General features: G+C 40.2%; 1 protein-coding gene and 1 long non-coding RNA gene across 3 annotated transcripts; one reads left to right on the top strand and one right to left on the bottom strand.

Annotated features, from left to right (window-relative positions):
• The first annotated feature begins 59122 nt into the window (after positions 1 to 59122).
• On the top strand, positions 59123 to 114922 carry LOC122660413 (bifunctional dihydrofolate reductase-thymidylate synthase-like). Of its 2 annotated transcripts, XM_043855715.1 has the most exons (12): positions 59123 to 59171; positions 64012 to 64106; positions 88585 to 89129; positions 89242 to 89629; positions 89768 to 89812; positions 101660 to 101725; positions 113222 to 113283; positions 113372 to 113446; positions 113535 to 113700; positions 113771 to 113894; positions 114495 to 114601; positions 114735 to 114922. In XM_043855715.1, exons 2-12 carry the CDS (start codon positions 64080 to 64082, stop codon positions 114843 to 114845), a joined length of 1716 nt encoding a protein of 571 aa, XP_043711650.1. In that variant the 5' UTR covers positions 59123 to 59171; positions 64012 to 64079; the 3' UTR covers positions 114846 to 114922. The 2 variants fall into 2 exon arrangements, with proteins under 2 accessions (XP_043711650.1, XP_043711651.1); XM_043855716.1 differs by lacking the exon at positions 113771 to 113894 and having other exon boundaries at positions 114735 to 114873.
• On the bottom strand, positions 63596 to 68651 carry LOC122660414. The gene is made up of 3 exons (XR_006332682.1): positions 68526 to 68651; positions 67441 to 67444; positions 63596 to 63608 (listed from the first exon to the last, which is right to left on the bottom strand). It is a non-coding gene; the product is annotated as an uncharacterized LOC122660414 (long non-coding RNA).
• Positions 114923 to 144179: the final 29257 nt, after the last annotated feature.

The following is a 144179-nucleotide window of genomic DNA, read 5'->3' as shown; positions in this document are numbered from 1 at the left end:
GTAAGTGCTACAAAAGTAGCATAAAAGGGAAAGCAGTAGCCAACCAGTCCCTTTCAGTATCAATTGAAGACCTGAGAGAAGATACCAATGAGCAAAGAGGAGAACCTGTGGAGGAACTGATCTCGGTTGAAGTTCAAGAAGGCAATCCGTCTTAAGTAGTGCAGATAGGAGTAAGTCCGCAAGGTGAACCTGTGGAGGAACTGATCTCGGTTGAAGTTCAAGAAGGCAATCCGTCTTAAGTAGTGCAGATAGGAGTAAGTCCGCAAGGTGAACAACAGGAGGAACTCATTCAGTTCTTGAGGCACTATGCAGACGTCTTCGCCTGGTCAATAGTGGATATGCCAGGAATGGCTCTAGAAGTTATCGAGCATAGGCTTAGTGTTAACCAGCCCTGAAACCAGTCAGGTAAAAGAGAAGGGCATTTGCACCCGAAAGACAAGAGAATATCAAAGAGGAGATCGATAAGCTGAGAAGTGCAGGCTTCATTAGGATAATCTACTATCCCGAAAGGCTATCAAACGTGGCCATGGTCTCAAAGGCCAATGGAAAATGGTGCATATGTATTGACTATTCTGACTTGAATAAAGCCTGCCATAAAGACTATTTCCCTTTGCCTTGCATTGACATACTCATTGACAATACCACCAATCATGATATGTTGAGTTTTATGCATGCTTATTCTGGTTACAATCAGGTCATGATGCATAAGCCCGATGTCCCAAAGACTACATTTTACACAGATAAGGAGCAATATTATTACCAGATGATGCCCTTCGGTCTCAAAAACACAGGAGAAACTTATCAAAGGTTGGCAAACAAGTTGTTCAAGTCACAAATTGGCCATACTATGGAAGTTTATGTAGATGATATGCTTGTCAAAAGCATCAATGCTACAGATCATGTCATCCATCTTGCGATTCCTTCAAAGTGCTACAGACACATTAGATGAAGCTCAATCCGGCCAAATGTGCATTTGGCGTGACTTCTGGGAAATTCCTAAGGTATAAGCAAGCAAGGCATTGAGGTGAGCCCATAAAAAATACAAGCCATCCAAGACATTATGGCGCCCCGCTGCATCAAAGAAGTTCAAGAGTTGAACAATTGAGTGGCCGCCCTAGGAAGATTCATCTCCAGCTTAGGAGATCGTTGTCTCCCTTTTTTCAAATCTTTAAAGGGGGGCAAGAGATTTACCTAGACAACCGAGTGCCAGGCAACATTCGAAATTTTGAAAGTTTATCTTTCATCTTTACCTCTCCTCGTTCACCCCAAACTAGGGGATCAGTTGCAACTTTATCTGGCCATCTCTACGGTGGCCATCAGTGCAATCCTTGTTAAAGAAAAAGATATGATACAGAAACCTATGTATTACATCAGCAAAGTCCTCCTCGATGCAGAGACAAGATACAAAAAGATCAAGAAAGTGGCTTACGCTGTAATCAGTGCAGCCCGGAAGCTCAAGCCATATTTTCAAGCTTACACTATATTAGTTCTAACTAACCAGCCCTTAAAAAATGTCTTACAAAGACCCAAAAAATTTAGGAAGAATGATTGGTTGGTCAGTCGAACTTAGTGAGTTTAATATACAAGTCAGGCTGCATCACAAGCAAGAGAATGAAACAAATTATCTCCCAATTGCGAAGGACAGTACAGAGTCTCACAAGCAATCGACAATGGAGCATACCACTTGGAAACTCTGTGGGGTATAGGAATACTTGGGACATGGAATTCTAAGAATCTCATGAGGTATTACTCATAATCTAAGTGCCCATTTCACTCATGCTTTGTTTAAATTCATTTTTTATGCAAAATCTCGACTATCAAAGGTAGTGAAAGTTTTCTCTAAGGCCTCAGACGATGTAACCAAGCACCCCTTAGGAGTGCCATCTTTGGATCTCATTTGGCCTCGAACACCCCTCGAGTGGGCCAGACTTAGATGATATCATCTACAAGGCCTCAAGGATTCAACGCTAAGAACCCCTTGGCATGGTTTCCTTGGGTGGATTATTCTTTATTCTACAAGGCCTCAAGGGTTCAACCCTAAGAACCCCTTGGCATGGTTTCCTTGGGATGATTATTCTTTATTCTACAAGGCCTCAAGGGTTCAACCCCGAGAACCCCTTAGCATAGTTTCCTTGGGAGGATTATTTTTTATTCTTCAAGGCCTCAAGGGTTCAACCCTGAGAACCCCTCGGCATGGTTTCCTTGGGAAGATTATGTTGGATTAATTGCATTTGATGTATGTGTCCATATACCCAATTTAATATGATTAAATTAATTAATACATTTTCATATTCATGTGCTTGTTGTGATTATTTTGACAACGTGCAATTGCCCACTTTTACCCTCATTAGTTCACAACTATGGACAGATTTAGGCACTCTATTCTAAGGTTGCCACATTGTATATTTCTGTAATGGATATTAGTATATATAAATGTGGGCACTTAATTATATTGAACATTAATCGACTGGAATTCTCGATTTGTATTACCGCCATTGTATTCGCAAGGGGAATTTTTTATAGTTACGTTTTTCTATACCTGAGAGGCACTTATTGTTGTGTTTATATTTCAAATAATTTTGGTGATTCAATGATTGATGTCTACCAACAGGACTGACTAAACATCGGACACTCGTTGTATGATTTCTATGCGTGAATGAGGATGTTCCTCAATAAGGTTCAACACCCCGATAGGGTGGACAGCCAAGTATGTGAATTATTGGATAATGATCGATCGGAATCCAGGGCCTCAGTAATATTAGATATTATTATTTGAAAGAAGTTTCAAATAATTTGGTTGATCATTGGTCCTAATAGTCACGGTTAATTATGCAGTGCACTTGCAATTTTGGCAGGACGTTTTATATTAGATATTATTATTTGAAAGAAGTTTCAAATAATTTGGTTGATCATTGGTCCTAATAGTCACGGTTAATTATGGCAGGACGTTTTATTTCCGTACTTGTGATGGTGCATTGTAGATTTTGGTAGTGTGGGGAGAAAGTGTAATGAAAGTTTCTACCATAGGGGGTTTTCAAGCTACACCTTTTGTAGAGATGTCCTTTTGTACAATTAAGAAAAACTTTAAAGTGTAGAAATTTTTTTTTGTGTAATTATGGATAACTTAAAGGGCTACCTTTTAGGATCATACCACTTTGTATGATTTTGACCATTGATTTGTAATCTCCTAATTAAGGTTTATCTATTTAAAAAGAGACTTGGTTCAAACCTTAGTGTGACAACATAATTATTCTCAACAATTGAGAGAGAGTTTGAGAGAGAAAAGAAAGTCTTCTTCTTCTTCAATCTAGAGTTTCTACCATTGGAGTTGGAGCAAAGCTTTGGTGATCATATAATTCTTCTTCTTCTTGTGTCGTATTCCTTTGGGGGACCATGCCATCAGTGCATTCTAGCTAGGTAACCTTTTCATCTAAGTGATTGATTCATTATCACAAGTGTTCATTGAGATCTTGTCTCTATAATTTTTATTATGTATTCGGTCCCGTAACACTTCCGCTACCGCCAACAATTGGCATCAGAGCAAGCGTCCATCGATGAGCACATGAATCTAATCTTGAACATGCCATTAAAAATTTGATCTTATTAGGGTTTCTTAAACTCTGTAATTTTTCCTTATTCCCTTCCTTTTCCTTTTTCCTTTTTTCCCTTTTTCTTTTTTTTCTTCTTTTCAACTTCTTTTTTTTTGGAAACAAGAATGCAACCCCAATAGGGGCTGACGAATTTGAAAGGAGAGAGAGAGAGAGAGAGAGAGAGAGAGAGAGATCGAGTGAAGAGAGGGGAGAGAAAGATCGAGAGAGAGGGTTTAGGCTGCGGGTAGAGAGCCATATGGCCTGCTGCTCGCTGCCATCATAAGTGCAGGGAGCAGGCCATATGGCTACTGCTGGGCTTTGTTTAATTAAAAAAAAAAAAAAACAAACAAACAAACAACAGATAAACTTGGTTTTTAGGGATGGAGGTTGCATAAGTTTGGCCATATGGCCACTGCTGCATTGATCTCTATATTATATTAAAAAAGAAAAACACAGATTTCAGGAAAGGGGTTCTCAGGCTAATGGGCTGGGAATCCTTGCCCTTGCGATTGGGTTTTAAAAACCAGGGAAACGGGCTGCTGTCCATGGTGTGCAGTCCCATGAGGGGCTGCCTTGATGCATGGTGATCATCTCTTGAAATATTTTTCCTCTCAGATTCTTTGTCCGATACGGTTGTCCAGTTCCTTTCATAGGGGATGGAAATGACGACTTAACCTCACTCGAGCATTGTGTTTGGGCAGGGGGTTAGGTCGTTATTTCCACCCCCTATGAGAGGAACCGGACAACTATATCGGGCAGGAAGCCTGAGAGAATAATGATCTATCTCTTGTTGCATCATCATATTCTTCCTCCCCTCCACTGGAATCCATACTGATGCTATCTTGCCAAGGTGCTCTAATGGAGTTATGCTTGCATTAAGAAACTTGGGTTGTAGTGACAATAGGACTGAAATTTCCTAATTTGATTCTATTATATTGGTAAGTAATTTGATTAGAATCATAATTGGATTGTGATTTCTTTTTCAAATTACATTAGTAACTAAGAATTACAATTGGATTGTATTTCTTATTTGGTTTCCTTGTTGAACTAGACTTTAGAAGTTGAGTCTAACTAGGAAAGTCTATTAGTCAATCCCAATTAGCACATGACATGGAATTGGGCCAAACCCAAAGCAAATATGGTTTTGACTCAACTCAGTTCGGGGTTAGGGTAACCCAAACCCGATTTAGGTATGACCCAAGTCAGATATGGGGTATTGAAATGGACATGCGGGCTTGGATATGGTTGTTGGATCTCAATACGGGTTGAACCGATTTTGAAATATTGGATCAGACCCTAATGAACTGAAATTAGTTTTAAACTATGACATGTCAATCTTAGATTTAAAATTCCAAACTGATCAATGGAATTAATTGATAATTTAAAATGACCATATTGCCTTTAATTGCCCTATGGGATATTTAGATTGATCCAAATGATCTAAATACCCCTATTGACTAAATGGAATTGAAAGAATATCATTTTAATGTTGATTAAAAGTGTTTAATCATGGGAATCATTTCAAGTGTTGAAATGACCTAAATATCCTCGAAAATCCTAATTTGACATCTACATGATGAATAGGACAATGAATTTAATAATTTTGCTTAACGTATTAAGCATTAATTATTAGGCAATGCTATGCTTTGTGCCTAACAATTTGTATTGCAGCATGGAATGGTCATGCAATTGAATGTGATGTGTGTTTATTGCATTATTCTTCCCCCTCCTCTAATACTCCCATTTAAAGACATGTATCCCCCCTTAGGCAATCCTAAATGGAGAAGATTGGTTTTCTCAAGGATTTTCTCAAAGGGTGTAATTAATTATAATTCATTCCTTTAAGTTTCGTGTGATATAAATTAGGATAGAATTTTTTAGATGTAATAAGTGTGAAGCACATACAATATACTTACATTGGAGTGTGGTGGAGATGTGACATGTACCATACGATTTCGCATTCAGTGGCAGCTTGGATGAAATGATCAAATTGAACAAGATTCAATGGAGGATCCCATGATCATACCATATTTTATGTGGATGCATGCTATGTCTTATGCAATTGTTTACTTTATGCATTTTACTTAACACATTAGATGTATGGTAGCCAGGAGTAACTTGAAGTAATGTGTTTAATGTATTAAATACCTACATTGCCCTCGACATTAAAACCAAGTGCATAATGGGAACCTTTAATGGTAAGGATCTCGCGGCTTCCTCTCACGATGGGATAAGGACTGCTTTGCAGACTCTAGGGGAACTCTAACAGGCTAACCCTAGGATTGAATAAGTGAGTTGCTTGATCCCATCTCCTATGAGATATGAGATGGACATGGTGGGTAGGGCATGCTCCTGCATGTGGGTACTATCCCAAAGCCATGATCTGTTTCTAGTGATAGGTAAGTACTTGACTTGAGTGCATTGAACTCCGACAGGCTAAGCTGACACTCAAGTGGCCGAAGCATATCAGAGGTCATTTCTCTAATTAAGATTCGACAGCCAAGGATGTGTTAAGTGAACTCCGACAGGCTAAGCTATACACATCAAGGGCTTATATGACTCTGATACACTTATTCAACTGAGAGGATTCGGGAAAGGTGTTCAACCACTGATTTGTTGCATATGTTCCTTATTGTTTAAGTCAATGGTCATGAGTATTGTAACAATTACTTATACATATTATGTAGAAACCATCATTGTTTCCATTATGAAGTACAACACTAGGGCTTATATGACTCTGATACACTTATTCAACTGAGAGGATTCGGGAAAGGTGTTCAACCACTGATTTGTTGCATATGTTCCTTATTGTTTAAGTCAATGGTCATGAGTATTGTAACAATTACTTATACATATTATGTAGATACCATCATTGTTTCCATTATGAAGTACAACACTGCCCTCACTTAACTTCTTAACGATAATAAGTTGGCCGGACCCAACAACTACCTTGAATGGAAGAAAAGGCTTCTGCTTGTGTTGTAAGCAGAAAAGATTTTGTCAGTTATTAATGAGACCACTGGACCCCCTCTGCCTGACACTACTGACGGTGAGGATTATAAAGCCTGGGAAACCTTTAAGGAAAATGATGCTCTGGCCACTGGGTATATCCTTAGTTCTGTTGACAAGAACATTCAAAGTACATGTGATGACTTTGGAAAGGCAAAAGAGACTATGAAACACTTTGAGAGACATTCGGAAAGCAAGATCGTCTTGCTCATCAAAAAATCTCCTCTACGTCGTTCTTTGCTAAAATGATTGACTCCACTTCTATCCTGGATCATATGATGAAAATGAATAAATACTTCCAGGAATTTGAGGTTATGGATCGATTTTTTAATTGGACCTCAATATTGAGATCATTTTTGCCACACTGCTGGACTGTTACACTTTGTTTATTATAAACTATCACATGAATAGGGTGATAGTGAACACCATTTCTGAGTTGACCAATATGCTTACAGAAGTAGAAGGTGACCTTAAGAAAAGCAAGGCGGTGGCTCTTGTCACTGAGAAGAGTTCTCAGTCTTCCAAACTTAAGAAGAGGAAGAACAAGAAGAATAAGAGTAAAGGTAAGACTCCAATGAGTAAAGAGGAAGGGGTTCCGAAAAACACAGGCAAAGCTGCTAAAGGAAACTATTTCTTTTGCGGTAAGATAGGTCACTAGAAGAGGAACTGCTATGAATACCTTGCCTCTATGAAGAAGGACAAGGTGGACAAGGTAGAATCAGGTATTTATGAATCTTTTGTATTGATTGAATCTCAATTGTTGGTACGACCAACTAACTTGTGGTATGTGGACTTTGGGCCACCGCACATGTTTACAAGATGTTGCCAAGATTTTAGGATACCAAAAGGACAATAAAGAATGAGATCACCTTGAGAGTGGGAACTGTAGATGAAGTTGATATTATTAGTGTAACAACATGAAAGCGATCTCCTGAGAACCATACCTGGTTTTGGCATCTTAGGTAGGCCACATTGATGTGGACAGGATTAATAGATTTGTAAAATATGGACCTCTTGAAAGTCTTGAGGTACAACCATAACCAACTTGTGAATCCTATCTACAAGGAAAAATAGCCAAGAAACCATTCCTGAATAAGGAAATAGAGCTAAAGGAACATTGGATCTCATCCACTCAGTTGTATGTGGGCAATTGAATATCTAGGCTAAGAATGGATATTGTTATTTTGTCACGTTCATTGATGACTATTCACAGAATAGATACATTTACCTAATGTATCGAAAACGAAAACCTTTGAAAAGTTCAAAGAGTTCTAAGATGAGGTTGAAAACCAGTTAGGTAGACGTATCAAATGCCTCAGATTAGATCGAGGTGGTGAATATTTATCAAATGCATTTGATAACCACTTACAGGAAAAGGGTATCCTATCACAACTGACTGCACCAACAACAGCACCACAAAATGGTGTTTCAGAAAGAAGGAATCGAACTCTATTGGATATGGTTCATTCCATGCTTGCGTACTCTCAGCTTTCTTTATCCTTATGGGGATATGCCTTAGAAACAACTATTTATATTTTGAACAGGGTCCCTAGTAAGTATATGCCTAAAACTCCTTATGAGTTGTGGAATGGACGAAAGCCTAGTCTACAACATCTAAAGGTGTGGGACTACATTGCACATGTGAAAAAGTAGCTGACAGACAAACTAGGGTCCATAACTAACAGATGCCATTTCGTAGGATATCCCAAAGGGACCATAGGGAGGATTAGATCACTCCCAGAATTGATCCTATATTGATCCAAGAGCTGGATAACCAGGATAGTCAGAACATTCCTATACAACCTGTTAATTACTCCAATACAAAATCCTACAGAGCCATGACGTAGTGGAAGGATGGTTAGACCTCCGGACTGCCTGGTCTTTGTTAGAAGTGTTAGAAGTATAAGATGATGTAGGAGGGTAGAAAGGGTATTACCCTTCTTTCTTATTTTATGTTTTGTGTTTTTACCTTTCTGCCTCTGTAAAGAGATTCATATAATAATGAGATATTTCTGGTCTTTCTAAAAAATGAAAGACCAGCTTCTCCCTCACTCTGTTCTCGTTTCTCTTCTTCTTTTATTATTTACATGGTATCAGAGTTCATCTGATCAAGAAGGGCCTGTTTCCATTTCTTTTTCTTGGTTCCTTGCTTATATCTCCAATCGATAGCAGAAAGAGTGATACACTCAATCTCGTTTTGTAGTCTTAAGAGGTCTTCTCTGTCGCAAGGGGTATCTTACTCCATTTCTGAAGTTTTGAAGTGTTTCGGAAGGCTACTATAATGGTTTGAAGACATCTTTAGCTTGATTTTTTAAGTTTTAAAGTGTTTCGAAAGGCTGCTTTCAAGTTCGATGTCTATTTCATTGATTTATGGTTGATTGGATCCATTTTTGGCCTGATTTTTGCTGTTGGAGTGATCCTAGCATTGATATCGATTTTTAGATCGATTTTTTATGGAATGTTATCTCTATTATTGAGTTTTATGGGCTATTACCTATTCGACTAAATGACTGAATCAATGTTCTTGATGTTTTACAGTTCGGCTGGGTTATGTACTATTCAATTAAATGTCTGAGTCAATGTTCTTGATGTTTTCGAGTTGTTTACTGTTTCGGTTGACCTGCTACCTTGGTTTCTAGTGATTGTTTGTGTAACCAACCTACTACCTTGGTTTCTAGTAATTGTTTGTGGGTTGTTATCGCTTATTTGGTACTTTCTTGGTGGTTACTTATAGGAGAAACATCCAAGGATACCAAGGTTGTAACTAAGGTGGTGTCCTCGTCACCAAATTTTCTGACCTCTAAGAAGTTAGAAGGCAGTCAAAATTTTCAGCAATGGCAAGATTGTGTCCTTGGTTCTCACAGGAAGGGGTGAGAAACATCACTTGACTAGGAAGAAACCTGATAGCATGGTTGCTACTACTTGGGAGGTTATTGATGCCCGTATCTTGGGCCAAATGTTAAACTCTATGGATAGTAATATCGTAGATCTGGTGACTCATATTGATACTGTCAAAGCTCTATGGGATTATATGGTTGTCTTATATTCTAGACACAAAAATCTCTCTAGGATTTATGAACTCTCTCAAGAGTTTTATCGAGTTGATCGAAAGGGTCGCCTTTTGACCCAACACTTTGCAGATCTCAAAAGAATGTTTGAAGATCTGAATGCTTTGCTACCCATTACGTCAGATGTGGCACAAATGCAACAACAGCCGGAGCAGTTGGCAGTTATGGGTTTCTTGGGCAGCTTGGGCCCTGAATTTGAATCTGTTCGATCTCAAATTCTTGGAGGTGTTACAGTTGCATCTTTTGTAGACACTTTTTCTCGGGTTCTTCGTGTGTCTCGTGACACCACTCGAGTCTCTTCTGGTGATAGTACTGCTCTTGTGAGTAGTGGCCACAGTGGGGTCGTCAGCCTGCTAAAATTCCCCCAGCTGCAATTTCTGTTGGTACTCATTATTCATCTGAGAAGCTTGAGAAATCTGGTCCTATGAGGACTTGCTGTCATTGTGGCAAACCTGGTCACATTTAGCGATATTGTTGGAAAATACATGGCAAACCTCCATAGTCCAAGGTAGCCAACACTGCCAGTGTTGAACCTGTAGCCTTATTGGTACCTATGGAGGATCGCCATGTAACTTTGACTATGCTCGCTATAGCCAGGGAAAGGCTTCTCGGGACATTTCTTCCACTGCTACTTTTGTTCAGACAAGTAATGCCACTGCATGTCTCTCCACTTCTAGGCCCTGTATTATCGATTCAGGGGCCTCAGACCATATATCTGAAACCTAAGGTATCTTTTTCTCAAACCTCTCATTCCAGTGTTACTTTGGCTAATTGTCCTATGCTACAGTCAGAGGCATTGGTATTGTTCAGCCCACTTCTTCCTTATCCCTATCTGCTGTCTTGTATTTATCTAAATTTCTTTTTAAGCTTTTGTCTGTTAGTTAACTTACCAATGCCTACAACTATTCTATAACCTTTTTCCCTAATTCTTGTGTCTTTCAGGATTTGTAGACGAAGAGGATGATTGGTAGAGGCAGGGTCTCTGGGGGGCTGTATCTTCTTGAAGACACATCTTTAGTTGCTTGTTCGAGCACAGCTTCCCCTCATCAGCTCCATTTTTTACTTGGTCATTCATCCTTACAGAGTTTGCAAAAACTATTTCTTCGATTATGTTCTATTTCAATTTTAAATTGTGAGTTGTGTCAGCTTGGGAAGCTCCACCGTGTGAGTTATTCCCCTCGTGTCAACAAATGGGCCTTACATCCCTTTTCTTTAGTTCACTCGGATGTGTGGGGTCTTTGTTGTGTGTCTTCCAAGTTGGGTTTTATTCTATTACTTTTGTTGATGACTACTCTCGTGTTACTTGGATATACTTAATGAAATGTAGATCTGAATTGTTCTCCATCTTTTCCCCATTTATTGCTGAAATTAAGAATTAATTTGGGTCTTATGTTAAAGTTTTGCATAGTGACAATGCACATGAGTATTTTTTCTGCCCCTTTTTCTGATTTTATGACCACTCATGGGATCATTCATCAGTCTTCCTGTTCTGACACACCTCAACAAAATGGTGTGGCTGAATGGAAGAACCATCACCTGATGGAAGTGACTCGGTCCCCTCTCTTTGAAATAAAAGTGGACAAGTTTTTCTGGGCTGATGCAGTGTTAACTGCTTGCTACCTTATCACTCGAATGCCCTCCTCTATTTTAGGTGGTGGCATTCCTCATGCTTTGCTTTTTCCTCCTAAACCTTTATTTCCATTATCCCCACATGTCTTTAGGTGTGTCTTCTTTATTCGAGACCAAACTCCAAGGTTATCAAAGTTAGACCCCAAAGCTATTAAATACATTTTTATGGGATATTCTTGTGCTCAGAAGGGGAATCGATGTTATTCTCCTATTCTTCACAAGTATTTTATCACTGCTAATGTTTCTTTCTTTGAGTCTCAGTCTTATGTGCATGAGCCTATTGTGGATCCTTCCTTGGATGAGGATCTTCCTCTTTGTGTTATTCAGCCTTCTTCACGACTTCCTGTTGCTCCACCTCCTATTATTTGGCCTCCAATTATTCATGTTTATCGCCATCATCCTAAAGAAGAAGCTGTTGTCCCTATTGATGCTACGTTGGCTACCACATCTTTGTCGTCTGCGAATCCTACCCCTAATCCTATATTTTTTTATTTGGACCAGCCCATTGCTCATTGAAAAGGTACCCATCAGTGTGTTCAACACCCTCTATCTTCTCATGTTTCTTATTCTGGTTTATCTTCCACCTTTTAAACTTGTCTTTCTACTTTTGCATCTCATCCTATTCTTAAGACAACTGCAGAGGCATTATCTATTTTTTGCTGGAGGATAGTAATGGAAGAAGAATTACAGGCCTTGGAGCATAACCACACTTGGGATCTTGTTCCATTGCCCCTTGGGAAGTTTGTCATTGGTTGTTGTTGGGTCTATGTGGTCAAGGTTAATGTTGATGGCTCTCTTGCTCGCCTGAAAGCTTGATTGGTGGCCAAAGGCTATCCACAGGTGTATGGTGTCGATTACTTGAATACCTTTTCTCCAGTTGCCAAGCTCTCCTCTATCCGTGTCTTGATCTCTCTTGCTGCCTCTCATCGGTGGTCTATGCATCAGCTAGATGTCAAGAATGCCTTCCTCTATGATGATCTATAGGAGGAGGTGTATATGGAGCAACCTCCTGGGTTTGTTGCTCAGGGGGAGTTTGGGTTAGTTTACAGATTGAAGAAATCATTGTATGGACTGAAACAGTCTCCGAGGGCCTGGTTTAGCTGATTTACGGAAGTAGTTCTTGAGTTTGGTTTGTCACGATGCAATAGTGACTATTCTCTTTTCTATCGTAAGACAAGTATCAGTAGAATATTTCTGTTTGTATATGTTGATGACATTATGATTAATGTTGATGATTCTACAGGAATTGATAGTTTAAAAACTCATCTACAACAAAAATTTCAAACTAAAGATTTGGGAAAGTTTAATTATTTCCTAGGAGTTGAAGTGGCTCAATCTAGGAAGGGAATATCTCTCTCACAACGGAAGAATACTCTTGACTTGCTTACGGAGATTGGGATGCTAGGGTGCAAACCTCTTGATAATCCAATGGATCCCAATGTCAATCTTGTTACAGATGAGGGAGATGCCTTAGATGATTCAAAAAGATACAAAAGGTTGGTTGGAAAGCTGAATTACTTGACATTTACTCGACTTAATAACTCATTTCTAGTTAGTGTCATAAATCAATTCATGTCATCTCCTAGGACTCCTCATTGGGATGCTGTCATTCAGATTTTACGGTATCTCAAGAAGGCTCTCGGACAAGGGTTAGTGTACACTGATCATCGACTACGTGCTACTATATATTTGTTGGAGGTAATCGTCTCTTATGGAAGAGCAAGAAACAAAGTGTAGTGGCTAGATCAAGTGCAGAGTCAAAGTATCGAGCCATGGCACATGCTACTTATGAGTTGGTTTGGTTAAAGATGTTGTTGACTGAACTAGGGTTTGAGAATTCTACACCAATGCAATTGTGGTGTGATAATCAAGCAGCAATATATATTACCTCAAACCCCTTATTTAATGAGAGAACTAAACATATTGAGGTGGATTGTCACTTTGTAAGAGAAAACTTCCAACGGGGTGTAATCTCTACAAAGTATGTCAAGACTAGAGAACAACTTGCTGATATTTTTACTAAGTCTCTAGTGAGTGGGAGGGTTGACTATATTTGTAACAAGTTGGGCATGATTGATATCTATGCTCCAGCTTGAGGGGGAGTGTTAGAAATGTTAGAAGTATGAGATGATGTAGGAGGGTAGAAAGGGTATTACCCTTCTTTCTTATTTTTTATTTTATGTTTTTACCTTTTTGCCCATGTAAAGAGATTCATATAATAATGAGATATTTCTAGTCTTTCTAAAAAACGAAAGACCAGCTTCTCCCTTACTCTCGTCTCGTTTCTCTTCTTCTTCTATTATTTACAGTCTTCTTTAGTGAAGATTCAGATGAAGTAGAAGAGTTCTAAATAGTCACTGACTCTTCAGATTTGGATCCCTATACATACAGGGAGGCTATACAGGATGTAGACGCTGATAGATGGCATGATGCTATGAAAGCTAAGATGAATTCCATATATATCAATGAAGTTTGGACACTAGTAGATCCACCAAAGGATATCAAGCCCATTGGTTGTAAATGGATTTACAAGAGGAAGAGAGGCACAGATGAAAACATGGAAGAATTCAAGGTAAGACTGCTTACAAAGGGTTACACCTAACATGAGGCTATTGATTATGATGAGAACTTTTCACCAATAGCGATGTTGAAATCCATTTGGATTTTACTATCCATAACAGCACACTATGATTATGAAAGTTGGCATTTGGATGTTCAGACAGATTTTTTGAAAGGATATCTGGAAGAGGATATCTGCATGTCCTAGCCAGAGCGGTTCACTTCTCCAGGATAAGAGAACAAAGTGTGTGAGTTGTTGAACTCCATCTATGGACTAAAACAAGCAACTAGAAGATGGAATTTTAATGTATTACCCAATAGGTTTATTTTTGTCCTTTTTATGTTTTTCCTCCCTTAGCCAATTCTTATTGGATATTCCTAATTAGAATTGGCAAAGGTGTAGACACCACATTTTATCTTTTTCCCATGGAGGTTTCCTGTAACGATGATTAGTACACTCCAAGGCCTAGAGCCAGTGTATCTGTGGATGGAGCATCAGTGTGAACTACCCAAATTCATTTAACGATCACCCATTCCCCTTTTCGGAGCCCGAATCAGAGCCTCTAAGCCCTTTAAGAACCCTAGAAAGGCTAGCCCTGACCCAGACCCCTTGGAACTAGCCTGGCCCAAACCACCCAAACCATCCCCATCGACATTCAAACCTACCTCGACATTCAAAGGACCCGAGTCAACACCGAGCCTAACCACTCTCGATATCGAGACATACCCTCTCACTGTCGAATAGTGCATTTCTACTGTCTATCTCACTTCGACATTCAGCCTATGGCGCTTGACACCCGATCCATTTCCCTCGATGTCGAGTCCTGTTCATCAATAGCCACTCGATGTCGAGTGTACCCCCCTCAATGTCAACTCGGGCATTTCACTGTCAAATAACTGCTGATCCGAGAAGCCTGAACCTTCCACATTTTGCTCTGATTGCGATTCCTTTCATGTCCCAGCCTATTTTTAGCACTTTGGATCTAATCTTGGCTCCCTTAGGCCCCAAGAAACACCCCCAAAGGTAACTAAACACTTGCCATCCATCCATTGGTCTTTACCTTTACTTTACACCTGCCGTCGATGCAAAGACCCCCCATTTGGACCACCCGAATTAACCCAGCCATACCTACATGAATTGGGGAGTACACACACCCCTCTACATCAATAAATACACCCTGCTCACATTAAAGAGGGTGACATAACCCTTGCATAAGCTGGAGTTGGCTATAAACACCTTGCTTACTCCCCCTCTCAAGTGTTTTTGGAGTCCTTGGCCTTGGCCTTGACTTAGCCTTAGTCCATTGTCTCTGCAACACTTAACAACCAAAATCCACCATTGAAACCCCCCAACACCAAGACTTGAAGACACCAAATCAGAAGTTTCGATGCTTAGTCAACGAAGCATTCAAGTACAAGAGACAAGAGAAGCCACAATAAGCGGCAAAACTTGCTCCTACGTACGAATCTCCTGAGGCACACAAGGGAAACCTCCACTTCTCGATTTTGATCTCTTTCAACTAGGTAGGTTTCTCTTTCTTCTTAATCTTATTCGGCATACTTTGCCTTTTGATTTTTTTGTTTTGCATCTTTTAAGGAAAGTGGTCCTACCTCTCTAGGTGGTGATCACCTTACTCCCTGTTGTTCTTTTGTTTTGTATCATGTTATATCTCATGCGTGCATCTTCACATGATCCCTATCCTTATTCCTATATCCTCCATGCACATGTGTTAAATTACCGTCTTTATTTACATGTATTTCATCGCATCATCATGCTTAACTTAGAGTCAATCATATTTAGATTTCTTTACTTTTACATTCCGGTATACTAATCCTCGCCTTGCAGCCGAACCTCCAGGTATGTGCTTCTTGACATCTCTTGTATCTTATTTTTGCATGATTTTACCTATGTTTACATTTTATCAAAGCATGTCATTCGTTCCATAATGCCTAGCAACAGAAAGATCGATAAGTCCGGGCGGACTAGGTGCCTAATACCTTCCCCGAACCGTAACTTGACCCGTACCCAAACCAATGGACCATTTATCCCCAAAAAGGCATTTTATGAGAGTCATTACATTACAATCTTGGGTCCTGGACCCTCCTCTTGGTGGCAACTCCAAACATTCAATTCACCTCTCTCTTCTCAACAAAGAGGGATGGGGTGGAGAACACGTGGCAATCCCCCACCATGTCACTGTCCTCACAATGGCGACTCCGCTGGGGATTAACTTTTACTTGTGTAAAATAGGTTAGAATTTTGATGTGCTTGGCATATATGTTGTACTGTTATAACATGCTTTTTCTTTTATTGTATGCTTTTGGATGCTAACTTCTATGTACTAATTTTGCATCATACTCGCATACACTATCACACACCGTTGATCATGCCAACTACTGCATAGCTTAACCCCGTTACTCACACCTTGTAATGTAATCCTGGGCCCGATGTGTAGGCACACGGCTTACCCTGGGTGAAACTACAACACTTAGCACCGTCCCGTTTGGTATATTAAATTAGGCTTGCATCACCGTACCGTTTGATCATCTTACTTGTAGGAGTGGTGAGAGGTATATAGGAGCACCTTGCTAAGGGAACCCTTTTTTGGTCCTATTATCCTGTAAACCAGCATGCATCATGTAGGGATCTAGAGCCCAACACTTAGGTCACGACACACTAACTGTAATATTGTTTGAGAACCGAATCGATACTTTGTTGAACTCATTCTTAACCGGCCTGATCAACCTTGATCTTGTCTTGGGTTTGCTTCGCTATATTACGACCTTTGACATTCGGCCCAACTTAGAATTTGATCAACCTAGCGCCCACACTTACTAATCCTTGTTTGGGACTGGCGTGCTTGTTATGAACTTGTTTGTGCATCATGTTGCATATCATACCTCCCTTAGGGTGACATACTAGGAGTACGAGGTTCGTCGTAGAACCAGCTCTTTCCCAGCCTACCTTTTGATCTAATCATAACCCTACTTCAACTAGGAACCATTACTTCAGGATAGCAAGATACCAGTTCTATAGTTTGTTGGACCAGAGTCGGAAGAAGACTATTTCGCGTTTCCAATTCCCTCGAACCAAAAATGCCTGACGAAGCCATTCTAGCTGACATTGAGGAACTCAAGACCCAGATGCAATAGTTGATGGGCTTAGTGACCAAGCTATCAACAAGTATCCCAGCTCTAACCAATCCAGATCGAAGTCATATTCGACTTCCCAGAGGTTCCTCACAAAACCCCAATTTGGCCTTAGAAGATGAGGTCATCACTTCTGGACCACAGCCTACTATGGACTCGATCAAAACCTGACTCTTGAAACAAAAGGTTGAGAAACTAGAGCATGCCATAAAGAATATGAAAGGGGTGGAAGATCAAATGATAGATTCTGAGGGACTCTATTTCTTCCCTGAAGCACGACTGCCTGAGGGTTTCAAGTGGAAATCCAAGAAATTCGATGGAACTGGAGACCCACAAGCCTACCATAGAGTATACATCGGCCAGCTGAGGATCCAAAACTTTTTTGAACAATGTCTCTGACTGGACCCACTTTGAGATGGCTCATGTCCTTGGACTCGTCTCAAACCTGCACTTGGGATGACATGGTGAAAGCCTTCAAGAACCAATGTTCATACAAGACTAAATTGGAGTTGACCTATCGAGATTTGGAAACTACCAAACAAGAGGCTAATGAAGGGTTCACCCAATACTTGATGAGGTTCAGGTCCAAGGCTGCATTGATGTGGGATCGTCCCACAGAGAAAGAACAAGTCAATATGATCATGAAGAACCTCCAAATGTCCTACAAGACTCATCTGTTTACTCAACCCTTGACTACTTTTGAGGCCTTATTTGAAGCAGATCAACAAGTTGAAGATGCCTTGAATCCTCCCGACTTGATCCAAGGGAATCCCAAACAAGACATAACTTTGAACAACCAACGAACTAGAACTGAAAAGAAGACTTTTCCAAATAAGAATACTGAGGTGAATGTGGTAGCACCCACCATAGAGACTCCACTTGTGATTGATAACAACGCCCCAAGAGAAGGGGTGAACCAACAAAGAAGATAGTTTACAGATGTAGACATACCATTGAGCCTAGTCCTCAAGAAGTTGATTCAAAAAAGGACTCCTAAACAAGATTCAGCTGGCAAACTTTCTAAACCCATTACCAAAATGGTACAAGCCCAACCTTTTCGGTGACTACCATCAACAAAATGGGCCTTCATCTGATGAGTGTTAGCAACTGAAACATGCAATCCAAGATCTACTCGATGAGGGGAAATTTGCAGTCCAATCGAACCAACCTAATGTTCAGACCAATCCCCTCCCTCCTCATGATGGGAATTCTAAGTCCATTAACAACCTCGAAGAGGAGGACTGGCCCACTAATTTGCAAGCCTTGATCAATCTGGTCGAGAATCAACCCGATCCACCCGTCATAGAATGGACTGAAGAATTGGTTCAAGCCTTGACTGCTCTTATTCTGGCGGAAGATTTACCTGATGATGTCCTCATGATAAACATAGGGGTTGATAGTGATGAAGATTCTCAAGAACTTGATGAAGAACTTTTACATCAAGAGGAGAAAATCCCTATCGAGTCGATACCCGAAAGATGTCTGAATGAAGAGGGCCAAGAAGGCTATTATGTTGATGTAATATCCCCACATAATGGGGAGATCCAAATATGTAAATTTTGATGATGAAATTTTGCTAGGGGGGAAGAATTGTAATACCCTGATTTTGGACTAGGGGTAATTTGGTCTTTTTACCTAATGCAAGATTAGGGCAAGCTGAAGTGTAGGAACTTGGATTAGCTGGAGGTGCACACATGCATGCATGGTAAGTAGTGTGCCCTAGTGTAATGTTTGAGTTAAAATAAAACCGCAAGCGTACGGGTCAATCGTAGCTATGGGTCGAACACGAGGAGATATACGCCACTCTATTTAACTAACTTAAAAGTAATGCAAAATGAACCAAATTAAAATGTTAAATTAAACTAATTAAACTAACGAAAATCAATGCATCCTAACTCATAAGCATCTAACAAAATTAAGGGATTAAATCGGCGTCCTAACACATGAGCATCTAACCTATCAAACTAAAGCGAATTGAAAGAAATAAAAATGCAGCCACACATACTAAACACATAAAAAGAAATAAGGGAATAAAAATGCATCCATAAACCTCACAACCATATAAAATTAAAATAAAAGAAATAGAGGGGGAATAAGAAGAAGATAGAGAGAGATAGAGGAGATGGAGAATGAGATTGAGAGTTTAGATAATACAACCTGGATGTGCTTGCATGAATGTAAATGAAAAGCTTGAATACTTGCATAAACTTACCATGGCCTCCTCTTCTAAATCTTCAAGTCTTGTCATCAACTTAAGAACTTAGACTAGAAGGCTTAAAACCTAAACTAGAATTAAGAAATTACAACCCAATTGAAGACTTAAATTGAAATTAAAGCATAAACTAAACATATTATAAGCATTAACTAAAAATTATAAAAGCAAACTAGAACTTAGAAAAGCCAAAAATCACAAATTAGAAGGAGAAGAAGAGAAGAAATTTCACTAAGTGAATGAGCAAATTTTTACAAGAGAGGTAGGGGGGTATTTATAGGTGGAAGAGAGGAGAAGAGAGAAGATGGAAGTGTAGGAGAAATATTCCCTAAGAAAAGAGAATATTCTCTTCTCTTTCCTTTTACAATGCCTTGAATCCTAAGAAAAAGAAAAAAATAGAAAGAAGAAGAAGAGAAGATTGTTTACATAGACCTTCTATTTCTAAAAATAAACTTCCAATTTTAATAAGTGCTTCCTTTTCTTTGTAGATATCTTCTCCAAACAATAAAATCAAAGCATCTTTGATTTTTCAACCTTCCATAGATGAGAAAATATAAATCTATCCCAAGTAGAATTTCAGAAGTGCCCTTGAGAAGTTGGAGGAGAGAGAGAGTAAGGGTGATGACTAGGATTCCTTTAAGAATAAATAAAATACCCATTCTGTCCTTCAGAAAACGTGGAGCATGGGGTGCTTATATAGGTGTCACCATTGTGTTCCTTACGAAAAATCACACAAAATAGACCCAAATTTCATCCAATTCGGAGTTGGGGAGCCCAAGATATCTCAAGTTGAAGTTGGACTGTCCAAAGCCTTCCAAATGGAATCTTTCGGGTACAGTAAAGTAACTTCTGATAATTTCATTAAGGCTCCTAAAATCCGAACTTCCGTTTCACTTTGTCCCCATCCGACTGTCAATAATTATAAATAAACCCCTGCAGACCATTTTCACGCGTCGTTACGGAAACGGCCATAACTTCTTCGTTTCAACTCGGAATTAAGTGTCGTTTGAACCATTGCAAAGCTGACTCGATGGGCTATTCATCCATTTACACTTCTAAAAACCTTAAAAACATCTCCTTAGCATCATCTCCTTCATTTTCACAAGAATTCACCTAAACCCTGAAAAGCACAAGAAAGCACCTAGTAACTCTGTCCAATGTGTTAAAATGTATAATTTATGCCCTAAAATTTCACACATAAATGTACTCATCAGATTCTCCCACACTTAAACGTTACTTGTCCTCAAGTAAAGCAAAAACAAAAACTAACCTAGAATGCAGAAAATCCTAACTCACTTTCGTAGGAATCATGGTTGCACTTAGCATGTGCAACAAGCCTTTAAACCCCTAGGTTACCCCTAGTGGACGAGTTGTGTCTCGTGGGTATTTGCAGTGAATATACACCCAAAATTCAATTGTAAATAAATGCTGCAAATTTTAATCATGGCATAAGTAGGACAGTGCACATAATCCCAAAAAGTGTTCAACTAATGATCAAGGAGCCAAAGGTTCCCCCACACTTGAATTTTATCACTCCACATCAATTCATGTAACAAGCATGCATCAAGTTCAAGGGATCTCCTCATATTTTCTGAACACTACTCATCTTCAAGTAAACCCCCCATAGCATCGATGGAACCAAAGACTTAGGCATTGAGTATTGTTGACCATACTTTTTTTTTTTTTTTTCAGGCATTAAGGCAAAAGTTTTTTTTCTTTCTCAACCACAAACTCTATTTCTACTCCACTACTGTTCTCTGAATGACATGGTGGAGCATACACCAGACACCCAAATACTTGGTAGCTTCGCTTTTTGCATATATCCATAAGACATTGATGCTAGAGTTTTTTTTTTTTTGAGTTTCCTTCCAAGGAATTTCGATCAAGTCACCCTGCTTCATGAGGCACAGTGCCCTGTCTAGTCCTAAGGAATTCCACTTTCTTTTCTATTCCTTGTTTTTTTTTCTTTTTCTTTTTTTTTCATTCACTTCCACTTTCATGCCTTGCCTTGCCACAAACAAATTGGTCTCAACTACTAGCCAAAAGATCAAAGGGGTCCATAAACACATAGAGGAATCTAACCATCACATGAAGTAGCACTCATATTTTCAAACTCAATCCCCATCACCGGATACAAGCCAACTACCATCCTTGAAAAGGGATTTTTTTATTATTTCGCATGCTAGGAGGGCACCTAATTCCCTCACACTCTCGCTTTGCAAATCGAAGAGACTTATGCACATACCCAAAAACTATCGCCACAATCAAAATTCACAAAATTCAAAATTCACAAAATTCACAATTAAAGTCCAACACACCCCCCCACACTTAATTCATGCAGCGTCCTCAATGCATGCAGAAAAGAAAGAATAAGGACAAGGGAGGGGATACATACCAGGATATCAGGGGTCAAGGTAAAGAGGCTCATGGAGATTCATGACCTCTTCGTCAACTGGAGTAGGCATCTCTTTGTACGGCTTCAATCTTTGGCCATTGACCTTGAAAGTAGCTCCTGTACTTGGATTGAGGACTTCAACAGCCCCATGAGGATAAACTTTTTGAACAATATAGGGCTCATCCCATCTAGAACGCAGCTTACCTGGAAAGATATGCAAACGAGAATTGTACAACAAAACATTCTAGCCTACCTCAAAAGATTTTCTCAAAATGTGCCTATCATGGAAAGCCTTGGTTTTTTCCTTGTAAATTCGGGCATTCTCATATGCCTCATTCCTAAGCTCTTCCAACTCAGATAGTTGGAGTTTCCTATGGGCACCTGCAGTACGTAGGTCAAAGTTAAGCTTATTGATAGTCCAAAAGGCCTTGTGCTCAATCTCTACAGGTAAGTGACATGCCTTTCCATACACCAGACGGTACGAAGATTGACCAAGATCGGTCTTAAAGGCTGTCCTATGGGCCCACAACGCATCTACCAATCGGTTAGACCAATCCTTGCGGTTTGGGTTGATGGTTTTCTCAAGAATTTGCTTGATCTGCCTATTTGAAACCTCAACCTGGCCACTGGTCTGGGGATGGTAGGGTGTGGCCAACTTATGGACGACACCATACTTTTTCATGAGGGCCTCAAAAGGCCGATTACAAAAATACTTGCCCCGATCACTAATGAGAGCCCGGGGAGTACCAAAACGGGAGAAGATGTTCTCCTTCAGAAATTTCACAACCACCTTGTGGTCATTGGTCTTACAAGCAACTGCCTCAATCCATTTGGACACATAGTCCACAGCAAGTAATATGTACAGGTTACCAAAAGAGTTAGGGAAAGGCCCCATGAAATCAATACCCCATACATCAAACACCTCAACCACCAGAATTGGGTTGAGGGGCATCATATTTCTCTTAGTAAGACGCCCTAAGGATTGGCATGAAGAACATGCCCTGGAATAAGTAAAAGCATCTTTAAACAGACTAGGCCAATAAAATCCACACTATAAAACTTTGGCCGCAGTCTTATTAGGCCCAAAATGGCCTCCACAAGCATGATCATGGCAAAAAGATAAGACAGATTGTTGCTCATGATCAGGAACACATCTCCGGATTACTTGATCCGGGCAAGTCTTAAAAAGATAAGGATCATCCCAAAAGAAATACTTAACTTGTGAAAAGAAACGATTCTTATCTTGGGTGGACCAATGTGCAGGTGTCACACCCGTAACCAGATAATTAACAATGTCAGCAAACCAAGGTTCACTAGACACTGCCATCAGATACTCATCGAAAAAATTCTCGTTGATTGGAGAATCAACAATCAAGGAATTAGGCAGCCAGGATAGATGGTCTACAACCAAATTTTCACACCCTTTCTTATCCCTAATTTTAAGATCAAATTCTTGTAACAAAAGGACCCACCTAATGAGGCGAGCCTTGGCATCTTTCTTCTGCACAAGATATTTGATAGCTGCATGGTCAATATAAACAATCACATGTGATCCAACCAAGTAGGGCCTAAACTTCTCTAAAGCAAACACAACAGTTAAAAATTCTTTCTCAGTGGTGGTATAATTAAGCTGTGCATCATTAAGAGTCCTACTTGCATAATAAATCACATGGGGCAATTTATTGATTCTTTGCCCAAGAACAGCCCCTATAGCAAAATCAGAGGCATCACACATAAGTTCAAATGAAACTATCCAAATTGGAGCTTGTATAATGGGGGCTGAAGTCAACGCTCTTTTCAATTGCTCAAAACTATCATGACACTCAGAAGAGAAATCAAATGGGCAGTCCTTTGCCAAAAGAGAGGTGAGAGGTCTAGCTATCTGGCTAAAATCCTTGATGAATCTCCTGTAAAAACCTGCATGGCCAAGAAAAGATCTAATGTCCTTCACACTCTTGGGTGGTTGTAAATTGGTAATAAGGTCCACCTTAGATCTATCAACCTTAATCCCTTCTTTAGACACAATGTGACCAAGAACTATACCTTGCTTTACCATGAAGTGGCACTTCTCCCAATTCAGGACCAAGTTCTTTTCTATGCATCTTTTAAGAACCAAAGAGAGATGATGCAAGCAATTAGAAAAAGTAGAGCCGTGAATAGAAAAATCATCCATAAACACCTCTAGGAAGTGCTCTACCATATCAGAAAAGATACTCATCATGCACCTTTGGAATGTAGCAGGGGCATTGCAAAGCCCAAAAGGCATACGCCGGTAAGCAAAGGTTCCATAAGGGCATGTGAAAGGGGTCTTGTGTTGGTCCTCTAGAGCAATAGGAATTTGGTTATAGCCTGCATAACCATCAAGAAAACAATAATATTCATGGCCAGCTAGTCTCTCTAACATCTGATCAATAAAAGGTAAGGGGAAATGGTCCTTCCAAGTTGGCGCATTCAATTTCCTATAGTCAATGCACACTCTCCATCCTGTTTGGATATGGATTGGAATCAACTCATTATTAGCATTCTCAACTACAGTGACTCCTCCTTTCTTAGGCACAACCTGCACAGGACTCACCCATTGGCTATCAGAAATAGGATAAATGATGCCATGATCCAAGTATTTTAGGATCTCTTTCTTGATTACCTCTTTCATCACAGGATTAGCCCTCCTTTGGGGTTCCCTAGAAGGTGTGGAACTCTCCATCAGATGTATATGATGTTGAACAATGGAGGGGCTAATACCTTTGATGTCAGACATGATCCAACCTATGGCTTTCTTATTGTCCTTTAGAAGCTTAATCAACTCTTCTTCCGAATAGAAGTCAAATCGAAGCAATAATAATAGGAAGAGTATGATCATGTCCTAAGAAGACATACTTGAGGTTGAAGGGCAATGCCTTCAACTCTAATGTGGGGGCTCAATAATAGAGGATTTGGGAATGGAAGTGGATAGGGGTCCAAGGGGCTCCAAAGGTGGTTGGATGCTCCAGACCTCAGATAAGGGAATATCATCAACACCCTCCAATTCTTGCATACATTCTTGAAATCCTGAATCAAAATCAATCTCAAAGAACGTATCAATATCATCGGGAAATCCTTGAAGCATATGCACCTCTTCATCCATGTCAGGCTGCTTGCCCAACCTAAACACATTGAAGTCAACAGAAGTATTGCCAAAAGATAATTTCATGAGACCATTCCTGCAATTGATTAAAGCATTACTGGTAGCTAGGAATGGTCTACCCAATATGATTGGAATTTGGTCCTTGAAGTTGGCAGTGGGTTGGGTATCTAAAACAATAACATCTACAAGAAAAATAAATTCCCCAACCTTCAACAGGACATCCTCAATCATTCCCTTAGGAACTTTAACCGACCGATCTGCAAGTTGAAGAGTAATTTTGGTCGGTTTTAGTTCTCCCAATCCCAGTTGTTGGTAGTCATGAAAGGGTAAGAGGTTCACACTTGCACCAAGGTCCAATAAGGCATGATCAATAGTGGTATGGCCTATAGTGCAAGAGATGGTGGGGCTTCCGATCCTTATGCTTGGTCATATCGATCGTGAGATTAGAGAACTAATGTTAGCAGCCAAGAATGCCTTTTTAGGCACATTGGTGGTCTGCTTTTGGGTGCATAAGTCTTTGAGGACTTTAGCATAAGCGGGGATCTAGACAATAGCATCCAACAAGGGGATATTCACCTGAACCTGTTTGAACACATCCAATATCTTCTCCATAGAAGGAGACTTCTTGCTAACCAACCTATTTGGGAAAGGGGTAGGTGGGGTATAAATTCTTTCAGGGTTGGTCTTTTTAACTTCCTCAACAGAATCCTCTTTGGTTTCCTCAACCAAATCATCTGGTATATCTTTAGGTTCATCAAACGAACCTGAAACTGTAGGCACTTCAATGGCCTCTTCAGAAGGGGGAGAGTCAACAGGAGTATGAGATGATAAAGACTGAGGTGCACTAGCCTGTTGATACTCACAGCCACTCCTTAAAGCATAAACAACATTTACCTGTCTAGAGGGCCCTTGGTGCTGTTGGCCTTATGCAACATTGGTTGGAGGAGCTTGGGTACCTTGCTGAATATGAACCTGATGCCTAGGATTTGGCTCAGGCTGGCTAGTTAACTTCCCTGTTTCCCTCTCATGCAGGATTGTGACAAGCTGGGTGAGTTATTTTTCCATGTTATTGTGGCTTGTCATGAGAAGAGCTATCTTGTTGCCCATCTCATTCAGTCTTGTTGCCTCTCCTATATTGGTAAACCCTGGGGGTTGCTGATAAGGTGCAAGGAGAGGAGGCCTAGCAGAATTAATAGAAGATCCTGGATGAGGACGAGGGGGAAAGGGGTTAGGAGACATTCCTTGGCTTTGTGGTGCATAGTTGGTCCTTTGGGCACCAACCTGGCGTTGATGGTTAAAGTTGGATGCTTGGTTCCCTTGATTCCATGAGAAATTGGGGTGATTTCTCCATCCTGGATTGTAAGTATTGCTATATGGGTTATTTTTGTTAGAGAGCACTTACATTCTCGTCTGGAATTGCCCACCAAGGTGTTGGGGCATTCCTCGAAAGGTGTCCAGGGTTTGGCACCAACCGCATACCGACACATGGTTGACTGATTGACCGATTAACCGGTATAAACTCTTTAAGAACTATGGACTCCAACCGTTTTATGAGGCTATCAAGTTTGGCCTCCTTGGCTGGCATACCCTCAATGAGATACCCCTTAGTGGTCCTTTCAGCCTTTTGGGAAGATTCTCATTCCCTAGTCTTATCACCAAGTTGGTTAAGAATGTCCATGCATCATTATCCTCGAAAAGAAGTAAAGCCTCACTGGACACATAGACTCTACAAGTTACTTGGTCCGATAATCAATACCCTCATAAATAATTTGGCATAGCGCCACAAGTCAAAACCATGGTGAGGGCATTCTAAGAGGAGGTCCTTGAATCTTTCCATGAATTTAGAAAAGGACTCATGTGGTTTCGCTCGAACCGGAGGATGTCACTTTTAAGCTTATTAGTCTTGTGAAGAGGGAAGAATTTTCTCAAAAAGACAATGGTGAACTCATCCCATGTATTAATGGAGTTTGTTTGCAGTCCATAGAGCCACTTCTTGGCCTGGTCTTTCAGTGGCAAAGGGTATAAACCTAAGCCTAATCGCATCATCACCAAATTCTGGACCTTAATTAGAACACAGACTCCTCAAATTCCCTAAGGAAGAGATATGCATCCTCATTAGCCATCCCATGGAAATGGGGTAGCATGCTGATGAAGTTGGTCTTGAGTTCATAGTTATTCCCTATAACAACAGGCAGACTAATGCATGAGGGCTGTGCAGCCCTAGTGGGGTAAAACCTATCCTTAAGAGTCTTGGGTTGTTGGTCACCCATGGTCAAAGGTGGTAGAGAAGGTCTTCTAATAAGACGATTACTTGAATCACGAGTCCACACCTTAGCCACCTAAATAGATATGAGGTCTCCTTTAGAAAAATTAAAGAAAAATAAAACATTTAAAAAAAAAAAAACTAGAAACAAGAGGGACCCCAAGGTAGATAGTGCATCTCTATCCCTCAAAAATCGAAACAATGGTTCAAAAGCTGTAAGGATGCCATATAGGTTGACAGCAAGGGAACCCATATAGTCTTCTATAGCCACCTACATGCGACTCCAATATGAATTCTGATGTAGAATGGAGGTCTACTATACGTTTATGTTTCCAACACTCTCACTATGTCGTTTTCCTGTTATCAAGAGTGGTCACCTCCAAAGATAAGTCACATGTCAATCCACCCAACCAAGTCAAGATGTAGCGTCATAGGTAACTTAATCCTATGAGGGACACCAAAAGATGGAGGGTTGAAGCATATGAAGGACTTTAGATTGGGCGCACACTATTGGAAACTGAAGAGAAACAAGAAGAGGTTTTCAAAAACTGATTTTTTTTTTTTTTCAAAAAAAAAGAAGAGAAAATAATAAACTAAAACACTTCGAACTACTTAAAAATCAGATAAATAAAATGGACAATAATCTCTCCGGCAATGGCGCCAAAAACTTGTTTGAGTTAAAATAAAACCGTAAGCGTACGGGTCAATCGTAGCTACGGGTCGAACACGAGGAGATATACGCCACTCTATTTAACTAACTTAAAAGTAATGCAAAATGAACCAAATTAAAGTGTTAAATTAAACTAATTAAACTAACGAAAATCAATGCATCCTAACTCATAAGCATCTAACAAAATTAAGGGATTAAATCGGCGTCCTAACACATGAGTATCTAACCTATCAAACTAAAGCGAATTGAAAGGAATAAAAATGTAGCCACACATACTAACCACATAAAAAGAAATAAGGGAATAAAAATGCATCCATAAACCCCACAACCATATAAAATTAAAATAAAAGAAATAGAGGGGGAAGAAGAAGAAGATAGAGAGAGATAGAGGAGATGGAGAATGAGATTGAGAGTTTAGATAATAAAACCTGGATGTGCTTGCATAAATGTAAATGAAAAGCTTGAATACTTGCATAAACTTACCATGACCTCCTCTTCTAAATCTTCAAGTCTTGTCATCAACTTAAGAACTTAGACTAGAAGGCTTAAAACCTAAACTAGAATTAAGAAATTACAACCCAATTGAAGACTTAAATTGAAATTAAAACATAAACTAAACCTATTATAAGCATTAACTAAAAATTATAAAAACAAACTAGAACTTAGAAAAACCAAAAATCACAAATTAGAAGGAGAAGAAGAGAAGAAATTTCACTAAGTGAATGAGCAAATTTTTACAAGAGAGGTAGGGGGTATTTATAGGTGGAAGAGAGGAGAAGAGAGAAGATGGAAGTGTAGGAGAAATATTCCCTAAGAAAAGAGAATATTCTCTTCTCTTTCCTCTTTTACAATGCCTTGAATCTTAAGAAAAAGAAAAAAATAGAAAGAAGAAGAAGAGAAGATTGTTTACATAGACCTTCATTTCTAGAAAAATAAACTTCCAATTTTAACAAGTGTTTCCTTTTCTTTGTAGATATCTTCTCCAAACAATAAAATCAAAGCATCTTTGATTTTTCAACCTTCCATAGATGAGAAAATATAAATCTATCACAAGTAGAATTTCAGAAGTGCCCTTGAGAAGTTGGAGGAGAGAGAGAGTAAGGGTGATGACTAGGATTCCTTCAAGAATAAATAAAATATCCATTCTGTCCTTCAAAAACGTGGAGCATGGGGTGCTTATGTAGGTCTCACCATTGTGTTCCTTGCGAAAAATCACACAAAATAGACCCAAATTTCATCCAATTCGGAGTTGGGGAGCCCAAGATATCTCAAGTTGAAGTTGGACTGTCCAAAGCCTTCCAAATGGAATCTTTCGGGTACAGTAAAGTAACTTCTGATAATTTCATTAAGGCCCCTAAAATCCGAACTTCCGTTTCACTTTGTCCCCATCCGACTGTCAATAATTATAAATAAACCCCTGCAGACCATTTTCACGCGTCGTTACGGAAACGGCCATAACTTCTTCGTTTCAACTCGGAATTAAGTGTCGTTGGAACCATTGCAAAGCTGACTGGATGGGTTATGCATCCATTTACACTTCTAAAAAGCTTAAAAACATCTCCTTAGCATCATCTCCTTCATTTTCACAAGAATTCACCTAAACCCTGAAAAGCACAAGAAAGCACCGAGTAACTCTGTCCAATGTGGTAAAATGTATAATTTATGCCCTAAAATTTCACACATAAATGTGCTCATCATGTAACACCCTCATTTTGAATTTATTCCTTGTCTAAGTGTAGAATTAAGATTTTATTTAAAACATATATAATTTGATTTGGAAAACAATTTATAACTAGTAATCTAGCCTAGTGCTTAGATATTTAATTCAATTTGCTAGAGGTCTAAGGTTCTATTCTTTAAAGGTGGAGTTAAATATTTTATTTTTATAATTTTTTAGGGCTTAAAATGGGGCTTCCACGATTCTAACTTGGGAGGTCTTAGATTTTAGCTAGGGAAGTATTATGAATTGATAAAGAAAGGTGAGGTGGCAATCTCCAATTGGCTGAAAACTCAATCTTAAAGAAAGAAAGTCTTCATAAAATAAAATCCCAACAAAAAAGAAATTTAGCTAAAATTAAACTACCTAATCTAAAATTTAATTTAAAAATCTTTAGTCAAGATTCCTTTTAAAATATTTTCATTGGAGGGCAAGTAAATAGATGTAGTTAGAGACAAAATCAGATTCTTTCCACCTCTTTTTTTATTAGGATTAAATTTCAATAACCAAATCTCAAACCCCATTTCCTTTATCATAAATTTGAGAGAGAGAGAGGGAGGGAGAGAGGAAAATTAGTGGACTATAGAGAGAAAGAGAAGAAGAAGAAGGAGACTTGAACTGTGCAGAACCAGCCACTTGACGTCCAATTTGGACTCTTTTCAGAGCCGAATTGAGAAAATCTTATTTCACAATAAAACATAGCATCATCTCTTATCTTCGCAACTCAACTTGTCAGCCCAAACGGAGATTTGAGCAGAGAAATATCGTTGATTTACTGAATGTAGGTCATTATGTCAAAAATCTGTGTTTCTCAAATCCAAGTTTAAGCAATACCTTGTAGTTGATTTCATCATTACCTTACTCATAGGACCCCATTAAAGTGATTCTAAATTAGGAAGAGGTAGATCAACATCATTGAAGAATTGATTTGAGGTCACCTATAGAAATCCTAGTCGCTTCATACAAGGTGAGTAGATCTTCAACCATTATACTTGATATTTTTCTTACGTATAAAATTTGTTTTGAAACACTGTTTTAAATCTGGAATTTAATTTTAGATTGAGATTTACCGTGCCAAAAACATATTTCATTCATGCTTTTTACTCAATTAAATTGTTCACACCTGATTACTTGCAAGGAATGATGAATTTCCTTATGATTTAATTCACATATGTGCATGCATAATTTTTTTATAATGTCACGTTTATAGACCAATGAATCCAATGCTTGATTGTTGATAGTAAGAGGAAGATCTATGAATGATTCTTCATGATTATAACCTAATGCGTGATATTTTTGGATGATGCACTTAAATCTGATTTTTATTTGATTTACCGGTTTATATTCTATTGGAATTGAAGATGCTTGATGACAACTTTGTACGAAGATTTTGCCAAATCTTCTTGATTTATGTACTGCATTCTATGCCATGATATGTTGATGAAACTCTATTTATTTCTAAGTTTTTTCTTTCTTTTACAACTCTTGATTAAATGCTTTAGTGTTTGGAATATATGGAGTTGCTAACCCTAAGTTCTAGACTTGTTGTATAGCTTTATGTATAAACATGGATGTTCTTTTCTGTTACCTTACCGACATGGGTTAAAGTGTTGGGGTAAGGATAAATTGACAGGTTTTTGAGCTATGGCCCTACCCTTATTAGAGCTATATGGACTACTAGAAAGAGGGAGATGATAAAAAACTCTCCAGGAGGGCATTGTTGGTAAAACCTTCAGGGGCTTTGACTCGGTCTGGGGCAAGTTTGTCCCTAGTTTCTCCATTAGTTTCTTGATATTGAGAGGGGACAGTGGTGTTGTAGTTGATCATAGCTGGAGTTCATATGCTGCTATCATGAGGGCCTAGACCAGTGTATGGTAACTAGTTCACACTAGTCCATTAAGGAGTGATGCGTTTGTTATTTTACGTTTTTTTTATATATCTTTTGTTGATTGTTGTCATATATACTTTTTATTATGGTAGTGGTGATAAACAAATATGGTTATGATCATTTTGTTTTGTTTTGTTTTAGATCTATATATACATATTATTGTATGTCTTTACATTTTGTATTACTTGTGCATGTTTTTACACCTATATAGTAGTTGTGGATTTACTTGCTAAGCTTTTCCCGAAGCTTACCCTCACCACTTTTTAGATGAACAACTTTATGAATGCGAGCCTGGATGTGAGGATGTACTAGAGGAAGAGGTCCAAGAGGACGAAGCGTTTGGATTAAAAAATGACAACTACTATTAGAAACTTTACACTTTCTTTCAATTTTAGAAGAACTTATAATTTGTTTTAGTTTAATTAAATTTTGGAAATTGTAACTTTTATTTCAGAATTTTAAGTTTAATTTGAAAATTGTAATAGTTTGGTTTAACTATCCTACTTTAGTTGAAGTCTTAATCTATACATTTTACACATATGTTTGTGTTTTGGTTCTACTCCGGTTCATATCTCCTTAACATAAATGATCTTGTAAACCGTCAATGTCCCTAAACCGCTAGGGTGGTTTTGGGGGCATTACAGTTGATATTACTACCAACAAGTAATTCCATGACCCACCTCATAGTCCACCCAACGGCCAGAATGAAGATGAATGGTCACATGATCATACCCAAGAAAGGGATGGGCTGGTTGTAACCGTCCAACAGTTGAGGCATGCGATCATAGCACTCGATCATGATCATTAGGAGCGAGATGAGAATTTGTACAGCATCTTAGAAAGGACTTATCAAGTCGTAAAAGAGGCCGACTCGTCTCTTAGGGCCCACGACGCAAAAAGCCCACACCTTCTTGGACACCATAGTCGAAGAGCGTATTGGCAATACGAGCGAGTTGAAGACATAAGGCCCTTACCAGGAATAGCTCAAGAACTCAAGCATCTGGCCTAGTTCATCAGAGGGCATACTAGGGACATGGATAATCACTGGCAGGGCATGCAAACATTCTTCAAAGAATGTCGGGATCAAAATGAAGAGTTGGTTCAAGAGAGCCGAAACATTATTGTGGTCCAAAAAGAGCGAATGGAGGAACTCCGCAATATCAATCGAAGGATGGATGAACGATATTGGAGACTATAGGATAGGCACACCGACCTTTGGAATAGTGTCCGAGATCAAATTACCACCATTAATGAACTAGTTCAAGGGTCCAATGCATACATTCGCAGAAATGTGCTTGGAGGACTCAACCTTAGCTCGAGGCGACAAACTAACCTGCCCTTTCCTTGCCATGAAGATGAGATCTTCGATCACCTTAAAGAATTAGATGAGGAGACCCAAATAATAGAAGCCATGGTATGGGCATTATGTGACAAGCTTCAAGAACTCACCCTGACCATCGATGAATCCGAAATCAACATGATCATCATAAGTGATGGGGAATTAGATGAGTCAAATCAGGATGTCGACCATCTCCGAGCCCAGTTCGAGTCCTGACTTAGTTTCTCATCTGATAAAGAATGTAATAATGCCAACACTAGGAGCGGAAAGAATTTCAAACCGACCCGACTCAACGTTGACAACCCAGCTGAATTGGCAAGGAACCAGAACCAAAATCAGAGTCATGCTACAGTTGAACCAGAAAATGAGGTTCTGAAACAACTTAAGAAAACTAAAGCCAACATCTCAATCTAGGGATTATTAACCGGTTCTCGAACCCATAGAGAGGCAGTCCTAAAAGCATTGGCTAGCATACATGTACCAATTGAAACCGAACCAACCAGCTAGCTAACATTGTAGGAGCTCTTTATGCGGTCAAGGCAGTCATGTTCTCAGATAAGGATCTTCCACTTGAAGGGTCAAACCATACAAAGGCACTTTATGTCACCATTGATTGCAACGAAAGTCGAATCCCTCAAGTCTTAGTCGACAATAGCTCAGCCCTAAATGTCTACCCACTATGAACCATCCAGCACATAGGGATCGACCCAACCAAGCTATAGCCTTCCACACAAGAAGTGAGAGCCTACGATAACACTCGAAGGGATGTAATTGGAATTCTAAACACTAAGATTACTATAGGCTCAACCAAATTCCGAGTCCAATTCGAAGTCATTGACATCCCTTCATCTTTCAACATGCTCCTTGGAAGGCCATGGCTTCATGCAGCCGGGGCAGTACCATCTTCTCCCACCAGAAGCTCAAGTTCATAATCAACGATAAGGTCGTTACCATTCTGGCCGATCCTAAAATGATAAGCATGCTGGCCAACGTAGAGACTAGCAAGGAATCAAACTCCCATCTAGCCGGTTTTCAGTTCGATACTATGTATGCTACATACCCGGCACAACCCCTGAGGGAAAAGCTTCCCCTTACCCCTCTGAACAACCACAATGTTGTAGTTCTAAACATGATCAAGAAAATGGAGTATTTTCTGGGAATGGGCCTTGGAAAGTCTCACCAAGGAATGTTAGAACTCATCTTACCCTCTCATAACAAAGAGTACCATGGTCTAGGTTACAACCCAACCAAAGAGGATCTCTTCGAACGAGTCCAGAAAGAGAAACAGAAGAGAGCCAAGCTTACATGAAAAAGCTATACAAAAAGGACACCGAGAAGTACAAGAGGGTGAAAAAGTTAAAGAGCCCAAAAGCTGAGGTAAACATCATTACACCTTACCCCATAACTCTTAATGGATATTTCATCAAAGATGGGGATATCCTCCCTTATTTTGGATTTAACGAACCATGGAACGATGAAATTTCTCAACAACTAATTACAGGCCTTGGAATCTTCTTTATAGATCAAACGGACTGGTTGGAGATCCTTCAAGAAGGTCGTGTGGACTCCAACAAAGACTGGCAAGATGAAGCGGCTTCTTTCCAACTTGAAGATCTATTTGAAGGAGTGATCGCTACACTAGGAGGCCCTGAAGATTGGAATTCAAATCTGCAAGCGTTGATCTACCCAGCTGAAGGAGCTATACCCAGCTTTCAAAATATCACTTCTACGAAGGCGTTGACAGTTCTAGCCCTAGTCCTAGTTTATATTTCAGTTCTTCTAGTTCCAGTTTTTAGTCTGAATTTGAGTCCAGTTCTTCTTCTAGTCTTTCTGAGTCCATGTCTGAGTCCGATGTAAACGTTGAGTTTGATTTCAATGAATTACTTTCTTCTGGTTATATTGTGCCTCTTCTTGCATACATCAATGAGCATGGAATGTTCAATGATCCTCCACTTGATCTCTTAAAAACAATACAACAAGATGAAGAGAAAAGAGCTCAACCAATTCCTGAAAACTTTAAAATCATCAATTTAGGATCATCAGAATTGCCAAGGAAAATAAAAATCGGCTCAACTTTGAATGAAAAAGAGGTCCAACCTCTGATTGAACTCTTAAGGGAATACATGGAAGTCTTCACATGGTCATACGATGACATGCCCGGAATTGACACCAACATTGACATGCATTGTCTACCTTTATACCCTAGGATGAAACCAGTAAAGCAAAAACTCAAATGGATGAGACCAGAATGGATTTTAAAGATCAAGGAGGAGGTCACTAAACACCTCGAAGAAGGATTCTTAGAAGTGACAGAATACCACGAATGGTTGGCCAACATTGTGCCGGTACCCAAGAAAGACGGGCGAGTCCGGATGTGTGTAGACTTTAGGGACTTAAATAAAGCAAACCCAAAGGATGACGTTTCTTTGCCACACATCGATATACTCGTAGACAATATGGCAAACACACCCTTCTGTCTTTTATGGAAGGATTGGGTACAACCAAATCAAGATGACACCCGAAGACATGCAAAAGACATCCTTCGTAACTTAGTGGGGAACGTACTGCTTCAAGGTAATGCCATTTGGACATAAGAACGCCGGGGCAACCTATCAAAGGGCGGCAACCACCATTTTACATGGCCTAATGCACAAAGAGATCGAGGTCTATGTTGACGATATGATCGTCAAGTCAAAAGAACGTGAGGGACATGTGGAAGCCTTAAGAAAATTCTTCAAAAGAATCAGGACATACAAACTAAGGCTGAACCCACAAAAGTGTGTGTTTGGAACCACGGAAGGAAAACTTTTAGGATTCATAGTCAGCCGCAGGGGCATCGAAGTGGACCTCACCAAGATTAAGGCGATTATGGACATGCCACCACCCAAAACCGAGAAGGAAATCAGGGGTTTTCTTAGAAGAATACAATACATCAGTCGGTTCATTTCTCGGTTAACCATGGTATGCAAACCAATCTTCAAGTTACTAAAGAAGAATGAGCCCAAGGAATGGAATGAGCAATGTCATGCTACATTCGATACAATCAAAGAATACTTGGCCAACCCATCGGTATTGGCACCCCCAATATCTGGTAAACCCTTACTATTGTACGTATCCATAACAAACACAGCCATGGGAGCCATGCTAGCGCAACACCAGGATGACAACAAGACAGAACAGGCCATTTACTATTTGAGCAAGAAATTTGTGGACTACGAAACCAGATATACATCATTAGAGAAAGTCTGCACAGGTCTGATCTGGGCCATGAGGCGGTTGAGACATTACATGATTGCCCACCAAGTATTCCTGATCTTCAGGATGGATCCAATCAAGTACCTATTCAAGAAACCCGCCTTAACCGGGAGATTAGCATGATAGTTGCTCTTATTATCGAAGTTTGATGTCAAACATGTGATACAAAAGTCAATTAAAGGATGACCAATCGCTGATCACTTATCAGCACATCCCACCTTTGAAACCAGACTGTTGGAAGATATATTCCCCGACGAGGACATTGTACAATTAGGATCAAAGAATACCAATACGGTCTAGCAATTGCTATTTGACGGAGCAACGTATCACAAGGGTTGTGGAGCTGGTATACTACTAATTACTCTTGATGGAACCCATATGGCCTGGGCGTTTAAGCTAAATTTTGAGTGCACCAACAACATGGCTAAATATGAAGCTTGCGCCATAGGACTTGAGGTCGCTTTATCCATAGGGCTCAAGAGATTGGAAGTCTATGGGGATTCCTCATTGGTCGTTTACCAGATGCAAGGAAAGTGGAAAACTAAAGATGAGAAGCTAATTCCCAACCAAGAACATGTGGAAACACTATCTAGGGAATCTTGAAAAGATTACTTTCTCCTACCTGCTAAGGGATAACAATCGGTCCGCCGATGCACTAGCTACACTAGCATCCATGGTTGAGATGGAGTCCGAAACAAAAGTACATCCATTCTCGATGGAACTAAGACATCAACCAGCATACGTCAATTGCATCCTTTTGTTGACGGTTGATTGAAGACCATGATACGCAAACATAGTGGATTTCATCTGAGAAGGGCGATACCCTAAAGATGGTACAACCAAAGAGAAGCGTTTCTTGAGGAGATACGCTATACAATTCATTTTATTAGAGGACATCCTATACAAGGGATCGTACGACGGAGTACAACTGTTATGTGTTGACGAAGAACAAGCAAGACTAGTCATGGATCAAATTCACCAACACATATGCGGGCCTCACATGAATGCAAGGATGATGGCCAAAAAGATCCTCAGACTAGGGTATTATTGGAACACCATGGAAGCCGACTGTGCACAATACGTGAAGAAATATCACAAATGTCAGATATTCGGCAATCTAATACATACACCATCCTTAGAATTGCACACTTTAAGTTCTCCTTGGCCATTCGCCACTTGGGTATTAATGTATTGGCCAGTTGGTCCCTAAGTCATCTAATGGTCATGAGTACATTCTGGTAGCCATTGACTACTTCACCAAATGGGTGGAAGCACAATCTTACGTCAAACTAACGACAGCCAAGGTCGCTAAATTCATAAGCAACAACATTATGTGTCAATATGGAGTCCCTCAAGAGCTCATATCAGACCAAGGATCCCAATTCGGAGGAGAAGTGAAGAAACTATGTGACAAGATGAACATTCAAAAGCATACATCATCACCTTACAGACCTCAAACTAATGGTGCAGTGGAAGCCATCAACAAGAACATCAAGCGGATAATATAGAAAATGGTCGACAAACACAATGATTGGGCCGATAAGCTATCCTACCCACTTTGGGCATATAGAACATCCATCCGAACTTCGACTGGTGCAACACCCTACTCGTTAGTCTATGGAATGGAAGCAGTCCTTCCGATCGAACTAGAAATATCGTGACCCAAAAAAATCCAAGAGTTAAACCTCATCCACGAGAGAAGGGTGTGTGCCATCGACAACATGAGAAAGTACCAACAAAGGATAACACGAACATTCAACAATAAGGTAATACCACACCAACTATCAGTTGGTGATCTAGTACTCAAAGAGCAATGAGCCCCTATACACGATCCATGAGGCAAATTCAGGCCCAATTGGAGTGGCCCCTACATGATCAAGGAGATATTACCTGGCTAAGCAGTACGAGTAGTCGATCTAAATAGGATCAAGCTCCCTTACTTAACGAACATGGATCAGCTCAAGAAGGACTAGGTCTAAAGCTTCCTAAACAATGGAACTACCTTCGACCTGATCCCTTAAAAACTTGAGGGTACATAGGCATCTTGGTAAAACAACACCAAGACCTGTCACAACAACAAAAAAAAACACAAATCAAAACTTTTAAACCTATTTAAAGTTCAATCCAAAGTCAAAGTTTGAGCCACATCAATGTTCAAAAAAAAGGGGGAGAAGAACAAATACCAATGCAAAAAAGAGGGTAAAGTACTACTCTTGGCAATCAAAACATCCTAATAACTCAAGTCTTCCACTTTCTTCTGCAACTTTGCAATCCTGGCCTTCAAAATCACTAGATCGTCTGTGTCTTCATTGTCGCCTTCTCCCACTTCTCTAGAACATTTGGAACTCGAAGAACTTAAAGTTTCCTTTCGCTCCCATGTCAACCACCTCCTTACAGTCTTCTCTTTCTTCTTTCCTTGAGTCTTTACCTAGTCCTCATAATCTGCAGTCAACCCACCATCAGCAGCAGCTCCCACGGTTTTCAACATTGTTTTGGATCGCCATAAACTCGTGGTCCTTCCCACCAATTCCTTGTCCAATTGTTCTTAGAGAATGGAAGTTTACCAAGTCCTCAGGAACATCTTGAGTCAGTATGAACTATCGACAAAATTGATTGGGTATAAAGAAAGAGGTGTGGCCAATCCCCATTAAGCGCATCTAGTTACACCCAAAAGAATTCAACACTAGGGCATCAACGGACCACGAACATCGCCAACAGATATCACCAGAAGAAATGCGAGATCGAGTGCACTCCTAAGAGTCCCAATGATGATACTCCATTACTACTAAGCGGAAACAATAATGTTTGATCTTAAAATCTCCCCTCATCGGCTTCGCAAATTGCAATCTCTCATAAAGCCAAACCTGCATACAAATGGAAATAAGGATAATTCCAAATGGATGGTAGAGAGAAGAAGGAAAATCACAAAGAGAGGAATACTTGCAGCAAATAGGGGCTACCAGTAAAATCTTCACTACGAGGAGTATAACTCCCACTCAAGATATCCAACCCCCTCATTGTTTCCGCCAAGACGGTAGGAACAATGTCACCACTCCGTTGGATTTGCTTAACTACATCTATCAACACAGGAGAAACAGCCCGAGTGCTAGAATGAAGAAGAAATTGAGCAATCACACAAAATAGAAAGACTCTCTTCCTACACTCCATGAAACCATGGTTACCCTTGCGTTGACCCACAAAGAGACGAATAATCACCAAAACATCAATACGGTGATCATGCATAAAGTGGGGAAGACTTCCCTTTTCCAACCCAAAGAAGGACATCATGTCTTTGGAATAGTCATCCTTCAAAAGGGGACGTATCATAGCACCATGACAAGGAGAAAGAAGACATGCACAAAATTCTTCATAAATTGGACATACCTCAGCAGTACCAAATCGGAACACATGCACTTCAAGGATCCAATAGCGAGAAACGCCTCAAAGCAAGTCCCATATAAGTGTCATGTTCTTCAAACCCATTAAAGGCTGGAGATGCACTCTCCCCAAGGCTTCATGGTCATCCCTCAACATGGAATCCATCCATGAACTCAAAGCCTTGTCCATTACTTGAAGAATAACACAAAGAAACTCCAAAACAGAGGAAAAGAGAAAACTTCTTCAGAAGAAATACCTTAAAGTAAAGAGAGAACAAGAAAAAGGGATTTAACACTCCCTAAGTCCCTTAATATAGCCTGAAGGATGAGCAAGGGCCTAAACAAGGGAAGGAAAATCAAAGAATCTCGCAACTAGGCATTCAAAAAGGAAACAAATCAGAATTGGAAACACGGAATCGACATTGAGAGACCCCAATTCAACAACGGACCATGTCTCCATCGACATCGAGACCCTATCAAGGAATCCACTTCGATATTGAACCCAGATGGTTCACTGTCGAGCAGTGCACTTTTATTGTCTAACGTGATTTGACAGTCAATGAATGGTATTCGACAATTACACAACCAACTTCGATGTCAAAGGATACCCATTCAAGGTCGATCGACACTACTTCGATGTCGGTATTGTGCTTTTACAGCTTGTGTTAAGATTGCACATTTTTGGGCAGTCCGCACTGAACTAATGGGTCCCTGTTGTCCCGCAAGTCATCCTATACCCTAGGGTCATGATGGACCATTCCGCAATACACTCACATCCACGCAACCCATTTTCACCATTCACAGTCAATTGATAAAAAATTCTAAACTTGGATTAAAATAATTCAAACATCTAAAATCATCCAAAACATTTACAGGGTTCAAAGGCCCAAAATTGTTCATCATTCAAAAAAGAAAAAATCTACTAGTCTGCCTCATCCTCAGACTCATCACCATCCTCATCATCATCATCGCCATTGCTCTCCTCCTCACTCTCCTCCCAATCATCATCGACCTGTGCCTCGTGGCCACCGACTGGATCATCAATTTGGATCACCAAAGATCGTGGCACCAGAACCTTTGCAACTGGGGCAAGCAAGGCAGCAGCCAAAGCCTCATCCCTTTTCTTTTGGAGCCGATTAGCAATCACTTCGTACCCCAGAATGTCGCCCTCCTGCATCATATAACAAGCATTAGCATCCATGTATTTCCATTTATATACTAACCATGCAGGTACTAGCACAATAAGAACTGTTACTTACCAATTGGAGGATCCTCTCGCCCTGCGAGGCAGTCAACTCCTTCAAACTGACAACCATCTCCTTCAAGCCGGTGACCATCCCCAATAGTTCATCATACCTATAATCAGGGACCTACACCAAACGACGATGGTCAGTTGTTACAAAGAGAAAAAACAAAAAGGCAAATCCAAAGCAAAGTCAGACACTCACAAAGTCAAAGCTGCATGGACAGCCAACCACAGAAGAAGTAGGACGAGGGATAGTCACCTCCTTGCCCTGACATACGAGAGACCACCCAGGCGCCAGGAAGAAAGTACTGAGTACCTTCTGAGAACATATAGGTACTGACAACGACCTAGTGCCAGCCTCGCCAACAGGGGGAGGTACCGCCTGAGGAGCAGACTCGAATGAGGTGGCCTCATAAGCCGAGGTGCCAACAGTGGTCTCCCCAACCTCATAAGGCTCGATGCCGGTCAGAGCCTAAGCATACCAGAAGTTAGCAACCAAGATGCAAATTGGAAGCTAGAGAAAGAAAGAAGCAAAGAGATTCAAAGCTTACCTGCGAACCCGAAGGAGTGAGCCGTATACACATCAGCTCCTTCGCCCGATACCCGCGGTAATGGCCCCACAAGTTAGGCTCAACGAAGGGCTGAGTGTTGACACCCTTCATAAACCAGTTCATCTCCCGTTTGGAGAGTCTCTCCGGCTCAAGCATGAAGCGAGGAGGCCTCACAGGAATACAAGACCTCTCAACACCGAGCCATTGCTTATAAGCTTGATCCCCTAGATACCAGACATACCCAGATGGTCCAATAAAGACCATATGCCGTGGTACGAGTCTCCTCGCAGCCTCTAAACGAGCCTGTACTCCCAGCTCGAAGACTCGAATGGCTGCCATACAACTTGTCAACAAAGCACATCCAAGTCAAAATCAAATCAAATGCAAAGAAACATAGGCAAAACACTCAATCAAGTTCTCAACTCCTGTGGGAAAGCTAATCTAATGCCTCCCTCACCACCGACATAGGAACTCTCCTCTCCTTAGGACGGGTATTGTCAGACAACCACATCCCTGCCCTAGGAAAGAAAGAATTATCTCTGGTTATCAACCTGGGAGCCCGTACCCCCAAGTGATCATAGCACCAACACTGCAATCAAGAGAATAGACATCAGTACAAGCAATACAAGTTGATATAATGCAAAGCAAATACATGAAGGAAATGTCAGATTACCTCTGGTACAAACTAAGTGTCGCTGATGCACTGGGTGCGCCACATGGCCAAGGAATCCAACGTCCTCAACATATGGGCATAGCCTGCGCCAGCCCAGTCAAATTTCTTCACCCTCGAAAAATCTTTAAGGTACCACACCATGGAGATGTGGATCCTCATCCCACTAGTACTAAAAAAGGTGTTCCCCAAAAGGTAGAGGATGAAACACCTCGCCTGCTGGTCCAGCTCCTTATGGCTGGACAAGTCGATCACCGTTTTCCCATCTCACTCGCGATGGAACCACTGCACTGCCATGTGAGACTCAAGGGGAACAGACCCAAGCAGCCTCGTCAGCTCCTGATCATTGAATGTCCCCAGATGCCCAACCACTGCCTCACCACCGAAAGAAAGCCCCATATATAGGAAATAGCATAAGGGCGTGATTGTCATCTCACCCACGAGTAGGTGGAAAGTGTGGGTAGTAGGCCACCACCTCTCAGCCAGAGCCTACGCCAAAGACGTGTCGAAGGACCTAGTCTGCACCAAAGCTAGATCCTTGAAGCCAGCCACCACAACCCACTGTTCGATAGCCCCACATAGCTGGCTATACCAACTCAGAACAATGGAGCGAGACCCATACTTATGATAGACCACAGGTACCTGCACATCAAGAGTGAGATACAATTCAAGATTCGTCCTAAAATCCCCAACGGATCAAAACGAGCAATGATTTAGAAATAGATCAATCCCACACAACACAAGACAAGCAATGACACGGACACATGATAAGCAAGTCAGGCGACAAATTCATTGGTTCAACATTAAGATGGGTCAACCCTATGCACAGGGACCCATGAAAACAAACCTATGCTACAAATCCCCATGGGAGTTCAATCAAGTAACGCAAGTTTGATTACCTTGGTTGGCTTCCACGCATTGTTGTAGATGTGCATAGGTGTCTCCCTGAGCAGGTGCCGCTCATACCATGGACCCCTCGAAGAATCCTCATAATTGCTCAACATGTCCTCATCAGGGTCGATATCCGAACGATGGGTAGAATCGTCCCCTTCCCGTATCGAGATGCCCAAGCCCCTCGCCCTCTTGGGCACATGAGGAGAATCCTCAGGCACCATGGGCCTTTTGCCCCTATCACCACCGGCCATAGCAAAGAAGGAACACAAGGAAGAACAAGAAAAATTCAAAAAACTTTGGGTTTTCTCCCAAATCCACTCGGATGGAAACAGTGACAAAGCAGAGACGGTCATTTTAAGCCTAAGAGCGCGTGATTTGATCAACAATAGGCCACACATGGCCTAAAACAGCACAAAATCCGCTCTGGAGCCCTAAAAATCTAAGATTGGAAGAGTTTGAAATGAATTAGAAGAGTGACTCTTTGTATTCATAACAGCAGTTTTTTCGTAGAATCGACATTGAACAACCTTCCCCTTGACATCGAACCACTGTCGAGTAAAGCACTTTGATGTCAACGTGGGCTCTCACTGTCGAGCCAAGCTTTTTGCCGCCCTGTAGGTACAAACGTCACCGAGCCGGGGGAATTGGGATGCCTTTCAAGGGTCCGCACGAGCTTGCCGGTGAAGTTGGTATCCCTTTATTTTTTGGCTCAAATATTCAATTGAGTCGGGTTGGTTTCCTAAACCGGTGATGGAAAAATGCATATGCATAATAAAAGAATGGAGTTGCCACCTAGGTTGTGAAGGGCCTATAACCCTGAACGTGTAGCCCAAATCTGGGTTAAAAGATAGGGCTACAATTGATTCCATATGGTCTTGCCAGAGAATGGGTAAGAGGTCAGATTACGGAGATGGGAAGGTTTTACGCACCCCACTCTATCCGAAGGAGCCGGTCCTTTGTGTTAGATGCTTAGATTCTCTCAATATATGCAAAGTTAACCTATGATTGACATACTATGCATCATAAGAAACTAAATATATGCAAACCACCATAAGATGGCAAATTACCAAAATGCCCCCTGATAGGCATAAATACAAAAATGTATGAAAAAGTCATATTTAAATATCACCATTGATAGGAATATGACTAAATACATTAATATCATAAATTTAAGGTATTCCAAATACCTAAAATGCAGATTATCATGAAATGACAAAAATTACATAAACACCCCCTGTTGGGCATAATCGACATCTCATGTGAAGAAAATCATATTTAAACATCACCATTGATATTAAACATGAATGAGCATATTAAACCATGTATGTAAGACATTCCTAATGTCAAAAATGCAATCTGGCATAATAAGAGAAAATATGATAAGAGATCATTAAATCAGAGACTACACTTTGAAAGGGATCAGGTCAAACGTAGTTCCCAACCGACGTTTAGATAAATTCAATGATTTTAAAACACAATTTAAAATCATAAATATCATGTATGAGACATTCCTAATGTCAAAAATGCAATCCAGCATAAAATGGAAATAACTATACACACACCCCTTGGTGGGCATGAACGCATGAAATGCAAATGAAGTCATATTCGAATATCATCATTGATTTAAATATGACTAAATACATTATCAACATGCACCTGAGATATTTCAAGTATCAAAAAGGAAAACCAGCCTAAAATGGCAAAAATTACCAAAATGCCCCTGGGGGGCCGAATTGGTATTTTCATCTGAATAAAACCATATTCAATCATAATCTTTGATTAAAAACCATTAATAAAGATATGTGAGACATTCCAAATGTCATAAATGAGATTTGACACAAAACCGTAATATTTACCAAAATGCTCCTGAAGGCAAAATTGGTATTTTCATCTAAATAAAACCATATTCAATCATAATCTTTGATTAAAAACCATTAATAAAGAAATGTGGGACATTCCTAATGTCGAAAATGAGATTTGACACAAACCACCATATTTACCAAAATACCCTGGAAGGTGAAATTGGTGTTTTCATCTGAATATAACCATATTCAATCATAATCTTTGATTAAAAAGCATTAATAAAGATTTACGTTCCCAGCCTGACAAAACAAGATGAACGTATTTTTAAGAAAACGAGTATCATGACGATGCGGGGATCGACAGGTTTTCTTTTAAGTAAAACGTGACGGCGTAAAGGCCGAAAGGTTAAAATCCCAAAAAAAAAAACAAATAATGACCGATGATAGGCAGAAGCCTATTTCTATCGATCAGATCAACAACTGAAAGTAGGCACAGCTAAACAGCTGTCAGTCGGATCATCATTTTATGTAATATATTTAGAATGAATATGTCATGCAAAACAACCTAAACAAAATTAATTCACACTAAGGCATGTATTTTAATGATCTACATTAAATCAAATGCAGAATTAAAATATACTTGAATTTCGACGGCGCTTCCGCACTACTACAGGATTTGCAGATGAGCTGCGGGCAGAACTCCGACCTATCAACTAGACTTTTGACGGTGGGACTCAGACAAAGCTTCGGCTAATTAGGAGTGTTAATTAACAAAGCAAAAAAAGGAGAAGAACCTCTCTTAAAGAGGTTCAGCCAAGGTATGCAAGCAAGCAAGGGTTCGACCAAGGTGTGCAATCAAGCAAATGGAGGTTTGGCTAAGGTATGCACGCAAGCAAGGATTCACCCTAGGTGTATAACCATGCAAAGGGAGGTTTGGCCAAGATATGCAAGCGAGTAAGAGTTCAACCAAGGTGTATAAGCATGCAAACGGGAGAACTTTTTTTAGAAGTGGAATTCTCAAAAGTAATTCCGGATGTCCAAGAAGAGAGACCCCCCCCCTATTTATAGTGGAATTTAAAGGAGGTGGAAGAAGATGTGAGAAGGAGATATTTTTTTCATGCATAATGGTAAGAAGGGCGGTTAGAAGGGAAAGGAAGAAAAGGGGGAAGGGACATTTGTCCTACATAATGGTAAGAAGGGAGGTTAGAAGGGAAAGAAAGAAAGAAGAAAGGGATATTTTGATAAGAGGATAAGAAAAAGAATAAAAAGAAAAGAAAAGAGAAAAGAAGGAGCTCCCTCCAACGCATCAATTAAGGAGGGGGTGAATCTGATGACTCACCCTCCCTATAAAAGACTCTCGGCCTTTAAGGCCTGGTGGGCCCGGATCGGCTCGGATCGGTTCAGAAATGTACATCTTCCCATTTTCGGAATAAGTTCGCAGCCGGGTACCGAAAATTGACAAGTAATATACCATCAAAATCGTTTTTCTGAGACCTATTCAATGGTGCAAGGTTTGGTCCAAGATTTGGTCAAAAAGTATTTTAATTTTTAGAACAAAGATAAATCCTAATTCAGTGCCGGTAAAACTACCGATAGCCTGTGATTAATGCTCTCACACCCATGGAAAACGTTGAGTATTTTACAATTAAAAACACTCGTCCAAACTTTAATGGGGTCATGGTGGGGTCTGGTTAAGGGTCTAGCCCTTCAATAAAAAAGAAATTTTGCCAATCGACATCCACATGTCGGCTTTTCCGGGGGGTGTCAAAATTCAGGGTCTACATACAAAAGTTCAAATTTGGGCAAGTGGGTCCACCCCCATGGTGACTTGGCACCCCTAACCTGCTAATGCGCACCTCACACATGGCTCGTGCATGTAATCAGGCCAAATTCCAACCTCCAATCACTCCCGCACAATCGGCTATTTTTAACTTGAATTCTCAATTAGTGTATCCCACACACCCTTGCACCGGAAAAATTCCCAGTCTACCCTCACTATAGCCAGAGTTGTGTAACCACCTACGACAAATATAAAACTACCCCTACTACACGCCCTATCAATAGAGATTAATCCCCAGGAGTGCTCGAAGTATCGGCAATCCTCTACAAATGCACCACGCCCTATCAAGTACAAATTTATCTAGAGGAGCACCTGTATTACTGGCGATCCCCTACAAAGCTCCACGGCTGAATCATCAGCGGTCAACATATGCACCTCGCCAGTACTACTGGCGATCTTCTACAAAGCACCTCGCCCGTACTATTAGCAATCATCTACGCATCCACCCTTGCCCTTTCAATGGAAATATTCCCCAGTGTGCCCGTACCATGGCAGATACACTTTACAACCTTAACGAAAGTGCCCGCAACATCGGCCAGTCTCGTCACCCCAGCTAGCACAGCCCGTACTACTGGTAGCCAGAGCATTACTACAGTTCAACTGATGGAGCCACCTGCGCAGGTACGCCTCTATCCCCCACACTCCATTGTCCATGAGCAAGGCACTGGCGAGTTTTTGCTCAATCCGACGAGACGAAGTGTTCGATAAAATCACTTCTTTGACTTACAACAGTGCACAATCTCAGTCAAAGAGGGGTATTCTGTAGACATCACATTTTATCTTTTTCCCCTGGAGGTTTCTCGTAGCAATGATGAGCACCCTCCAAGGCCTAGAGCCGGTGTATCTGTAGATGTAGCGCCAGTGTGTACTGCTCGAATCCATTTACTGATCTCCCATTCCCCTTGCCGGAGCCCGAACCAGAGCCTCCAAGACCTCTAAGAACCCCTAGAAAGGCTAGCTCTGGCCCAAACCCATAGAACCAGCCTGGCCCAGCCCAAAAGCCTAGCCCAAACCAGCCAAACCATCCCCAATGATACTAAAACCTACCTCGACATTCAAAGGCCCTGAGTCGACACCGAGCCTACCCACTCTCAACATCAAGCCATACCCTCTCATTGTCGAACAATACATTTCTACTATCTATCTCACTTTGACATTCAGCCTATCGCACTTGACACCTGATCCATTTCCCTCGATGTCGAGTCCTGTTCATCGACAGTCACTCGATGTCGACTCAGGCACTTTCACTGTCAAATAACGGTTGATCCGAGAAGCCCAAACCTTCCATATTTTGCTCTGATTGCGATTCCTTTCGCATCCGAACCTATTTTTGGTACTTTGGATCTCAATCTTGGATCCCTTAGGCCCCAAGAAACACCCCCAAAGGTAACTAAACATTTATCATCCATCCATTGGTCTTTACCTTGACTTTACACCTGCCATCGATGCAATGACCCCCCATTTGGACGACCTAGATTAACCCAGCCATACCTACACGAATTTGGGAGTACACACACCCCTCTTCATTTATAAATACACCCCCTCTCACGTTGAAGAGGGTGACACAACCCTTACATAAGCTGGAGTTGGCTATATACACCTTGCTTGCTCCCCCTCTCAACTATTTTTGGAGTCCCTTGCCTTGGCCTTGACTTAGCCTTAGTTCGTTGTCTCTCCAACACTTAAACACCACAATCCGACATTGAGACCCCCAACACCAAGACTTGAAGACACCAAATCGAAAGTTTCAGTGTGTAGTCAATGAAGCATTCAATTACAAGAGACAAGAGAAGCCACAATAAGCGGCAAAACTTGCTCCTACGTACAAATCTCCTGAGTTACACAAGGGAAACCTCCGCATCTCCATTTTGATCTCTTTAAACTAGGTAGGTCTCTTTTTCTTCTTAATCTTATTCGATGTACTTTGCCTTTGCTTTTTTTTTTGTTTTGCATCTTCGGAGGAAAGTGGTCCCACCTCTCTAGGTGGTGATCACCTCCCTGTTGTTCTTTTGTTTTGTATCATGTTATATCTCAGACATGCATCTTCACATGATCCTTACCCTATTCCTATGTTCTCCATGCACATGTGTTAAATTACCGTCTTTATTTATATGTATTTCATCACATCATCATGCTCAACTTAGAGTCAATCATATTTAGATTTCTTTACTTTTACATTCCAGTATACTAACCCTTGCCTTGCAGCCGAACCTCCAAGCATGTGCTTCTTGACATCTCATGTATCTTATTTTTGCATGATTTTACCTGTATTTACATTCTATCAAAGCATGTTATTCATTCCATAATGCCTAGCAATAGAAAGACCGGGAAGTCCAGGTGGACTAGGGTGCCTAATACCTTCCCCGAACCGTAACTTGATCCGTACCCAAACCAACGGACCATTTTTCCCCAAAAGGGTGTTTTATGAGAGTCCTTACATTATAATCTTGGGTCCTGGATCCTCCTCTAGGAGGCGACTCTGAACATTCAATTCACCTCTCTCTTCTCCCCAAAGAGGGATGGGGTGGAGGACACATGGCAATCCCCTACCATGTCATTGTCCTCACAAAAGGTAGCTTTCCTATTTTCAGTCTGAATAGGTTGTAACTCTTTGAATATAAATAAAGGGCTTGGTGATCCATTTTGATAACTCAAGCATTCAATTCCAAAGGTTGTTTACATGGTGTCAGAGCCAACTCTGATCTAGAAGACCAGCCTTCTCAATTTTTAGATTTTCTATTCCCTCCCCCCCCCCCCATGGTTTCTGGTTTTCTTCTTCTCCACCACTCTCGACCTCTCTCTCTCTCTCACTCAGGGCAACAACTATGAGGTGATCTAATGAAGATTTAGCTGCTACCCTCAATGTCACCTCATTGAAGATTGAAGACAACTGGTGTGACATAAATCTGTTGGTAGGTTTCCTCCATCCTTGGAGATTGAGCTATTCCTTCAACTAAAATTTGATTTTTGCTTTTTTGGAGATTGGTTCCTGCTCTTATTGGTCTATGCCCTTCCCTGTCTGAAGACTGTAGCTTTGGATCAAAACCAATTCATATTCAACCCTGTGATTTCTCGGTAATCAGGTTTTTTCCTAAATTTTGATAAATTTAGGGCTTTTATTGGCTCAACAGACGGAGATAATTTTTGGAGTACATATTCCCTTCTACTAGAGGGAAACTCGACCTAAGCTTTAACCTGCTCTGACGGCTGAAAATTTTGCAACCTCAAAACCTAATACTCTGCTCGATTCTAGTAACTGCCCTACTAGGATTTTTTATTTACTCATTAGAAGTTGCTACTTTTTTGAAGACTTATTACTTACTACCATAGGAGATTTCGATCCAATTTTAAGCCTATTCTAACAGCTAAAATTGTGGAATTTCAAAACCCATTTATCATACACTCTTGACATCATGTCTAATCTTACTACAGCTGAATCAAATAGATCTGCTTATCCAGAGTGCCTTCCTTTTGCTTCTCCCACAAAATTAGGTGGGACTAATTACTTGATGTGGTCAAGGTCCACTTACCTTACTATTGTTGGCTGTCGCTACACAAGACACCTTACAAGCAGCCTTCCCAAACTTGTTGAAGAAGGACCTACCCTGGATCGATGGTTATCTCATGACTCTGGTAATGTCATATCTTATCCATTCTATGCAATCTTCCATTGCTCCTAGTTACCTTCTCTTAGACACTGCTACTTAGATATGGAAGGTTGTAAAGGAAACCTATTCCCAGGTTAGGAATAATGCTCGGGTATATGAATTACAAAAAAAAAAGTCATGATACTAAACAGAATGAGTTGATTGTCTCTCAATGCTATTATGAACTTCGCAAGTGTTGGCAAGAACTTGACCATTACTCTGATTATTAGCCCACTACTGCTATTGATATTGTTGCAAATAGGAAACATGTTTATAAAATTAGGATTTATGATTTTTTGGCTGGCCTTAATGTTGAATATGATCCAATTAGAGTTCAGATTCTCAAAAAGGATCCTTTCCCTACTCTGGAACAGTCCTATGCATTAGTTCATATTGAAGATCGACGACATGCAGCTATGCTCCATACTACACCTCCAGATCGATCAACTCTACACACTGGGACTGGTTTGAATCCTCCTATTGCTGATACTTCTAAATCTGAAAAGACAGCAGTCAAATGTGAATATTGTGGTAAGTTGTGGAACACTAAGGCCACATGTTGGAAGGTGCATGGTAAACCAGCCGACTTTGAAGCCAAACGTGTTACTCGTGGGAAATCGAAAAACAAAGCCAATCATACTGAGGCTGTCACTACTATTCCTACTACTGATACTGGACTATCCAAGGATCGACTTCAAGCTTTCTATTGTATGTTACAGGCTTCTACTCCTTCTACTACATCAACTCTTACCAATTCTTCCATCACTTCAGGTTCAAATTTTTCCCAATCAGGTATTTCATTTGTTGGTCATTGTACATCAGTAGTCTCTTCTCCCTAGATCATAGACTCTGATGCCACTGATCACATGACTGGATCCTCCAGCCTATTTCATTGTTATTCTCCTACTTCTAGTAAAGATAAAGTTCGAGTGGCTGATGGTTCTCTTTCTTCTGTCTTTGGGAAAGGATCTATCAGTTGCTCTCCCTCTCTAACTTTATCCTCTGTTTTACATATACCTAAATTTATCACTAATCTTCTATCCATCAGTAGTCTTACTCGTGACTTAAATTGCAAAGTAACTTTCTTCCCTTCACATAGTGTTTTTCAGGATCTCGCTACGGGAGCGAAGATTGGATGTGGTAAGATGCATGGCAGATTGTACCTGCTTGATGATGGGAGTTCTACTTCACCACTACTTCCTTCTCCTATTCATTAAAGCTCATTAGTCTCTTCTAGATTTCAACAATGACATAAACGACTAGATCATCCCCCTTTAGGAACTTTGTCTCTTTTATTTCCAGCATTAGTTAAACAATGTAACAAGGACAAATTTTTTTGTGAGGCCTGTGTTTTGGCTAAACAACATCATTCCACTTATTCTATTTCTAATAAAAGAAGTTCTTCTCCTTTTAATCTTGTTCATTCTGATGTATAGAGACCTAGCCGTAAACCTTCCCTCTCTGGCCATCATTGGTTTGTTTCTTGTATTGACTGTCATTCTAGGAGTACATGGGTATATTTAATGCATAACAAAAGTAATGTTTTTTTTTGTTTTTAAAATTTTCATAAGATGGTTCAGACCCAATGTAATGCCACTCTCAAAATATTGAGAAGTGACAATGGCAAGGAATATATGGATGGTTAGTTCCAAAACTACCTTGTTGCCCATAGGATACTCCATCAAACCAGTTGTGTCGATACCCCAACCCAAAATGTTGTGGCCGAAAGGAAAAACCGCCACCTCCTTGAGGTGGCTCGGGCTCTTATGTTTATCCATTCTGTTCCTTTCCAATATTGGGGAGATGCTGTCCTTACTGCAGCCTATCTCATTAATAGGTTGCCTACCCAAGTCCTTGACTCACAAACCCCTACTACTTTATTACAGGGCTCTTCCTCCTTTGTAGTTCCCCCAAAAATTTTTGGTTGTGTCTGTTATGCTAGGAATACCCAATCCCCAAGCAAACTTGAACCTCGTGGCATTTGTTGTATTTTCTTGGGATATTCTCCATCCCAAAAGGGTTACAAATGTTACCATTCCCCCACCCGTCGTACCTTGGTAAGTATGGATGTTATCTTTCATGAAACTCTGTCTTATTATCCATCTACACCTCTTCAGGGGGAGAACTTCAGTGAAGATGTGTTGACTGAGCTTCCTGTTCAGAACCAACTGAATATTGACCCCAACGCACCTCCCCTACCTCCTAATGAGGACACAGAGGATTTTCCACAGGGGGAGAACTTAGATGTTGCAAATCCTATTGCTGAACATCCTATTCAAGGGGAGTTGACTCCAGTCCAACAAACTATTGGGAAATTTTAAAAGAGAATTAATGACTTTAACCTCTAAACCTACCAGAGAGGATATTCCAAAAACAAGCAGCTTCCATCCACTATAGCACAAATACCCATCCAGTTGCCGGCTCTAGAACCAGATCATTCTCCAGGTAACATCTCTTCTCCTGACCTACCTATTGCTCATTGCAAAGGTATTCATGCTTGCACTCAGCATCCTATTTATCATGTAGTCTCTTATAATTCTTTTTCTCCATCATTTGGTACATTTGTCTCTTCTCTTTCTTCTGTTCGTATTTCCCAAAATTGGTAGGAAGCTTTTACAGATGGAAAGTGGAAGTCAACAATAATGGAAAAAATGAAAACCTTACAGAAAAATGATATATGGGAGCTTGTGGTTCTTCCTCTAGGAAAGAAACCAGTTGGATGTAAGTGGGTATTTGTGGTGAAACAGAAGGTAGATGGTACTGTGGATCGATACAAAGCGTGATTGGTGGCAAAGGGATTTACTCAAACTTACGGGATCGACTACCAGGACACCTTTGCACCGGTTGCAAAGTTGAACACTGTCAGAGTACTGCTATCGTGTGCAGTAAATCTGGGATGGGAATTACAACAGTTAGATGTGAAGAATGCCTTCATGGAGAGCTTGAAGAGGAAGTGTATATGGATATTCCACCAGGTTTTTCTGTGATAAGACCAGCAACAAGGTATGTAAATTAAAGCGTGTTTTATACAGGCTGAAGCAATCACCCTGTGCATGATTTGGATGGTTTCACAGGGCTATCGTTTTTGTTGGATATAAGTAGAGTAATGCTGATCATACTCTATTTATAAAAAGGGATGGTGAAAAATAACCATTCGAATAGCCTATATGGATGACATTGTGGTTACTATGAATGATAATAATGAGATCAGCAAGTTAAAGACTTTCCTTGGTCAAGAATTTGAAATAAAAGATTTGAGAAACCTCAAGTACTTTCTAGGGTTAGAATTTGCTCGCTCCTCTAAGGGCATCTTTCTTTCTCAAAGAAAGTATATCCTAGATTTGTTGACAGAGACTGGGATGTTAGGGTGTCATTCTTCTAATACACCTATGGAAGCTACTACACGGCTCAAAGAAAAGGAGGGTGACCTTGTTGACAAAGGTCGTTATCAGAGATTGGTGGGAAAGCTTATTTATCTATCTCATACATGACCAGACATAGTCATTGTTGTTTGTATGGTAAGTCAGTTCATGCATGATCCTTATTCTTTTCACATGGATGTCATTATTCAAATTCTTCGGTATTTGAAGTCAGCCCGGGAAAAGGAATTTTTTTATCTCGTCATGGGCATCTTCGTGGGTTGAAGCATATACTGATTCTGATTGGGCTAGATCCTCTAATAGGAAGTCCATCTTCAATTATTGCTCATTTGTTGGTGGAAACCTTGTCACATGGCATAGTAAAAAAGTAGAACGTGGCAAGGTCTAGTGTTGAAGCAGAATTTTGTGCTATGGCATAGGGTATTTTGTGAACTGTTATGGCTCAAAGGCTTACTGCAAGATCTTGATGTTCCTGTCTGTCTTCCCATGATGTTGTATTGTGACAACAAGGCTGCCATTAGCATTGCTCACAATCCGATTCAGCATGATCGTAACAAGCATGTGGAGGTTGATAGGCACTTTATCAAAGAGAAGTTGGAAGAAGGGCTAATTTGTGTTCCTTTTGTGAAGTCTGTTAACCAATTAGCTGATGTGTTCACTAAGGGATTAAGTGGAAAAGTTTTTCATCCTATTCTAGTCAAGTTGAGCATGTTTGATATTTATGCTCTAACTTGAGAGAGAGTGTTAAAATAATGTATTACCCGCTAGGGGTAATTTTATCCTTTTTATGTTTTTCCTCCCTTAGCCGATTCTTATTGGTTATTCCTAATTAGAATCGGTAAAGGTAGCTTTCCTATTTTCAGTCTGAATAGGTTGTAAGTCTTTCCTATTTTGGCTTTTTATGTTTACATGGAACATCAGATTTGATTATACCATAAAAGGTTTTGGCTTTGAGCAGAACCATGATGAACCTTGTGTCCACAAGAAGTTCAGTGGGAGGTTTGTCTGTTTCCTAGTCCTGTATGTGGATGTCATACTACTCATTGGGATTGATGTAGGATTGCTGACTTCTATAAAGAAGTGAATTTTCACAAACTTCTCAATAAAAGACTTAGGAAATGGCAGTTATATACTAGGGATCAAGTATGAGGGATTAGAAGCATAAAATGTTAGGGTTGTCTCAAGCCAACTACATTGACAAAGTGTTGGACAGATTTAGAATGAAAGATTATAAGAAAGGAACTGTTCCTTTTAGGCATGACATTACACTTTCTAAGTCTCAATGTCCACAGACACCTGAGGATATTGAAACTATGAAAGAGATTCCCTATGCATCTGCAGTGGAAAGTTTAATGTGTGCAATGCTATCTACCAAATCAAATATTTATCATGCAGTTAGGATGGTTAGTAGGTTCCTATCCAATCCTGGATAAGAACATTGGACTGCTGTCAAATGCTTCATAGAGTTCTTACGAAGAACAAAAGATTATTTCCTTGTTTATGGTGGAAATGACTTGTCAGTGGTTAGACATACTGATTTGGACTTCTAGTTAGATAAAGATGATAGGAAGTCCACATCAGGGATGTTTGTTTATGATGGGAGGATGGGTGGTCATATGAAAAAGTATGAAGCAGAAGTCAACTACAGATTCCACGATTAAGGCTGAGTACTTGGTAGCATGTGAAGTAGCCAAGGAGGGTTTGCAGTTGAAAAAATTCTTGATTGATTTGGAGGTTGTACCTGACCAGTACTAGTTACCCTATTTGCCTGTTATGTGATAACAGAGGAGGCATAGCTCAAACCAAGGAACTAAGAGCTACTCAGAGGAACAAGCATGTGGAGCACAAACATAGAGGATATTTGTGTGGTGATAGTATTGCCAAAGTTGATTTTATGAATATTTTGTCTAACCCTATAAGTAAGGGACTTACACCAGTAGTTTTCAATAGGCATGTAGAGAACATTGGTGTAAAACTAGTTAGTAATTAGATTTGATGTACAAGTGGAAGATTGTTGGATTAATTGCATTTGATTTATGTGTCCATCAAAATCACTGCATTGTCGATAGACATCAACCGGAACATCAGACACTCATTGTATGATTTCTATGCATGAATGAGGATGCTCCTTAATAAGGTTTCACACCGACCCCAATAAGGGGGACATCCAAGTATGTGGGTTATTGGATAATGATCGATCAGAATTCGGGGCCTTAGTAATGTTAGATATTATTATTTGAAAGAAGTATCAAATAATTTGGTTGATCATTGGTCCTAATACTCACGGTTAATTATGCAGTGCACTTGCAATTTTGGCAGGATGTTTTGTTTGCATACTTGTGATGGTGTATTGTGGATGTTGGTAGTGTGTGGAGAAAGTGTAACAAAAGTTTCTTCTATAAGGGGTTTTCAGGTTATGTCTTTTGTAGAGCTATCCTTTTGTGCAATTAAGAAAAACTTTAATGTGTAAGATTTCTTTTTGTGTAATTATGGACAACTTAAAGGGCTACCTTTTAGGATCATACCACTTGATATGATCTTGACCATTGATTTGTAATCTCCTGATTAAGGCTTTTCTAATTAAAGAGAGGCTTGGTTCAAACCCTAGTATGGCAACATAATTATTCTAAACAGTTGAGAGAGAGTTCTTGAGAGAGAAAAGAAAGTCTTCTTCTTCCTCAAGCTAGGGTTTTTGCCATTAGAGTTGGAGCAAATCTTTGGTGATCATACTTTTGTGCTGCATTCTTTTAGGGGAGCGTACCATCAGTGCATTCTAATTAACCTACTCATCCAAGTGAATGACTCATTATCGCATGTGTTCATTGAGATCCTGTCTTTATAATTTTTATTATGTATCTGATCTCGTACCACTTCCACTGCTGCCAACAAATTATTCTTTATTCTACAAGGCCTCAAGGGTTCAACCCTGAGAACCCTTTAGCATGGTTTCTATGGGAGGATTATTCTTTATTCATAAGGCCTCAAGGGTTCAACCTCGAGAACCCCTCGGCATGGTTTCCTTAAGAGGATTATTCTTTATTCTACAAGGCCTCAAGGGTTCAACTCCAAGAACCCCTCGGCATGGTCTCCTTCGGATGATTATATTCCTTATTCTTCAAGACCTCAAAGGTTCAACCTCGAGAACCCCTCAAGTGTTCAACCCCGAAAACCCCTCGACATGTTTTCCTTGGGATGATTATATTCCTTATTTTTCAAGACCTCAAGGGTTCAACCTTGAGAATCCCCTCAAGGGTTCAACCCCATATTCCTTGAGATGATTATTCTTTAACCACAAGACCTCAAGGATTCAACCCCAAGAACCCTAGGAAGCTTTATTTTGTAGATTGACGCTTCTGACGGCGTGTGTCATCCCTTCAGTTTTCACCCGCAACACTTCCAAAGTCCATCAAAAAATTCAAATGGTATATGTACATTAATTTTTTTTTTTAACAATAATAAACCACAATGTTTCTTGTATCTCAAGTTTGAATCCAAATGGAGTCTCAAGTGACAAAATAAGGGTGTGTTTGGTTGAGTAAATCTATTAGAGCCTGTATTGATTCTTGATGGTTATCCATAGAGTTACCATCCGTGGATTCGTTACTCTAAAATCAACTATTTGGTTATCTTGAAAAACTGTTTGGTTACCCTGAATCTATCAGTTGATAAAATATTAATTTTTTAATGAAATATTAGGTTTTTAAAGAAATATTAGTTTTTTAATGAAATATTAGTTTTTAATTAAATATTAGTTTTTAATATTAAGTATTAGTTTTTTTAATGAAATATTAGTTTTTTATATTAAATTTTAGTTTTTTAATGAAATATTATTTTTTATTATTAAATATTAGTTTTTAAATTAAATATTAGTTTTTTAATTAGATATTAATATTTAATTAAACATTAGTTTTTATTTAATTGATTATTAGTGTTTTATTTAAAAAATATAAGCATAATATTTAACTAAAAAATGGTATTTAGTTAAAAAATATAAGATTTTATTTTGTTAACTATTAGTGTTTTATTTAATTAAATATTAGTGTTTTATTTTATTTAAATATTAGTGTTTTATTTTTTAGTAAACTATTAATTATTAAAAGTGTTGCTTCCAGGTTGAATCATGATATTTAAATGACCTATGGAATCAGGTGGTCCATGTGTGAGTTCACCTTTTAAAGTGAACTCAGGAATGAAACAACTTTAGTACAAAAAAGTGGAATCAGGTGGTTCTCTTACTTCTGTGGAATTACACAAACAACAATTTTAATAATTGAGAATCACGATTCCACGAAATTACCATCTATGGATTTACGCAACCAAACGCACCCTAAGTCATTGAGAAATTCAAGACTATTAAGAGGGTGAATCCAAGCACCAACAACATGCATGGTCATTCATGGGCAGGATAAATAAAAGGATTTGGCTAGGGATGTAAATGGATCGGATTCGGCTCGGATAGTGCTATATCCGCATCAGCATCCGATTAGCTTTCGGACGGATTCGGATAGTGCTAAACGGATATGGACACGGATACGGATCGGATATTTTATCCATTTACATGTAAATATAGCTTTTCGGATAGCTATAGCCTATCCGTATTCGTATCCTTAGCTTTTGGACGGATTCGAATAGGGCTAGGGATGTAAACGGATCGAATTTGGTCGGATAGTGGCATTATCATATTCATATCTGATTATATTCGGACGGATTCGGATAATATCCTATTGGTTTTCGGACGGATTCGGATAATTTTTGGATAGTGATTTTTTGAACATAGGTTCTCCCAAATGGATATGAATACGGATCAAATACGATTTTTCGACTATCCGTTGACATATTTACCGTTTTTATGATGAGGGTTAGGGTTGAGACTTGAGAGTTCAGTAAGTACCCTTTCTTCTACTCTTCTTAATCTTTTATTCTCTTACGTTTTACTTTTATTTTTTAATAGATATGTAATTCCATGTATCACATTGCATAAAACAATATATATAAACCAATAGCAAATCTAGAAAAAGAATCACATTATCTTAACTTATAAATTTATAAAAATAAGATAACAAAATCCAATAAGGTAACTTAAAAGGATAGACAAACACAAAGTTATATTTCAAATATTTTATTACAGTCGGACTGCTAAACGAATCGGATAATAATCGGTCGAATAGGGGGATTATCATATTCCTATCTGATTAGTTTCGGACGGATTCGGATTCTCCTAAACAGATACGAACGCAGATTGAATACGGATTTACGAATATCCATTCACATCCATAAATAGTGCTAAACAGATACGGACACGAATACAGAAATGGATTTTGACTATTCATTTACATCCCTAGATTTGGATCTAAAATTGGCATGAGGTAAAAATGTCTTAATCATTTTCTAGGTCGATATTCCACATCACCTTTCCATGTCACAAAACTAGCTTCTAGTACCACTGATATTCTCACATCTAAGTTAAATCATCTTGCTAATTGAATTTGATTTTGAAATTTGACAAGTGGACAATCCAAATACTGTGCTATCAATCCAACGGCAATTTGATACACTCCTGTGAAATGATCATATACCCCTGTTTTTGCCGGGCTGGATCTCCAGCTCCCGCTACGGCTGAAGGAGAGCCAGATCCATCCAACGGTCAATTTGATTCCGCAGAATTATCCGGACCACGCCACGTAGGAAGCCCTTCGTACTTGCTGAAACGAACTTCCCTTTTCCCCCCCTTGATGAGATGCTGAAACGAACTGTTGACACTTGACTGCGAGGGCTTGAAGTAGATGAACTCGGCTCTCTCAGGGAGAGATTCTCTTCATCACCTCTCTATATAACTCGCTGGACAAACGAAGGTTCTCACTTGCTGAACGAGCGAAGGTTCTGTTTCTAAAACAAGGTAAAGAGTCGTTTAAAATTCTCTTTTCTTTGGTAGTGATGGTGGTGATGATGAAGAAAGAGATGGAATCTAACCCTTATAAGATCTATGCATTTCTCATTCTCTTTATGTCTATGTATGTCTGTGGGTCTCTATTTGTGAGCCCTTTCTGTCGCTATGTTGCTCATTGCTCTGTATGTATGTTGGTCTATTGCTCATTGCTCATTGCGCATTGTTCATTGCTATTCTATGGCAGAATATATATGGTCACGATTCAATTTTATTAGTATTTCATAGGGCTAAATATTTCACCAATCTTGCATAGCTGCAATCTGTTACATGCATGGTTTGCATATAAGCCAGTTGTTTAAGTGCATGTAGGGCATTCTATCGTGTAGTTATTTATGGTAATGGGTGTAGATATCTAATAGTTAGCGGAGTTCAATGGGGAGTTGTAAGGGCGGTTACCTTAGTAGTGATGTATGTGGTTAACCAATTATATTTAACTAATTGTAACTATTTGAAAGCCATATATATAGCCAAAAGAGGGAGGGAAGGTAGGCATGCTTCCTCAATTAAGCCAAAACGTCATGGCTTCGTCCATAAAGCCAAATTCTATCCATTTCCCTATTTTATCTCTTCCTATTATCTCTCTTCCCTCCACCTGTGCACCCATCTGTTTATTCCCCATTTTCGCATTTCTGGCTCAAGCCTTTGTCAGGCTGGTTTAGTTGGATCGATTCTGGTCCAAGATGATGTCGTTAGGATATGCTTAGACGGTTTTATGGGAACTGCTTTGAATGGTTGAGTTGGTTGTAACCGTCTAAGTATAAAAGGGGGAACGAAGAAGGAAAAGGGATCCAACATTTGATCAAACACTGCAAATTTATCTTTTTCTTAGGAGTAGGAGTAAAGTAATTTAGAATAGTTTCTTCGTCTCTGTAAAACCTCTTGCGAGGCTTACAATGTTCTGTACTTTGATTGGTGAAATAAAGAAAGTTCATTTGAGATTAGTTCTTGTTTCAGTCTTTCGTTTTATTTCATCGTTTGTGTTTAAAAGTCCCTGGAATACCAAGGCCATAGCTGAATCCTCTTCGCCTGAAGTTCTCATCTGTTCCTGAACATAGAACGGTCTGTTGACTGAGAAAATTCAGGGAAACACCATCAAGTGATGATGCGTACATAGGTTGGGTTTTTTTACCTAGTTTATTATGGGGAAATTTAGACAAGAAGAAGTAAGGGAGAGAGTGTATGGAACATGGAATTGGCTTAATCGAGGTAGCTCAACCTCATCTCATAAGAGAAATATTAGGGAAGAGAGATAAGATGGGGGGGGGGGGGAGAGAAAAGATAGGATAAAAGAGAAATAATAGGATAACTTGGCTTAATGGACGAAACCATGACGTCTTGGCTTAATTGAGGAAGCCTGCGTGCTTCTCCAAGAGAAATTGTAAGAATTTTTTTGTCATTCACAATCTATCCAAGTCTGCTCTCATTCCCTTCATTGCTCCATAAATAGAGGTACAAGTAGTTATCACCACTAACACCATAACTCTCCACTAATTTCTCCCTACAACTTCTCCCTTACACATCACCTACTACAATGCTACAATAACTCCACTACTCTATCGAACTAATTATCCTACTACAACTTACATAAAAACTGACCACAATTAACTTACATGATAACTACATAGCCACGTAAGTGCTCATTGGATGGAACATACTAATCCATGCAAGCCATACATGGCATGCGTCCGTAACACAATCTTAAATTTGTTTTACTGAGGCAACTATGACTGGGTTTAAAAGTCACTGTTAGTGTTAGGAACTCAGGAACTGATTGCAAGGTGTAAAAGTTGAGTTCTTTGAACAATGCTGTTGTGAAAGACTGTGTGATGCAGATAAATAACGAAAGTCGGCTTATTTTACTGGAAAATTCATTGCATTAAGTTACAAATGTGTTGGGTCTTTGGTCCAAGGGATTTTTATTGTAATAGGTCTCTTTAATAGGCATAAAATAAGGGTATGAGATAGAAATACGAGATTTACTAGTAAGTTAAGTTGGGGTCTTAGCGTTTGTTTTCTTTTAGAGTCTTTTACTTTTTTTTTTTAATATTATCTTAATTAGTTTATGTGGTATTTTAGATTTTCACCTTGTCACAAATTCCTAGTGCCAATCGTTCAGTAACACAAGTTTCTGTTTTTACTTTTCCTTTGAATAAGGTTATCTTAAATAGTCCCTAACTCCCTATCCTATTTTACTTTGGGTTTAGCAAGCAGTATAAATACATGTAAGGGCTATGATCTCCATTGATTTGAGGAGTAATACAGTTCATATTTCTCTGAAAAATCTGTGGATTCATTATATGCTTGGGTGGATTCCAAGTGAAGGCTCAGGTGTATTCTTTTGTGGAAGAGTGAATTCTTGACCTATATATCTTTCTATTCTGCGTACCCCTTTTTATCTTTCTATCCTATATCTAGTTTCTTATCAGCTGCGATACCTTTGTTTCTACCAAATGTCAGATTGCTGTTTGATTCAGATCTCTTTCATTACTACTCTTTTTGATTTTAAATCTTGCATATCAGTTACTACTTATGATCCATTTGACAAGTTCTGTTTCTGCTGTTCACTTTCCTAGGAGAATAAGGACTCTTCTCTTATTCCCTATTTTGTCATCAGGATTTCTTCAAATTCTGCAGACTTGTTATACTACCAGAATAGTCCTCTCGACCAAATTTTTAGACCATTCTGATTTCTCAGTCCTGAGCTATTATAGCCTATAACTTTTCTCCATCTGTTATTCTGTTTTGTATTTTGTGATCCTGTTCAAGCTAATCTCCTACTGGAATTTTGTAGTTTGATTTTAGTCTTCACTATTGTGGATGATGGTAGGATTAAAAATTTTAAAATCCTTTAATTGTTCCAATTAGTTTAGGGTTTATGGATGAAATGATTCAATGAGGCTCATTAGGCAATGAGAATTTACTTATTGCTTTAGATAGTGCTCTCTCTCTCTCTCTCCTTATGTTATGGTGTGACTCTTTCTTTCTTATCTGGTTTTATATCCATTCCTCATCTCTCTTTGCTGTTGTTTAATGGGATAAGAAATGCTAGGGTAGTTTGGTAACTTTACTTGTTTCTTGCATGCTGGTTTATAGGTTGTAGGTCTCATTTGTTGTCCAATGAAATATTTTATTCAGTCCAACTTGTATGTCTTGGATGGGTAGTACACCCCATAGATGAGCCATGTAATGAATTTGGGTCCTATCTACACCATATGGCCGGCCGTTTTTAAGCCTTAAACCTTACATTTTCAATGGTTGAAACCTTCTCAGTTGAGTTCTCATTAATTTTTCCATGCTTTATATCTCGACAAGGGAAAAAAAGGCTTTGCTTGAAACTTGCGAGATAGACAGAGATGTAGACAGCATGTCTTGAAAATTTCTGGGCCAACCAAGCAGCCACGTGATAGATATTATGGTCATTATGAGAAACTGAGATATTATGGTCATCGTGAGAAACTTCTCTTAACTGAGCCACGTGTAGGACGGTTTCCCTTTTGTTAATTATTTGTTAGTTCATTATATTCACTGTTAACATCGGTTGAATATTTCTGAGGTGCATTTGTCTCTGACTTTGAGCTTGCTGTCTGCCTGTAAGTGAATACATGTAGCACTAAGTATGGGGAAATGTTAAAGTTTTGGGGCTTGTCAGCATTTTTGAGTCCTGTGTAATCTTTTTTTTCGACTGGGAGGAAAACAGAGAGGAAAAAAAAAAAAAGAAAAGCAAATTGCATACTGTGCGACTTTCTAGTCATTATACCTTGATAATCTCTTCATGCACACTACTGACAGGTTAGTGGTACTCACAGTTCCCCAAAAGGTATGGTTAAGAAAAATCAACGCCTTTTCAAACTAACCTAAGAGGTAAAATCATAGTTGTGAAGTTGCCTAGGAGACCCAAGGCATTGGAGGGCTGCCTAAGTGCTTAGACAACAAGGCCCCCCAATATTTTTTTGTGTGTATCCATTATATCTAATGGTCATGGGTTCGAGTCTGGAAACAGCCTCTCTGTGAAAGCAGCGGTAAGGCTGTGTACATTATGACCCTCCCCAGACCCCGCAGTGGCGGGAGCCTCATGCACTGGGTACGACCTTTTTCATTATATCTAGTATAGCAATAATGTAATTATGCTTGCAGCATTACAAACAGCAACAATACAGATTGAATCTATGCTGTAAGTTTGATTGTATTTAATCTTTCTATCTTGTCTGAAACAACCTGTTGCAACATTCTTTCTCTTTTAACCGTTAATCTCATCTATTCTGATCGACAGTTTGCGAATGTTCCAACTACACTAAAAATACCTTTACTGCTTCTTTTGGGTTTATTTTCAAAACTTTTATTTGTTTTTTGTTGAATATTCTCCCTGTAATTCTAGGAATTGATCCCCTCGTGCAGGAATTATAGTAGTAGTAGTAGTGGTTTCAACCTGATAAGAAGTAATTTTCTAGTTTCATGTCTGAATGCTTTTTGATAGAAGAACATACTAGAATTTTAAGGTGGGTGCATTTTTAATTTCTGGCCCAGAGTTTCTTCATCTTTTTCCTGGTTATTAACCTAAAACTAACTTCACTTAGAAAAGATCACCATTTTGATTTGTTACTATATCATTAGACAATGAACAAGTACCTGTTATTTTTTCAGATTTTAGACCAGTTTTATTATGCTTGTTTCATCTGAAAAATTTTCTTCTGGTTTTCCATCCAATGCCAATATTGATCTGTGTGTATAATTCCTACTGTCTTTCTTTTTCTGTTTATGGTTTTCAACTTTTTTGCTTTTATCTCTCTAGATCTCTGCTTGTTATATGGGTTAGGTTGGAACACTTGGTCAGGTTCTTGCTACATTTTCCTGCAAACTATGGTGCTGAAGAAACTTTCTTGCCTGGTGCGTGCAGTCTGCTGTGGTTTTTATTTCTATTTGACAGCCTTCTGTTTATAATCTTATTGATCTGTTTTATCAATAAACAGGCAGATTCATGTTTTGTCTTTTTGGATAATGCCTGGCCTGGCTATCCAATTTCTTTTTTTTGACAAATTTTGATTACTTGTACTTTATTGTCTCTATTTGTTGTCTGGAAGCAATGTTTGCAAGAAAAAAGTATAGCTTGAACTCTTTTACATAGCAACCAAAATGGATGGCGGTCTGACCGTGTCTGGATGGTCAGATAAAAAAAAGGGCATACCCAGTGCACATGGCTCCCACCACTGCGAGATCTGGATGGTCAGCTCATTAAACAATAAATAAGCCAGAGATCAATGCATACATAATATACAGGCACTTTTGAACATCTGGTGGGGCTTGGGGGTTAGTGACAAGGTCAATTTTTTATAACAGACTAAAAGTCTTATCTTTTCTTAGTCTGTTACAAAAGTCATATCTTTAATACAACAACAACAACAACAACAACAACAACAAGAAGTCAGCCTTATCTCAACGTAATGGAGTCAGCTACATGGATCCTAGCAAAGATAGAATAATAATAATAAGAATAATTGAGTAAATAAAAAAAAGAGGACGACGACATCGTCAACAACTCGGCGAAAAACCCACCTAAATGGCGTCTGCTACACAAATCCTTGCCCTCCAATCAGCTCTATTCAAGGTTATACTTGGGGCAAGGCCTAAATTATGCATGTCTTTCCTCACTACTTCTCCTAGAGTCATATTAGGTCTTCCCCTAGACCTTTTAGATCCTTCAATCTGGATCAAGTCACTCCTCCGAACTGTTGCATTCCAAGGCCTCCGTTGGACATGGCCATGCCACCTCAAATCCTTTAAGCGTTAACAGGATACGTCGTTCACACAACACTCCAGACGCACATCTCCACTTCATCCACCCTACTTTAATTCTCCGTGCAACATCCTCTATGTCACCTTCTTTATTTATGGTTGACCCCATATATCTAAAATAATCACTTTGTGGCATCTCTCTCCTCAATTTTCACCATATTGTTATCTATCTTAGTGTAACTAAAGTTACACACCATATACTCCGTCTTTGTTTTACTTATCTTAAAATCTCTTGATTCCAAGGTTGATCCCCATAACTCCAAATTGGCGTTAATCCCTTCTTTAGTCTCATCTACTAAAACAAGATCATTAGCAAAAAGCATACACCAAGGGACTTCATTTTGAATGTTCTTGGTTAAATCATCCATGATTAGCGCAAACAAATAAAGGCTTAAAGTTGATCCTTGATGTAACCCGATTGTAAATTTGGAAAGTCATTACCTTGCCCTCCCACGGTTCTCACACTAGTCATCACGCCATCGTACATATCTTTAGTTATATCCACATACTTACTTGACACCCTTCTGTTCTGTAAAACATGTTAGATTAACTCCCTAGGGACTCTGTCATAGGCTTTTTATAGGTTGATAAAGACCATATGGAGATCTTTTTTGGCAACTTTAAATCTTTCCATAAGCATCCTAAGTTGGTAAATAGCTTCTGTTGTTGATCTACCTGGCATAAAACCAAATTGGTTCTCCGAAATAGTAGTTTCTCTTCTCAGGTGGGCTTCAATAACCCTCTCTCATAATTTCATAGTGTGGCTCATTAGTTTTATGCCTCTATAGTTATTGCAACTTTGGATATCACCTTTATTCTTATAGATTGGACCACCATGCTGCTCCTCCATTCATCTGACATTTTCCTTGTGCTCATAATTTTGTTAAATAGATTGGTTAACTAAGATATACACCCCATGGTCCTAAGCTCTTCCACAATTCTATTGGGACCCCATCTGGTCCTTGTGTCTTGCCTGCTTTCATCTTTCTTAAAGGCTTATTTAATTTCGGACCCTGTAAGTATGTAACCTTCTGTATATATCAATGGTGGATGGGTGCCTTGATGAGTAATTGAATTTTCTGGGTCACTATTACTAGAGATGTCTCAATTTAATAGGCTGTAGTAGTACTCTTCATAATGTCGTCATCCCTTACTAACACTCTACCATTGTCACTTTTAATACATCTAACATAGTCAAAGTCTCTACTCTTCCTCTCCCTCATTTTAGCTATCCTATAGATAGCTTTTCTCCTTCCTCTATGTTTTGATGGTTATATAGATCGTCATACTTCTTTGCCCTCGCTCTCCCCACAGTCTTCCTAGCTTCATTTCTGGCAATCTTATAATAGTTTAAATCCTCTACATCCTCAGTCCTTTGTCAGGTCTTAAAGCTAGCTTTCTTAGTCTTAATGGCTGCTTGAACCTCATCATTGCACCACCAAGTCTCCCTAGTAGGATGTCGTTTTCCTTTTTCTTTTCCCGTAGGACCTCTTTAGCATCCTTCTTAATACAATTCGATCTCTCGTTCCACATCATGTTAGTGTCTCCTTGAGAATCCCACTTTTCTTGTTTGACCACTTTCTCTGTGAATGAATTCAAGGTGACCCCCTTTAAGCTCCGCCACCTTATCCTAGGGAAAATAGTCTCCCCTTCCTTACGATCCTGTGAAGTGAGGCATATATCCGTGACCACTAATCTATATTGCGTGGATAGGCTCTCCCTTGGTATTACCTTGTAGTCCTTACATAGTGATCTTTTGGACCTTCTAGATAGGAAGAAATCTATTTGGCTACTATGGTGTCCACTTTTATAGGTAATTATATGCTCCTTTCTCTTTTCAAAATAAAGGTTCAAGATGGACAAATCATAAGTGACAACAAAATCTAAAATTGAGATGCCCTCTTCATTCCTGTCACCAAAGCCGTAACATCCGTGTACCCCTTATAGCCTCTTCGGTCTCTCCCAACATGTCCATTCAGGTCACCCCCTATAATAATCTTTTCTCCTTGGCCAAAACCTTACAATAACCCATCCACAACAACTCAGCCTTATCCCATCTAAATGGGGTCGGCTACATGGGTTCTTGCCCTCTAATCAGCTCTATTCAAGGTCATATTTGAAACGGGCCCTAAGCTATGCACCTCTTTCCTCACCACTTCTCCTAAGCTATGCAATAACCCATCCATGTGTTCCAAAAAATGTAATTTACTACTTTCGTCGAGTCCTACATGGGGTGCATAAGCACTAATAATGTTGACAACCTCTTTCTCTAGCAAAAGCTTGATGGATATAATCCTATCTCCAAATCTTGGTACATCCACCAGATCGTTTTTTAAGTCTTTATCCACTAGTATTCCCACTCCATATCTATTGCTTTTATCCCCCGCATACCAAATTTTAAAGTCGTCCAACTCTTTAGCTTTGTTACCCTTCTATATAGTCTCTTGAATACAGGCTATATTAATCCTTTCTCTCATGACATCTATTAATTCTAAACTCTTGCCCATTAAAGAATCAATGTTCCAAGTTGCTAACCCAATCACATGCTTATGCTTTTGGTCTAGCTTCTTTATTCACATCCATTCACCGTGTGAGAACTGTTGCTTACTTGTCACTGTATCTGGGCACCGACATGGCGCGTTGCTCACAGGGTACGCCCTATCATAAGTTCAATAAGACATAACTGGTGAGTAAAAAAAAAAAAAACCGCTCACAGGTGGATAAAAATAAAACACTCCTCAAATAGAATAGGATCCTTGCAATAGGTGATTGGCTTAAAATACTACAATGTCGGCTGCCTAGCTGACGCACTGAAAATAAAGAAAAATAGAACAATAAGAAAGAATAGAATAAGCCAAATTAAAATTACAGCCCTTACGACATTAAACAGTCACTTCGACATTTAAGATATAAAACCTACTGGGAGAATACAACTTACCATTGTAGGGGAAGGAATTAAGAGAAGTCAACAGCTAAGAAATCTATAAGCATGATATATAGAAGCAGCCAATATACAATCAGACAGAAGGTCCAGGGGGAAATTAGCAAGCAAAGTGGTAAATGAGCAGAATATAATAGTAAAAATAAAATTAAAAAACATATCCAGACTCCGCAGGTGTATCTCGGACATCAGAGTACAGGGGTTGTGGCGATGGGGTGGGGAGAGGGCTGGGTGTGGGGTGTGGGGTGTGGGGGAGAGGGGTAGGGCATAGGGGGACATGGAGAGAGGGCGTAGAGGGATGAGGGGGAGATAGAAGAGGAGGGTAGAGGTATGGGGGTGAAGGTAGTCGGTGATGAGAGAAGAGGGTTGGAAATGGGTACCAGTGAGTGGGCCAAGGCGTGGGTTCCGACCTTTGTAGATTTTTTTTTTCAAACACCCTTTTGGTGCTGGGTGATGGGAGAGGGAGTGTAGAGCAGGTGTTGGGGTGGGGCAGAAGATGAGGAATTAGAAATCGGGGTTGGACACCCATTCTTACTACAAACTTTTAATAATATGGCCGTGATCGTCATTACGTGCGACTATCTCCACTATAGAAAGAAGAAAAGAAAAATCAAATCTACTAGTAAATACTAGAAAAAGAAAACAAAATTAGGCTTTCTACATATGCATCGTCCAAAGCAATGATTTTTATCAGTTGTAGCAAAAACCTGATACAACTCAAACATTGCCATCAAGACCAAAAGGGTGTGTATAGCCACACAAAGTCCGCATTGATACAGGACTAATGTTAACAGTACCAGCATGAACACGGAATCATTTGGCGAACTCAAAAGCTCCAATATCAAACACAAGCCGCGAGGGAATCATTCCCAAGGTTCGTTCTACTCGCTGTTCTTAGCTCTGGCCTTAGAGCTGCTATGGAGAGAATGACTGGTTAAAGGGCTCTACTCCTTCAATCGATTGAATCAACTGAGCAGTGATACAGTAGAACCCCCTGAACCAAATGCGTGACAAAGGGGTTTTGCGAGAACAAGGAGTGTGTGTTGTCATATCTTTTAGGATAAATTTCAGGTACCCCCTGCATTTAGGCCTAAATGAATATCCACCCCAAAAACTTTCAAAATTTCAACCTTCCCCCTGAAGTGTAACACCGTTAACTTAAAACTTGAAATGTCCATTTTAACCCCCTTTACTTATATACATAAAAGCCATTCAAATCGTGTTTTACCCTTTCTTAACTGTTGGAGACCTGCAACTCAGAGGGAGGTGACCATTGTACATGTCCATAAACCGAAATCAATGAAGCCCAGACGATTGCAGGCTGTGGATTGGCAGGACTTGCAGACCTCAAGCACATTAACAAGCCTGGCAATGTTGCTGTGTACATAGGAACCCGGACGATGGAGAAGAAGGAGATCGGAGAAGAAGATGAGAATTAGGCCAAAGGAAAGAAAGGACCAGAACGCCGCTTTGCTACCGAAGAATGCCACTGAAGCCAATGAATGTAAGACGATTTGTCCATCTTGAACTTCAGGCATCAATGGAATGTTGTCAAGATGGGAAATTGGCTTCAGCTGCGACATTGACCACAGAGTGGCCTGGATATGTGCGAAATCCTTCCCCTCCTTGTTTTACCATTTTCTTCCTACAATGGAAACGAATGTCAGGAGGGTTAGGATTAGGGTTTAGGCTTCAGATTCCTGGACCTTTTCTGATGCTGTTCACAGAAAGGGAAGCGTTAGAAGATAATAAGAAACAAGGGTTTCTTCTTCTCTTCTTCTTTTCCTTCACTCAATTTGTGGAATCTTCTGGTTTCTTGGAAGGGTTGCTGTAATTTCCCTCTTTTGGATTTCTAAGCTTCTAAGGTCGGAAGAAAGAGAGCGAGAGAGAGATGAAAACGGAGGAAGGAGGTGGAGAGAGAAGGATATGGAATCACCAAAGGGGATAATTAGGAGTGGGAGTTGAAGAAGAGTCAAATGAACAGCCACCCCAAAAGTTGGTGGGTTGTTCTTGTTCTCTGTGTTTCTCACAGAAGACAGAACAAAGCTGTGCTCGACGGACTAAAATACACAAGAACCCATCAGAACCAATCACTTTGAATTGCTGAAACTACCAATTCTGGAGCTAGAAAACTCAAAAACCAGATACAGATCCATTCACCCAAGTAATGTTGGCTAGGTTCAATTTGTGATGTAAATGACAGGAATAGGGACAGATAGAACGGGGAAAACATACCTCCTCAATTTGCACGTCTTAGGGATGCTTCGGCGATGAACCTTGGTTGGAGATTGAAGCTTTATGGCTGGATTGCAAGTTTTCTTCAACTTCTCTGTTGTTCCTTCTTCAGAGCATTGAACATGATTGAATGGTGGTTTAATTTGGGGATTTAAACATAAGGGTATTATGGTAAGTTGACAATATGATAAGGGTAGTTTTGCCATTTAGAAAGAGTTAACCATCAGTTAACAGAACACACCTAACAGAGTGGACTTAGTAGTAATAAATTCATAACATAAGGGGTGGTCCATGAAATTTTGAAAGTTTTTGGGGTGTCTGTTCAATTCGGCCTAAATGCAGGGTGTCTGTGAAATTTACCCTATCTTTTCTTACAGACACAAAAAAAAAAAAAAGAAAAAAAAAAGAAGGGAATATATGAAAATGTGGGAAATTATATAACTTTCGGGAAAACCAGAGATAAGAATTTTCATATGTTTGCAAACAGGAAAGCAATGTCAGGAGATTAGACAGAATCCATGTTTTACTTTCTCCCTTTTTCTTAACTTTTTTTTATGTGGGATAATCAAAGATTTCTGTGTTATGCTGAATAAAAAATAAAAAATAGAAACGTATCAAATGGGGCCTTTTGGAAAAACCATTCCAAAATTATTTCCTGCAAATTCCTTTAGTTAATTGTACAAAAGATATTCTCTTTAGTCTTTATACAACTACTCACATTGTTTCTGATATGAGGCTAAAATGAGTGGAACCTTTTCTCTTTTTTTTTTTTTTTTTTTTTATGGGGTAGGGATGGGGAGGAGGAAGTGTTTAAAATTAGCCATTAGTGACAATTTTGTTGATAATGAAGGGAGAGGAAAGGGAGGATGAGATGAGATAGTTTAAGTCTAGGTTTCAATAGGTGACAAAGTGTTGGAATATGTACTCCAGAATACCGTGGGGGTATTCTGGTCCTTTTGGGGGTATTTTATGTTATTAAGTGTTTAGTTGGCTGTGTGGGTTTAGTCCCACATCGCCTAGCTTATGTAAGTTGTAACTTCCCCTCTATTATAAATAGAGGGGGTCTTTCTCTCATTAAATCAATCAATGCTATTATTTTTTTTCCCTCTCTCAAACCCACGGTTCAGCCAACATGGTATCAAAGCTGGTCTGATCTAGGTTAGAGAGAAAAATCCTAATTTCTCCCTCCTTTCTTTCCAATCGATCTCTCCTCTTCTTCTCCCCTTTCTCGTTTTTTTCTTGCTCCTGTTTTTCTCATTTTCAGCCCAAAAACAGGGGCAGCACTAATGAGGTAAACATCATATCGATGATTTAGTGCTGCCCCCTTTCTCTCCTATCGTTTTTTTATTAAAAAACAGCTGGAAGCCTCTTCTGCGATTTTGGGGTTCCTCCTTCTTTGAGATCAGATCTCGATAAACCTGATCCTCTAATAGAGGAACACCCTAAGCAGCCTTTTTCCAGCCCTATGTTACCCTATTCCTACACCTAACTTCCCTCTTTTCTTTCTCTCCATCAATTATTATTTTTTCCAGCCTAGATCCCTTAATCGATCTCAACTTGTCAGGGTTTTTTCAAAACCCTGACTCCAATCGATTTTAGGGTCTCCCTGTTCAGATGCAGCTAATTTTTTGGGGGTGATTCTCTACTACTTCAAGCCATACTCGACCTAAGTTTGGACCCTTTCTGATGCCTGGATTTGTTTCTACAACAAAAATTCCTTAACCTGCTAATTTGGTTACCTGCCAAAAACCCTGACTTTCAGGTTTCAGTTTTTGTTAATTTTTGGAGGGCTGATTACTCCCACTTCAAGGACCAATCAACCTCAATATTGCACCTATCCAAGTTTTTTTGAAGACCCCTACCCCAATCGATCTCTTCTAACCCTGATAAAAATCGATTTGGGCTAGGGATGTTTGCTGCTGTTCGAGTGCTTTGGAGGTGGTTCTAACATTAAAAGAGAACTCTCCTTCATCAGTTCATGGCTTGAAGAAGGTCTATTTTGCCCATGATAGCTGCTGCCCTCATTATCTGCTACTTTTTGGTATTTCTCCCACATGAAGATCATATCTCAATTACCAAGGAGATTGGTCATTCGAACTGGAGATCCATTCCAGCAGTTTTTGGTCAGCAAGTATTACAATAAGCAAGCACCTTTGACAAGTCAGCCTAACCTTTTGTTGAAGCCCCTTCCCTACAATCGATATTCCCTTTCAGGGTTTTTTACAAAACCCTGGCTATAATCGATCTAAGGGGTAGGGCAGTCCATAGTTGCTAATTTTTTAAGGAGAGTTTTATCAACATCAGAGGAGTATTCAGCCTATTATTCAGCATCTTACATCAGGTTTTTTAGAAAAAAAAAATTACGGTTCATTCTGTTGGCTTGGTTTCTTCAATTTACAACCTATTTCACTTACTTATTACTCTATGGCTGGCTGCTTCAACTGCCTATGGATGTGTCTGGTTATTTATCTTATTTTGCTGGTCATTTTTGAGCTTCACTACCTACCTGGCTGGTGTTATTGATTGGCTTCTATAAGCATGACTGGTTGATTTGTTACTGTTGCCTTCGTGTGGAATACTGCTGCCCTATGATTGTGACTGAGTTTCCTCTTATTGGAGATCGAATTTCTTTCGTTATTGAAGACTCGCATCTACTACCCTGGAGACCAGCCTATTTGGGATTACCACAGTGTGTTCCACGATTTTTTGGTTGCACCTACAAACCTATGCAGTTATGTCGAGCTTTTTTGATTCATATCCGGCATACTTTGGAGCTTGAATCCTAGCATTGTTATTGATTCAGATCTGATCCGGTTTTGTTGAGGCTACTTTCATTCGTTGCTCGTACTGTTTAGCATGTGGGATTTTATACATTGGAATTTTTTGCACAATTGCTCCTCCCTGTTTGAAGATTGATCAGGCCTTGACAAATGGAGCATTTCCTTACTTCGAATCAGATCTGTTTATTTTTCAGATCTGAATATTGGAGTTAGGAGTTTCTCCCCTGCAGGGGTTTCCATTCAAAGTGTTTCTTTGATTGATGGAAGATGGTTGGAGCTTTTTATGTTACCCAAGTTAATCCTACTCCATTATCCCACTGCTGTTTTTCTTTCACCACCTCCCAAAACATACCTTTGGCATTACCCATAACACCCTTGGAAGTTAATGGTATCCTCTTCTTTATCATTTCTTCTTTTTCCATTACACTTGGCAGCCATTGAACCATTCTGGAATGTTATGTTTTGCCCTATCTCTAACCTAATCTCTCTTATGTCCACGTGCACTACACGTGAGGGGGGGATTATATACAGTATATCTGCAGCCATTGCAGAGAGCAGAACATGCAGGGACACTTGGTGCAAAACATAGAAGGTCATAGTTTTCACCAATTGCCAATGGGTATCTACCTTGTTATTGGGTTGAGTTTGCCGTAAAGGGGAGATTGAAGTATTAAAGTATTGAAGATGTTAGGTTATTGCCTGCCTATATGAGGTTCTACAATTGGGTTGATTTTTTCCACTACTTGATCTTTTCTGCTACTTATTTATCTGCTCGCTACCCTAGTTACTTATCTTCAAGATTATCATTCAGAGATTCATCACTGGACAACAATAGAGGATTGGTGAAAACTGCCTTTTTTGGAAGATATTTCAGTCCCAGTTTGCTGATCAAGTCTGCCCAAGTTTTGAAGATCTATTTTTTCAAGTTCTTGAAGGTTTATATGGGAGCTGCATTCGTCTTGAAGCTGGATTCTGCTACAACTTATTTTTTCCCATTTTGTTCAAGTTGGGCATTAGTACCTTGTGTGCGCCAACTTGAGGGAGAGTGCTAGCATTATTGTGGAGTTCTTTTTTTTCTTTAGTTCAAGTTGGATTTTCTTTCTTTAATTCTTTGTATAATCCAGCTTGAGGGGGAGTGTTGGAATATGTACTCCAGAATACCGTGGGGGTATTCTGGTACTTTTGGGGGTATTTTATGTTATTAAATGTTTAGTTGGCTGTGTGGGTTTAGTCCCACATCGCCTAGTTTATGTAAGTTGTAACTTCCTCTCTATTATAAATAGAGGGGGTCTTTCTCTCATTAAATCAATCAATACCTATTATTTTTCTTCCCTCTCTCTAACCCACGGTTCAACCAACACAAAGCATTAATTAAAAATGAGGTAAGGTAATATCATTCTTTGACTTGCTAAGTTTCAGCTGGCTTTCTAATGTAGTCCTAGATTAGTACTTGGTAGGAGACCAACTAGGAGCCAATAAACCAGGATCTGTTATGAACAGGCGAATTGGCTAGGTCAAAAATAGGTTTTTGGTGAAATTAGGGTTAGGGTTTGATGTATGGGTTATGTCAAGTTGAGGTAGGGGAGTCTGTCAGTGAAGGCCTTGAGATGTTTTGATGGATGGAAGTGTGTTAACTTGAATGGGCAGCAAGTTAGGTTCAGGGTTTTAGGTTTTGGAAAAGAGGAAAAGAGGGGAATCTAGGGTTTAGAGTGGGTGGATGGGGCTAGGGTTTGGATCGAGTAATATAGGGGCAGAGAAGGTAATTTGGCTCTGGTTTGGTGAGGTTTTGATGGGTGGATTGGTCTGTGCAGGTTTTAGGTTATGGGATACTTGAAATTAACAAGGGGGAAAGTTAGGGTTTGGGGTTGTAGAGTATTAGGAGAAGAAGGATGGGGATGGGGATGTTTCCAACTTACTTGTAATGGCAGAAGGTTATTGGCAACAGCTTGTTGATTGAGGAACTTGAATAAAAATTGAGTCTTGGACAGAAACTTGAAAGTAGAACTTGAGAGGAACCACTCAAGCTTCACACCACAGAGTGTCGATTGGGTCATACAGAAATCCCACTAGCTTTGATTAGACACAAAGCAAATCTTCAAGGAGAAGAGAAGTTACTGCAGCTTGCAAGAGCAAAGTTTCAAAATTCAGAGGTAATGTGCACCTCCCACGATTTTCTTAGTATATATAGGTGCCCAATGGCCTTACTCCTAACCAGCCAAGGAGAAGGAATAGATCCCCCCTAGCCGAGCTCTATTACATGGGCAACCGCAAACGCTTCAGGCTTTTGTTTACCACTTTTGTTTGCCCGTCAGTCTGTGGGTGGAAAGCCATAGAGAATAGCAGCTCGGTTTTGGTCTTCAGCCACAAGGTCTTTCAGAAGTAACTCATAAACTTCACATCTCTGTCTGAAACAATAGTGCTTGGCAATCCATGGATACACACTATTTCCCTGAAAAATAGCTTCGCCATAGGGGAAGCATCAAGTGTCTTTCTACATGGACTGAAGTGAGCCATCTTTGTAAAACGGTCTACTACAACCATAAGCATCATACCGTTCCCGTGTAGGTGCCTCATGATCAGTGTATAGAATGAATTCTTTGCCAACAAGATAATGTCTCCAATGGCGTAGCACTTGGACAACAACATATCTAGGTCATATGTGGAATACCATTTCTTGGCCTTATTAAGTTTCTCACTGTAAAAGGCAATTGGGTGCCCACCTTGCATCAAGACACCTCCCAGACCAATATGTGAAGCATCAGTCGCCACCTTAAATATAAGGTCAAAGTCTGGTAAGCATAACACTGGAGCCTCTGTCATTTTCTTCTTGATCAGCTGAAAGGCCTTGTTTGCTGCAGCTGTCCATTCAAGCTTCCCCTTACTCTACTTGGTACATTCTGTAATGTATGCCATAATCGCACTGAAATTCCAAATAAACCGCCTATAGAAAGAAGCCCAACCATTTGAAGCTACGAACTTCAGTGAATGGTGAATGTCTTCGGTGTAGGCCATTCAACAATACATTTGACCTTTTCTGGATCAGCCTCAACCCCTCACGAAGAGACAATAAAACCAAGAAATATAACCTTGGGCAGCCTGAAAGAGAACTTCATGAGATTGATATATGGCTTCTCTTGACGGAGTACTCTCAAAACTTGCTTCAAGTTGTCATTGTGTTCATCTGGGTGCTTACTATAAACCAAAATATATCATCAAAGTAAACAGCCAGAAATTTACCAATGAAAGGATGAAGTACTTGTGTCATGACTCTCATGAATGTGCTGGGGGCATTCGTCAAACCAAAGGGCATGACCTTTCATTCAAGCAGGCCAATCTTTGGTTTTGAAGGCAGTCTTCCATTCGTTTCTAGGTCGGATACGAATCTGATGGTAACAACTTCGCAAATCTATCTTGGAGAAGATCATAGAACCAGACATCATGTCTAACATGTCATCAAACCATGGGATGGGAAACCTGTACTTTATTGTGATCTTGTTGATAGCTCTACTGTCCATACACATACGCCAAGAACCATCTTTCTTTGGAGTAATAAAGCTGGAACAATGCAAGGACTTAGGCTCTCTTGAATGAAACCCTTTTGTAGTAGCTCATCTACCTATCTCTTGAGCTCTGTATGCTCTGTAGGGCTAAGTCGATAAGTGGGCAGATTAGGCAATACCGAGCCAGGTACTAAGTCAATGGCATGCTGAATGTCTCTCAATGGAGGTAATTCATCAGGTAACTCCTCTGGTATAACAACAAAAAAGTCGGACAACAGCTCTTTAATGGGTTATGAGAGCTGTACTTTCGACTGTGTCGTGGCTTCTCCAGTAATCAGTGCCAAAATCAGACCTGAATCTTGGTTGGTTTTTTCAAATTCTTTCTGTGGAACAGCCAGTAGCTTCTTCTCATGACCTGTACCCTTTTGATTGGTGCGCAAGGACTGTAGTTGGCACAGTTCAGCAGGTAGGTTAAGAGGATGGAACACTGTTTGCTGTCCCTTGTGTTGGAATATACACTGGTTTTTTCTTCCACCAATTGTAACATCATTATCATATAACCATGGCCTTCCTAGTAGCACATCAGTCATCCTCATTAGAATAACATCACACCAGATATCTTCTGAGTAGCGATTAAGATGCAAAGGCACAAAACACGCTGGTTTATATCAGTCATCCTCATGGGAATAACATCACACCAGATAGCTTTTGAGTATCAATAGAGGTACTTTATAGGGTTGTGGATGTTTTTCTGTCTTCAATCCAGCCCTCTTCGCAAAAAAATCAAAAAGAACATTAACACAACTGCCACTATCAACAATTACTAGGGCGTTGTGATCTCCTGAGCGCATACGATTGTAAAAATGCAAGTATGCCGCCAGTCTTCTCCTTTGATTTCAGCAACCAAAACTTTAGTAATCACATGAACCTCATAGGTGTCTTCATCATCAAGCATATCATCATATATCCAGCTTCATAATCTCCATCATACATGGGATAAGAATGCAAACCTTCATCATCTTCAGCTGTATCTTCCGTTTCAGCAACAACAATAGGCTTTCTACGATGAGGGCAGTCCTTGGCATAATGCTCAATGTCTTGGCAGTGGAAACATCAGACCAGACCTTGTCAGTACTAACCATAGGTGCCTTACCCTTGTTGTCAACCCATGGAGGAGCTGCAGGACGTGAAGGTCCAGCAATAGAAGAGCCAGTAGTAAAAGGTTTGGGAGCTGGAAAATTTTTCTTGTTGTCGACAACAGGAGTACCAAACCGTTTACCAGGAGGTGCCAGTAACTCTTCAGCCTTAAGAGCCTTTTCAAAACAGTCCCTAACATTAAGCACATTAGCAACACCGATAGCCTTGTTGATGTCATACCTCAATCCCAACCGAAAGCTTGATACAACAATAACAACAACCATAACCTTATCCCAACTAAATGGGGTAGGCTACATGGATCTGATAGAGGCTATGATAGTAATAGAAATAAGAGAAGTAAAAGGGAGTAAGAGGAGTAAAATGAAGTAAAAAAGACAATAAGTAAAGGGAGAAGTCGATGCAATAGTCAAAGCAGCATCCTAGGAACATTCCCCTACAAGGGGTCGGCTACACGGGTCTTTGTCCTCCACACCACTCTATCGGCTGTCATACTAGGATCGAGCCCTACCACATGCATATCCTTTCTTACCACTTCTCCAATAGTCATTGTAGACCTGTCCCTACCTCTTTTAGCTCCGTCAACCTAAATCTGATCACTCTTCCTTACCGGTGCATCCATAGGTCTCCGTTGTACATGACCATACCACCTCAAGCAGCTCTCACGGAGCTTCTCTTGGATTGGTGCAACTCCCAATTCGGTTCTAATACTATCATTCCTTACTCTATCTCTCCTGGTCTTGCCACACATCCTTCTCAACATCCTCATCTCCGCTACACTCATCTTATCTATATTACTCTTCTTAACTGCTAACATTCCGCCCCATAAGTCATGGCCGGTGTTATTACTGTCCTGTAAAATTTCCCCTTAAGTTTAACAGGCATGCATTTGTCACATAGCACTCCTGAAGCACCTCTCCATTTCAGCCATCCTACTTTAATTCTGTGGGAGACATCATCCTCTATATCATCCTCTTTGTTAATGGTTGATCTCAGGTATCTAAAGCATTCACTTTGTGGTAACTCTTGCTCCTCAAGTTTCACCATTTCATCACCTCTTCTGGTTTGACTGAAGTTACACATCATATATTCTGTCTTTGTTTTGCTTAACTTAAAACCTTGTGTTTCCAAGCTTGATCACCATTACTCCAACTTTGCATTAATCCCTTCCACTGTCTCATCTATCAAAACAATATCATCAGCGAAAAGCATACACCAAGGGACCTCATCTTGGATGTGTCTGGTTAAATCATCCATGATGAGTGCAAACAAATATGGGCTTAGAGCTGATCCTTGGTGTAACCCAATTGTAATAGGGAATTCACTACTTTGACCGCCTGCAGTTTTGACACTTTTACCTCACCCTCATACATGTCCTTAATTATATCCACATAGTTACTGGAGCTCCTTCTTTTCCCTAAAACATGCCAAATGAGCTCTCTAGGGACTCTATCATGGGCCTTTTCTAAGTCAATAAAGATCATATGGAGGTTCCTTTTGTAAGCTCTAAAAATTTCCATAAGCCTCCTTAGAAGGTAAATAGCTTCTGTCGTGGATCTCCCCGGCATGAAACCAAATTGGTTCTCCGAAATATTATTTTCTCTTCTTAGGTGGGCTTCAATGATTTTTTCCTATAGTTTTATGATATGATTCATTAGTTTTATGCCTCTGTAGTTATTGCAATTTTGGATATCACTGTTATTCTTATAAATGAGAACTACAATGCTTCCCCTCCACTCATCTGGCATTTTCTTTGTACTCAGAATCCCGTTAAATAGCTTGGTTAGCCAAGATACCCCTCGAAGTCCTAAGCTATTCCACACTTCAATTGGTATCTCATCCGGTCCCGATGTTTTACCTACCTTCATCTTTCGTAGGGCTCTTTAACTTCTGTCTCGCCAACTTGTTGTAGATGTCCATGACGTGTGTTGGCTTCAAGACTATTGCTCTCCGCTTTCGACACCATCCTATCAGTCACGATAGCTCCATTTAGTAGGTTGTAAAAATATTCACCCCATTTCTTCATAATGTCCTCATCTCGTATTAGTACTCTACCATCATCGCTCTTAATGCATCAAACATGGTCCAAATCTCTGCACTTCCTTTTCCTTATTTTAGTTATCCGATAAATTTCATTTTCCCCTTCCTTTGTATTAATTTTTTCAAAGAGGTCATCATATTTCTTCGTTCTTGCTTTCCCACAATCTTCCTAGCTTCTCTTCTGGCCGCATAATATCGCATTTTGTCCTCTGCCTCGTTGGTCCTTTGCCAGGTCTTAAAACGATCTTTCTTAGTCTTAATGGCTACTTGAACCTCGTCATCCCACCACTAAGTCTCTCTAGGGGTCAGACGCATACCTTTTGAAATCCCTAGGACTTCTTTAGCAACTTTCTTAATACAAGTCGTCATAGCACTCCACATCTCGTTGGTATCTCCCTCAAAATCCCACTTTCCTTATAGAGTTACTTTATCGGTAAAGGATTCTAGGAGAATTCCTTGTAGTTGCCCCCATCTTATCTTAGGGCAAACCTGTTGCGCCTTCTTAGGGTGCCTCGTACCGAGTACATATCCAAGACCACCAATCTATGTTGGGTGGTTAAGCTCTCTCTAGGTATAACCTTACAATCCTTACATAGAAGTCTGTCAGTCCTTCGAGTTAGGAAAAAATCTATTTGGTTTGCATGTTGCCCACTCATGTAGGTAACTAAATGTTCATCTCTCTTTATAAAAAAGGTATTTGCAATGCACAGGCCAAACGCTATGGAGAAGTCTAAAACAGAGATCCCCTCATCATTCCTCTCTCCAACTCCGTATCCTCCGTGAACCTCTTCATAGCCTCTACGATCTCTGCCCACATGTCCGTTAAGGTCACCTCCAATAATAATTTTCTCTCCCTGATCGATACCTGAATCTCATTCTCCTTAATGCCAGTTCGAGAGGAGAGTGAATCGAACTTCTGCATGTACTCAGCTAGTCGTATTCTCTTGGCGAAGGGTCTTCAGTTGGTCCTGTAACTGTGCCTTGAAGTGCCTAGGCCATAGTTGTCAAGACGTCCAGGTGCCTTGGTCGACTTAGGCGCTTAGGCGGATGCCTTAGTCGCCTAGTTGATGTTGCATTGATTTTTTACCCTCTCTAACGCCTTGGGTTGCTTAGACGCTGTGACAACTATGGCCTAGGCAGATATTTCTTTCTCAACTCTTCCTTCATTTCAGACCATGTATTAGGCGTAGTACCTTCATACTCCATATCTCCTTCAGTAGTTCACCACTCATGGGCGGAACCCACTAGCTTAGTACATGTTAGTTTCATCTTTCTATCCTCAGGTAAATCAAACCAATCAAATAATCATCCAATGCAGCTAACCAATCCTAAAATACTTGTGGATCATGTTTGCCATCATATTCCTTCAACTCGAGCTTGACCTTTTGGGTATCACCATAACGTCGACGAACAGCATCATTATCAACATTGAAATAAGATCTCACATGGTCTTCAAACCTGATTCGATCTTCAGGAGTTCTCTGACGTTCTCTGCCTTCTCTGTATCTATCCCTGCCATCTCTGTGCCTATCCCTGTCATCTTTGTTTCTTCTGTGAAGTCGATGCACTTGTGATTGGACTTGATATTTGTCATCTTTGATGGGAATGTTGCTGTCCCTTACTGGAGTGATTTGACGTTCTTCAAGTTGTTGTAATCTGTTACTGATAGCTCTTTGTTCGTTTGACATAGCCTTTTGTTTAGCAGCCATAGTTCTCTGTTCAGCTTATAGTTCCTGAAACATCTCAATAACTCTTGCTGTTGAGTATGTCTTGTATTCCAAGGATCCAAGTGTGATGTGGATCTGACCCGACCCGACATATTTTTGTGGTGCAACCCGAAAGGAGAAAAGGTTGAGATTTTTGTAGCCGTATATATAAGGCATTTTGTCTCATTCTAGGGTTAGACGAAAACTTGTATCTTCATTTTGTTTAGTGAAAAGTTCGCTGCTACTCTTCCCGTGGACGTAGGTTTCTCGCGAAACAGAACCACGTAAATCTTGTGTGTTTGCGATTGTCTTGCTTGTTATTTTTCTTCTTCGATCCCATATTTGGCCATCTTGTGCGATTTAGTTTTAACAAGTGGTATCAGAGCCTAGGGTTTCTAGGGTTCTTTGTTCGATGGCATCTATGAAGTTCGAAGTTGCAGTGTTTGATGGGCGGAATAACTTCGGCCTTTGGAGAATCAAGATGTTGGCTTTGCTACGACGCGAGAGCTCTGAATATGCTTTGGATGGTACATTTCCAGAGGGTACATCAGCAACTGACAAGGCAAGTGTAGAGAAGAAGGCGCATAGCGCAATCATGCTGTCCCTGTCCGATGAAGTGCTGTGTGAAGTCGGCACTGAGAAATCGGCTGCCAAGCTTTGGGAGAAACTTGAAGCAATTTATATGAAGAAGTCCCTCACGACTCGTTTGTATTTGAAGCAGCTTTTGTTCACCCTGAAGATGAGGGAAGGTAAGTCTTTATACGAGCATCTGGATGAGTTCAATAAAATTGTTATGGATATGACAAACTCTGGCATAAAGACAGATGATGAAGATTTAGCCCTAGTATTGTTGTGTTCTTTGCCGGCGTCTTATGATAACTTTGTTAATTCGATGTTGTATGGAAGGGAATGCATTAGTCTAGAAGATGTAAAGTCCTCTTTGAATTCTGCTGAGATGAGAACAAAGTTGAAAGGCAAGGAAAAGGAAGATCAGGGAGATGGTTTGTCCGTGAGAGGACGGCCTATGAAGAAGGATTTTGGAAAAGGAAAAGGCAAGTCCAAAGGACAGTCTCAGTCTAGAGGTGCTAATAAGAGTCAAGTTGAATGTTACTACTGTCATAAGAAGGGACACTACACGAATGAGTGTCCAGCTGTGGAAAAGAAAGGAAAGAAATCTCAGAAAGAGACTCCAAGTGCTTCTACTGTTGAGGAAGGTCACATATCCGATAATGGTGATTATGTTCTCACGGCCTCTAGTTCAAGTGATAGTCAGAAGGATGACTGGATTATGGACTCAGGTTGTACTTTCCACATGTGCTATAACAGAGAACGGTTTTCAACCTATGAGACGAAGTGTGGCATTGTCCTGATGGGGAACAATGCAGCATGTAATGTTACTGGCATTGGTTCTATTCGTGTCCATTGTCATGATGGGGCAATTAGGACCCTAACTGATGTTCGACATGTTCCAGATTTGAAGAAGAACTTGATCTCTCTTAGTACATTGGATTCACTCGGGTATCGATACTCGGGTGAAGATAGAATTCTCAAAGTTGCTAAGGGCTCACTGGCGATACTAAAGGCCAAACTAGTTAATGGCCTTTATGTTTTGTTAGGCAGTACTATTCTAGGTTCTGCTAGTGTGTCATCCTCCAAGCATTCAGATGTCGATACTACAAGATTGTGGCACATGCGATTGGGTCACATGAGTGAACGAGGAATGACTCTGTTAAGCAACCGAAATTTACTCAGAGGTGAGAAGATTGGTGCACTTGAGTTTTGTGAGCATTGCGTCTTTGGAAAACAACGTCGAGTAAGTTTTGGCATGGCGAGTCACACAACTCAGAGTACTTTGGATTATATACATTCAGATCTTTGGGGTCCATCTAAGGTTCCATCGAAGGGCGGAAAATGGTATCTTTTGACTTTCATTGATGATTTCTCCAGAAAGGTTTGGGTGTATTTCCTAAAGCTGAAGAGTGACGCCTTCAAAACTTTCAAGGATTGGAAGACACTAATTGAAAACCAGACCGGGAAGAAAATCAAATGTCTTAGAACTGACAATGGCTTAGAATTCTGCAATGAAGAGTTCAATAGTTTCTGCTCGGATGAAGGAATCTTGAGACACAGAACTGTCAGGAAAACACCACAGCAGAATGGTGTAGCAGAAAGGATGAACAGGACTCTTCTAGAGAAAGCTCGTTGCATGCTCTCCAATGCTGGATTGTCTAAAGACTTTTGGGCTGAAGCAGTTAATACTGCTTGCTTTCTGGTGAATCGCTCTCCTGCATCTGCAATTGAGTTTAAGACTCCGAATGAGGTATGGTCAGGTAAACCCTCTGATTATTCAGATTTAAAAATATTTGGTTGTCCTGCATATTACCATGTTAATGATGGAAAACTTGAGCCGAGGGCCAAAAAGTGTTTTTTTATGGGATATGCTAGTGGGGTAAAGGGATATAGATTATGGGGTCTTGATCCCAAATCACCCAAGTTTATAATTAGTAGGGATGTTACCTTTGATGAGTCATCTATGCTTAATCCTAGAAAGGTTTCTGTTGAGTCTACAGGAAAACAAGAGAATATCAACGAGAAGGTGGAGTTTCAGGTGGAGACTTCACAAACACAGGATCAAGCTACTCAAAACCATTCTGAGTTAGAAGATGAAGCAGATCAAGAAAATGATAATGAAGTAGTAGCGGAGGTTCAGCAGCAGTACAGTATTGCAACAGGAAGAGAAAGGAGGCAGGTTAGACCTCCCCAGAAATATGGGTTTTCAAATCTGGTTGCATATGCGCTGGCTACTGCAGCGAAAGAGATCAAGGATCTAGAACCATCCACCTATACAGAGGCTACTACCAGTAATGAATCAGCTCAATGGCATCTGGCCATGACCGAAGAGATTGAGTCTCTTCATAAAAATCAGACATGGGACTTAGTAAAACTGCCAAAGGAAAGGAGGATTATTGGCTGCAAATGGGTATTCAGGAAGAAAGAAGGAATTCCAGGGGTTGAAGATGCTAGATTCAAGGCACGCTTAGTTGCTAAGGGTTATAGTCAAAAGGAGGGAGTCGACTACAATGAGATCTCCAGTTGTAAACCATAGCTCCATTCGCGTGTTGCTTGCCATTGTTGCTCAGTTTGACTTAGAGCTTCAACAGCTCGATGTCAAGATGGCGTTTCTGCATGGTGAGCTTGAGGAGACAATCTACATGAGTCAGCCAGAGGGGTTCATTGTTGAAGGAAAGGAAGACCACGTTTGCCGATTGAAGAAATCTCTGTACGGTTTAAAACAGTCCCCAAGACAATGGTACAAGCGGTTTGATGCTGTTATGACTGGGAATGGCTATTCCAGAAGTGCTTTTGATAGCTGTGTGTATCACAGGAAATTCTCTGCTGGTTCTCGCATCTACTTGTTGCTTTATGTGGACGACATGCTCATTGCTGCAAAGAGCAAGTCTGAAATAGACACTTTAAAGAGGATGCTGAATATGGAATTTGATATGAAAGATTTAGGTGCAGCCAAGAAGATTTTAGGGATGGAGATCCACAGAGAAGCAGGAAAGGTGTACTTATCTCAAAAGAGATACATTGAGAAAGTACTTGAACGATTCAGTATACAGGCCTGCAAGTCGGTGAGTACTCCTTTGGCCCCGCATTTCAAACTCTTAGTTTTGATGTCGCCTCAAACTAAGAAGGAGGTGGATTACATGTCACGAGTTCCATATTCTAGTGCTGTTGGTAGCATTATGTATGCTATGGTTTGTACTCGACCGGATATAGCCCAGGCTGTCAGTATTGTGAGCAGGTATATGGCTAACCCAGGGAAGGTACATTGGGAAGCAGTGAAGTGGATACTTAGGTATCTCAAAGGTACTGCAGATGTTGGTCTAGTCTTTGCTAAAGGGAGTGACTCAAGCTCCTCAGTTCTTGGCTTCGTGGATTTTGACTTTGCTGGTGATCTCGACAGAAGGAGATCTACGACAGGCTATATCTTCACACTTTCAGGGTGTGCCATAAGTTGGAAGTCGACTTTACAGTCTATTGTTGCTCTATCTACTACAGAGGCGGAGTATATGGCAGCAGCAGAAGCAGTGAAGGAAGCTATTTGGTTGAAAGGTATGGTTTCTGATTTGGGTTTGTCACAGCAAAACTCAATAGTGAATTGTGATAGTCAAAGTGCTATACATCTTATCAGGAATCATAGATTTCATGAGCGCACCAAACACATAGATGTCAGATTTCTTTTCATTCGAGATGTTGTTGAAGATGAGATTGTTTCGGTTCAGAAGATTGGTACTGAAGACAATGCTGCAGATATGTTGACTAAGATTGTTCCTTTGATCAAGTTCAAGCATTGCTTGAGCTTGGTTGGTGTTCGCACTATTTGATTTGTTGGTCCCTTGGGACCTTGCTGAAGAGTGGCGAAAGTGTCTTTGTTGTTGATGGAGTTGGCATCTTCTTCAGGATCACCCCTTGTTTCCTACACCGAGTTAGCTCACGTAGGCTTAGGGGTGTTGAAGGAGGTGTTTGATTCGACAACTTTGGAATTCAAGTCAAGGTGGAGATTTGTTGAGTATGTCTTGTATTCCAAGGATCCAAGTGTGATGTGGATCTGACCCGACCCGACATATTTTGTGGCGCGACCCGAAGGGAGAAAAGGTTGAGATTTTTGTAGCCATATATATAAGGCATTTTGTCTCATTCTAAGGTTAGACGAAAACTTGTATCTTCATTTTGTTTAGTGAAAAGTTCGCCGCTGCTCTTCCTGTGGACGTAGGTTTCTTGCGAAACCGAACCACGTAAATCTTGTGTGTTTGCGATTGTCTTGCTTGTTATTTTTCTTCTTCGATCCCATATTTGGCCATCTTATGCGATTCAGTTTTAACACTTGCCATAGGATCGGATGCCACTGGAAATGATCTACCATGTTCATCCATGCTCTGATACCAAATAATGTAGTCCTAGTCTCCTAGATTGGTAGGAGACTAACTAGGAGCCAATCAACCAGGATTTGTTATGAACAGATGAATCGGCTAGGTCAAGAATAAGTTTTTGGTGAAATTAGGGTTAGGGTTAGGGTTTGATGTATGGGTTATGTCAAGTTGAGGTAGCGGAGTATATCAGTGAAGGTCCTGAGATGTTTTGATGGATGGAAATGTGTAAACTTGAATGGGCAGCAAGTTAGGTTTAGGGTTTCGGTTTTGAAAAAGAGGAAAAGAGTGGAATCTAGGGTTTAGAGTGGGTGGATGGATGGGGCTAGGGTTTGGATCGAGTGCTATAGGGGCAGAGAAGGTAGTTTGGCTCTGGTTTTTGGTGAGGTTTTGATGGGTGGATTGGTCTGTGCAGGTTGTAGGTTATGGGAAACTTAATATTAACGAAAGTTAGGGTTTGGGGTTGTAGAGTAGTTGGAGAAGGATGGGGATGGGGATATTTCCAACTTACTTCTAATGGTAGAAGGTTATTGGCAGCAGGTGTTGGACAGAAACTTGAAAGTAGAACTTGAGAGGAACCACTCGGGCTTCACACCACAGAGTGTCGATTGGATCAGACAGCAATCCCACCAGCTTTGATCAGACACAAAGCAAATCGTCAAGGAGAAGAGAAGTTGCAGCAGCTTGCAAGAGCAAAGTTTCAAAATTCAGAGGTAATGTGCACCTCCCACGATTTTATTAGTATATATAGGTGTGCCCAATGGCCTTACTTCTGACCAGCCTAGGAGAAGGAATAGATCCCCCCCTAGCCGAGCTTTATTACATGGGTAATAAGTCATGTGACTTATTAATTAGTCACATGACAACTTAAAAATAAAAAGATCCTATTCTATAAGAATATTCCAAAATAACTTAAATTGGACCAGTGGTTCAACCGGTTCAATTTAAAACATAAAATAAAGTATAGAAAAACTAAGAATGGGAGTCTACTATACATAGGCATCCCTACTAATCTTACACTTGGACTATTGCTTGTTCTTCTTCTTCTTGCGGATGTAGGGCTTCAGCTCTGCATCACTTTCTCTGAGTTAAGGAATCATTCACGCAAAACTTGATCTGACTTGGTCCAGACTTCGTCATTTTCTTAGCTTATCTCAGTTCATTACTCATCACTGAGGTTTAGCTTAGAATGCAACTTGATTCAGTGACATGCCTGACTAAAAATCGGGTTTCCCAGGCTCCAAACATTCAAAAACACTGCTGATTGGTGTTTACTATTCAAATCTGATTACTGAGTTGAATTGTGCATGGCCATATCAGGTTAAAGACTTGCAAGAATACATATCTTCGGAATATATTGTGAGTCTTTTTAAAATTAGGTCCTTTCTTTTTTGTTCACAGTTGGTTTGAAGATACCGTTCCAGGTAACGTTGTATTTTATGAATTCCTGGGCTATAGTTTCCTATTAGACAAGGTTGTTCTAGCTCTTATCCCTTTTGCAAACTCAGATAAATTATGTGTTCGATTTACTGCAATACAAACTCTTTGGAGGAAGCTGGACTGTAAGTTTGACTTTGGTTCAATCCAATAAAGTTGGTAAAAAGGAATCTATCAAAACAAAAGTTGGTGAATGTCGGCTTATTATCATAATATTATTTTTATATTAAAATGTAAAATCTATGGGAATTAAAAGAAATAGTAACATGAATTCCAAATGACTTATTGATTAAGGTGAGGAAGCAGTCACAGTCTCACAGATTACACATGCCTTATGTTTATTTTAAGATAATTTTGGGGAGTAGAACTTAGTCAAACATATTAGGGTGTAATACAACTATCCCTTATGGTATATGTACTTGAGGGTTTGTTCCTATTATCCAAAGAAGAGGTCATGGAGGAAATTAAATCCTAGAGCATGTCCATGCCTTTGGAAGTTTTGGAGTTTGTTAGCATTCTTGGTGCTCTTTATCAGTCATTTAAAGCACCATTGGTTTTGATTTACAAGGGAATAATAATCTTGTTTTAAAAATTGAGTGGGTCCGTTAGACTCCAGCAAATAAATAGATGCTTAAATTGATATATTTGTCTTTCTGGAACATAATTTGTGTAGAAGCTTTCTGGATCACCCGTCCACACATTTATTAGGAGTGAATGATTATAATTATGTTTCTATTTCTAGGCACGTTGCCCTTTTCTCTTTCCCCATATTTGTATGCATTTTAGAGTTATCATTCCTCTCTTAATTGGAATTGATGCAATCTGATCCCTTTACTGATTTCAGGCTGTATCCTATTTTCACAGAAGTGGTCTGTTGGGGATCGTTTCTGAGTCATCTTCACCTGCATTTGGAGCTTTGAACTTGATTGCAAGGCATAGATTTCTTGTTAGATTTTCAGTTATGGCTGGTGACACCATCAAGGGGCTTCCAAATGGGGACACAATTTTGAATTTTGATCCTCAAAGGACTTACCAAGTTGTTGTAGCTGCAACTCAAAGTATGGGTATTGGGAAGGATGGAAAATTGCCTTGGAGGATGCCTTCTGATCTTAAATTTTTCAAGGAGGTCACAATAACCACATCAGATCCTCTGAAAAGAAATGCAGTGATAATGGGTAGGAAAACTTGGGAAAGTATTCCCCTTGAACATCGACCTCTACCTGGTCGCCTGAATATTGTGCTGACTCATTCTGGGAGTTTTGATATTGCAACTGCTGAGAATGTTATCATATGTGGAAGCATGGCTTCAGCTTTGGAATTGCTTGCAGCATCTCCTTATTGTCTGTCGATAGAGAGAGTTTTTCTTATAGGAGGTGGCCAGATATTTAAGTTAGTACTTTGATGCTCATTGGTTTGATCAATTGATCTATTGGTGGATACATTGTTTTTAGAGAATATGGTCTTTATCTTTCTAGAGTGATCATGATGATATTGACTGCAGGGAAGCTCTCAATTCGCCTGGATGTGAAGCAATCCATTTTACAGAAATTGAGACAAACTTTGACTGTGATGCTTTCATTCCTCCAATCGACGACTCAGTGTTTCAGCCATGGTACTCATCCTTCCCATTGGTAGAGAACAACATTCGGTATTCTTTTGTAACTTATGTTCGTGTGAGGACTTCTGCAGCTCTAAGCAATGGGGTGACATTTGATAGTAGTTCTGACAACACTAAGTTTGAGGTAGATAAATTCAATTTTCTTCCCAAGATTATTTTTGAGAGGCATCAGGAGTACTTGTATCACAGACTCGTTCAAGATATAATCTCAAATGGAAATCAGAAGGGTGACAGGACGGGGACTGGTACCCTTTCACAATTTGGTTGCCAGGTAATAATACCATTCTTAGATTACATTGTCTATCTCTCTTCCGTTTTGCCTCTAGCCTTCTACTGATTTTCCACGTTGTGCATATTATCTATCCAACAGTTTCATTTAGCTTTTTTGTTCCTTTCTGTTCCCTTCCAGATGCGGTTTAATCTACGCAAATCATTTCCACTTCTTACAACTAAGGTATCAATTCTTTTCAATGTTCTGCTGTCTGACTTGCAATATATTTTATTGAAGTATTAATATCTGCTGTGATGTTTTCTGTTCGTTTCCCTCTGTACCCAACTTGGTTGACCATGCAGAGAGGGATATACATTGTGGCAAGGTGGATTAGGATGATCTCATAGAAAGCAGGATTGCTTTCAACTGTCTTATATTTAAAAACTCGTCTCGAATGTCGAGACAACCGAGATCTTGGCGAGAGTGCATTTTTGTTTTGTTTTAGTTTGATGTTTCGGTGGGCAAATGACCATTGTTGGCTCCGAAACTTTAGGGGAAGCTTGTTTTAGGCTTAATAAGCATATTTAAATCTTCAAATTAAAAAAAAAAAACCCAATTTTGTGTTTTGGATTTGCACCCTTGGTTGGTAGCAAACGTCGAACCCTTATGTAATATTGCCTATTCTACACATTGTTTCAATGTATGAGACATAATTGGCAAAATAAAACAAGTAAATTATGCAATAATGGATGAAGACACATAATATTAAATAATTATTTAAGAAATAGTTAAAGACTTAAAGTAGAGACTACAAAATACAGTAAACAATGCATATTGCATAGACACCCAAGTACAATGAACAATACATTTGTTTTAGACACCCTAGTATTCCATGCATAGTTTGAAAACTTGTTTCGTTTTGGTGTTTCGGGCTGACTGAAATATCCGAAATTTTGGATATTTCGGTTGAAATTTTGTTTTTTTTCTAGTATGTTTCGGCAGGTCATTTGAGTGGGTTTTCGGCTAAGTTAAGGCCTGAAACTTCATGGAAACCCTATTTTAGGCTATATAAACACATTTAAATGTTCAAATTGCAAAAATAGTCACCCAAAATGGTGTTTTGGATTTACACCATTGATTGGAAATGTACGGTTGATCCCTAATGTATAACTTAGTTAATTACACATACACATTGTACATTAAACAAGTAAATTGACTTGGAAGTTGGAAACATAAAGTGAATGACTCATAACAGTCATAAGTCATAAGTCATAATATTAATTACATAAGACATTAAGTCAATAACAAGTTAACAACTTAAGAGTTAAGAAGATGCTATCAAAAATTCAAAATGACAATATCTCCAATAGTCCAATACAAGTCAAGTAGTCATCATTCATCAAGTGACTCAAATGTTTACAAATTTGCTAATAATAACTACTCCGCCGTCCAGGATCAACCCACTCATAGTCCGATGGAGCCGACGTGTATTGCTCTCCGATTATAGGACAAATGAATGCCATGTCATAGTCTGGGAGAAGAAACGAGTGTAGTCATCCACAGTGGCCATGTAAAAAGCCAAAAACAACAAAATTTCAGAGCTTGTATAGTCTCTGACGAGTTTTGGTCATTTATATGAAGTGGATTTGAGGAATATTTTGATATCTCGCGAGATATAGAATTTATCTCGAGATATCGCGAAATGCAATCTCGATCGAGATTTTGTATTTTTTTTTATTCGAAGTCATGTTTCGTCTCGACCACCTCGAGATTTTCGAAATTTCTGAAATCTCGATCGAGATTTCGCGAGTTTTAGTACTATGATTCCATGTCCCAACAATGGAATACTATGAGTCTATGACTGTCTACTGATATGAACTATGACGTGCAGGATCAAGTCCACTCATGGTCCGATGGAGCTGACGTGCATTGTCCTTCGTCTACATGACATATTGTTGAATGTTCACGGATTACCCGTTGACCTGTGACCTGGACCCGAATACATTAAAGTGTCCAGGTTCATTATGCACATGTTGCACATGTGATTTGACTAGGATTTTATTTCCTTTATTGAAATGATATATGATTATAAATAAAGAGGTTTTGGGCACATTGTTCATAAGCCATTATTCATGAAATTCATCATGGTATCAGAGCGGGAATCCTGGAGTTGGGTTTTTTTCTATTTTCTCCTCTCCTCTTTCTCACAATTGTGCCCTAGCCACCGCCAACCACCACTTTCCGCCTCCCTTCCACCTTCCGCCACACCACCACCTTCAGCCCTTCCGCCAGCCCCTCCCCTCCTTTTTTCCGCCTTCCTAAGCCCTTCCGCCCCATCTTCTTTTCTCGCGGAAGGGTTTCTCCACCCTTTTCTATTACCGCCTCCCCTTTTTCACCCTTGGTGGTGAGTTGACTCCCACCAAGGGGTGTTTTTGATCCATATGCTTTAAGCATCTGTCCGGAAGTTTTTTTACCCTTCCTGGTGATTTATTGTTCGAGTTTCTTCAACCAGCCATCATGCCAGGAGATTTTGACATTACCACTGCTACATCTGGATATGAAGGCACGACTCAGCGTGATTTCCTTCCATTCCAAACCAGCTCCATTAAATTAAATGGTAGCAATTACTTATTGTGGTCTCGCTCCTGCCTATTCGCTATCGGTTCCCGTGGCCTTTCTGGCTATATTACTGGATCGATAGCCAAACCAAGTGATGTTAGTGCTGCCCAGGACAAGTGGGTAACGTCTAACTTTCTTGTCATGTCCTATTTGGTGAACTCTATGGAACAAGAAATCGTCGGGCGTTATCTTCTTCTTGATACGGCTGCGAAGATTTGGAAAACAGCCAAGTACACTTACTCTAAGATTGGCAATGCTGCTGCTAGGTATGAGCTTCGCCAAAAAATCCTTCAGACCAAGCAATTAGAGTTGACTCTTTCCCAGTATTATTCCATGTTGTGTACCATGTGGCGACAACTAGACTTTTATGGGACCTTTATTGCTACTTGTGATGCGGATACTACTGCTTTTCAAAAAATGGGAGGAGGACTTGCGCGTTTTAGATTTTCTGGCTGGTCTCAACATTGAGTTTGATCAGATCTGGGCCTCCGTCCTAAATCGAGATCCTCTTCCCTCTCTTGAACAAGCATATTCTCTGGTTGCTGCTGAAGATGATCGTCGGACAACAATGATTCAGCCTGTTATCCAAGAACGATATGCTCTTCTTTCTGGTTCTCAGTCTGGTGCCCGAGGGAATTCTGCCTGTGGTACTGGGACTGATTGTATGAGCAATGATCGCCTTCTGGTCAAGTGTGACTACTATGATAGGGAACGTCATACCAAGGACAGTTGCTGGAAGCTTCATGGGCGTCCTGCCAATACCCGGGGACGTGGTTCAAACCGTTCTGCCCAGGTAAACCAAGTTGTTTCTGATGATCACTTTTCTGATCAGACCGAGCCTCTTTCCCAGGAGAAGATGCTGCACCTTCGTACTTTGATGAGCCGACTGGACACTAATGCTTCCTCTACTTCTTCTATGGCTGCCTCTGCCATTTCCATGCCCGAAAATTCTGGTTCAGGTATTTCTTTTAGTGGTACTTGTTTCTCCGTCGATTCTACTTTTTGGGTAATTGACTTTGGAGCAACAGATCACATGGCAGGTTCTCCTTCCAATTTTTTTAACTTATTCTCCTTTATCTGGTAATTCCAAAGTTCGTGTTGCTGATGGATCCTTTTCTCCTATTTCTGGAAAAAGGACTGTACAGTTCTTACCTTCTATGCATATTTCTGTTTTACATGTCCTGAAATTTTCTACTAATCTGTTGTCCATTAGTAGTCTCACCCGGGACTTGAACTGCAAAGTAACCTTCTTTCCTTCTCATTGCCTATTTCAGGACTTGGACTCGGGACATACGATTGGTAGTGGTAAGGTGGTTGGTGGTCTCTATGTGCTTGACGGATCCTCTTCTGCAAATTCTGCTTTGGCTTCACACGGCTCTCCTTTTGGCACTCCAGATTCTGCCCTTGATGAACTTAATAAATGGCATCGACGTCTTGGCCATCCCTCTCTTGGGGTTTTAACTACTTTCTTTCCCTCTTTGGTTAAAAGATGTAATCCGAACGATATTAGTTGTGATGCTTGCATATTTGCTAAACAAACTAGCGCTACTTTTCCTATTTCTGACAAAAGAAGTTTAGTTCCTTTTGGTTTGATTCATTCGGATATGTGGGGCCCTGCCCGTTGTGTGTCAACATTTGAGTTTCGTTGGTTTATTACTTTCATTGATTGCTTTAGTCGGACTACATGGGTTTATTTGATGAATCAGAAGAGTGATGTAATTACTTGCTTCCAATTATTTCATAAAATGGTGGAAAATCAATTTGCTACCCGAGTAAAGATTGCCCGCACTGACAATGGGAAGGAGTACATGGATGGCCGTCTTTGGACCTACTTTGACACTCATGGGATTATACATCAGACCTCGTGTGTTGACACACCGGCCCAAAATGGTGTTGTTGAGCGAAAAAACTGCCATCTGTTGGAGGTTGCTCGCTCCCTCATTTTTACCATGAATGTCCCTCCATGGTTTTGGGGAGATGTTGTGCTTGCTGCCTCCCATCTCATTAATCGACTACCTACTCGGGTCTTGGATGCTCGCTGCCCTCTTGAAGTCCTTCTGGGTAATTCAACCTGTGTTGTACCTCCAAAGGTGTTTGGGTGTGTTGTTTTTGCACGCAATCATCATCACAATGGTAAACTTGATTCTCAAGGTCTACGGTATGTTTTCTTAGGGTATTCTGCCACTCAGAAGGGCTATAAGTGCTACCATCCCCCCACACGGCGGATGCTTGTTACAATGGATGTTGTTTTCCGTGAATCTGAGGCCTATTTTTCACCCACTACACCTCTTCAGGGGGAGCCTAGGAGTGAAGAGGTGTCTCCTCTCATTGAGCCATTGGAGGTTGAGATTCCAACTATTGAAGAGTCATCTACAAAAATAGAGCTTCAAGAAGGGATCACTGGACTAAAACAAGATAAGGGGGAGCTTCAGGAGCAGCCTATTGTTCAAAGGGAGACAGGAAAATATCCTTCCTTCAATGAAACATTTGCCAGAGGAGCATGGCACAAGAAGACTACCACCGTTGACCCACCTCCATCTGTACTACTGGCTCCAAAGTTCTACTCAACCTGCTCCAAACTCTGGTAAGCCTGTCTATGATCCTAGTCTTGATTTACCTATTGCTATTAGGAAATCTAAAAGGAGTTGTACTCAACATCCCATCTCTAATTTTGTGTCTTATGATTCTCTATCTCCTTCCTTTCAAGCATTTGTTTCCTCCCTATCCTCTGTTTCTATTCCTAACTCTTGGCAGGAGGCTATTGCCGAACAGAAATGGAAAGAAGCAATGAATGAGGAGATGGATGCTCTGGGAAAGAACAAAACCTGGGAATTGACATCTCTTCCACCTGGGAAGAAATCGGTTGGCTGCAAATGGGTCTTTGCCATTAAGTAGAAGGCATATGGGTCTGTTGAGAGGTACAAGGCCGGTCGGCATCAATATAAGCTTCAATCTTGAGGTGACCATTGGGAGATAAGAGAATTCCCTTTCCTGTAGCAGACTTCAAATACCTCAAAATACGACGGACTGCATCCATATGAGAGGAATAGGGATCATGCATAAACTGGCTCACCATACTTATAGCAACCGCTATGTCAGGTCTGGTGTGGGAAAGGTAGATAAGTTTGCCCACTAACCGCTGATAACCTCCTTTGTCAACAGGTTCACCCTCTTTCTCCCCAAGTTTTGCAGTAGCATCCATAGGAGTATCTGAGGGATGACAACCTAGCAACCCTGTCTCAGTCAATAGATCGAGGACATATTTTCTTTGAGAAAGAAAGATGCCCTTTGAAGAGCGAGCAACTTCTATCCCTAGAAAATATTTTAGAGAACCTAGATCTTTAACATCAAACTCACGGCCAAGGAGAAGCTTTAAATCCTGATAAGCAAGATCATCATTACCAATACCACGATATCATCCACATAGGCTATGAGAAGAGTAACCTTGTCACCAAATCGCCTCGATGAACAAGGTGTGATCAGCATTGCTCCGCTTATAACCTCATCAGTAACCATAGCCTTATAGAAACCTGCCGAACCAAGCCCTAGGTGACTGCTTCAACCCGTAGAGAGCACGTTTCAACTTGCAATCTCTGCCCCTAGTCCTGTCATCAGAGAAGCCTGCTGGAATGTCCATGTATACCTCCTCCTCAAGCTCCCCATGGAGGAAGGCATTCTTCACATCTAGCTGCTGAAGATCCCACCCAAGATTTGCAGCATAAGATAACAGCACCCTGACAGTGTTGAGCTTTACCACTGGTGCACAGGTCTCCTAATAGTCAACTCCATAAGTCTGAGTAAACTCCTTTGCAACCAGACGCGCCTTATACTGATCCACTGAACCATCAGCCTTCTGTTTGACCACGAAGACCCATTTACATCCCAATGGTTTTTTCCCTGGAGGAAGAGTCACAAGATCCCACGTGTTATTTTTGTGTAGTGCTCTCATTTCTTCCAACATTACAGCCTTCTACTTTCCATTTGTATATGCTTCCTGCCAATTTTTAGGAATAGAGACAGAAGAAAGAGAGGCTACAAAAGCACGGAAAGAAGGAGAAAGAGAACTATACGAAACAAAGCGAGAGATGGGATGTAAAATGCAAGTCCTAGTACCTTTGCGATGAGCAATAGGTAGGTCGGAAGGAGAGAGATTACCAGGACCTGAAGGTCCCGGGTCTGGAGCCGGCAATTGGATGGGTACTGGTGCTACAGTGGGTCGCAACTGCCCTCTGTTGGATCTGCCCCTTGTATAGGTGATGATGTTAGAGTTGTCGTCGATTCTCTTCTGAAATTCACCAATAGTCCTCTGGACAGGAGTCAGCTCCCCCTGGATAGGAACATTAACAACACCATTTTCTATGGTCTCCCCCTGTATAGGATTCCCATCAGGTGAGGGAGGAACAACCAGAGGAGGAGGAACAGCCAGAGGAAGTTGGGCATCCAAAGTAGGCTGGGCAGTAGCCGTGGGTGGCTGGACAGCAGCCGTGGGTGGTGGCAATGTAGGCTGGACAGCAACATGAGGAACCTCTTGTAGAGGAATCTCAAAAAGCACATCTTCACTAGAACTCTCCCCCTGAAGAGGTGGCGAAGAATAGTAGGAAACTCATGGAAAATAACATCCATACTAACCATGGTACAGCAGGAAGGGGGATGGTAACACTTGTAACCTTTCTGGGTTGGAGAATAACCCAAGAAAATACAACGAAGTCCCTGAGGTTCAAGCTTGCCAGGAGATCTAGTATCCCTAGCATAACACACACAACCAAACACCTTGGGGGGCATAATAAAGGAGGAATTTTCCACTAAAACATCAGAGGGGCTGCGTGAATTAAGGACCCGAGAAGGCAGCCGATTGATGAGATAGGCTGCAGTGAGTACCGCATCCCCCCAATATTGAGATGGGACATTCCTCGTAAACATCAAAGCCCTGGCCATCTCTAACAAGTGTCGATTCTTCCGTTCTGCCACACCATTCTGGGCAGGGGTATCAACACAACTAGTTTGATGAAGTATGCCATGGTCAGCCAAATATTTTTGAAATTGGGACTCTGTATACTCAGTTCCATTGTCACTTCTTATGACTTTGAGAGTAGCCTGGAACTGAGTTTGTATCATTTTTAAAACATGAAAAAACTTGATTTTTTGTGTGCAAAAGATATACCCAGGTATGCCGAGAATGACAATCAATGAAAGAGACAAACCAACGATGGCCAGAAATAGAAGGTTTACGACTAGGGCCCCAAACATCAGAATGCACCAAATTAAAACAAAAAGAACTTTTATTTGAAAGAGGATAATTTGAATGTGTCTGTTTGGCCAGAACATAAGTCTCACAAAAAAAGTCATCCTTAGTACGAAGGGTGACCAAACTAGGAAATAAATGAGCTAAAATCCCTAAAGGGGGGTGACCTAACCTAGAGTGCCACTGGTAGAGTTCAGAAGAGACCATGGAGTTCTGGTGTGATGGAGAATGTAATGGTGGTAGAGAGAAGCGACCGTCATCAAGCAGGTACAGCCCACTGTGCACTTTACCCAATCCAATCGTCTTCCCAGACTCCAGATCTTGAAACACACAATGAGAAGGAAAAAATGTGACTTTGCAGTTAAGATCACGAGTAATACTACTAATAGAAAGAAGGTTCGTATTAAAGTTAGGAATGTGTAAAACAGAGGACAAGGGAAGAGAAGAAGTGCAGTTGATGATTCCTTTTCCAGAGATGGCAGAAAGGGAACCATCAGCCACCTTGACCTTGTCCTTCCCAGACGTGGGGGAATATCTATAAAACAAGCTAGAAGAACCGGTCATATGATTTGTAGCTCCAGAATCGATGATCCAAGGATGGGAAGCTACAGAAGCACAATGACCTCCAAATGCAATGCCTGACCGGGCAAAGTGTGAACCTGAAGGAGCAGAAGAACCGGTAGGAGCTGATGTAGTAGAGGCAGCAGCAGCGGAAGACCGGAGCATACGTAGGAATGCCTGTAGATCATCCTGGGATAGACCAGTGTCAGTAGCCGGGGCTGCAGTAATACTTTTAGACTGATGGGCCTTGGGCTTTTGCTTTGTCTTTGTCTTGGCAACCCTTTTTGCTTCAAAGTCAGCCGGTGTCCCATGAAGTTTCCAGCACTTCTCCTTGGTGTGATAGGGTTTGTGACAGTGCTCACAAACGACATTCCCTGTGGTAGAATCACCAAGAGAAGCAGTGCTACTAGGTGCAGGAATAGCAGGGGCAGCAGCCTTGAGAGCTGATCTGTCAGTAATAGGAGGATGCAACATGGCAGCCTGATGGTTCTCTTCAGAGGACACCAAGGCTTAAGATTGTTCAAGTGTGGGAAAAGGCTTATGGCCCAACACTTGAACATGAATCTGATCATACTCCACATTTAAGCCAGCCAGAAAATCGTAGACCCTAATCTTGTCCACATGCTTCTTATAGGAGGCAACATCAGTAGCTGTACTCGGGTGAACGTCAGAGAAATGGTCCAGTTGTTGCCAAAGGCTGCGCAAGGTAGCATAATATTTGGAGACTGTCAACTCTCCCTGAGTAGTGTGAAGGACCTTCTTCCTGATTTCATAGACCTGGGCATCATTGCCAACCTGTCCATAAGTCTCCTTGCAAGCAGCCCAAATTTCCGCGGCTGTGTTAAGGAGAAGAAAATTGTGCTGTAGCTCTATAGTCATAGAACCGATCAGATAGGACATAAGAACTCCATTGTTGGCAAGCCACTTGTCCTGAGCAGCTCCAACCTCAGTAGGCATAGCAGTGGTTCCCCTAATATGACCAGTAAGGCCACGGCCTACAATGGCAAAGGAGGCAGATCTAGACCAAAGCAGGTAATTTGTGCTATCCAACTTGATTGGGTTAGGGGAAAAAGTAAGGTAATCTGGTTTGTTGTTTCCATCACCCACAGAAGTAGCAGTCGAATCCACAAAGTCACCCATGACGACAGTGAAGAATTCCAAATCGCAGATAAGGGCTGTTGTGAAGAGAAACCCAAGAAAATCTCCACGATAAAGGCTGCAACAATGATGAAAGCCTTCTAATAATGAAGGAATAAATATCTCCAAAAATCAGCAATACCAGACAGAGGAAACCTTGAGATCGATTTTTGCAGGGTTTTGAACAAAACCCTGAAAGTGCTAAAATCGATAAGAGGAGAAGATGCCCAACCAGTGAGTGGATTGAGGCTGAAATTGCAGTCGAATCAGTCTAGGCCAGAGGAGAATCACTCCTCAAAAATTCAGAATCAACTGATATATAAAACCCCAATGTCGACTATTGTCAGGGTTTTGAAAAACCCTGAAATCTGGAAAAAATATCGACCTTGAGAGGCTGTAGGTGCTGGAATAATAAATTTCTGCAAGTCTGGAGCTCCAATATAGTGAACAAATCCCTTGTTGTATAGAGGGTTTCTGTCCAACGAAGGCTGAAGTCTTCAATATTCGCAGCAAAGAGAGAGCAGCACCCAATCGATCAAATCTTCATATCATGGGATGAGGTAAAGGAGGGCAGCAGCTGGATCAACTGATCACCTCATCAGTGCTGCCCTATGGGACAGAGAAGAACAAAACGAAACAAAGGGAAGAAGAGAAGAAGAGAAGAAAAGAGAAGAGAAAGGGAGAAAGATCGAGAATTAGAGAAGGAAGGAGATCGTGAATTGCAATCTGAGTTCTAATCCAGCTCTGATACCATGTTAAGAGGACCAGATTTAGAACTCGATGCTTGGATGTCTAAGGCAGACCCCAAGCCATATATTTATAATGAATAGAAAAGAATAAAAACTGTACATAGGCGATGTGGGACTAAACCACATACATAAAACAATGAAATAATGAGGAAAAAATGTCCAGAATACCGTGGCCCATATATCAACAGTTAAAAGGTCTTCTACAGGACCTATACCTTCCCACAACTCTTCCCATGTGTCTCTACTGTGAGAGCAAATCTGCCATTAGTATAGCACACAACCCAGTCCAGCATGACCATACCAAACATGTGGAGGTTGATAGGCACTTCATCAAGGATAAGCTGGAGCAAGGAGTTGTATGTGTTCCATTTGTCCAGTCCAGTGATCAACTAATAGATGTCCTTACTAAAAGTCTTTATTAGAAGCCTTTTTCTTCTGTAATTAGCAAGTTGGACATGCATGATATATATGCAGCAACTTGAGGGGGAGTGTTGAATGTTCACGGATTACCCATTGACCCATGACTCGGACCCGGATACATTAAAGTGTCCAGGTTCATTATGCATATGTTGCACCTGTGATTTGTCTAGGATTTTATATCCTTTATTGGATGATCTGCTGTGGGCACATTGTTCATAATCCATTATTCATGAAATTCATCACATATAAATCCCACGTCATAATGTTCGAGAAAATGAGAGTAGTTTCTTCTTGAGCAGGTCGAGATATCTGAAAATTTTGAGATTTCACCGAGATTTTCGAGATCTCGCCGAAATTTCAGTTAACTCGACCGAAACTATGTAAGTTTGTGATCTCGTATGCAATCTCGTCTCGACGGTCGAGATCTCGCCGAGTTTTTGAACTATGGCTTTAATGCGAGTACGGATGGGCAGCTTTGATAAGGATATGCCTTTGCCTCATCCGATACCCCTAACTAGAGGAGGCTTACCTAGGTTGATTCCGGCGTTTCATCACTGCCTGATTCGTATGGGAGGTTAGTGATAGACTGGTGAGATCCTATCTCTCGGTCTTCTCGTTGGGGAAGCTGGTGGTTGTTATGAAGTATTAATTGACGTCAGTCAGTTACTAATAATTTTCTGTTTCCAGTTGAGGACTAACTATCGCCTTAGCAACTAACGATTATGATATTATGTGATAAACTCATATGAAGCTACAGATAAATATGAAATCATATGACGTGCCCTAAAACCTTTTTATTTTCTCTCTCCACACAATTGTATATTGAATAGAAAATGTTGTGAAATATGGAAATTATAGTTAATGCCTCAACTGAAATGCCTGTGCGAGATACTCAATGATATCATATGCAAGATACTCAGACAGATGAACTGCATATATATGCTCACAATATCGAATTACTATCTCAATTAAAAAGCAAATGCAAAATAGTCAACCTAGTTGGTTGATAATATGTCTTGATATTAATTGGCAATTAAACATCTATAACCAGTGGGCAAAGCTGTGTTACATACGACTACCTTAGTTGTTTTATGTCTATAAACAACAAAGTTTGTCACTAGCTGATGTTTCAACAATATTGCATTAATGATGGATGATTAGTGATTTGAGTGGATTGGATCTCGATATGTCTGATCTGATCTAGTGGTAGCTCTAATCCCATGTGATCTGCATCCCATCATAAGATCATTCGTATATCCACCTTTTTTTCTGGTCATTTAATGAGCCTTCATCATTTATGATACAGAATTAATTCACTTCAATTTTTAGAATATCACCTATGGTAATCTTTTGATTTTGCAGAAAGTCTTTTGGCGAGGTGTTGTTGAAGAACTATTGTGGTTCATTAGTGGATCGACAAATGCAAAGGTAATTATGTCTTCATTCAACTTCTTATCAGAATCAATTCTCATGATTTACTTTCGCTTGGTTGAATCAAGAATTTTTAAACTGTTTCATAAAGAAAAGAGTTATTGCACCAAAAAAGATTTTAACATTTTGGTTAGTAGTTGAAAAGGGAATTTTTTTTTCTCCCATTTTCTCTCTACGCAAGTGTAAAGAGTTTAGTTGAAATTTTTGTTACTATATTTAGTAAGTCATTTATTGGGTTACACCATTATTATTGGTATTAGCTAAAAATTTTCCAATTTGTTTTTTTTTTTTGAAAACTTTACTGTACATGGCAAGTCTTAAAAGTTCTTAATGAGCCAGCATCTCTTAGCCAACTGGAGGGGCAATTCCTTGACACTATCAAAGAAGGCCTACAACATGACCCAGTGGCTAAGAGCTTGCTTGCCCTTGCCAAAGAGGGCAAGACACGGAGGTGGGAGCAAGATGGTTTGCTTTATGCCAAGAAGAGGACTCTACATGCCTAAGTAGAGTAACCTAAGGAGAAATCTCATCCGGGAATGCCACGACACCAAATGGGCTGGTAACCCAGGGCAGCGCCACACTCGAGCATTGTTAGAAGCGGCATACTATTGGTCTCAGATGAGGGATGACGTCGAGGCATATATGAGAACTCGTCTTGTATGCCAACAAGACAAGGTGGAGCAACAACCACCCAAGGGAATGCTAGAGCCACTTCTCATACCAGAGAGGCCATGGGAGAGTGTCTCTATGGACTTCATTAGTGCCCTACCCAAGTTAGAGGGGTGTGGGTCAATCATGGTGGTTGTGGATCGGTTTCCTAAGTATGGCACATTCATGGCTGCACCAAGAGATTGTGAAGAGGCGGTAAGGTTATTCCTAAAGCATGTCGTCAAGCATTGGGGAGGGCCACAATCGACAAGGTGTTGCTCCACCTTGTCTTGTTTTGTATGCAAGCAAGACAAGGTGGAGAAACAACCACCCAGGGGATTGCTAGAGCCACTTCCCATACTAGAGAGGCCATGGGAGAGTATCTCTATGGACTTCATTAGTGCCCTACCCAAGTCAGAAGGATGTGGGTCAATCATGGTGGTTGTGGATCAGTTTTCTAAGTATGTGTTGAGATGTGTTACCCGATATTATAAAGGTATTTTTGGTATTTTATTTATGCTTTATTTATGTACTTTTGAACAAGGGTAGAATTGTAATTTGGGCTGTGATACTGTTCACGTGAACAGTGTCGTGAACAGTGTTTCCCTTTGTAATCTCTTTTATCATTGTTATTATAAATAGAGAGCTTGACTGATCTCATTGATCATTCAAGCCATTCACGAAATTCCTGTTTTGTTAACATGGCATCAGAGCCAAATACACTTTGATCTAGGTTTTCAAAACCCACCTCCCTCCCTTCGATTTTTTTTTCTTTTCTCCTTCCCTTCATCGAGCTTCTTCCCTTCTTCTTTCTTCCTTTCTTTTGGTTCTTCTTCTTCTCCCATCAGGGCAGCACTACTGAGGTGATCGTAATGATCTAGCTGCTACCCCAACATACCTCCTTTTTTATGCCTCATTTTTGGATCGAGTAGAGCTGAAGAACTGTCTGCGATTTGAAGATTCCTATTTTTTTTGGAGATCAGGCCTCTACATCTGTTTCGGCTGCATCTTCTATTGTGGGATCTTTATTTGATATTGTTCTCAGCCCCTATTCACTTCATTAGATTGGTTGAAGACCCCAGCCCCTTATCGATCTCTCTTCTCAGGGTTTTTTCAAAACCCTGACATTAGTCGATCTTGGGGTTGGGCTACTGGTTCCTGCTGCATCTGATTGGCACCCTTGCTGCCTTCATTCGACATCATTCCCAGCCTATATATCTGAGATTTTTTGCTCCAATACAGCCCTCTCTATTGGGGGTCGATTCCAGAATTTTTTTTTGGATATTTTTTGGCTGTTTGCTACTTCATTGAAGATTGGTTACCTGCTGCAATGACTGGTTCAGATTCTTCTTCGGCCTCTTCTGGCATTGATGGCCAGCCCCGGACTGATTTTCTTCCCCTTGCTGCCCCAATCAAACTTGATGGCTCTAACTACCTGAAGTGGTCTCGGTCTACCTATTTGATAGTAGCTAGCCGTGGCCTCACTGGCCATCTTCTTGGGACAACAACTAAACCAGTGGAAGAGGGTTCTCAGCTAAACAAGTGGTTATCTAATGATGCGATGGTGATGTCCTACTTGATCCTATCTATGCAAGGGGATATCTCAGACAATTTTCTTCTACTGGACACAGCCCATACTATCTGGAATGGTGCCAAAGAGACTTATGGTCGCACGGGGAATGATGCACAGGTCTATGAGATTAGAAAGAAGGCTAATGCCACTACCCAATAGGAGCTCTCTGTCTCCAAATACTATGCTGCCCTCAAGAACATGTGGCAGCAATTGGATCATTACTCCGACTATCAGCCCTCTACTGCTACTGATCTGGCTGCCTATCGCAAACACGTTGACAAAATACGTGTCTATGATTTTTTGGCTGGACTAAATATAGAGTTTGATCCTATTCGGGTACTGCCCTTTTCCATCCCTAGAGCAAGCCTTTGCCTTGGTTCATAATGAGGAATCTCGTCGGGCTGCTATGCTTTATTCCTCTACTGTTGATCGATCCGCCTTTCAAGTTGCTTCCAGTACTCCTTCTCTTACCACTACTAATGGTGGTACTGCTGTCCCTAAAGGTCCTGTCAAGTGTGAACACTGCAACAGGCTCTATCATACTAAGGCTCAATGCTGGAAGCTCCATGGGAAGCCTGCTGATTTTGAGGAAAAGAAAGCCCGTGGGAAGTTTAAGCCCAAGGCTCATATGGCTGATTCTCCTACTACTGCTGCTGCTGCTACCCCTTCATCTGACATTGGGCTTACTCAGGATGAGCTCCTAGCTTTCTGTCACATGCTACAGGCCTCTTCCGCTGCCTCCATTACGGCATCTGCACCTGCTGCCCCTCCTGGTTCTAATTTTGCCTCAGGTACTCCAGTCAGTAGTCTATGTGCATCGGCTGTATCCAGTCCTTGGATTATAGATTCCGGTGCCATTGACCACATGACTGGCTCCTCCCATGTATATCATCTTTATTCTCCATCTTCTGGCAAAGACAGTGTTCGGGTAGCTAATGGTTTCCTTTCTCCTATTAATGGGAAGGGTTCCATACCCTGCTCACCTACCCTTTCATTAAAATCTGTTTTGCATGTTCCGTCCTTTTCTACCAACCTTCTCTCTATTAGTAGTCTAACTAGAGATCTGAACTGCAAACTGACTTTTTTCCCTTCTCATTGTGTCATATAGGATCTGGAGACGGGGCGCACGATTGGGGGTGGTAAGATGCAGGGTGGTCTCTACTTACTTGACCCGGGTCAGCCTTCTACTTGGCATTCGGCTTCATCTATAGCTCATCATTTACAATCCACCTCGTCCCTTGACCTTCATCTCTGACACTGTCGACTTGGTCATCCATCCCTTAGTACTTTGTCTCTTTTGTTTCCACGCTTGATTAAGCATTGTAATAGGAATGAGTTTTTATGTGAGGCTTGTGTTTTGGCCAAACAGATTCGTTGCAGTTATTCTTCATTAAATAAAAGAAGTGAGTCTCCTTTTGCTTTGGTTCATTCTGATGTGTGGGGCTCTACCCGTTGTACTTCCCTTTCTGGTCATCAATGGTTTGTCTCGTTTATTGATTATTATACTTGTGTCACTTGGGTGTACATGATGAGCCATAAAAGTGAGGTATTCCGCTGTTTTCAGTTATTTCATCGTATAGTTTAGACCCAATTCAATGCCACCTTGCGCATTTTACGCAGTGATAATGGCAGAGAGTACATGGAGGGTCAGTTCCAACTTTATTTGGCTGCACATGGTATTGTCTATCAGACCAATTGTGTTGACACACCTGCCCAGAATGGGGTTGCTGAAAGGAAAAATAGACATCTCCTTGAGGTAGCCCGGGCCATTATGTTTGCACGGCAGGTTCCTTCTCACTACTAGGGTGATGCCATTCTTACCGCTGCTTATCTCATCAACCGTGTGCCTACCTGTGTCCTTGATGGTCGTTCCCCCATTGATCTCCTCCAGGGTTCCTCCTCCTTTGTGGTTCCCCCCAAAGTTTTTGGTTGTGTTTGCTATGTCCGCAATCATCATCCTCATGGGAAATTTGATCCACGGAGCATTCGGTGTATTTTTCTGTGCTATTCTGCCACCCAGAAAGGATACAAGTGTTACCATCCACCTTCTCGTCGTACTTTTGTCTCCATGGATATTGTCTTCCATGAGTCCTTGTCATATTATTCCCAAACACCTCTTCGGGGGGAGCAGGATCGTGGTTTTGAAGATGTGTCTGCTATTCTTCCGCTTCTATTCGGGGGAGCCCTCTCGTAACTTCAATACTACCAGGCTCCTATTCAGGGGGAGCGTAGACTACCAAATCACTGTCGATAAGGTATATACGCGGGAGCGCACAGACAAGTTGAGACTACCACCACCACCATACCACCTCCACAATCGTCTGCACTTGATCCAGATCCAGACCCTGCTACATCATCTAGTAAGGATCCTTCCTTTGACTTACCTATCGCTGTTCGTAAAGGCGTTAGGTCATGCACCCAACACCCCATCTCCAATGTTGTTTCCTATGATGCTTTATCTCCTTCCTATATTGCATTTATTTCTTCTCTTTCCTCTGTTTCTATTCCTCAGAAATGGCAGGAGGCGATTGCAGATCCAAAGTGGAAGGCAGCCATGATGGAAGAAATGACGGCCTTACTTAAAAATGAGACATGGGAGCTAGTTGTTCTTCCTTCGGGTAAGAAACTAGTCGGGTGCAAATGGGTATTTGTTGTCAACCAGAAGCCAGATGGAACAGTGGATAGATATAAAGCCAGGCTTGTGGCCAGAGGCTTCACTCAGACTTATGGGTTCGACTACCAGGAGACATTTGCCCCTGTTGCGAAGTTGAACACTGTCCGGGTCTTATTGTCTTGTGCTGTCAACTTTGGCTGGGACCTACAGCAGTTGGATGTAAAAAATGCATTTCTTAATGGGGAGTTGGAAGAGGAGGTTTATATGGATGTTCCTCCGGGTTTTTCCTCGGACAAGACCTATGGGAAAGTTTGTAGGCTCAAAAGGGCACTCTATGGGTTGAAGCAATCTCCACGGGCATGGTTTGGTAGGTTTCATAAAGCCATGGTCTCCTGTGGATACAAACAGAGTAATGCTGATCACACTCTGTTCATCAAGCGAAAGGGAGAAAAGGTCACTCTTCTCATAGTTTATGTTGATGATATAATTGTGACTGGTAATGATACAGATGAAGTTTCTCACCCGAAGGCTTTCTTGGGACGGGAATTTGACATAAAAGATCTAGGACAGCTAAGATATTTTCTTGGGATTGAAGTTGCCCGTTCTCCAAAAGGCATCTTTCTCTCCCAAAGAAAATATGTTCTAGATTTAATATCAGAGACTGGTTTGCGTGGTTGTCATCCTTATGACACTCCCTTGGAAGCTACTACCCGTCTGCAAGAGAAGGATGGTGAACCTGTTGATAAGGGCAGATATCAACGATTGGTGGGCAAGCTGATTTATCTCTCCCACACCAGACCAGATATTGCCATTGCTATGAGTCTTGTGAGCCAATTCATGCATGATCCTTATTCCACTCACATGGCTGCTGTTTTTCGTATTCTCCATTACTTGAAGTCAGCTCTAGGAAAGGGGATCCTTTTGTCTCCTCATGACCATCTTCGCATTGAGGCTTACACAGATGTTGACTGGGGTGGTAACCCTGACAGGAAATCTACCTCCGGCTATTGTACTTTTGTTGGAGGAAATCTGGTTACATGGCGGAGTAAAAAGCAAAATGTTGTGGCAAGATCTAGTGCTGAAGCTGAATTCCATGCTATGGCCCAGGGCATATATGAGTTACTGTGGCTTCAGAGTTTACTCCTTGATATCCGTGGTTCTGTTCATCTTCCAATGATGTTGTACTGTGACAACAAAGCAGCCATTAGCATTGCCCACAATCCAGTGCAGCATGATCGTACCAAACATTTGGAGATTGACAGACACTTCATCAAGGAGAAGTTAGAGAGTGGGCAGATTTGTATCCCTTTTGTGAAGTCTGGAGATCAACTGGTTGACGTCTTCACCAAAGGGTTGAGTGGGAAGTTGTTTTATCCTAGTCTAGTCAAGTTGGGCATGTGTGATATCTATGCCCCAACTTGAGGGGGAGTGTTGAGATGTGTTACCCGATATTATAAGGGTATTTTTGGTATTTTATTTATGCTTTATTTATGTACTTTTGAACAAGGGTAGAATTGTAATTTGGGTTGTGACACTGTTCACGTGAACAGTGTTTCCCTTTGTAATCTCTTTTATTATTATTATTATTATAAATAGAGAGCTTGACTGATCTCATTGATCATTCAAGCCATTCACGAAATTCCTGTTTTGTTAATAGTATGGGACATTCATGAGATTGCACGGCTGAAGAGGCGACAAGGTTATTCCTAAAGCATGTCGTCAAGCATTGGGGAGTGCCACGAACGGTAATCAGTGATCGAGACCCTCGCTGCACGGAGATTTTTGGACAGAGTTGTTCAAGTTGATGGGGTTTGCGTTACACTTCTGTACAAGCTTCCATCCCCAAACCGATGGGCAGACAACGCATCAACAACTTGTTGGAGCTCTACTTGTGACACTTTGAAAGTACCAACCAGCGAGATTGGGCCAAGTTGCTTGATGTGGCCCAATTTTCTTACAATCTCCAAAGAAGTGAGGCTACAAACCGAAGTCTGCGGTAACAGGATACACGGGGAAGAGCCCATCGGCATTCAAGTTTGCCAAGGAGTGACAAGAGAAGGTGGATGTGCCTAAGTCATACTTAAACAAGGCCACTAAGAAGATGAAGAAGTAGGCTGATAAAGACAGACGACCAGCAAATTTCGAAGTTGGGGACTTAGTGCTTGTGAAGCTTCTACCTCAACAATTCAAGTCCCTAAAAAAGATGCATAAGAGGTTGGTTCGTCGGTACGAAGGCCCGTTGAGATCACAAGTAAGGTGGGCAAGGTATCCTTTGAGTTAAGCCTACCTCCCAAGCATAAGATACATACATCCAATCTTCCATGCAAGCCTGCTCAACATAGAGACATGGAAGACCCAAGCAGTGGGGACCTCAACAAGAGCACCAATGAGCGTTACTACTTTGATGTAAGAATTAGAAGGATCGATGAATTGATTGAGAACCGGCAAGTTTTTTTTTTATCCCGATTATTACCTGGGACCCGAGCTGGCCCCTAAGCTAAATCCTCAAAAATAATAAAGAATATAGGGGGAACATTCCACCTGACCCCAACCCACGACACCAAGAGGACACTCCCACTCAAGACTACCTTACCAAACCCTTACGTCCAAAAGAACCACAACCACTAGCTTCTAAGAATAGGCAAACCTGCCTTGTCCTCACGAAGAATGCCCTGAAGGGTTCCCAAAGGGATGCTACCAGGCTGAAACTTGGCTGATGTCTCAGTATCACAAAAGAGGTTGGCCAACCAATCAGCCGCCCTGTTGCTCTCCCGGAAAGCAAACGACACGTGAGCCTGCATGGAAGAAACTAAAGCCAGAACCTCCTTGAAGCAGTACCAACCTCCCCACCAGCTACACCTCTTTAGATTAACAACCCTGATAGTTGACTCTGAATGTGAATTTACCACCACATTCATAAAGCGCATCTCCTGGCATAACATCAACCCATCCTCAAGGCCCTCAACTCCGCCAACGAGTTAGTGCAAGGACCATAAAAATTAGAGAAAGCAGCCAGAACTTCCCCATTCCGATCCCTGATAATTCCTCCCCCCCCCCCCCCGCCAAGGCCAGGGTTGCCACGACACGCACCATCCACATTCAGCTTAACCGAGACAAATGGAGGGCTCCAATAAACTGGGGTAGGGCGTTTCCTCCTGGAGGAAGGAGCCGACAGACCAAAGCATTGCAGAATTAAGCCATCCCTAGAGGAACCATATAAAGACGGACCTTGGAAGGAAAAGGTAGCTCCTTCACCCAAGTCTTGATGCACTCTATTATGGAGCTAGCTGTCTGCCTTTTTTCCCAGTGCCTTCTGTTGTTTCTTTCCTTCCAGAGCTCCCAAATGATCAGAGATGGCAGAATTCTTGTGATATACGCACTAAGACAGTGGCAGCCCGCCATCCCCTGCCAAAGAGAAACCCGGCTTCTGGCATCCTGGGTAGAGAGAGGGGCAATGTCAAATACACGGGAAAAGTAACCCCAGACTTTGGTGGCCGTGCCACCAGCAACAGGGCAATGATCCGTCGTCTCCCTCCATGGCCTACCACAACAGTTGCACCTTGAAGCCAGGGGAATGCCCAGTGACATCAAGGAGTCATCAATAGGAATCTTCCCATTCAAGAGCTGCCACGAAAAGAAGGCCACCTTCACCGGAAGGGTTTGATTCCAGATCGACTTCGCATAGGAAACCGCCGGGGCCACACGCCACACTTCATTCCACACAGACTTTGTAGAGAACAAGCCATTACTAGAGGGGGTTCAAACCAACAAATCCTCGCAGTCAGACAGGAAAAAAGAACCTGACGAAATACTATCTCTCACAGCAGCTAAATCAATGCTGTCCAATAAGCCCTGCTTCCAGGAGCCATCCTCACAAATAGCATCCTTTACCCGCAGCCCCAAGTCAACTAGGAGATCACTGTCCACAGTATCAATCAGCGGACCAGCCCCAGTCCAATTATCCAGCCAAAAAAAAATGTCACCAGTGCCCAGCAACCATCTGGAGTTGTTCAACAGGAATTCTTTGTAAGCCAGCGTATTCCACCAAGATTTCGAACCAGCCCCAAACGACCCAAATAATGCCACATGCTGATTCCTAAAGAACTTGGCCTTGAAAAAATCACTCCACATGGACCGATCCGCAAGAGCCCTCCAAAGACCCTTAAGCTTGAGGGAGAGACCTACATCCTCCAACAGCCTAACCCCCAAACCACCTTCCTCGAGTGGCCTGCAGACCTTCTGCCAACCAACCCAGTGCTTCCGCTTTCCCCACTCAGAGCTGCCCCAAAGGAAATCAGCAAAGACCCCATAAATTCTCCGAATGACCGCTTTAGGTGGATCCATCGTAGCAAGAACATGGATGGGGATCAAAGAGAGCACATGCTTTAAGAGGGTGACTCTACCGCCTGCGGACAACAACCTTCCCTGCCAGCCTGCTACTTTGTTTCTTATCTTTTCAACCAAGCCATCAAAAAAGCAGATCTTCAATCTTCCCGAGTGGAGAGGGGCCCCCAAGTAGGTGATAGGTAAAGACTTCCGCGAGAACCCAGTGATCTCCCCTACCATGTAGGCTCTAGATGGCGAAGTTATAAACCACTAGATGAGGGCCTTATAGTTTGATGATGAAGATGGAGATGGATGATGGTGGTTGATGATGACGATAATTGATGGAGATAGATAGTTTTGGCTGCTAGAGTCCACTAGATCCCCACCAAGGAGATCCACCTTGGATGTAATTTGCTGAGTCCACAACCCACCTGAAATCCACAGGATAGTCTTTCAAAGAAAGATTTTTTTTTTTTGTTCAAATTCTGGCTGCTGAAACAGCCTCCATGATTTGGTATTTATAGGGGAAGAGGAGACTAAGCATCTTCTTGAGATACATGCATTTTACATAAAGAGACTGTTGGAATTCTCAAGCTAGATGGAATTTCCACACCTAGAAAACGAACACCAATGCATAGAAAATAAAACCTAGACCTAGAAACTAAAACCAAGAAATAGAAAATTATTCCCAAGACATAGGAACTACAAACGAGAGTAATTAAAGAAATCGTTAAAACTGCATAGGAACATGAAAAGACACCTAACTAAAACTAGGAAAATTAAAAGACACTTTGTTGGAAGTGAGGAGTCACTGTTGGGATTGAAAAGTCACTAAACTGTTGTTGACTCTCGGGGCCCGACTTGGCAGTCTCAAGGGTCCATGAATTTGTTGTGAGGGCCACAGTTACTTCAGTCCAGGCTGGACAGAACTGGGTTGGTTTCGAACCTGGGATGGACTTGAACCTGGACTGGACTTGAACCTGGGCTGTTGAACCAACCGGATGCTCTGCATCATACTTCCTACGATAAGGAGGCTGAATACATGATTGTGGACCGAGTCATTCGGGAACGAGGAGTACCTCCTAGTAGGGAGTACTTAGTCAAGTGGAAGGGGCTACCAAAGAGCGAAGCAAGTTGGAACCTGCAGACTCTCTATGGCAGTTCCATGAGGTTATACAAAGGTTCCACGAGGAAGACGCAACAAGACATCGCCAACTTAGGCGGAGGAGAATGTCACTGCCCTTCCAACAATGGCCCATGGGCCTAGCTTACAAGCCCATGGACTTAGACATTGGGCTAAGAATGACCATAATTTAGAACTCTCCACACTTGTGAAGGGAGTCTAGACATTGATAGGAAATCCTCTAGAACCTCTACAAGCAAAGAACATTCTAGAGAAGCTTCTAGAGAACTTGAAGAAGAGAAGTTTCTAGACTTCTCCAAGATCCTAAAATTCTCTAAGTAGCTAGAATCCTCCACAAAGGAGGTGGGGAAGTTCTGGTCCCTATAGCTAGAATGTTCTCCACTATTCGATGGAGGATACATGTAAAGATCCAAACCATTCATTGTAGGTTGGGGTGGCTATAAATGGAAGTGGCCTCATTTGGCCAAGGTATCAAGCAATTGAGCAACAACTTGTACTCAAAGCTCTCTTGTGCAATTCAGTTTCCATTCCCTCAAATTCCCTTGTGTTTACTAGTTCTCTTCCCAAGTCCCTTAAGGAGTCAAGTAAGGCTAACTTAGTGCTAGCAAGAGTGCTAAGTGCCGGTGCAATTGATTAGAAAGGTCTAAGGCGGTGATAGCACACAGGGGCATCAATATAGATGCGATTTTTTATTTCATGGGGGCAGCATGGTACTTTCTTATGCTCCTGTGTCTGGCGTAGGAGCCACGCTACCAGGTAGTGTTCTTTTTCCGTAATGTAAAATAGATATTTGATTGCAGTTAGGATTCTCAATGATCCCCCAGAGTCATAAATGCTTAGTGTCTTCCACCTGACCCTTCACCCTGCTGCGGGGTGCCGAAAAAAGATCAGTTAGGATTCTCAATGATCCCCCAGCATGACAGATGCTTAGTGTCTTCCATCCAACCCTTCACCCTTCAGCGGTTTGCCGAAAAAAGTATCTTTTTCAGAGTGAGGTGTGTAATGAGGTAAGGGCACATTTAAGAAATCATTCTCCTGGGGAAGGTGATAGAAAGGCATTGGATATTCTACTTTTTATTTTTTTTAAATTCTTTTGATTAGTAGTTCTGATGGATGGTAATCATTTGTCTGTGGGATTCAAATTTTGATGCAACTACTTTAGATGGTAACAGATATTACTGTAAACAGGTTCTACAGGAAAAAGACATTCACATATGGGATGGCAATGCATCTAGAGACTACCTTGACAGGCAACTGCTTCACTGCCAAACCCTTTTTTAAGGACATTTAGATGCTATTTTTATGCTGCACATCTCACTGATATCTTTATTTTCTCAGTATTGGTTTGGCAGACCGGGAAGTGGGTGACTTGGGACCCATATATGGGTTTCAATGGAGGCACTTTGGTGCCAGGTGGAATGACACTATCTATGACGAAAGCAAAAAGTAATTTTCAGTTGCCATGTTTGGATGAATCCTCAATTTGGGCTCCGTTTTACAGGTATACTGATATGCATGCCGACTACACGGGACAAGGATTTGATCAGTTGTTGGATGTTATTGACAAGATAAAAAATAAGCCAGATGACCGTAGGATTGTTCTCTCAGCTTGGAATCCATGTGATCTCACATTGATGGCACTTCCACCTTGCCACATGTTTGCACAGGTTAGGAACATGAAGATTCATGTGTCTTTTTTTTATTTCTCTTTTATATTGTGAATGTTCTGTTTTGCAGTTTTATGTAGTCAATGGGGAGCTATCCTGTCAAATGTATCAGCGATCTGCTGACATGGGTCTTGGTGTGCCATTCAACATTGCATCTTATGCACTATTGACATGCATGATTGCTCATGTTTGTGGTATGCGCTCATCTGCAAAACTAAATCTAGTTTGAGCACATATGTTTTGTATATGTAGGGGTCTTGGCCTCTAGTTGAGACAATGGGTACATACTGGCATGGGTGAAATATGACAGTGAGAATAACTTCACAGAGGGGTGAGACTTCAATAACAAAAACAAGTTGTAGAATGTGATGAACTTTAGGTTTGGTGTTCCTTTGTTTCATAAATGGGGGAATTACTCTACCAAATTATGATATGGATTTATAACACTGGATGTTTACCTCTTCCTCAAAGTGATATTGGGAAGGATGGGAGAATGATTGACAATAATTAGGACTTAGGACATGGTTGTTATGTTCTGTGACCTATCTGGACTTTTCAGTCTCTGTAGATCTTTCATGCCTTTGTCTTTGCAACCTGCTTTCCAAGTAGTGCCTTGTGCTGTTGCTAGTTCCTTCCCTTCAGGAAAAAGAGAAGGGGGAGGGAGGGGGGATATTTAATAGTTTCTTCTATGAATTTGACATGTGGTTATAGAAATACCAGGTAGTTTCTTCTGTGGATTTGATATGTGGTTATATTTCTGAAGAGGCCATTTTGTTAATCTTTCTCCTTTAAAGGTCTTGTTCCTGGTGATTTCATCCATGTCGTTGGGGATGCACATGTTTATAGAACACATGTCAGGCCTTTGCAGGAGCAGCTTCAGAAATTACCTAAACCTTTTCCGGTGAGTGAAACAATTAGCAGATTAAAATGTGAACTGGATGGACACTTTTTTTGAAGTATTCTGTCTTGAAGTTAGTCTGTTTTTCCTAAATTTCTTCAATGTTGATATTATGTTTCTTTCCATATCACCACAGATTCTGAAAATCAATCCTCAGAAGAAAGATATAGATTCTTTTGTCACAAGTGATTTCAAGCTCATAGGTTATGATCCTCACCAGAAAATAGAAATGAAAATGGCAGTATAGAGCTGTCAAAGCTTTCGATGATTTAGTGAAGATACTGGAGATTCTTGTCACCCTTTTCATTACTATGTCATAGGTTATTGAGGTGAGCATTATTTTTCGATTACTTTAATCTCCTTATGATGTTCTTGTTGCTTTATAATTTAATTAAGAATTTTCCTTGAAGTTAATTAGACATCTTGCATAAATAAACCTGTGAAATCTCAGAATTTTCCTTGAAGGTAATTTTGACATCTTGCATAAATTAACCTGTGAAATCTCTCCCTCTCATGCATAAAGCCTCCTGATTCCTTCATTGCTGAGGCCTGTGCGCCACATTCAAGTCAAAGGGAAAGCATCTAAGGGGTGTTTTGAGTGATTAGTAGATGTGGACTCAATTTATAGAAACAAGGGAGGGAAGGGGCACTCAAGGTGAGTGGTACGTCTATAACTATATTGCAAGGTCTGAAGAAAAGTGAGGATGGTGAGGCATTTACTGGTTATAGATTTAGCACCCTTATTGGGTCTTTCGTACCAAAATATTTTTTTGAATTGAATGTAACATGCTGGGCTTACCATTAAGATTGGCATCATCATCAAGATGAAATAAAATTGAGATTTAAGGGAATGGTTAGTTTTGAGCTAGTGTTCATGTGAGTTTAAAAGTTCACATAAAAGTTGAACGTTAAATTCACTCTTGTCAGGGTAAACGTTATGAAGGATTTTGTTCTGCAGGATGGAAGCTTGCTTTAGACGATGCCTTCAAGTACAGATACAGGAGGTTTATGACTTTTTAGTTTTCTGTATACAAAGAGGCAGGATTTCGTTTTACTCTGACCTTACATATATTGTAGTAATCAAGGATCTGTGAGTATGCAATCAATAGTTCTGATGTGGTCTAGAATTTCTTTTTCCTTTTTCCACTTTTTATTTTAATGTTCTGTACTCAAATGGTTCCTGTTCTCCTTTCTTTTTCTCTATCTAGAGTTGTAATTTTGTCTTTTTTAATTCTTTCTTTCTTTTCTTTTCTTTTCTTTTTTTTTTTTTTTTTTTTTTATCTTTGGCTATTTGTGGTAAGAGAAAAATGAATGGGCTACAGTTTTATCTTATGTTATCAGTGCTCTATTAATGTGTTTTTCATTCTCAATACCCCTACCAAGAGATGACTTATATGGAGATATTGTCGCTTGGAATGCAGGCTTCTACAAGGCCAGGTTTCAGGATTTCGCTCGAGTTCTTATAATATTTCGAAGTGACAATGAAAACCTATCATGAATACCAATTTATTAGGAGATCTATTGCTGTGCAACATAAAAGAAGCAAGCCTAGTTCAATGGAGGATGATGAGGTAGCAAAGTTGAAGATGTTTTGCTGAGGAATTTTTGTTGCTCATCACATTGTAAACTGAATTTTGTTTATATTTTGTTTCGTTTTGCTGAAAATGGTACACACTTCTATGAAATCACTATTCATTAAAAAAAAAACAAGTATTCAGTTATTGTGGTAGGTATTTGACCAATACGCCAAAAGCTCCCGAGTTTTTGAAACGCATTAAATCAAATCCTTTAACTTATCACATACTAGGCTGGTCCAATCTGGCACTCATATATTAGATCGAGCCCTATTAGGCATATAACAGGCTATTACGTTTTCGCAGTCCTCCTCAACGACTCTCAGTCTAAGTAACTTTCACTCTGGCAGGTAGTCCTTTTCAAGCAGTTCCACTTTTGCTTCAGGGTTTTTATCTGGTAGCAGATAGCCCTTTCTTGAAAGCTTTGACTCGAATCCGTGATGTGGTATCTGGCTCTGATACCAATGTTAAGTACTTGACCGATATGCCAAAAACTCCAAAGTTGTTGGAACACGTTAAATTAAGCCTTTCAATCTATCATATACCAGGCTGATTTAATTTGGCACTCATACACTAGATCGAGCCCCATTAAGGACATGACATATTGTTCCATTGAATTTTTTTTTTTTTTCCGTATGTATTCTCACTTAAAATCCAATTTAGAATTTTTTTTTTTTCAAATACGCAACTGTTGGCATTGTTGAATTGTATGAAATGGATCTAAATGCCATTTGTATCAATGGTAATGGTTCGGGTATTAATTTGATAATGTGTTAAAGTTTGCTAAAATAATTGCATTGCAGTTGTCAATCTATGTTTGCAGATCTATCAATGAGTGAGTGTTTCTTATCTGGAAGGGAATCATGCATCTACTACATTTGTTTGATTTTTCTTATTTTTTTATGGCAATTTGAGGTCTTTCCTATTGCTAAAAATAAGACCACTAATTGTTAGCCTACGATTGAATCAGTTTGGATATTTACTCTTTTGCCTCTTTGGTTATATGTTGATTCCTTGGAAGAAAGCCATTAGATGTCAGTAAGGTGTTAAATGAAAACCAAAATCGCTTAGCAAAGCCAAACCGAACCGTTTAAATCGAAACCATCAAACCATTTAGTTAATAGTTTGATTCTGATTTGGAATGGTACAACCATTTAATAACCCGTTCAGTTCTATTTTAAACCGTTTAAATGTCGGGTTTGATAGTCTATAAACCATTAAATTAATTATTTAACCATGCTAGATCGTTTACACTAAGTCTCCATATTTTATTGCACTTAGAATTTAGAACAAATATGCAATTAGGAAAGGGGTTTAAAATCGAAAAACATAAGAGTGTCAAATGGTCGGTTAGGTCGGGTTTCGGTTGGGTTGAAACAATTTCGATTTTTTCAATTTTTTTGTTACAAGTTAATATCGATTTAGATCGATTTGTTTTTTAGATTTAAATCACAATGCAAATTTTCATTGATAACTCATAGTGAAGAAAGATTTGGTAAAAATATTTTAAATATTCTTCCCCAAGTCAAACAACTAGGAATGAAGAAATTGATTTGATGTGGTCATGTTGTAATCGGAAGAGTTTGTACCATAATCATTGTTTATCATTGTAACGGAAAAAATAACTAATATTAAAATCAAGGGTAAATTACACTGAGACACCTTGAGGTTTGTCCTAATACAAAGCGACGCCCTGTATTTCTAAATTATATAGTCGGACCCCTGAGTTTAGGTTAGTTGTTATTGTCAACCCCATTCTGTTACTCAGGTGTTACGGTGTTGATAATTGATGCCTTCAGATGACTAATATACCCCTAATGGATGTGAGTTCACCATTTTGCCCCTAGGGCATCTCTAACTTCACACCCCTTTCCCCTACTACTCGAATTAGCCGCGGGTTTAGGGTTCTGGCGATCTACCTCAGGTCATCTTCAACTCATTCCTCTGTTACTTAAAGGCATGATAAGGAAGATGCATTTTAGGGTTCTTAAGATGGCAATCTGTTGAGGCCATCTTCAACTCCATCCCTTGCGTACTACACGAATCATTCGTGGGATCTACTGAGACCATCACCGAGAACTGCAACGACCGTCGATGATCTGCAATGTCGGATTTGCTGAGACCATCATCGAGACCTGCGACAACGAGGGAGGTAATTTTTTTTTCAATTTAGGGTGTAAATATGAGATAGTATACTTCAATCAAAAATCCCATTCTAATTTTTTTTTTTTTTCAATTTAGGGTTCGAATCATCTCTGCTCATCAGGTCGGGTTTGATTCTGCTATTTTTTTAACCAATTTCAATAAAAAATCCCATTCTATGTTTTTCGAATGGAAACCACCCCGTTTGTGGCGCTTATTGATTATAATATGATGAGTGCAATATTACTTCATGTGATAGGATGCACCACATCTATCTCTTTGGTTAAGTTTCAACACTAGACAAATAATAAAAGTCGTATGTAACAATTGATATTTGAAGTTGCATGTAGGTTAGAGACAACAACAGATTGTGTTCAGGACATGAGTTTTAGTTACCAAACCCAAGATTTACACTATTAGATATCGATTGATGCTAACAACCTTGTTCCTTGTCCATTCTACAGCCTTATTCCTTGTCTATTTTGTCCTTTGAACCAAGGCAATCCGTGGGTTGTTTTTTTGCTTTTCTTTCTCCTCCATTTGTTTATGTAGGATGCCTTAATATTGAATGAAGTAAGTCAATAAAAGTACCTGCACATTTTGTATCTGTTATTTCCTATTATAATACTTGAGACATTTAAGAAAATATGATTCATTCTGCTTAAATTTTACTTCAATTAGGACAATACTATTTTGTTACCCCAAGATTGTATCTGGTTCGAAGGGAGTGAAAATGATTTTAATACAAATCTATAATGGAAAAACGTTAATAGTAATGATTATGTAACATTACTGGCGTAAGAATTTTATGTATGTTATAAAATCATGATTTTCAAAAGTTTCAGTTTTTCATTTTTAAACCAATTCCACTTCCCTTTCCTTTCTTTTACTTGCAACCAAACTGGAACCTAAACCCGAAACATGTAATCGCTCTTCTCATATTATTGATTGCTTTAATCCCTTTAATTTTCATCCTTTAAAATGTCTGAATTTTTTTCGATCAAATATGTCTTAACTATGTATGAATACTTGTCTACAACATGGAACAATATGCAATTACCTACATGTGTTATGGTCGAAAGAAAGAAAGAATGGTGGATATAGACAAGTATAGTTACATTGAAATGTTGTATGATATATACAACTCAGTCTTGAGGCACATACCAGAAGGATATTTATTGAGGTTCTATGTGAAGTGTGTGTCCCCTAGTGGAGCAGATGATATGGAATTTGTCACACCCCGGTGTGACAGAGCTTGGTATCAGAGCCTGAGGCTCTTCTTACATTCATGACGTGCATACTAGGGTTAACAAGATATAACTCATAAAATGCGTAATAAGTAAAAGCTACAGGGGAGGTAGATGCAATTAAACAGAGGCATGGAATTTTCATTAAATTGACAATAATTACATAAGTTTGATTGCATAAACTGCAATGCAACAAGTACATAAGCTGATGAAAAAAAAAAAAAAAACCTAAGTACATTAGGTAAAGGATTAAAATACATAAATTACTCAAAAAAAAAGATGATCATAACCATGTAGCCTCAAGTGTCTAGAAGATGCTAGGAGCTACTCTGTAAGAGGCAGGTCATCAATAGGAGGCTGAGGTTGGCGTGAGTCAACACGGAAGTAGCGGTCCCAGAAGTCTAGTCTCTGCTCAACTGCACCTACTCTGCCGCCCAAAGAAGTGAAACCCTGATCAACTCTAGACCCCATGTCAGACATCTGTGGGCCGAGGCTCTGAAGCTGTGTCATCACCTGAGCCTAATCTGGAGGCCCTGGAACCTGCAAACTGGTGGCACCGGTCGTCTCGTAAGAAGGTAAGTCCGTAAACTGTGTCAAAACCCTCGAGATCTTCTGGACCTAACCCCTGCTCCTCTGTGTACATGCCCTGAGCGCCACCCCCGATGTCACCCTGCTCCTCTCCAATCTGATCCACATCCTGTGCATTACCACCCTGTCCCTCATCCTGCTGCATATCCTCAGCCATCACCTGCTCCTCATCCACTACTGGATCTTCACCAAACACCTTCATCTTCATAATAGAAGTCTTGTCTATAGGCCTGGATCGAACCCTGTCGATGTACTCGCCCTTTAATGGAACCCCAAAGTATCGGAAGACCAAGGTAAGAAACTTCCCGTAAGGAAGGTTACCATCGGCTGGATTCCGCGCATGGTAAAGCATCACCTGGAGTAATAAATATGGGAGGTTGATGATTGGACCCCCCTGACTAGCACCTAGTAAGCAGTAGGTGATGTATGCCCGCATCATAGAGATACTGCCCTTGTTGCCGCCCTTTGGGTAGATGTTATAGATCACACATCTACTAATCACCCTAGCACTGGACTTATAGGCAGTCTCAGACTTAGGAGTGTCCCCTGAACTTGTCAAAGCCCTGAACACAATCCTCCTAGTCTCCAAAGAGAACATATCGGAAATGTCCATGCGGGGTTGGTAATAAACCCTATCACCTGTGTCAGGTAAACCCAGGATCTCCGCCAATAGGGTAGTGGTCAGCCTGATATCCACTCCCTTCACCCTACTTTCCACCCCGAACTCCTGGGCACTAGAAGGCCCCAGGTTACAGTAAAAGTACCGAACCAAGTTGGGATAACAAGGCTCGATAGGAGATAGCATCGATGCCCAACCTAGGGCATTAAACTTGACAAAAAGGCCATATTGGTGGAAGTCCTCTACTCGCACCACCCGGCCATTCATTATTTTTACGGAAATGAAAATTTTCCACTCCTTAGTGTACTCATATCTAGAGAAGAGATGGTGGTCGAAATCGGGTTCCTCTGAAGATGAATCCTCTCTAGGAGATGGAGGAGGAATCTCTGAGTAGGAAGAATCCTCAGATTCAGCCCGTAGCCTCTTCTGGGCTACTGACTTCCTCGTAGTACATCGACTCGTAGACATTTTCTACAAAATAAGAGAGAGAATACCAAGTTTAGGGCAAGTAAATCAGTAAAACCTAACCTAGGTAAAGAAGATATGGAGAAAACAAGTAAAACATATAGAGAAAACCTAAAAAAACCTTACCTAGGCACGTGCGAAGTCGGAAATAGGCCAAGAAAATACTAAGACTTGGTGTGGAAGTGGTCCCCTTACCCTTCAAGAACCTTACCCTAAGGTTTGGAGAAGTTTGGAATGGAATAGGGAGCAAATGGGGCCCTCTCAGACTTAAAAAGCCTGAGCCCGATTCTCTGGGCTATGTGGCAACGCCCAGAGACATCGCCCAGTGATGGAATCTTGCTGGAATTTCAGTATTTTTACATGGGAACCTCATATTTGGGCAAAATAACCTCATGGGACATGGAAAGGAAGGATAAATATATATATATTTATTAAATTAATAATTGTTATCGAATAAAAAAATATATATACGAGACAAATTACAACAAGATAGAATCGCAACTTGAGGACATAGGCTCAAAAAGTAAAATTTCATAATTAAGGACTGGAGACCTATATGACTAGGTTTTAAATAGATGTGTACTATATGCTAATGAGAATAATTATATATAGTTTATGATATGAATATATGGTGTGTATTATAAGTATAAAATATACTTGTCTGTTGCAGTGTATAAACCCAATTGTAATGTTGTGATGCAAACTGAACATAGCTACATAGGTATGTTATGTTACGTGCGTGGTACGTGTGGGAAGCATAGATCTTACCCTAACCAAGGTGTAGGATAGCTGAGAGCAGGATCTGATAGGTTGTCTAGTCAATCGAATCCCTAGACGTTAAGGTACCTCGAGCCAACCCAAGAATTTGTTATGTGGGTGTTATGGTTAATTAAATTTCCATAGTTAAGTACTTAATTCTTTAAATTAAGTATGCCCTCATGCCTAGAACCATTTTGTGTGACAGGACCTATTACCTCATTCGACCTGGAGACCTCAGAACCATGCTTTATATTAGACATCTACGAGAGAGACTGAGGCGGATACGACTAGTGTTACCCCGGGCTGAAAACCAACTGGACTTATACTTAACCATTGCAGCCATTAGTGGACCCGAGGAGCAAGAGCATTTTCTGAGGTTAGCTGGTGAGGTAATAGCTGACATAGAATTTTTACGGGCATTGGAGTTCGAGACCGGGAAGAGGCTGGAGATGCTTGCCTGCTAGAACAGGTAATTAATTAAAAGTCTTTAATTAAAAGCTTGGAATTTTATATAGCACCATGCATAGCATATTGACACAAAAACATGTAAGCAAGAGGAAACACAAAGCATTTAATGAAACACATCACCTAATGAGCCAAGATAATGAATCTAATAATCCACCTTACTGGTATGACTAATGTTACTCATTGGAACTGTGTACTGGATTTGACCCTGCTTAAGTTAAAAAACAACTATTTGCCCACATAGATGAAATTGGAATATTGAACACACTCCTCCTTTCAGAGAAGCAACAATGGTCAACACTAGAAGTACTCGTGGAGGTTGTAAGGGTAAACAACCTAGAATTGTACCGGAGGTTGAACTGCCCAACGGAACAGAGGTCCAAAACTCTAAGGCATCGGCTACTTCATCAGAAGCACCAACAGCTGCACAAGCTACTGCAGCAGCACCTCAGCCAAGTGTGGCAGCCGGCCATGTGACTGCATTCATGACCATGATGATGCGAACCATGCAACAATAACAGGAGTTGCTTGGTCAGATGTCTACACAATTTGCAACTATGATGCACGAACGTGTTGCACCACCACCCCCACCTAATCAACCCATATTGTTTCCACCACTTGTGCCTTAGCACTTAGCGGAAAATTCTACCTCCAAGGTTATGAAAAGGTTCAAGAAACTCCAACCGCTTGCATTTTCCAAGATAACATCAGAGGTAATGCAACTGGAGCGATGGATCAGTGCCTTAGAAAAGGCATTTGAAGTACTCGAGTGCACGGACGCGCAAAAGATTATTTGTGCGGGTTATCAGATGCAGAATGAAGCTAAAGCTTGGTGGAAGGCTGCTAGACCTAATCTAGAAGCTGCACACCCGAATCCCACATGGGAATAGTTTAAAGAAGTTTTTTTCAAGAACTACTTTTTCAAGAGTTTCAAGGATAGAAAGGAAGCCGAATTCATTACATTGGTGCAAGGGAACAAGTCGGTATTAGATTACCAATAGCGGTTTGAGGATCTGTTCCACTTTGCTCCAGAGCACTTGAAAGGGGAAGTTAGTAAGGCCAAGAAATTTGAGAAGGGACTCAAAACTGAGATTGGATCAGTTTTGTCAATCATGGATATTCGGGATTACACTCAAATGGTTGATAAGGCGAAGACAATGGAGGATAGATTCAAGGAAAAAGAGAAAGAAAAGACTGTGACGTCACCTAGTTTGAACAAAAGGTCGAATAATTTCCAAACCTATGGTCGGCCAAATAAGGTTTACCGGGGAACAAGTTCAAGCCCTACTCCAACTCTGTATCGTTGGCCAAATGTAGGTCAGAATTCTTTTCGCCCTACATTTACTCGACCTGCTCAACCTACTACGAGTCAAGCAACAATAGCAGCTTCGTCAAGCCAACCAGCAGCAAGTCAAGCGAGCAAAGCCACAACACTTGGAGCTATACCTTTCAAATGCTATCTGTGCAATAAGGAAGGGCATATGGCCAGAGATTGTAAAATATGTGGATATGGTAATAATTCACTTAATCAACCCTATGCTAGGCCATTTCAACTGCGTGACAATCGGACGCAGGGAAAGGTGTACGCTTTGACCAACGAAGAAGCTGAGGCGAACCCCGATATTATGACAGGTAAGTGGTCGAACACTATAAATTTTAGAGAAATTGATTTATGTCATATGACTTAAATTACCTACAAACCCTAGGTACCCTGAATGTCTCAACCATACCCGCACCAGTATTATTTGACTCGGGCGTAACCCACTCTTTCGTCTCCTCAACCTTTACGAGTAAGATGGAAGATCAACCAAAAGACATTGAGCATGAGCTAGTAGTCAGCACGCCAACATGGAGTGTCGTGAGTTTGAAAGAGGTTTATGACCCCTGTCAGATCAAAATCTGTGGGAAGAGACTAACCGCATGATTGATAAAAATGGAAATAAATGATTTTGACGTGATACTAGGCATGGATTGGTTGTTTGCCTATGGTGCATACATCATGTGTGCGAAGAAAAAGATAAAGTTTAGACTAGAAGATGGGTCGGAATTCACCTATCAAAGTGAACCGAGGAGGAAGTCTAAGCGAACAACATTATCCGCACTTCAGGTGCAAAAGCTGCTCGATGATGGATGCCAAGGCTTCATCGCCACTGTACTTAATACAGAGGTAAAGATAAGACCTTTGGAAGAACTCCATATAGTCAGAGAATTTCCTGATGTATTTCCAGAAGATCTAACACAGTTGTCACCAGACCGCGATATAGAGTTGCAGCACCGGTATCCAAGGCACCATACCGAATGGCGCCAGTCGAATTGAAAGAGTTGCAGATATAACTTCAAGATCTACTGAAGAAGGGATTTATTCGACCCAGTGTGTCAACCTGGGGAGCACCTATGCTATTCGTAAAGAAGAAAGATGGAAGTATGCGGTTGTGTATCGACTATCGCGAGTTGAATAAACTGACAATCAAGAATCGATACCCGTTGCCGCGTATCGACGACCTTTTTGATCAGCTACAAGGAGCAAGAGTTTTCTCGAAGATTGATCTTAGGTCAAGATACCATCAGCTGAAGATTAAGAGCGGTGACATCCATAAAATGGCATTCCGAACTCGGTACGGACATTATGAATTTTTAGTCTTGTCGTTCAGACTAACCAACGCCCCGACAGCATTCATGGATATGATGAATAAAGTATTCCATGACGTGCTAGATAAGTTCGTCATAGTGTTCATTGACGACATTCTGGTGTACTCCAAGAGTGAGGAAGAGCACGCACAACATCTTACATTCGTGATGCAGCGATTACGGGAACACCAGCTCTGTGCCAAATTTAGTAAGTGTGAATTTTAGCTCAACCAAATTGGTTTCCTGGGGCATATCGTCACCAAAGACGGCATTAAGGTAGACCCCGGCAAAGTGAAGGCAGTTCTCGAATGGGAGACTCTGAAAAATGCCACTGAGATCCGAAGTTTCTTAGGATTGGCCGGTTACTACCGCCGATTTATTGAGAACTTCTCGTGCATTTTGGCACCCATGACAAAACTCACGAGGAAGGGAACTAAGTACGAGTGGAATGAAGTGTGCGAGAAAAGCTTCCAGGAATTGAAGAACCGGAGGAATGATAGTGTATACGGATGCATCTAGAACAGGCCTGGGCGACGTCCTGATGCAGAGAGGTAAAGTAGTCGCATATGCCTCCAGACAATTGAAAGAACACGAGAAGAATTACCCTACTCATGATTTGGAGTTAGCAGCAGTAGTCTTCGTGTTAAAAATTTGGCGACATTATCTCTACGGTGAAAAGAGTGAAATCTTCAGCGATCACAAAAGTTTAAAGTATTTCTTCACCCAAAAGGAGCTTAATATGAGACAGAGGTGGTGGTTAGAACTAGTAAAAGATTATGACTGTGAGATCCAGTACCACCCTGGCAAGGCCAATGTTGTGGCGGACGCATTAAGCAAAAAATCTCAGATTGCGTCTCTCGCATCTTTGGTCGTAAGTGAGCAATTAATAGAGGAAGCTCAGAAATTTGATCTGGAGCTCATGATCGATGAAGCAGCTGTGCAGCTAGCAGCACTAGATCTGCAACCGTCGATATGAGAAGAAATAATTATGAAGCAACCATTGGATCCCGAGCTGGCCAAAATAATTTGGGAAATTCAACAAGGTCTCCACAAAGACCCAGATTTTACATTGGCCCAAGATGGAGCATTGAAGTTTCGTGATAGATTGTGTGTGCCTAAGGATTTTGATATTCAAGACCGGATTCTTAAAGAGGCCCACAGCTCACCCTATACCATCCACCCTGGAAGTACAAAGATGTACAATGACTTGAAAAAATATTATTGGTGGATTGGAATGAAGCAGACCATAGCAATCTATGTGTCCAAGTGCCTTACTTGTCAACAAATAAAGGTGGAAAAACACCGACTGTATGGACTTTTGCAACCACTTCCCATACCAGAGTGGAAGTGGGAAAGAATCACTATGGATTTCGTAACAAACCTGCCCAACACTAGGAAGGGCATGAATGCAATTTGGGTGATCGTAGATGGACTGACAAAAGCAGCTCACTTCATACCGATAAAAATAAGTTATCCGATGGAAAAGCTTGCCCAGATATACATTGACAACATAGTCCGCTTACATGGCATGCCTGTCAGTATTGTGTCTGACAGAGATCCTCGATTTACTTGAAGGTTTTGGAGAAGTCTACAAAAGGCATTGGGATCTCAATTGAATCTCAGTACAGCTTTTCATCCGCAGACGGACAGACAGTCAAAGAGAGAACCATTCGGACTGGAAGACATGCTTCGAGCCTGTATTTTGAAAATGAATGATAGTTGGGATGCTCACATACCACTGGTGGAATTTGCATACAACAACAGCTATCACTCCACCATTGGCATGGCACTGTTCGAAGCACTCTATGGCAGGAAGTGTCGAACTCCGCTTTATTGGGATGAAATTGGTGAGCGGAAGTATCTCGGACCAGAGATGATACAAGCAACCTACGACAAAGTGGATGTCATAAGAGAGAAGATCAAGGCAGCCCTGTCGAGATAAAAGAGTTATACGGATAATCGAAGGAAGGATATCGAGTTTGAGATCGGAGAAAAAGTATTTCTTCGAGTATCCCCAACCAAAGGACTGCTGCGCTTCAACAAGAAAGGCAAGTTGAGCCCAAGATTTATTGGTCCATATGAAATACTCAATAGAGTGGGACCCGTAGCATACCGGCTGGCTCTACCGCCATCTTTGTCAAGTATCCACGACATTTTTCATGTGTCAATGCTACGAAAGTACATAAACAATCCGACGCATGTATTATCAGTTGAACCCGAACAGCTGGACGTGGATATGACTTATGACGAACATCCCAGGGAGATATTGGACAGAAAAGAGCATAACCTCCGAAACCGCACCGTCGCTTTCGTGAAAGTTCGATGGGGAAATAACCCAGTAGAAGAAGCTTCATGGGAGCGTAAGGAAGAAATGAAGGAGAAGTATCCTCAACTCTTTAGATTACTAGGTAAGCAAATTTTGAGGACAAGATTTTTGTAAGGAGGGGAGAAATGTCAAACCCTGCCCCCCTGACTGTCTGGAATCTGACTAAAGTGCAGGAACCCCTGGCCAGGCCACCAGGATCACTGTGGAGCATCACTCCACTCAATGAGATCAATGAAAATGCTCTGAACAGGTTTTCCTATATATCTGTTAGAAGATGGATAGCAGACCCCTGCACTTGCACAGCTCACAGACTGATGTATGATTTGGATCCCAAGTAATCTCTCTCCTCCCTAAAATGGTGGGACCCACCTCTGAAAAATCATATACCCATGGTGGGAATGTGGGGACAATACCCTGACCTAGGGTCAAACCCCTATGCAATCCCCCTTTGATTTCAGTTGCTGGAATTCACTAGGTCATGCACTGGGCGATGCAGCAAGGCCCAGTGGCTGTTTTTGCATTTATTTAATTATTATAATTGTGGGGACCACCCAACTTGACCATTGACACTCTCTAGTGATAGAGGGGACTCTGAGGGACCACCTCATACCCTTGGTTCAGTGTGGACCCCACCTGTGCACCCAGAACTGAACAGAATCAGTTTAAAAATGAGTTTTTAAAAGAGACCTAACCAAACAAATAGACCTCAGTGGGCTTTAAGTCTATAAATAGGAGGCCATTTGGTTCATTTAGAACCCTTGGCTGTACCTGAATCCGAAAGAGAGAAGAGAGGGAAGAAGAGAGAGAAAGAAGAGGAAGGAGAAGGAGGAAGAAGGAAGGAAGAAGAAGGGCTGCTGCCAGCTCCTCCCCTAGCTCATTCGAGCTTCCTCTCGGCTTCTTTCGTATAAAATTTCCTGCATACCTGCTGTTCACCATTCTTTCCCTTTGCATACTTTGTTTTTCAACCCTGGGCAGCCTAGAACAGCTTAGGTTTGCCCAGTCTTGGTCCAGATCAGCCATGCAGACCTTGTGCATGGTGAATCTGTGATCTATGTTGAAAAATAAAAATCTGATATGCTGTTCCCTTGGCCGAATTCTGTTTATGCATGCATGCACAACCTTGACCCCCTTCTGGCTGCTGGATTGAAGCCCAGACTGTAACCTAGGGCTGCTGAGACCTAACCCTAGGTGGGTACAGCCCTGAAACCTTGTCTGGCATATTGTGTGGCTGAAACACAAGATTTCAGATCTGCAGAACCCTGTGCACTATTCATCAGGGTATTCTGGACAGCCAGATACAGCATGCCAGGAACCCTAATGGTGAAATGGATTGGACCATAAGGTAGACCACCACTAGGGCTACTGGACCATCCTAACATGCAGAGGATCCATTAGACCCTTGGCCCTGCAAAGCGCAGCCTTGGAAACTCAGCCCTGCTGTCGATTGCATGCACTGGGCGATGCAGCAAGGCCCAGAGACATCGACCAGTGAAGGAATCTTTTGACACAGAAGGGCAGAATTGTAATTTCCTATGGGATTTGATCCCTGGACACTGTGGAATGTGGGAAATGAAAAAAATAACCTTCCCCCACATTTGTCCATATGTGAAAATTGGTTAGAACCCTAAGTGGGCCTCGCAGATGACTGTGCACTGCTGTGTTTGGTTTTACTGCACTATCCTGAGTTGGACAGCAGTATGTTGTAATGTAAAATGTATTATGGACTAAATTTGACTTAGAGGAAGGTGTGGGCATTATAAATGACCAAATTGCCCCTGTGCCCTAGGCTTTGGCCCATGCACCGAGACATGACCTAAGACCCAGTGTAAGGCCCGATGTTCCAAATGAGATCGACTAAACCCTGGGTCAACCCAGTAAGTTAGGGAAACCCTAGGGCACCAGTGTAGGGCCAATAACTGAATAAAACACTGTTTGATTCTTATGTTTAGGACTTGGTCCTATGCTCGAGGACAACAATCAGACAACAGCTGGAACTGAATCTATGACTGAGTACCTAGAGCCAAGTACTGGTGAGTGAATAATACTATCGTATGTGCAAATGTAATTGTGATCTGATGTCGGCTATTAATAATTGAATCTTGTCTGTTATGCCATTTACATGCTTACAATCAAAGTTACTCAAATCACTGCATAATGACTGTTGTTGATCAACACTGTGAAATGAATATGATGATTGTGATTGTTAGAATAGATGCCATACTCGGCTTGGAAATGAGGCCTGCGGTAGCCCGTACTATGAATGCGGTTGACACTGCTTGACTCATACTATACCATATAGACATGGGGTTAGAGTTTCATCACCCGTGCTACAAACCCTTGCCAGTAGGGGTTAAGGTGCTGGATGCCTGGGAGGCAATTATCAAGGAGTGACTAGGATCGGAACACCGAAAGGTGCAATTATCAGAACACCGGAAGGTGCATATATCGGAACACCGTAAGGTGCATAGATTCAGAACACCTATATGGTGCATGAGGGAAGAAACGGTTGCTTGCCAGGATAATCATCAGAGGGCTGGTCGGGCTGACCTAGGAAGGTATGCCGGAGCCGACTGGTTTTCTTCGACAACCCATGAGTGTATCACGGGAAGAGGTAACCAAGCCTACACCAGGGATACATGCATTGGGATTGTAGTAGCACAGACCTGACTTAGTTGTAGTGATAGGTGGCTAATAATAAAACTGGACTTGCATATCATGTAGATCATGTGAATCGGTGGATTGTGGTTGCATATGCATGCATGATGGATGTTATTTGCTCACGAGCTCGGTGGGGCTCACACTCTATTATATGTTGCTCTTTTCTTAGATGATCCTGCAGGTGGATGTTGCTGTGGCATGGTGGGCTATTTCGAGGAGGAGAGTTTTGGTGGTTATGAAGATGTTGGTATGGACCCCGACGGAGGTCATACCGATTCTGCATACTTTCTCGATGGTCGTGGATGAAGACCTTTGAGGAGTACTGTTTGAGTTAAAATAAAACCGCAAGCGTACGGGTCAATCGTAGCTACAGGTCGAACACGAGGAGATATACGCCACTCTATTTAACTAACTTAAAAGTAATGCAAAGTGAACCAAATTAAAGTGTTAAATTAAACTAATTAAACTAACGAAAATCAATGCATCCTAACTCATAAGCATCTAACAAAATTAAGGGATTAAATCAGCATCCTAACACATGAGCATCTAACCTATCAAACTAAAGCGAATTGAAAGGAATAAAAATACAGCCACACATACTAACCATATAAAAAAAAATAAGGGAATAAAAATACATCCATAAACCACAACCATATAAGATTAAAATAAAAGAAATAGAGGGGGAAGAAGAAGAAGATAGAGAGAGATAGAGGAGATGGAGAATGAGATTGAGAGTTTAGATAGTAAAACCTGGATGTGCTTGCATGAATGTAATTGAAAAGCTTGTTACTTACCATGGCCTCCTCTTCTAAATCTTCAAGTCTTGTCATCAACTTAAGAACTTAGACTAGAAGGCTTAAAACCTAAACTAGAATTAAGAAATTACAACCCAATTGAAGACTTAAATTGAAATTAAAGCATAAACTAAACCTATTATAACCATTAACTAAAAATCATAAAAGTAAACTAGAACTTAGAAAAGCCAAAAATCACAAATTAGAAGGAGAAGAAGAGAAGAAATTTCACTAAGTGAATGAGCAATTTTTACAAGAGAGGTAGGGGGTATTTATAGGTGGAAGAGAGGAAAAGAGAGAAGATGGAAGTGTAGGAGAAATATTTCCTAAGAAAAGAGAATATTCTCTTCTCTTTCCTCTTTTACAATGCCTTGAATCCTAAGAAAAAAAAAAAAAAAGAAGAAGAGAAGATTGTTTACATAGACCTTCTATTTCTAGAAAAATAAACTTCCAATTCTAACAAGTGCTTCCTTTTCTTTGTAGATATCTTCTCCAAGCAATAAAATCAAAGCATCTTTGATTTTTCAACCTTCCATAGATGAGAAAATATAAATCTATCCCAAGTAGAATTCCAGAAGTGCCATTGAGAAGTTGGAGGAGAGAGAAAGGGTGATGACTAGAATTCCTTCAAGAATAAAAAAAATACCCATTCTGTCCTTCAGAAAACATGGAGCATGAGGTGCTTATATAGGCCTCACCATTGTGTTCCTTGCGAAAAATCACCCAAAATAGACCCAAATTTCGTCCAATTCGGAGTCGGGGACCCCAATATATCTCAAGTTGAAGTTGGACTGTCCAGAGCCTTCCAAATGGAATCTTTCGGGTCCAGTAAAGTAACTTCTGATAATTTGTTAAGGCCCCTGGAATCTGAAATTCCGCTTCACTTTGTCCCCGTCCGACTGTCAATAATTATAAATAAACCCCTGTACACCATTTTCGCTCGTCGTTACGGAAACGGCCATAACTTCTTCGTTTCAACTCGGAATCAAGTGTCGTTTGAACCGTTGCGAAGTTGACTCGATGGGCTATGCATCCATACTATTAACACCTCAAAAAAGCTTAAAAACATCTCCTTAGCATCATCTCCTCCATTTTCACAATAATGCACCTAAACCTTGAAAAGCACAAGAAAGCACCGAGTAACTTTGTCCAATGTGGTAAAATGTATGTTTTATGCCCTAAGATTTCACACAGAAATGTGCTCATCAAGTACTTCTGATGTTTTGTACTGGGAACTCCTTTTTGTTGTGTTAGAATGTTTCCTATTTTGACCGTGGACCGGTTTTAGTTGTTTTTCTTTCTTTCTTCTTTTGGGGTTGAGTGCCCTAACCCTGTATATAATCATGTATGTATTGCTGTGCCTATCAGCTTATGTTTTCTTTTGTTGTGGGTTGTGTGTGCTGGGGAATGTAATAAGCAAGTTTCTATATGTATATATTATCACCATTTCCCGTATTGCTATGCTTCCGTTTATTTCTGATAAATTGTAGATGTCTTGCATTACTCTGATCTTACTTGTGGTTAAGGTGTGGATTTTGGCTCATGAATGTAAGCACTGCTTCTAGATCCGTGGGATTTTGCGGATTGTGATCGTGCAATTCGGGTCACCTACCCAATCCTTCTAGGGGGTGGTTTGGGGTGTGACAGAATTGAAGTCAGATAAAGATGTGATGAATGCGAATTTTGCTAGACATGGAGATACATCCGTTATTCAATTGGCTATCTACAAGGTGGAATTGGTTGATCATCTCACCCGTATTTACACTATAAATGGATACCTGAATTCAATAATTAGTAAAGATGATCAAAATGGTAGGCGATGGCTTACTACACCTGAAGTTCAGATGAGTCCTTTGGATGCTGATATTGGTGGAGATAGTAATGTGAAGTCTGCAAGCAATAGCATTGTACACATTGGAGAGAGGTAGGATTCAAAAGTGGCAGTGAGGAGGGGTGGTGGTACTGTTATGGCTGCCAATATGAGGGATACTACAATAGCAAAAAGTGCTAGTCATAGTGAATCCAATGTTGGGGATGGTAGTCCAAGGAGAACTGCTAGGGCTGCAAGTAAGAGCAATGTACAAATTGAGGGAAATTGTTTAGTGAGGACTTCTAGTATGAGTGAAGCAACAATTGATAAAAGTTCTTCTTCTAAGAATGCAAGGGTGCTGCAAGTAATAGTAAGAGTAAAACAACTGTTGATGAGTCATTCAAGTTTGATGACTCATTAGATGATAGTGAGGGAAAGGATGGTTCTGATGAAGGAACTGATAATTCAAGCAATGAGGACCATGAAGAAGAAAAAAACATGCATGAAGTATTCGAATCTGAAAATGGGGATAAAAATGATGAATTGTCAGATTACCAATCTGAGAATGAAGAAATGCAAGAGGAAAACAAGAATGACAACAAAGTGAAATTAGAGAAATGATTGATTTATCCGGATGTTAATCAATTTAGGGTTGCATTAAAGGAGTACAACATTCAAGAAGGGTTTGATCTATTGAGACCGAAAAATGAGAGAACCAAGATGACAGCAGTTTGTGCTTCATAAGGATGCACGTGGAGGATACATGCTTCTAATATTGATGATGCAGGGACTTACATAATTAAGTCATATATCCCTGCACATACGTGTGAGAGGGTAAAGAAGCCAGCCGAAATAACAACAATTTAGATAGCACAAAAACTTGATGCCCACCTCAGAGCATACTTAGATATGAGCAGAGAGGCTATGAGGTCTATCCTCATAGAATTATGTAATTGAAACAACAGATATGCAATTGTATAGGGCAAAAAGCATGCAAAGGATTTGAATGGGAGTAGCTCTGGGCTTTCGTATGCACAGCTGCCCAAGTATGGTCATACGGTGTGGTAAAAGAATCCAGATGGTATCTTTGCATTGCAATATCAAGAAAGGATTGACATGACAATGAGTCTATAGTTCAAGAAACTCTTTATTTGTTTTGATGCATGTAAGAAGGGTTTTATCAAGGGCTATAGACTCTTTATTGAACTAGATGGCTGTCATTTGAAGAGGAGATATGGAGGTATACTGCTATTTGTCATTGCAGTCGATGGGACTAATGGACTGCTCCCATTGGCATTTGGTGTTGTAGAGTTAGAATGTAAAGATAGCTAGTCCTATTTCTTACACTGTTTATCTGAAGCCATTTGTACGATAGATGGAAGGTCTTTGACATTCATGTCAGATAGATAGATAGAAGGTGAGGTCAATCAATTTAGGATTGCATTGAAGGAGTACAACATTCAAGAAGGATTTGATCTATTGAGGTTGAAAAATAAGAGAACCAAGGTGATAGTAGTTTATGCTTCATAAGGATGCACGTGGAGGATACATGCTTCTAATATTGATGATGCAGGGACTTACATGATTAAGTCATACACCCCTACACATACTTGTGAGAGGTTGAAGAAGCCAGCCAAAGTAACAATAGTTTAGATAGCACAGAAATTTGATGCCCACCTCAGAGAAGACTCAGATATGAGCAGAGAGGCTATGAGGTCTATCCTCATAGAATTATGTAATTGAAACAGGAGATATGCAATTGTATAGGGAAAAAAGCATGCAAAGGATTTGAATGGGAGTAGCTCTGGGCTTTCATATGCACAGCTGCCCAAGTATGGTCATACGGTGTGGTAAAAGAATCCAGATGGTATCTTTGCATTGCAATATCAAGAAAGGATTGACATGACAATGAGTCTATAGTTCAAGAAACTCTTTATTTGTTTCGATGCATGTAAGAAGGGTTTTATCAAGGGCTATAGACTCTTTATTGAACTAGATGGCTGTCATTTGAAGAGGAGATATGGAGGTATACTGCTATTTGTCATTGCAGTTGATGGGACTAATGGACTGCTCCATTGGCATTTGGTGTTGTAGAGTCAGAATGTAAAGATAGCTAGTCCTATTTCTTACACTGTTTATCTGAAGCCATTTGTACGATAGATGGAAGGTCTTTGACATTCATGTCAGATAGATAGATAGAAGGTGAGGTCAATCAATTTAGGATTGCATTGAAGGAGTACAACATTCAAGAAGGATTTGATCTATTGAGGTTGAAAAATAAGAGAACCAAGGTGATAGTAGTTTATGCTTCATAAGGATGCACGTGGAGGATACATGCTTCTAATATTGATGATGCAGGGACTTACATGATTAAGTCATACACCCCTACACATACTTGTGAGAGGTTGAAGAAGCCAGCCAAAGTAACAATAGTTTAGATAGCACAGAAATTTGATGCCCACCTCAGAGAAGACTCAGATATGAGCAGAGAGGCTATGAGGTCTATCCTCATAGAATTATGCAATTGAAACAGGAGATATGCAATTGTATAGGGAAAAAAGCATGCAAAGGATTTGAATGAGGGTAGTTATGGGCTTTTGCATGCACAGCTGCCCAAGTATAGTCATATGGTGTGGCAAAAGAATCCAGGTGATATCTTTGCATTGCAATATCAAGAAAGGATTCAAATGACAATGAGTCCATAGTTCAAGAAACTCTTTATTTGTTTCGATGCATGTAAGAAGGGTTTTATCAAAGATTGTAGACTCTTTATTGAACTAGATGGCTGTCATTTGAAGGAGATATATGGAGGTCTACTGCTATCTGTCATTACAGTCAATGGGAATAATGGACTGCTCCCATTGGCATTTGTTGTTGTAGAGTCAGAATGTAAAGATAGCTGATCCTATTTCTTACATTGTTTATCTGAAGCCATTTGCACGATAGATGGAAGGTCTCTGACACTCATGTCAGATAGATAGAAGATGAGGTCACTTTTTTTTTTTATAGCCAGCAATAGTAAAATGGTATTTTCATTGTAGAAATATTGAATACAATAAACACTAATGATATGTATGTTTTATATTCTTGTAGGACCTATTCGATGCCATCTCTACCATATTCCCAGATGCACATCATAGGCATTGCAACAGACATCTATACAACGACTTCAAGGCAAAATTTTGAGGCATATGGTTGAGAAACTATTTCTAGCTAGCATCCAAGGCTCATACTCAATTTTTATTTGAGAAGTCAATGAAAGCTATGGAGAGAGAATCCAACAGGTATCTTTTCAACCAAATTGGCTTGGAATGCCACCCGTGTGAAGGCCAACCCCGAGGATTGGAGTGAAGCAGTTTGGTTTGAAGGCAGCATTAAGTCCCACTCTTTTGTTTCTTGGAGGTGTTTGGTCGATGCTCTCCCCACTAGGGATAATCTTCTTCACAGGGGGATCCCAGTTCAACATAGTTGTGAGTTTTGTTGGGCTGGTATTGAGAGCAGAAACCATCTTTTCTTTGCTTGCCCTTTTTCCATTGATATTTGGAGGAGGATCTTTGGTATGTGTTCTCTTCATGGACAGGCTCCCATGAACATATTTGATGCTGCCATTTGGGTTCGGTATGCGACAGGAAGAGCGGGGAGCTTAGGTGTGCTTTTAAAGCTTGCATTTTGTGCCACTATCAAGCATATTTGGTTTGAAAGAAATTTCAGAATTTTTTGCCAAAAGGCTAGATCTAAGGATCAGATTGTGGAAGCTATCAAGGGGGATGTTAGGACTGCAGTCACATCTGGTTCTTTGAGTGGGGATCCTAGTCCTGCTAATTCCCACATTGCTTCGGCCTGGAACTTGCAAGTTCATTGGACTATTAGGATGCCGAGACCATGCTCGTGGGTCTTACCTCCTAACAATTTGTGGTCCCTTCACTGTGATGGTTCGTTGTCCGATGGTAGAGCTGCTTTTGGAGCAGTGATTCGTAATGCGATTGGACAACCTGTAGCTGCATTTGCTAACCAAGGGCTGGAACTTTGCATTCTCTCCATGGAGTTGGCTGCTATACATAGAGGCATCTCCCTTTGCATAGAGAGAGGAATCCTTGATGTTTCTATCAGATCTGATTCCAAGTTGGCGATTGACACTATTTCTGGCAAGGTTGTAGGACCTTGGAAAGTACAACCTCTCAAGAGTAGAATCCTTGCTTTGGCTAATGATTTGAGAATGAAAGAATTCACCCATGTTTGGAGAGAACAAAATCGACCAGCAAATTTTATGGCTGCAGTCCCTTGCGACTCACATGGGGTAGTTTGGGATCCTGGAGATTTCCCCCCTGCCCTTATTGACTACCTTAAGCAAGACTCGAATTTTGTCACTTATTACAAGCCGTAGCCTTTTTGGCTCGGTTCTTGTTTGATGGGGCCTGTCCCATCGTGCTTTGGGTTCTCTTCCCCTTGTCGGGTTCTTAGAGAATGCCTTCTTTTGTAGTTTTTTCCTCCTTTTCTAATACAATCTTCTTACTTATCGAAAAAAAAAAAAAAAGCTATGGAGAGAGAGAAAATAAAGAAACAAATGATTGGTTAATGAAAACACCACCCTCTATGTAGAGCAGACATGCATTCAACCATGGCTGTAAGAGTGAGCACATTACAATCAACATGATTGAGTCATTTAATCAATGGATCAACCTTTACAGGAGCAAGCCCATTCTAACTTTAGTTGACCAGACAAGAGTTAAGTTGATGGCTATATTACAAAGAAGATATGAGAAGGGTTGTAGTGATAAGGGTAGAGTCACTCCAAGGATGAGAAAAAAAATATTAAACTTGATCCAGCTTGAGTCAAGGTCATGTACAACAATACTAGCAGGTCTTGGACATTTTGAAGTAACAAAAAGCATTACTAGGTTTGTTGTAAATTTGAATGATAGGAGTTGTGACTGTGAAGTTTGGTAGGTTACTGGGATACCCTATAAACATGCAACCTCAACCATTGCTTATACAAGAGGGATATTGGAAGACCACTATGATGAATATTTCATAGCTCAGAAATATATATTGACACACGAGGAAATGATCCATCCGATGCCAAATATTGACATGACAGTTTCCACAAGTGAGCTTGATAGTGAGCTGCAACCTCCTCCTCTTAGGAGACAACTTGGTAGGCCCCACATAAATAGGAGAAGAGAACCTGGTAAGACAGTAGTAGGAGAGTTTAGGAAGAGGTCAAGGAGTGTCAATTGTTCTTATTGCAATCAAGTGAGACACAACAAGAGGTAGTGTTAGAGGGCTCCAACCAAGGAGAAATGATCATCTTCCCAAAAGAACACAAGTGGGAATAAGGTTTTTTTTATTTAGTTTCTGTTTTTTCTTTTGTTTATTACCTATGTTATGAAACTAATGACTTTAATGGTTCATGTATAGAAGGAGAAGGATAAAGAACAAGGTGACATAAATACCTCCCAGAGCTAGAGAAGACCAAGGAGAAAGGGTTATCTTCCCAAAAGGTGTGTTGTTTGTAGATTAATTTCTGTTTTTTCATCTATTTATTACCTATATTTTTAAAATAATTATTTTATTTTTGTATATAGAGGAAGGATAGAGAACAAGATGACATAAATACCTCCTAGAGCCAAGACAATGGTCATAGAGCTGTGTGAAAGGGCTTGAGATAGATTTTGTTTCCTTTCTAGTTTTGACTAGAAAGTTCAGATATCGGAATATATGACTGTAGGTCAAGTTTGATCTATTTTAGATGTTTATTTTCAAATTTTAGGAAAATAATTTGGATGCTAATCAGTTCTAGTATCGGAATGTATAAATGTTGGTCAAGTTTGATCTATTTTGGATGTTTATTTTCAAATTTGGAAGTGTAACTTGGATGTTTATTTTCAGATGTGGGAATGTAATATGGATGTTAATTATCACATTTGGATATGATGAATATTATGTTGCTTTTCAAATGTGGAAATATTAGTTTCATATTATAATCTTAGAAGAGATGTATGCTATAGTTTCAGCAGGGATGCTGTCAAAATTTTTAGATTCTTGGTGTTTTAGTTTGAGTTAGTTTTGTGTTGTCTTATTTTAGTTCATAATAAAAGAGGACAGTTTAGATGAACAAAGACTAATCTATTTCATTCATAACCATATTCCTTCCTTACAAAGAGTTCATAAGCAAATTCTAAGCAAAACCCAACATCCCTTACAAAACCCATCATCCCAAAATTCTTTATCCTAAACATCCCTAAACATTCCTATACACAACCAAGACAATAACAACAATGGCCACTTTAGTGAGAATCACAGTCTTCATTATTGTATAACATTGATCCCACTGGTCCATTCTAGTCTTTAAATTACGTATATCATCTTTCAGTTGTGCACGTTCAGTACTACTTTTAATCAGATCATCAATTGCATCAACCCTTGTTGGTGCATCTTTGTGCAAACACAGGTTTAGTTCTTCCACAGCTAAACATCAAGCAAAGAACCCACATTTGTTGTCTAGACAACAAAGGTACAACTTGTCCTTGTTATTATTAAACTCTGAAATTCTAACTAGAGCTCTCTTCGAACAACAACATGGTACAATGCCAAAGGTAAGTATGCTTAGGCTGATGCATTTTCTTGGGTTGCTGTTGTTTATACTAGCTAAAGAAATCTATAAAATTCATCACATAAAATGATACATTACAGTTTTATCTAATATAAACCTAAAACAAACATTCAAATAAGGGAGAATGTTATTTTTCACCTTGTATTTTATTTTCCTTATTGATTTTTCTTGCTACCTGTTTCAATAACACAAAAACATCATCAAATGAAAGCCATGTTTATCATATATAAATAATTTTTAACACATAAAGCAAAGTGATATACCTGAGCAAATACACTCAGAAGACAGATAAAATAAATAAGTAACATCCAACCTATATTGCTCACAACTGATAATTTTAATTTTAAGTTCAAACAATTTATAGTTGCATGAGCCCTCTTTCTTCCTCAACAAGTCCTCTCTAGGAAAAAGAAAAAAACTATTTAAGAACAAATGGTTAAACCATGTGTTGTTGCTATTAAGTCTACTAGATGTCACTTCAAGTGCCGCTATTTTACAACATATTAGTCATAATGTAAACACACTTTGATGTTCTCTATCTATGTATCTTATAAAAGTATGTACTCTACTTTTTTTGTTCAATTTTTACAAAGCCTAAAATACTCCTAAGTCTCATTTTCAGTGCCCAAAATAACCCTTAGTCCCCTTTCCATCACTCGTTCCCACGAACAGATGCATTTTTACGCACTCCGTCTCTTCCCAATATTTCTCTCAAATGCAACTTCTCTTGAGAGAAAATATAAATAATTTTAAAAAAAAAGGCATATCTTGCATTCCGTATCTTCACAATATCCCTCTCATACTCAACTTCTCTTGAAATAAATTAGGAATGATTTACGATCAAGAGAAAAAAATAATAAAAAAAATGAAACGATGCATAGTAATGAAACGAGCAACCCCCTATCCCTCTCATACGCAACTTCTCTTGGGATAAATTAGGAATGATTTACGAAAAAGAGAAAAAAAAATAGCGTTCTTGCACTCCGTCTCTTCATAATATCTCTCTAATACGCAAGAGAAAATAGAAATAATTTATGAAAAGTACAAAAAAAAAAATTTGAAACGACGCATAGGAATCGTTTCCATCTCCATCCTCGCACTCCTACTCTTCCCATTATGTCTGTCATATGCATACTTTCTGAGAAAATAGAACTGAAACAACCCAACCTCTGGTAAAATAAGAATGGACATCTCCTATCATCTCTATCCATGGCTCTATAGATTCTGTTTTCCACCCTCTGACCCAACGTATTGTGTTTTCTTCGTCCTCTCATCTATTGCAAAAGTGATTCAAATAGTATTGAAACTACTGATCTGTAGGGCTCCATAGGTATAGTCGAATTTTATTTTTATTTTCTCCTTTTTTTTCAGTTTGTTATAAATATTCGTATCTGATTCATATTGTATTTTCATCATGTTGTAGGAAACAGTGAAAGTTTGCATAAAATTTTCAAACAGGATTTAGACTATTGAAGAGATCATTGTGAGTAATGAGTCCCTCTATCTCTCTTCTTTTTCACTTCCTTTTTTGTCCCCGTTTCCAGCTATTTTCATGTCTTTCTAATCTATCATGTGCCATGAGTTTTAGTTTTTTTTTCTCCTTTTTGTCTATTTTTTATTATCTTTTGTTCAAAATAATGTTAATCAAAGATAAAAATATCTCTCAAATGGATGTCTTTCATTCAAGGATCCAATCAATGTGGGTGTCTTAGTACCTATTTGTCAAGTAATAAGAATCTGTTACATTACAAAAGAAAGTTGATCGCTTTCGATATCCATATAATGTCAATCTCTTTTCCATATGGAGTTAGTTATTTCCAAATACAAAAATAACCACAGAAAAATTAAAATATTTGAAGTTGCATGTAGGTTAGAGACAACAACAGATTGGGTTCAGGACATGAGTTTTAGTCACCAAACCCAGGATTTACACTATTAGATATCGATTGATGCTAACACCCTTGTTCCTTGTCCATTCTACACCCTTGTTCCTTGTCTATTCTGTTCTTTTCTCCTCCATTTATTTATGTAGAGTGCCTTAATATTGAATAAGGAAAGTTAATAAAAGCACCTGCACATTTTGTATCTGTTATTTTCTGCTGTAATACTTGAGACATTTAAGAAAATATGATTCATTCTACTTAAATTTTACTTAGGACAATACCGTTTTGTTTCCCTAAGGTTGTATCTAATTGGAAGGGAGTGGAACTGATTTTAACACAAATCCATAATGAAAAATTATGTAAACATTAACAATAATGATTGTGTAACATTACTGGGGTAAGAATTTTATATATGTTATAAAATCATAATTTCCAAAGTTTCAGTTATTCATTTTTAAACCAATTCCACTTCCCTTCCCTTTCTTTTACTTGCAACCAACTGGAATCTAAACCTGAAACATGTAATCATTCTTTCTATATTATTGATTGCTTTAATCTCCTTAATTTTCATCCTTTAATATGTCTGAATTTTTTTTCATCAAATATGTCTTATATATGTATGAATACTTGTCTACAACATGGAACAATATGCAATTGCCTACATGTGTTATGGTTGTAGGAAAAAAAGAATGGTGGATACAGACAAGTATAGTTACATTGAAATGTTGTATGACATATACAACTCAGTCTTGATGCATATATTAGAAGGATATACATTAAGGTTCTATGTGAAGTGTGTGTCCCCTAGTGGAGCAGATGATATGAAATTGAAGTCAGATAGAGATGTGATGAATGCGATTACTAGACATGGAGATACATCCGTTATTCAATTTGTTGTCTATAAGGTAGAATTGGTTGAACATCTCACCTGTATTTACACTAAATGGATACCCGAATTCAATAATTAGTAAAGATGATCAAAATGGTAGGCGATGGCTTACTACACCTGAAGTTCAGTTGAATCCTTTGGCTGCTAACATTGGTGGAGGTAGTAATGTGAAGTCTGCAAGCAATAGCACTGTACACATTGGAGAGAGCACTAGAGGTAGGATTTCAAAGTGAGAGTGAGGAGGGATGGTGGAACTGTTATGGTTGCCAATATGAGGGATACTACAACTGCAAAAAGTATCAGTCATGGTGAATCCAATGTTGGGGATGGTAGTCCAAGGAGAAGTGCTAAGGCTGCAAGTAAGAGCAATGTACAAATTGAGGGAAATTTTTTAGTAAAGGCTTCTAGTATGAATGAAGCAACAATTGATGAAAGTTCTTCTAAGAGTGCAAGGGGTGCTGCAAGTAATAGTAAGAGTGAAACAACTAAGTCAGAGAAAGACCAAGGAAAGATAAAGGAGAAAGGGTCATCTTTCCAAAAGGTGTGTTTTTTGTAGATTAGTTTCTATTTTTTCGTCTGTTTATTACTTATATTTTTAAATTAATTACTTTATTTTTGTATATGGAGGAAGAATATAGAACAAGATGACATAATACCTCCCAGAGCCAAAGGCAGATCAAGTCCCAGTCTTCTACTGCAGCCACAGTTGACAATGTGCAAGCCAGGAAAAAGACAGCCGGAGTAGCCTACCAAGCCAAAAGAAGAGAGGTAGAGAAGAACCGTAAATACAATGCTTAGGATGGTCATGGAGCTGTGTGATAGGACTTGAGATAGATTTTGTTTTCTTTTTAGTTTTGACTAGGAAGTTCAGATATCGGAATGTATGATTGTTGGTCAAGTTTGATATATTTTGGATGTTTATTTTCAAATTTTGAAAAAATAATTTGGATGCTAAAAATTATAGTATCGGAATGCATAAATGTTGGTAAAATTTGATCTATTTTTTATGTTTATTTTCAAATTTGGAAATGTAACTTAGATGTTTATTTTCAGATGTGAGAAAGTAATATGGATGTTAATCATCACATTTAGATATGCTGAATATTATGTTGCTTTTTAGATGTGAGAATATCAGTTTCATATTATAATCTTAGTAGGGATGTATGCTATAGTTTCAGCAGGGATGCTGTTAAAATTTTTAAATTCTTGGTGTCATAGTTTGAGCTTGTTTTGTGTTGTCTTATTTTAGTTTCTGATAAAAGAGGACAGCTTAGATGAACAAAGACTAATCCATTTCATTCATAACCATATTCTTTCCTTACAAAATCCATTTTTCTAAGAGTTCAAAAGCAAACTCTAAACAAAACCCCTTATCCCTTACAAAACCCATCATCCCAAAATTTCTTATTCTAAACATACTTAAACATTCTTATACACAACTAAGACAATAATAATAATGGCCACTTTAGTGAGAATCACAGTCTTCATTGTTGTAAGACATTGATCCCACTAGTCCATTCTTGTCTTTAAATTGCGTATATCATCTTTCAGCTGTGCACATTCAGTACTTCTTTCAATCAAATCATCAATTACATCAATCCTTATTGGTGCATCTTTGTGCAAACACAGGTCTGATTTTTCTACAGCTAAACATCAAGCAAAGAACCCACATTTGTTGTCTGGACAACAAAGATACAACTTGTCCTTGTTATTTTTAGACTCTAAAATTCTAACTAACGATCTCTTTGAACAACAACATGATATATTATGAAAGATAAATATGCTTGGGCTGATGCATTTTCTTGGGTTGCTATTGTTTATACTAGCCGAAGACATCTACAAAATTTATCACATAAAAGGATATATTACAGTTTTAACTAATACAAACCTAAAACAAATATTCAAATAAGGGAGAATGTTATTTTTCACCTTGTATTTTATTCTCTTTACTGATTTTTCTTGCTACCTATTTCAATGACACAGAAACATCATCAAATAAAAATCATGTTTATTAGATACAAATTATTTTTAACACATGGAAGCAAAGTGATATACCTAAGCAAATACACTTAGAAGACATAGATGAAATAAACAAGTGACATCCAACCTATTACAGGTTAT

The sequence above is a fragment of the Telopea speciosissima genome, chromosome 4, assembly GCF_018873765.1.
Source record: "Telopea speciosissima isolate NSW1024214 ecotype Mountain lineage chromosome 4, Tspe_v1, whole genome shotgun sequence".
Taxonomy (NCBI): domain Eukaryota; kingdom Viridiplantae; phylum Streptophyta; class Magnoliopsida; order Proteales; family Proteaceae; genus Telopea; species Telopea speciosissima.
Note: the sequence above shows the minus strand (reverse complement) of the source record. Positions and strands in the feature narration are given on the sequence as shown.

Excerpts from the sequence above, each read along its gene's own strand:
- LOC122660413 (XM_043855715.1), top strand. The coding sequence starts at position 64,080 with ATGGTGCTGAAGAAACTTTCTTGCCTG. Across the intron at positions 64,107-88,584 it reads TGAAGAAACTTTCTTGCCTG|GCTGTATCCTATTTTCACAG; the intron begins GTGCGTGCAGTC and ends TACTGATTTCAG. Across the intron at positions 101,726-113,221 it reads GTGGATCGACAAATGCAAAG|GTTCTACAGGAAAAAGACAT; the intron begins GTAATTATGTCT and ends TACTGTAAACAG.